Genomic DNA, 121,896 nt, shown 5'->3' on the forward strand with positions numbered 1-121,896 from the left:
AGAACTAGTAACAACTAGAAAATTCGGTTGAAAGATTAATGGAGAAATATCGAGAGAAAGTCCTAATATAGTGATTCATGGAGTGAATACTGAATAAATTAACGAAGATCTATAAAAATCTCTGGGAGAATTTCTAAGAGAATTGATAGAGGAATCTCTAGAAGAATTTCTGGAGAAATCCCGATAAGAATGCCTGGAAGTATTCCAGATAAAATCTTCGGAGAAACAACTAGGATTATTCCTGAAGGTTTTCCTCCAGAAATCTGAGATTACAGTTTTAAAGAATTAGTTGAAAAGCCTCGTAGCAGTCTTTGAAGGTTTCCCTGGTGCCTACATAATTTTGCATTAGAATTCACTGCAAGCAAGGTATGGAAAAAAGAGACTTTAGAGACCATTTTGATAAAAAAAAAAAATACTTTAGAAACCTTTCATCAAAAATAGAGACAATCATGTTTTGGGAAGTCGGTAAGATTCACTGAACATCTAAAGGAGCGTGTTGATAGCGGCGCAGCCGAAATTTTTTGAGGAGTTTCGACGTGAAAATCCTTGGTCATGTACATATTCTTCCATGAATTACTGCTTAAAATAAATTTCCCTGATTGTTAGTGAAATTCCCTGAGAATTCCAGGTTTTTTCCAGGTTTAAAAAAATTCCCTGATAATTCCAGGTTTTCCAGGTTTTTCCAGGTAGTAGACACCCTGTAAAAGATGCAAACATAGTTCAAAAGTTCAGTGCCAAATAAATTGTTCCCGTGCCTTTAGTGGCTATTTGAATTTCGTTGTATCCCACTTCTAACACGGCTGTCATCATCATCATTCCGGCACTATCGAAATTTTCCCACAGGAATAAAATAAATCGAAAATTTCCAACACTCGAGCGGAGAAAGTGTGTAGAGTAAAATGGCCACCGCCGTCAGCAAAACTTCATGTGCTGCCTAGGAATTCATTGGTAAGCTTTTGTATTTAAACAATTTTTACGTTTCTAAATAATTCTCTCCCTCCGGTAGAACCCGATATCATTTTATAACGTGGATGATCGAAATGGGACAACTTCCAAGAGCTTCCATAAGACCTACAGAGAAGGGATGTCCAGTGATGCAGAACAGGCGGGAAATCGTGATCATGCAAAAACAAAACAAGTGACCTGGCCTCATACTGAACCATCCCACAATCAATGTTTTGATTAGTGTAGTGTGAACATACATTAAATAAATTCATTAAAATATTAAACAATTAGAATATTACTTTTGTGTTTTTTTTATTCAAAAACATGCAAACAAGAGGTACACGTGGTCTTATGGTATAAGCACAACAGCACAGTTTGATAAAAGGTTGAAATACCATAAAGCACAGTAAACCAATGATTATACATACATTATTCGTTTTATTTCAAATTTATAGTTCAACTATTCCGAAACTGTTTGCAAAACCGTGAATTGAGCAAAAAGTGAACAGTAAATCGACCGTTTGGCAAATTGTTTCCGAGAAATTTTGTTCGGGGAAATCGGCGTTTATGATTGGTTACATAACTTAACCGCCCATTTCCCACATTGTTATTTTCCCATTTACTATTTCCCAAACTGTTGAGCCCGTTAGTGGTAATGTTGTTTTATTGTTACTTTGGATGTTTTACGAAATTATTCAGATATTGCCGCAAATAGTTTTGGATAGTATGGGGAACAGTAGAAATATGGTTTATGATTATGCGGGTAGAAATATGGTTTATGATTATGCGGGGAGATAACTATAATGGACCAGCAACGATTTTGTTTTGCGTGTTTATTGAGCCGAATACCACAACGAAGCAAAAGAAGTTCTTCATGACGCGGAATTTATTCGAGTATCAGAAGGAGAACAGACCAATGATCGTGACAGGAATTTTTAACATCGATCTTACCAACCAGGAAAATATCGAGTTTGTGGATTTCATGGAGAAGTACCTGAAACTCAAACTAGCTTCGGATCCCTCTAAGCCAACCAATCTCAGCGGTTCTTGTGTCGACATGACCTTCACGCGCAACATTCGGGTGGAAAACAAAAGTTATTATTCTTGTTTCTTCTTTCATCGACCGATTCTTTCGGTGCTACAGTGTTAATCAAACAAACGGCCAGCTTTTCAGGGCCACCGAATTTTTCAAAAAGAGTTATTAAGCATTGATAAATTGCTTTAAACAAAGAAACAAAACTACAAACATATATCTTTTCTAAATTCACAAACCATTACATTCTGGATCACAACTAAAGGAAAGTTGCAATTATGACATTTGACTATAATACAAATGCAGAAAGTTACATGGCGTAGTTAACGTCATGCGGTCGTGTCTTGTAAACAACCCCAACTGATTTTTTTTAAGAACGCAAATCTAGAGAACCAGACAACCTTCCGCTCTGGAAATTTGATCTATTGGTCACTCGCTGGTGGTGATCAATCGATCAAATTTTGATTATGTTCTCTCAAAATTCGTGATTTGGCTTAGATGCATGTTCAACTTAAAGGATCCCCAAGGGGGTGGTCACTCTACGCACTGTGCCTCGCGCAGCTACACTGAAATGAATTTGATTGTCCAAACTACTGAATCCATGGTAAAATCAAGAACTGCACCAACGATTTTCAACCGACTACATCAATCTGTTAACTCCACCATAACATAGTCAACAAGAAAATATATTCTGTTCATTTAACCAGAGTTGTAGTATTTATGACTAGAAACATTCTAGATTTGACAAGTTTGGCATTATACTTTTCACCATACTGTGTTGCACGGTGGGTGTCACGGATTGAAATACAATGCTTTGTAGTCGAGTCTACTATGGACATAGTCACATTTACTGCACTGCTCAGTGATTTTTACCAGGTTATGGTAAAATTAACAGATTTTTGTAGTCGGTTGAAAATCGTTGGTGCAGTTCTTAATTCTACCATGGATTCGGTAGATTATACAACAAAATTTGTTTGCGTGTATGGCACATTTCGGCAACCATTGAGTTTTCTGAGTTGTTTGCTATTTGTCAAACAAGAAATTTATAAAACTTTCGTGTTGCCTTTGGGTTCACTTCCAAAGACGGAGAAATGGGTAAAACGTGTAGGGATCTTCGGAGACATAATCGTCGTCGTGTGTTCAGAGGATTACAGTAATCCACACATACTGCATCCCGATGAGTTCAACGTAATGATCTCCCAACTTTTCGCACCCTCTCCCTTGCATGATTCTGTACATAACCGTTGATGCTCCGTGCAATAGTTTCCATGTTGTCTCGAAATTCATATGGGCCTTTTTCTACACCTTTCCATTGAAGTCTAACATCAAGCATATGGCTTTCTCGTTTATTTCCCTTTGCGATAATGGAACGTCCATAAATTACGTAGCATTTTTATTGGCAGATTTTCGACACCCTCTCCCCCATCGTAGCCCCTATTTTCTATACCTTATACATGTTTCGTCGCAAAATCGTAGAATTCTCGCTCCCCCTGAACTACTATGTCATTTATGTATGGTCTTTAATGTTGGTAAAAAGAGGTAAAATGTATCCCGGATAACTACCGCCCATGGAAAACAATGACGGGAAAGTAATGTAAAACTTGAAAGGCAAACCAGAAGAAAATTAAACATGTCAATGCTTGCTAAGACGGTTTTTCCATAATTTCAGTTCATTGTTTTTTATTGCATGTTGTATTATAGCACGCTTGGCACACCTTGGCACTCTGACGGCACAACTGTGCCGAATGAAGTGCGTAGAGTGACCTCCCCCTTGAGGATCCCACAAAAAAAAGAGATGTTCCAAACAAAAACTATTACAGCATCAGCAGTTTGTTAAAACTATTCCTCGATGAAGATTTCTTCGAGAACCATTGGAATAAGAATTTCATTAGTCAACGATACTCTGTTGAAATACATTTGGTATATTATTCTTCAGGCCAAGGAAAAACCATTCCAAGAGATTTTTCATTCATTTATTTAGTTAACATCTACACAGATAACACTGAATCAACAATTTCACGCCACAATACTCGGTTCGTGGCCGCATCTCTCCATCCTCGGTTCTGCCCCACGCTCGCCAAATCGATACGCACTTGATCCGCCCACCTAGCTCGCTGCGCTCCACGCCTTCTTGTACCAACCGGATCCGAAGCGAATACCATCTTTGCAGGGTTGCTGTCCGGCATTCTTGCAACATGCCCTGCCCATCGTATCCTTCCAGCTTTGGCCACCTTCTGGATACTGGGTTCGCCGTAGAGTTGGGCGAGCTCGTGGTTCATCCTTCGCCGCTACACACCGTTCGCCTGCACACCGCCGAAGATCGTCCTAAGCACCCGACATTCGAAGACTCCAAGTGCTTGCAGGTCCTCCTCGAGCATCGTCCACGTTTCATGCCCGTAGAGGACTACCGGCCTTATGAGCGTTTTGTACATGGTACATTTGGTGCGGGCGTGAATCTTTTTTGACCGCAGCTTCTTCTGGAGGCCATAGTAGGCCCGACTTCCACTGATGATGCGCCTCCGTATTTCACGGCTAACGTTATTGTCAGCCGTCAGCAAGGATCCAAGGTAGACGAACTCGTCGACCACCTCGAACGTATCCCCGTCTATCGTAACACTGCTACCTAGGCGAGCCCTGTCGCGCTCGGCCCCACCAGCTAGCATGTACTTTGTCTTGGCCGCATTCACCACCAGTCCAACTTTTGCTGCCTCACGTTTCAGGCGGGTGTACAGGTCTGCCACCTTTTCAAATGTTCGGCCGTCGATGTCCATATCATCCGCGAAGCAAACAAATTGACTGGATCTCGTAAAAATCGTACCCCGGCTGTTAAGCCCGGCTCTCCGCATAACACCTTCTAGCGCAATATTGAACAACAGGCACGAAAGTCCATCACTTTGTCGTAGTCCCCGGTGGGATCCAAACGAACTGGAGTGTTCGCCTGAAACCTTCACACAATTTTGCACACCTTCCATCGTCGCTCTTATCAGTCTCGTGAGCTTCCCGGGAAAGCTGTTCTCGTCCATGATTTTCCAAGAGATTTTTATAGGATTTGAAAGATTTCTTCGGGTATTCTCAAAGCTTCAACCAGAATCCACGAAATTCTAGCCACGACATTTTCCAAGGATAGGTTTCCCTCCAAGCATCACCTCTGCAAGCTGTTTTGAATATTTCAAGAATCTTGCTATGGGAGCCAACTAAACATCATGAGATGGATTTCAATAAATTGGTCAGATGAAGTAAAGTATCTAGGGCTAATGCTAAATAAAAATTTAATTACTAATTGTATTGCGACAGGGAGGATAGGTATATGTAATTTTATGGATTTCTCAGTTTTATAAATTAAAACGGCTAGTTTAGCTAAGCCCGACGTTGTATTCCCGTATTGGATCTTTTTCATGGGATAACTAAAACCGAATACATAATTTATATTTATAAGACTGAGAAAGCCATAAAATTCCACTCATTACCAGAAAATCAAAATCTTGTTTTAAGAACAAACCTTTGATTTTCAAATACATTTTCAGGCCAGTCATGTTGTATTCTATTCCAATATGGACTAATTGTTGTAATACCAGAAAGAATGCTCTGCAGAGGATTAAAAATAAAATTTTGGAAATGATTCTGAAGCTCCCTCTCTGATATAGTACAAACTAGTTACATAGAATATCCGATGTTGAAGCATTGGAACAAATGGCAAATAAAATCTATGTAAATAAAAATGGAATGGTGTTTGTATGTCACGAAATGGCTTCAGAATGGGTCAACGGATGTAAATGATTCTTCCTTCGTTTTGTTCGTCAAGGGTTCCGACGTGTTTGTGTGTATAAAAATCCCAGGATATTTACCGGGAAAGTCGGAAAAACGAGCGTGAACGGAACTGTCATTTTGTATGGGATGATCCATGTCGTTTTTCAACAGCCTACTTGATAGCAAGACGAAGTTTGCCGGGACCACTAGTTAATAATAATTTTAGGCAAAAATCGTTGCAATCTTCTAATTCGAATAATGCATTATATATTTAGGTTAAGATAGCAAGTGCTATTTGAAAGCGTGTTTTATTTCTTATACACATGTGAACTCACCTGTAAAAATTCTGATCTACTATGGCAAATTAAATGTAACAAAATGTTAACAAAATGTTAGGTAATGAAAGCTTCATTTAGTTGTATCAAATTAGGATGATAGCGTTGTCTAACACTGGACACCTAGATAAAAGAAATAAATGTAACGTATAAAATGTTACTAATAAAGCAATTAAAAAAAAATCTGTATATAGAAAATACTGGTTTCTATTTAATTCTTATACTGCAATAATGGGCAAATTACCCTACACCTGTCTGTACGCATCGGTATTATGGTTCGCAAACAACGCAGACTATTATTGACTATACTAAAAAACAGTTCCTTATTCCGTGGCCGTTGTTGATGGTGTATCGATCGCCGTCGCGACTGCAACTCTTTTCTTACTTGTCACTGTCAGGGGGGATAGTGATGGTGCACAAACTCGGACCATACCACACGAGGGTGTAGCTGTGGTGCGTCTCATTCAAAAACCCGGCGATATGAACATGGTGCACATATAGTTAGTTATAAGTGTTAGCTCTGTCGGGATAGTTGTTGCGTCTCGGCATAGTAGGCTGATGGATGGCGTTGTGTGAGCAGCAGCATGCTTGATAGGGTGGTACCTATAGGGAATAAATGTATGTAATATCGATTTGAAATTAAGTAAAATGTATATTGTACCTTAAGTGCAATGTTTCAAAAATGAATATAATATACAATCAACTATCCTGTAACTCGATGGAATGTGTGTTCTTTAGGTTTGTAAGTCAATTCCTCTCTAACTCGATGTCCCTAAACTCGATGCTATCTGCTTCAGTTTTTTATGCAAGTTTAGCTCTCCTACTCGATATTTAGCTGATAGTAGAATGAAGGTTGACAAACCATTTCAGGGGGGTAAAATTAAAAAAAAAAGTGAATACTATTAATTTAAGTTTTTATTGATAAATAGCATATAAACTATTTCGAATAATTTTCGTCAAAATAATGAGAAATGAAAAAAAATATACCTTTATACCTTCCTAACTCGATAGTCCTTCCGATATTGAGTTAGGGAGAGTTGACTGTAATTTCGTTTCTCAAATCTGCTTCGTAAGGGTTATTTACTCACCTATAAAGAATATTTTTCAAGATTTAATTTTTTTTTGTGTGAGTAGCAACCCTCCCCCCCCCCTTCGAGCGTGACGTACTTTTTGAACGCCGCCTTACTTCAGCAGAGGGTGGAGGGTTCGAATCCCATCAGTCGTATCGGGCTTGTATCGTCATTTGTACTTATTCTGCGCGGCGTGTGAGTCGAGACGAGTCGCTCTCACCGCGAATGACGTGAGACGACTAATGTTAATCAAATGGGATCGAGTCGACAATTGTCACCCCATTCGACTCGTCTCACCTCATGCGCTACGCAGAATAAGCACAATTATTGTTTATTTACTTGGTGTTACACCAATTAGTTTGATAAAACCTCGTTAACGATGTTACGCCAATTTAGTCGGTTCATGGCTGTGTCCCTCCAACTTAGATTTTGGCCCACGCTCGCCAGATCTTGTTGTACCTGATCAAGCCACCTCGCTCGCTGTGCTCCCCGCCTTCTTCTACCAACCAGATTCGACGCGAACACCATCTTTGCAGGGTTGTAGTCCGCTAGTCTTGCAACATGCCCTGCCCAACGCACCCTTCCGGCTTTCGCTACCTCTTGGATACGTGGGCTTTGTGGCTGTGCGGTTAGTGTTACCAAGCATTTAGCCGCATCGTGTCAATGACTGTGGGTTCGATTCCCACTTCAGTCCGGAAAACTTTTCGTCAGGAAAGTATTTCGACTGTGCCACTGGGCGTTCCATGCTAGTCCGTTGTCTAGTGTGGTGCTTCCTTCAAAGGGCAAATCGCCCATTGGAAGCATTAACGTGTCGGCGTCTTTTTTTACTGGGTTCGCCGTAGAGCCTAGCAAGCTCGTGTTTCATTCTCCGCCCCTTCGTTCGAACACTTCAAGTGCTTGCAGGTCCTCTTCCAGCATGGTCCATGCTTCATGTCCATAGAGGACCACTGGTCTTATTAGCGTTTTGTATATGATACATTTGATGCGGGGATGAATGTTTCTCGATCGCAGCTTCTTCTGGAGCCCATAGTAGGCACGACTTCCACTGATGATGCGTCTCCGTATTTCACGACTAACGTTGTTATCAGCCGTTAACAAGGATCCGAGGTAGACGAACTCATCAACCACCGTGGTCGTATCGTCATGCCACATTATATACAACCTTACTTATACTACCCACCTTACTGGGGCTACCCCGTTAAGCATGAAGTTTGTTTTGGCAAAAGCCATTTGGCATAACGTCATTTGACATAAAGATAATTACGCATAATGGCCATTTGGCATAAAGCACAAGAAATTAGCAAAACAAATAGTGCTTCCTAAAAGAAGAGCTTGTGTTCAAAAGAATGGAAAATCTTCGATGGCAATGTTAGCAACTAGGGGGGTCTATGGCCTTGAGGTTACGCTTTCGCTTCATAAGCGGAAAGTCATGGATTAGATTCCCAGCCCCTCCACAAGAAACCCGTCCAGCCACCAGAAGACGCTTCACGGAGGACTGTGCTTTGGGAAGTACATCCATCCTCCGTCAGTATCAGATGGTGACTGAGACAAACTGACCCTCTTCGCAAGCAGCTAGCCTCACTAACAGCAGAGCTCTCTCCTACCTGCTCGGTGTGAGAGTAAAAGAGTAGGAGAGAGCGAAAGAAGATGTAAATATAGATAAGTTAAAAATAGATCTGTATCGGTAAAGAAGGTACAGATCAACTGATTTCGGCACAGTAGTGGCCGCGAGCACAGAGTGCCTTATAAAAAAAAATAGCAACTATAATGCCAACTACTTACGTAGGACAGAAAAGAAAATTATCAATGAAAATGTTAGTAGTTACAAGACAAATCACTTGTTTAACAACGTAGTTAGAAAAAAACAGCCTATGGTCAAAAGCAGGGAAAATCACATATGAAAATGTTATCAATTATAATTCCAATAACATAGCAGCATTGTAAGATTGTCAATGGTACGCACAAACCACCAAATTGCGGGAATTGAAAAGTGGGTAGTATCCTCAAAAACATGTCCTCAGCTCATTTTTCATTGATTATGCCAAAAGGCTTTATACCAAACGCCGTTTCCCCATTTTGTATGCACTACAATCCCTGAGTTACCTTCTCAGGGGTCTGATTGGATACTACTCCCTTGTGAAAAGAACCAGAAAGCCGGAACATATTCTTGGCACTTTTCATTCACTTTGGCAGGGTTTATCAAGGCAGCATCCATAAATTACGTAACACTCTAACGGGTGGGAGGAGTAGGCTCAAGCGTTACTGCTCATACAAAAATTTGAAATTTTTCATGCGTTACGGAGGGGGAAAGAGAGGCAAAAATCGCCTATTTCAGCGTTACGTAATAAATGGACGTTGCCTAAGGCCCTATTAAAATAGGAGCATAAGTCAAATCTGAAAAACAGTTTCCTCCAGAATAATCCTCAAAAAAATATATGCACAGTCTTTTTAATTGCGAAATAAAACAGCTGTGCTTTTTAGTTTTTTTTTTTTTTATTTGATGATTATTACTGAGAAAAATGCTTTTTTTAATTTTGACATTTGCTTGAATTTCGCACCACATTTGACCACAATATGCGTCTTACTGAAGTTCTTCCCTGTCCTTTGGTTCAGAAAGGGGTACGGGCGCGTTCTGCCAACTCGGTCGAGGCAGATTTCTTGTGTGAACAAGTTACAACATGGACGTTCTAAAGTTCCAGAATGAAGTGTTGTGCTTGTGGGGAGCACTTGAAGATGGGATGGAAGGTCATTACTTCGCGTTCGTGCTATACTTCTGCTTATCTATAAAGTTATATACAATAACTGACCCTTAGCTGAACTATTTAAATTAACTACAACTACAATAATCGTTTTGAGCTTACTAACATGTCGTCGCGTTAATTTAATCATAATGATCTTTTATCTACATCCGTCGAACCATTCTGAATGGCCGTTGTGAGAATATCACTAAAAACTTCTCACATGCAATAAAGCTGGATTGTCCTACATTGAAACATTAAGGTTTTTGCTCTTTTGGATTCATTTGTTGTTGTTCGTCATCAGTAGTGTTGAGATGTCCTGAATGCCGTACATGGCGTACAGTGATCATTGCCATGGAGTTTCTCGGAAGCTGCATGGGGATTGATACCATGGGAATCCAAAGAGCAAATTTTGTATGATTTCATTGTAGATCAATACAGCAATAAAGCATGTAACAATCACTAACATTTCTTTTCTCTTTATCCTTGTTTTCATATCTAACCCGCCATTACAACGAGGAAAAAATCATCCGAGAGGAAAGACATGGCAGCGTATTGGCCGAGAAAAGATAAGTACACGCAGAGAAAACAGACCTTTTTGTTTCAAAAATAAATATTATTGAAATATTTTATAAAAATTACAATTATTTTTGTTGAATACAAATGTTAAATTTTGTTGTTCCAAAAATTTTAATTGTTGTTTTTACACCAAACTGATGCGAACATAAGTTGCGTAGATTCAATAAAATATATTTTTTTAATCGTTTTCAAAAAAAGTTTTTTGGTTTCAAAAAAAAACCTACATATTTATTATATGAAAGTGTGTATGTTTTTTTTCGCTATTATGTTCGATTGTTTCTCTCTAGAAAATCAATACTGTCTTGAAATTCTGAAAATCCTGGAACGGAAGGAAATTGAAGAATTGATACCGCCGCCATTTCTGGCTGACCGGAATAATTGCATGCATAGATTGAATGTTTGGAGAATTTTACCAGGTATAAATAAAAGGATGAAGTGTTTTAACAAAAGGAATAATAATTGTATTTTTCTATGTATCATAAGATTTCCACAGATCGTTATTCAGGGCTGGTAGCAGTTAGACAGCAAAATAATAGTGACTTTAGTGACCAAAATGATCAAAATAGTGACCAAAAAGTGACCAAATAGTGACCAAAAAGTGACTTCAAAACTACAAGTATTGGTCATAAAAATGGCTAGAAATAAAATACGTTCTATGTGCATATAAACCAATCTACTGCCCATAACTGCATATTTATCACATTCGTCATTTTTGACAATTGGGTTGACAAAAATCACAGTTTTTTGTAGCTTGTTGAAAGAGCACATTTTTCTAAGTATGACACAATTTTATTGCACTTCCAAAAGGTATATGATAAATGATTCAAAAAGATTTCAATCCGTCGACGTTCCATGCCACGGGAAATTATGAAACTTTTAACGTAGATTCAGAATATGTTAGAAACTGGATACCCCTTTCGTGTTAATACCGTGGAGAGTAGAGTGTTCATACCGGGACAAAAACTTTAGGGATTTAACAAATTTCGGGATTTTCCGTTTCCCGGGATAGTAGTTCTGACACCCCGAGAATCTCGGGTTTCCCGAAGTGTATATAGAATTTGATGAAAACCAGTAAACTTTAATAAAAAACAATGACATTTTTCTTATTAGATAAAATAGAACACCATCATTGAAAAGAGTAATTATTTTCAAGATGAGACTAATGTACCAAGTAAGAAACACATATTTTTATTTGTCTAGTTGCAAAGTTTTAAGGCAAAGTAGACCATCATTTAAATTTGTACTGGGCATCGATGATTGTGGCTAATTCATCTCACGATTGCGAAACAAAGAAAACCGCTTGGTATTGCACTGAGATAACTGGAAAAGTATCAGCATACTTTCTGCATGTAAGCGCAAGTAGTGATACTTTTTCGAATCAATATTACTTATGTTGACTGAGTTTTATCACTTTGAAATTGCGAGCTGCAAAATCAACATGGCATGCAAAATCAACATGGCATGCAAAATCAACGAATTACGGGCTACTTAGCTTTAATGCTTTTCTCTTCATCATTAGCCATTTTGGTAAGCAAATACTGAGAAAGCTAATTTGAAAGTACATCTAAACTTCGATCAATAATTTTCAGTTATTAACTTTTAGCATGATATTCAACAATACGTTCAATTATCTTTAATTGTTTCTTTTGTTCTAAAGTGTTGATGAGTTTTGAAATGTCTGAAGCAAATTGCTTAAATATTATGACTTAATTTTTTACCATACTTCTATTGTCCCATGTGAATAGGAATCCAAGCAAACATGATACTGACATGTGTTTATGGGCAGTATAGAGAATTTGAAAAAATCACTAGCAAACCCATAATTAGTCAAGTTAAGTTTTGATTTTTATTAAATTACATCAACACAATACGAAAACCATATATGAAATATGATTTGTTATAGTTATTGGAAAGCTACATATATCTTTTTATTTCATTTAAAAACTTTGTATTGTTGGATTTGTAATTCCATTTCTATCAAAATACTAGTTTTATTGAACATTTTATAAATTTCGGGATCCCGGCACTTCCCAAGACAAGCCAAGATTTTTGTCCTGAATCCCGGGACGAACAAAATGGCCGGGAAATGAACACTCTAGTGGAGAATCATCAAATGATAAACAGTTTCAGTCAACTTACTGTTATCTGTGAGTATGTTCTAGAAAATTTAAAAGTTGTTCTGTCACATTGCTACATGTAGCAGCATAACCGTCACATTGATAATATTCATGAGCCTCGTAATGTAGTAGAAAAGAAACTCCTATCAATATTATTTTCTGACTATTCACCCAATATTGGGTATGTGCTGTATATGCACTTTTGAGCCTCTGGTAATTTTTAGTTTCTTCTCATACTGCCATAAAATGTATGGTTTTCCATCTACTCAATGCCTACTTTGGTCGAATGTTACAAATATGGAGTAAACAAACTCCGGATACAATTTTTAGCAAAATTCCTGTTCATTAGCAACCTTACTGGCAAAAAATCATTGAAGATTTTGAAGTAGAGATGCAAAACTAATTACTTGAAGCATTTCTTATCAAATCTGTGGAATAATTCGAGGGAAATTTTTTAGTTGTAGACAAAATTTTGGCGACAATCGTGAATGAATTTCAAACAAGTCTGAAAAAAATCCTGATAGAATTCAAAGTTCAAAAGCTAAATTCGTGGCAGGAAGTCTGTAAAATTAAACCATTTCTTCCAAATAAACAACAGTAAAGGCCCAAACGCCCAGTAAAGGGGCCCATATAGCCGTAGCGGTAAACGCGCAGCTATTCAGCATGACCAAGCTGAGGGTCGTGGGTTCGAATCCCACCGCTCGAGGATCTTTTCGGATTGGCAATTTTCTCGACTTCCCAGGGCATAGAGTATCTTCGTACTTGCCACACGATATACGCATGCAAAAATGGTCATTGGCACAGTAAGCTCTCAGTTAATAACTGTGGAAGTGCTCATAAGAACACTAAGCTGAGAAGCAGGCTTTGTCCCAGTGGGGACGTAATGCCAGAAAGAAGAAGAAAGGCCCAAACGCAATTATAGCGGAACGGCAACGGAAAGCGTAACCGGTTCGCCAGCATGGATCCACCATCTCGACTGACGAATTTGAGATAAACCGAATTAGAAAATTATTCCATTCATATTAAAATATCTATATTTTAACTGATCGTTTGAATAAATGTATTAGGTTTTGAAAATAATCATATCACTCAGTGGCGGCTCGTAATTACACGTTTTATCTGAACTACGACCCTGAAAATGACTAATTTTGCATATTAAGATTATAAAACAAACAGTAAACGCTAATTTGTTATTGTATGAAGATGTGGATTTGATTATTTGGAATAGCCACTGATATCACTAGTAATTAATTAAAGCCTGTCCACGATAAATTTCGGACACGGATGGCGGGTGTACCACAGAAAGTTCGAGAATTTTACAGAAAGAAGGATTAACATCCTTGTCAACTGTTTATTTTGTAGATATAACTCTTTTATTCTGAAATAAACAATTGTTTTTGTTGAATTATGAGTAACTTTTTTTTGCTGCCATTATTTGGGTGTCCGAAATTTAACGTGGACAGGCTTTATTATTGTTCAACAACGTTCAAGCATTCATTAAAGAGACGTGTTTATGTATAGAAATAGTTTACCAAAGCCGTAGTGTCAAGTGTTGACTCATGGATAAATGTATAGTTTATTTGTTGGAATTTCAAATACAATTTCTTAAATTATTAATAGTACTCGCTTTAGAAGTTCTGTACGAGTTTCTGACAAACTCTTTGAATTTTTTGGTTGTTATTTCTAACCATCTCTGGCTTATTTTCCGGAGGAGTTTTGATGATGTTTGGAAAGGTAACCTGCCTTTAATTTTATACTCATCAGATCACGAAAAAAGTGACTTTAGTGACCATTTTCGTGAAAAAAGTGACTTTAGTGACTTTTTGTTAAAAATAGTGACTTTTTAGTGACCAGGTCGAAAAAAGTGACCAAGTCACTAAAAAGTGACTTGCTACCAGCCCTGGTTATTCGACCGCATCACCGGTGCTCAGAGAAAGTAATTCTGAATCTATCACTCGTGAACGGTGCACTGCAAATTACTTGCTGACTGCGTCTACAAAATGTAGAAATGGCTAGAGTAATTTTATTAATCAGAGTTCATAGGAAGACAAAAACTCATCTGGTGATTATTTCTAAATCAGATGTAAATAAAATCTAAATGGAAAGAAAATAGTCTTTTTATTTATGATCATTTCAAATGAAATAGAAAATAATGAATAAATCCTACATAAATAAAAAAATAAATATAGAATCAAAAATGTACTTTTTTGTTTTTAAAAATACATTTTTTTAATTCAAAAAATATAAATTTTTAAAGCAACACAATTATTTTTTGTTTCAACATAAGTTATTGTATTAACAAATATATTTATTATGAATTCAAAAAAATAATTTTTGTTTGTGTTGACGACTGATTCTAGAAACAAAAAAATATTTTTTTGAAACAACTAGGTTTTGTTGTTGAATTCAAAAAAATATATCATTAGCCGAGAAATGATAATTTTTTCTGTTGATTTCAATACAGAATATTATTGATTTTAAAAACCATTTCTCTGCGTGTATTATGTTTCTGTAAATATTCTTCTTACTGATTGCAAGGTGAATAAGATCAACTAAATTTTTAACTAATAACAAACTTGTTCCACAGAGCTATTTACAAAAAACCACACAAAATCCCTCCTTTTCCACATCCTTAGGCAAAACACTTCACTACCGCTATATATATATATATGACTGATTCATGTTCTTTTGACCTTGCATCATTCATACGTGTATTGGAAGTCAAGAGTAGAAGCAAAACTTAAAGAACCTTCTGGTCAAAGATGTTGCGTTGTCTACTTCCTAAACTCCAAAACCCCCTCGGTGTATTATGGACGGTGTGAGTTTTTAAACATATGCTGGAGACTTGGCCCCTGACCCCCTTGTACATCAATCAAATAAAATAAAATAAAATATGCGTCTTACTGAAGTTCTTTTTAGTGCCTAAATAATTCTGTTGCGGGAACAAAGAGGATGGCTTTCGACCGAATTCTATTTAGCAGCTCGCAAACTCCTTGATGTGGGTGCGAATCAGCTGTAAACTGAAATAATTCATTTTATTATAATATTAAGTTCAATAACCGCAACAAAACTTACAAATTTCGGTGTTGGGCTTGCTATAAGTGTCTCATTGAACACCCCATTGCCTCGATGTTCGTACTGTGTATATATCTGTGATATAATTTTAGGTTAGATTTAGGGAACTAGATTTAAGGAAATCACCTGTGATAAATTACTGTGATACAATAGTTGATAGTTTAGATATAATAATTGAAGTACATCTTTTAACAGTTCGCATAGATGAAGATTGTAGAATATTTAAGATAATTCAATATTTAAGCTAACTTCCTCCTAACAGCAATAACGTGAATACGTTCTAATTTGTAAAGATATTAACTCACGAGGTGACGGTTGTAGGAACAGGGGATTTTTTTTTATTACCGTACGGGTTTGGGCCGAAAGGTCTCAGATTTTCATGAAACTTTTTTCACAGGCAGGGCTCATGGATATATGAATAAAAAAAAATTGAGAAAAATTCAGGGTCGCCTATTTTTCCGGAAAACTCAGGTGGAAATTTTTTGTTTTTCCTTGACACTACTTACTTTGAAAAATCATAACTCAAGAACGAAGCATCGTAGAAACAAAATTTTTAAATGAAAATTTAAGCAAATTTTCTCAAAAATCCAAAAAAAAATATGAACTGGAAAAAGGTTTCCACAAAATTTTCCACCGTTGGGGAAATTAATAAAGAAAAGCTGGAAAATCTATGCCCGAACTCGCGGAAATTTTTTAAGAAAATATTTTTAAGAAAGAAACTTTATTAACTTCAATTCTGGTAACTTTTAGGATGTACTTTTCTTTAGTTCCTGATCTATAGTCAATTTTGTAAAAAATGCAAAGATGTATGGCAAACATGCCTTTTCGTTCAAAAATCATGACTCAAGACTCATCATGACTTGTCGAACCGGATTCAAATTATCTCAAAAATATGAAATTTTTGAAATGGAATCAGTTTCCCAGGACATTTTCACTGTTTATGAAAAGAAATAATGAAAACCCGATTAGCTATTCTAGATTTCAAACAAAGTATATTTGAAAAGAGCGATCAATAAGATCCAATCCTACAATATTTTTTAATACGCTCATTTTTCGTTCCTAAAACATGATCAAATATTGCTAGGATGAGCTGTTTGAACCATATATTTACAAATTTATAAGTTCATAAACAAAATTTCTTAATTCAATCAGAATGTAGGCATTTTTTTCCTGTTTGGTAACTACAAAATTGACAGGTAAATAAATGGGTAGACAATATGACAAATAGGTATTTACCAATTCAAGTTTAAAGCGTTGAAATGGCTTGAGAATCATAAGTTTACCAAAAACTAACAAAGAGCAGTGAGAAAGTGCAAGTGTTGTCTATCAGCTGTATATTCCTCGTTATTAATTTTTGGAAAGTGAAAAAAGTTTTCCCGAAGCTGTTGAAATGGACAAAGTTCAATATTACGAATACAATTCTTTATGCTGTAACCCCTTCGGACTGGACGGCCACAAATCAGTAAGGACAAATCTACGATCGATCAGCCTAGGCCTTATCAGTAAGCTTCATTCGAATGGAGTTCGGTGGATTACGGAAGAGATGAAAATTTGCGTGAAGTGCTCCATTACCGGTTCGACAAGTCATTATGAGTCTTGAGTCATGATTTTTAAACGAAAAGGCATGTATGGCAAATCTTTGCATTTTTTACAAAATTGACCATAACTCAGGAACAAAAACAAAGTACATCCTAAAAGTTACTAGAATTGAAGTTTATAAAGTTTCCTTCTCAAAAATATTTTAATAAAAATTTTCCGCGAGTTCGGGCATAGATTTTCCAGCTTTTCTTTATGAATTTCCCTAACGGTGGAAAATTTTGTGGGAAACTTTTTCTAGTTCATATTTTTTTTAGATTTCTGAGAAAATTTGCTTAAATTTTCATATAAAAACTTTGTTTCTACAATGTTTCGTTCTAGAGTTATGATTTTTCAAAGAAAAGTCTTATATGGCACATCTGGACATTTTTCACAAAATTGGCCATAACTCAAAAACTAAAAAAAAAGTGCATTCCAAAAATTTCAGTGATTAAAGCTTATAAAATTACCTTCTCGAAAATATTTTTTTGAAAATTTTCCACGAGTTCGGGCATAGTTTTTCCGGCTTTTCTATACGAATTTTCCCAACGGTGGAAAATTTTGTGGAAAACTTTTTCCAGTTCATATTTTTTTTTGGATTTTTGAGAAAATTTGCTTAAATTTTCATTTAAAAACTTTGTTTCTACGATGCTTTGTTCTTGAGTTATGATTTTTCAAAGTAAGTAGTGTCAAGGGAAAACAAAAAATTTCCACCTGAGTTTTCCGGAAAAATAGGCGACCCTGATATTTTCTCAATTTTTTTTTATTCATATATCCATGAGCCTTGCCTGTGGAAAAAGTTTCATGAAAATCTGAGACCCTTCGGCCCAATTTGTACGATAATAAAAAAAAATCCACAACAGTCAAATAGATGCGGTGATAATAGAGCTGGGCAGTGTTGGCAGCAACAAGTTCTTTACCCTACCGGTTTCACTTGCTACATGCCGAGACGTTCGGCCAACTTGCGGATGTACATTTCCTGGTTAAGGTTGTACCCTGATGCCAAAAAAATGGTTAATGTCTCCAAGGTCAGCCACGGCAAACTGTTCCTGAAGCGCCTTAAGAAGGGACTGGAACTCCTTCGTAGTTTGCGTTACAATGACCATGCCATCGACGTATACCAGAATATACGCAATTGTACCACTTTGCGATTCCATACGCGCGCCGACTGCTTCAGGCCATACAGACTGGTTGACGCATGTAGACGGTTTCAAGAACGCCGTTTTTACGTCGACGTGCCTTACGATGGAACCTCTCCGACTGGCTACCGGCGTGAAGACCTCGTTGTAGTGAGACCCGATTCTCGCTTTGCAACGAATCACGTTGCCCTCCTTGTTCTGCTTAATTTTGATAAAAATGCTTGGGCCAATAACCTGTCAGTGAAACAAACTACTCTTAGCAGTAGTAGGAACAGAATAGAAAAAAATCAAATTTAAATCTTCGTTTGCCGTTCGGTCGCATATTATGTGTTAATTTATCTTCCAACAGAAACCTGCTTTATAATTTCCCATAGATAGACGACGGCGTTTTCAGTTTGTCACTCTTTTGGTAGATAGGGAATATAACGCCTTGCTTCCATTTATGCGGTACCGTCGTTGGGGGTGACAATGGGTCAAAAAGGGATGTGTACGAATTATTTATTGAATAACTATCGCAATTTAACTCCAATAAACTTCAAATTTGGTGTGTATGTACTTTGATGGTACATTAACAACTGTTCAAAACATTAAAGGAAAATATTTATTCACAGCGGCACCACAAGTGAATGAAAAATGACCCATTCTCACCCCATAGAGGGGGTGACATTGGGTCACTGTAATTGAAATAACTTGTTTTTGATAATATGGTTGCAAAACCATTCACAGCTGAAGAGTATTGATGAAATACGATGCAAACAAGATGAAAAGATATCTAAGATGTTTCACAAGTATGATAAACCCACTTAAAAGAACGATTATACCAACAAATTCAAGAGCTATGAGAAAAAATATGTAAACACAACATTCATCGTCAAGTTTACATAAATTTTCTATTTTTTTCCCTCGAATTGTCTTCAAAGTCTCATCCCCATTGTCATGAAGCCTATTTAGTTTCCCCAAAGGTGTACTGAAACAGTGATTATTTTAATTCTTCGCAAATAGTTAAATTACGGAGCGACATTCCACGATCAATACATTTCAGGCAGACGTTGACGTCATAATCACGATATTTCAATATTCCAACTCATTTGTACTTTCAGGAGATGTTTCTATAATATGAAAACACTGATAAATAATTAAATTAAAAAAAAAAAAAAACAATCCATTTGATGAAATTTTTCGATGTTGCTGCGCACGAAACACAGTTGCTGGATTGAGAAGTTGTCAAAATGCGTTGCATTGTTATTCAATGTACGGAATCCTCAAATAGACTAGTTTGATGTTTCAGAGATGCTGTATTTAGAAAGAATAAACACATCTTAATGAAAAAGAGAACTACCGGCACCGTAAAATGTCAAAAAAGTGGACTTGCAATTTCATTTACTGTCGTTCTTGCTTGACCCAATCTCACCCCCATTTTTGATGTATTAGACACCGTACCGAAAAAAATAAAATTTTTGTTGAAAAATCAAATAGATTCCGGAAAATACGTGTGAAGTGTAATGAAAAGACTTTAAACCTTCTTCTAATATAACGGTAGAGGTTAAAGTACATGAGTGATACTTTGCACAGGAGAAATTTAATGTTGTACATTTTATCTAATTTCAACATACAAGTTTATTGATATAGTAAACAAAAACTACTATTTCTAAAAACGTATATTGTGATGAATTATGTGTAATAATATGTTCCCTAACATATGAATTATTAATTTTAGTAATATCACCGTTATTAGCTGAAATATTTCATAAATCATATTTTTCCGTTTTGACCCAATCTCACCCCCCAGACCCATTGTCACCCCCATCGACGGTAGCTGTTCCGTCTACCAGATTCTGACTATGAGCCGATGCAGACGAACGGCCAACCTCTCCGGGCACAACACGATGAGTTCGGCTCCGATACCATACTTGCCAACGGCTTTGTTGTTCCTGCTTCCACCTTTCGATCACCTCATCCCTGCATATTTCAGCCCGCGGCATAATGCCTTTTCGAGATGCGTTGAGCTCATGATAGAACTTCCGCGTTTCTTCAGAACGGTACAGTAACTTCAAAACTTGACATTCCACCTCTTGTAGGCGGTGCTTTTTGTTCCGGAATAGGCGGATTTGCTGTTTCCGCTTCAGTCTTTATCGCTCCACGTTTTGCCGTATACCATGCTGCAATATTGCAGCACGCGTTGCATTCTTCTCCTCCAAAACCTCCTGGCACTCCTCGTCTTGTTTCTTGTCCTCCTTGTTTCTTCAACTTCGTTCTACGTATGCTTTCGGTAGCGTCGTTAATAACGGTTTTGACTGTCCTCCAGCAGTCCTAAAAGATGGACTGCATTAGGATCAACCTATTCCAGTAATATAGCCTGGGTATTCTGCGCTCATCATTTGTGACGTATGGTAGTTTAGTCGCGCTAGGTTATACCGATGTGGGCGTCGGTACCATACATCGTTGATAACGAATAGTTTTGGGCGCAGTATCACCATCACCTGGTAGTGGACGAAGTCAATGCTAGCGCCACGATAGGTTATGACGTCGGTTATATTAGCTTAGCTTAGCTTAGCTTAGACTGACTACACATATCAATGGTTGCTATTCCGTGATTGACCGAAGTCAGTGAAAATGCACAAAGAATCAACTAGAAGTTCGGCTGGGATTGGCCATAATCTTCTTCAGTGTGCATAATTTAGTGCCTCTATTTATACAGGGTCAATAACGGCGCCGGCCACGTCCTTGCAGTCATGTGGGATTGGGGGAAGGAATGTTAGTGTGTAACCTTTGCTATTTGGAGACCGTGTTTGCCTCTGCATCTCCACAAAGGTTACTGGGAGGGATGTTTGTTAATGGGAAGGATCGTTGGGTCACAGGATTCACTTTGATAAGCGATTAGACCATGATAAATAATGATTTGTGAGATATATACATGCTTATTTGTAAATATAATATTTTCATTTGATATGAACAATATCTATGTAGAGAAAAATTATGCCGACACTTGAGGTGACGAACCTTTCAAAGTTTGTTGAATTAAGTGAACCTTTCGGAAGTCTACACCTGAAGTGTCGAACCATTCAAAGTTTTTTTAATTACAAAAATAAAGGTAAAAAGAAGAAGGTGTTTTGAATAAAAATTATTTTATGAATCAGAGTTTATGTCGACACTCACAGTGACGAACCATTCATATTTTTTTGAAAAATCATATTTATGTCTCACCGTTGTAACGATTAAAGGTGCATTCATACATATTTTATAGATTAGAAAAAGTAGCATGAAACGAGCTCACCAATTGATCCGTCATCCATCCAGCAGCAACAATCCTCTTTCAGCTTCACTCGTTTGCTCGGCTATGGCTATATAAAAGCACTCAGAGAAAATAAGCGCGCGACCCGTGAGGGAAAACAACTGATGACTGCTCGGGCTTTCTTGACGCACTGCCCAGGAGCAAGCGTCAACGTCGGAAGATCAAAAAGAATCAATCGAAAGCGGCACTTTTTCACTCTCACTCGACCGACGCGCGACATGTTTGATCCTGCCCTCATCGCCGGCCCCCGCAGGAGCAAGCGTCAAGGTCGAAGAATCAAACACAACCGATAGGTTATGACGTCGGTTATATTGGAGAAGAATCGTCCATCGATAGAAACGCGATCGATTTGTGTTTCCGTCTGTTGTGGTCTGTTAGGCTGTGCTGTAAATAGATGCCACGAGCTTTTAACCCGTTAGACCGATATACCTGGTCGATATTAAGATGAAATGAATCTCTCCAGTTCACGTCCTATATGTGTGGCTGCCCCATAGACAAATGCATTCCATTTCACCCGAAACGCAACGCTAACTCTATTAATCTGATAGGGGAATGTGGGGCAAGATGAGCACCCGGGGCAAGATGGGCACCCCTAGTTTGTGTCGTTCCTACCGATTTTTTTTTAATACATTATTTGGGGTTCTGATGAATATCATTAAATTGATATGATGGCCATAAATTTCAGCTAAAAAATCAACAGCACAACGTAAATATTGTCCAAAATACATAGAAGTCCTAAAATTTACCTTTTCATATAAGATTTGTTCATTTAAAAGTGATATTTTTGTTGCGTAAACAAATTAATTCATACATTTTTGGCCGTATAGTTATAGAATAATCTTCTGTGGATAATCAGGAGCAAAACTTTTTAGCAAAATTAAAAAATATTCCAATTGTTTTGATTATATTAATAAATTTTCACCCTTGGGGCAAGATGAGCACCATGCTCAAAGTTAAGTAAAAGTGTGAAATTATAGAACTACAATTAGCTGTGAGCTTGACTTACGGTATCTTCTTTGCACAAAACAATTTTTCTAAAAAATATACAAACAAACAACAAATTTAATCGTTTTTTAAGTAAAATCTTAGCAATTTATGAAAAGTTATTTATTTTCTGATAAAAGTTTTAAAAACTAAGCTAGTTGAAGATAAATATTATCAGATATTAAAGATAATATCTTGGGATATTGCAAGCATTGAAAAATAATAGTTTTCTTTAGTAAATTGCATCTTTTTATGGGGGTGCCCATCTTGCCCCGCAGTTTTTTTGACCGATGATAAAAAAGCTATTTTACATAAACGATGTTAATATGTTTTCTTTCTAGGACAAATCTCCAAGTTATTTCATATTATTTTATTTAATAATATATTAATATTATTGTATCTCATTTTGAATATATAACGATCAAATAATTTAATTTTATCATATAACATGGGTGATATCGGGAGGGTGCATCAGGGCATCATTGAAGTTACAGCTAGACAATGGAGTGGAGTGCCAACCGGAGTCAAGGGTTGAAGTAACCGTAACATCCTTGTAGGGTTGGTAACATCCATCCTGTTGGGTTCTTCTATCCCAACAGTTGTGATGGATTTGACGCGTTCTTCTTATAACAAACCATCCCGTGGATAACTTGACAGATATTGTAAATTTCATTATACTTTCTGTTGGATCATATTATTGGAAGGAGATTCTCTATATATAAAATAACAGATAATTTTCATTCCTTATAGCTACTAGTCCAGTGGAGGTGCACGAATTACTTATTTATAATTGGTTTGTTATACTAATTCATTGGCATAATTTTCAGAAGCATCGTGGAGTCATCGGAGATACTAACATAATCACTGTTGTTAATATTTCAGCATGTCGTTCTATTCCGGAAATTGTAATACGTCCTTATTTTGGAGGCTACTTCACGAGGTTCAATTCATCACAATTAAAGAATTGAAATTTTGAAACATCTATATTCATATCATATACAACTATATATTCCAGTTTATATATATTATTATAATTATTTCATTTATTATATGCTGGGTATTGAGAGGGTGCATTAGGGCATCAGAGAAGTCACAGATGGACGTTGTAGTAGGGTGTCAGCCGGAATCTAGGAGAATGTGCCGTAACATCCTTGCACTACATGCTGCTACTTAAAAATGACTTTAATGTAATTGTCTCTGTTTACTACAGTACAGCGAATGAAACGAAGCGTGGGATGTAATATTATTTTATTTGTCCTCCCTAAACATATGGAAGCTGGAATTTTGTTTTGATGTACCCGGAAAATTTATTAACAAATCGCTGATTTTTTATTTTTATTCAAATTATTTGGATATTTTTATCATTCTTCCCTCGACCAGCATAATATCATCAGTAGGACAAATATTCAAAAGAAAAACATATGTCGGCCGATATAATACTGCATGCACTCAGATGCTGTTTTATTGCGTCATATTTTATTGTATCTACCATTTTATTTTCATATTCTATTATCATATTATTATAAGGTACCGTGGGGCAAGTGGGTAATGAAATTCGCATAGTTGAGATTCTTCAAATTCTAGAGACTTTAAATTGAAACAAATGAGGTCGTGTATATTTTTTAGCTTGACTCCCACCAAATATAAGCAGCATGCAGAAATTGATTTTTATGAAAAATTGAAGAAAAAAGTACAGAAAAAGTTTTTGAAAAATGTCTCTTTACTTTTCACTTGCCCCAAAAGTGGGGCAAGTGAAAAGTTTACCGTTTTGAACAATAAATTCAAAAACAAACAGTTATATTCACGATTTCTATTAGCTTTAACATTTGTTAAGGCTTCCCAATGAACAATAACATGTAAATAAAGAAAATGTTTTTCTTTTCACTTGAATTTTCTTCTATTCAGTTATGTTAGTTGAAATGATTCGACAACATTATAACTGCAACATTTCCAATGTTAGTTCTTACATTAAGGGACAGCAATTGCATTTCTGCTCTGTAGAATTTCCACCGCTCGTTATTTGTTTTTGAGAAAGTCGGATATGACGTCGGATAACTCTTCGGGAGAAATCAAACGGAATCCTTCAATAACGTATTTAGAATCTTTTTTATGTGGATAGACCTATACCTCATTTTCATGTTTTGAACTAGTTTTACAAAGACATTCCACGAGATTTCCGTGTGTTCTCTAATATTCATTTCATTTCATTTTGCAGCGTTTGGTGGGGCAATGAGAGCGCAAGTCAGTCCAAAGCCGGGGGCAGGGATAGGTAATGGCCGTAATAGTCTATGCGGACCACTTGAACACCATCGGAAATGATAGGAAGGGTTGGGGTAGGGTATAGGAAATTGGAGAAGACTTGACACAGTAATGCGATTAATGCTGCAAAATGTAAATGTGCTGAGAGCAATTTAATTTAAGTTTTGAAGTTTGGATTGATTCATACACATTTCAAACAATTGTACAAGTAAGAAAGAATGAGCTGATCGCTTTATATAAATTTAATAAACAACAAAGTAATAACAATATGAGTGTGATGCTAAGAACTGCTGATGGCACGATGCGACGCTTTAGGAGCTTTTGATAATGATTGAACATTACTATAAAGAACGCAATTCAATCGATGGTGACAACTTTACAAACTTTATCTGTTTTTATCATGTACAGATATAAAATTATAATTCAGTTCACTGATTGGCGGTGCTGATTTATATAAAAATATTTTATATTATTAAAATGAAATGTATTACTTACTCATGTGGTTCATACTTCCCTGACCAGAATTATTCTGTTTTGAGCATCCTTTTCGAAGCTATTCTATCCAGTTATCCATTGGCTGCTTACAATTCTGAAATTATTCTTATTGTGCATGCTCATGCATTATATTAGTAATGATCATAATCATGCAACAGATAAGAAGGTGAAAAAGAGAGAATATAGGAACAGTGATTAGTAATGAATAATTACGTAGTTTTGTTAGAATAATAAACAATTAAACAGCACTAATGAATAGCTTAAAAATGACATTACAGCATAGCTGAGCCTTTCGGATCATAAGACCGATGTATAAAAATAATTTGTTTCGAAATTGTCCGCGTGGTCTTCTAGTGCCCCTATTAGATCAGAATCAGTCATAGACATACCGAATGCTCGCCATGACCCTATGGCCAACATTTGTATATGTATAGCCTTAGTTGATGTGGCTTTTCTAATAGGTAGTTCTTTCACTCATTGATTGTCTTCAAAACCTTGTCTAGTATAGAAAATTGATTTTATTTCATTTATTACTACATTGAAGCTACATTGTACTTATTGAGTATTAGGTATTATTTTATGTTTAGCACTATTGATATTATCAAGGCCAGAATTCCCAGTGAGTGAAGAATTTTATAGTACTAAAACACCATAGAAGATCGCTAAACATTACCTAATCATGGAACGGCTTTTTGCTCTATTATTTTAAGTAGATGCTATTGATCTCCCTTTGCTCCTATCCGCAACCCGGTGCACGCGCCCTGTTGGTTTTCGAAAACCTCGTAGAAGATTACAAACCGTCAATGGCATTCCCAATTACTACCCCACATTGCACATTCAAGGGTCTGACTGTGCTCCTAACCCACCCTCAGTTTGTAATCTTCTCGCCAGTTTGAAATTATATTTTCCCGAAGTGAAAGTAATTTTGATGAGTGATAGCCGTACTATGCAGTAGTTTAACCAGAATCTTTAGGTCAGAAGACAAAATCTAAATTTTGTAATAAAAAGGTTGCCATTGCTTTGAAATTCACCCAACATCTAATCAAAGCTACTAACAACAGCGATCAATTATCAAAACTCATCGCTCCCTGGAAAATATAATCCCAAGCCCAGGGGATTTCCGTGTGTTCTCTAATATTGCAACTTTTCAGTCAACGTCTTCCTTTTAATTGGCCGCCCGAAGTAGACATATTAATATTGTAATGTTTGGCAACATCTTTTAGAGAAGTTCCATGATTTCTAATAGCTTTTAACGCTTGAGTATAGTGTTTCTTGAATTATCAGCACGTTTTGTTTTTCTATGATAATTGTGAACCATGTTTACTTATGGCTACTTAAAGAGAAAACACAAATTCAATCTCTAATGATAAACTTTTCACTTGCCCCACCTGATAAGAAAATTGACGGTGTTTAAATTTAGTTATTTTTAGGTCTACGTAGAATTAATTCTGAAACTTTTTTTATTGCAGCTTGAAACTGTCACAGAAGACAACTAAGAAGTGGTACAGGAAATTATTTTCCGCAACTTTTATCCACTGAAAATATTAAAATAAGATTGTACGCCGCCAACTTGTTACGGAGTAACAGTTGACATGTTAACAATTTTTCGCTCTATTATGCAATAATGGCTGAAAAATCTCAGAAATCTCTTACCTATCGTAATGTTCTCAATGGCCTCAAAGGTTTGCGCATGAGTTTAAAACGTTTATTCACATTTTCAGTAAAATACATCAATTGTTTTCACTTACCCCATTTACCCACTTGCCCCGCGGTACCTTATATATTATAATCTTATCTACTATATAACATATCACTATAATTGAATTTATCATGTTTTGGGGAGGGAGGGAGCATCAGGGCATCATTGAATTTACAACTGGACAATGAAGTGGAGTGCCAATCGGAGTCAGGAGGAAAAGTGTTAGTCGTTCGCGTCTAGTACTTTTCTCTCCAACAGTTGTAAAAGATTTGACGCGCCCTTCTTCTAACAAACCTTTCCGTGGAAAGCTCGACAAGTATTGCAAATTTTAATACTCAATCTGTTGGATCATATGGCTGGAAGGAGATTCTCTATTTCCCGCGGGTTTCGCGTAAGTGTTTCTACTTACGGGTCCGCCACCCCCCTTTTGGCCCTTCATACAGCGATATGTTGAATGCAGATTGGTAATAAAATTTGACCTTACTGTTGAGTGGAGCCGCATGCAGAGCAAGACTCAAGCAAGGATTGGTGGCTACCTACATACATACATACATACATGATAAAAAAGCTATTTTTTAAAGTGTTATTTGGAAAACTATTTATCACTTTTTAAAACTTTTAATAGTTGGAGATCAAAGTAATAATGTAAAAGATAAGGATGGTTACCAATTTTACCAAAATAATAACCTTTAAGTAGGCTTAAATCGCGCTTATCCTTAGGGTGCTCATCTTGCCCCGCCTGACCCTACCTTCATTGATACCTACGATCTATTTTTAAACCTGCGAGCGGAAACAGGGAACTAAGCGACTTCCATTGCACGGAAGGCATATGATAAGGGATATTATCGTTAATTCATAATTCATAGCTAGAGCTTCAATACACTCAATGTCATGTGCTCGCGGATAAGACAAAAATAGCCTGCCTTCCTTCCTGACGATCGACATGAAAGAGGAATAAAGGATTGTGATTCAAAAATTCATAATTATCGATTCTGGCTTTCGATACCCAGCCAGTCGGAAGTGGACACATTTCGGATCAATAACTGCTCTACGGTATTTGTTCAAGATACATACAATTGGATGTAGTTCAGTGCATTTATTTGCATTATCCTGGCTTCTTTTTGTTGTCTAGTTTGGAAACATAAAATCAAGTCTTCTTCATTGTATCTATGCGTCAACTCAAATCAGCGAAATTAACAACCAGATGGAAGGGAATTAAATTACCGGTAATTACTAGGACACCACCAGCGCCACCGTCAAGTTCTGTGGATCTTAGTCGCATTCAAGGTGGTTTTGGTGATGTTTCTATTTAGCATTCTTAGTTAAATATCTATGATGTGTAATGAAAAAAGGATTTTTCAAACGAAGATCATACGTACCTGCTGGCTGACCAGTCGTACTCATGATTGATCATTACAAAAATTACCTACACACTTAATGGAGACACGATTCGAGGAACTGGAGGAACTTAGAGTGCCATCTTCCGACCCTCGATGGATATCTCCACGGCTCGCCGACTTTGCTTCAGCCGTTTGGCGTCGATAAACTTCTTCAGATGCTGCTCGTAGCGGTTCATCTTTTTCTTGGTGATCTGCAGGAGGACAAAAGAAGATGAATTGATAAATGCATGTCTATACGAACTTCTGGAGTGATCTCTAGAGGAGTTCTCAAAAACATTTCAGAAGCCATCTATAGAGAAAACTCTTCGAAAAATTCTTGAAATTTTTTTCTCTGGGGATCTGAGAAGAGATTCCGAAATAAAAAACCTCTAATAGAGATTTGAAAGACCATCCATTAAAAACAAACTTTTAAGAGACTCTGATTAAAATATAGACTTGCTACCAGCCTACCTTAGTTGTACGAAAATACAACAGCGCGACTACTGAAGTGTTTGAAGCTGGCACAACTTACCCGACTCATATCGACATCGCTAGTCGACTGTGGCCGCACAAAGTATTCCTTATCAGACGGCATGGGGACACGAGCCCGTTGCACCCAGCCTTTGTCTCCCGGTCGAAGAGCACCCCTATAAGAGTTTGGAAAGAAATATTTATTAACAAATTTATTGAACCGCTACAAAAGTTTCGAAACTCACTTATCCGCCTCGGTGAACGGCAATCCCTTCTTGGAGGTGGAACTGCTCTGACCGGACTGTTCCGGTGCGGCTTTGCGCTTTTTGGGCATCTGCTTCATCTCTCGCTCTCGGCGTTCCTCGCGAGTCATCGCCTTGAAGTCCGTGCTCAGATTGAAGATGGGTCGGGCCCACTCCGAAATCAGCCGGCCGGCCCGCTCGCGGTTCCACTTGGTCTCGCGGGGGTGCTTATAGAGATACATCACAGCTTTGCCGATGCCCGACTGCTTCAGGTAGGACTTCTCGATGCAGGGGAACTGAAAATAGGGTTTGTGAGTTGAATATTTGAGCGTCGCGTATTAATTGAGCAATTTGGTTTTATAACATTCCCCAGAATTTCGTTACCCTACCTAAGGCTGTTTCTTGCAGTAAAGATCAGGATTTCTTCAAAGATGTTGAACAAGATTTTCTAAGGCATGCTTTAATAAATTTCTTCAGAAAATCCCAAAGAAATTCATTGATAAATTATCCATGGAGGCCCTCAAAGAATTTATCCAGCAATTCTTTCGGATATCCTAGGGGGAATGGGTCATTTGGCATAACTAGAAATATATCCTTTTTAACCTTCTTACAACCATAAGAAGGGTATAAAGATCGCTTGAAAAATTGACTTTTGATCCAAGGCCCGGAGGGCCAAGTCTCATATACCAATCGATAGAGCTCGGCGAACTGAGCACTTGTCCGTGTGTGTGTGTGTGTTAAAAATGTCACTCAATTCTCTCAGCTGTTTGTAAACCGATTTAAACACTTTTAGCTCCAAATGAAAGCTAAAACATTTCCATAGAACGGTATTTAATGTCATTGCGATCGGACTTTTCATTACAGATTTATGATTCAAACAGTACCATGAAGTACTAGAAAAAGCATATTTTAATATTTTCAACTGTCTACATTTTGATCCATTTCTCAGCCATTTTTTAACCGATTCAAGTTCTTCTATCGGCTAATGAAAGCTCTGACATCCATTCATAACCCTTCAAATTTTTATTGAAATGTACTTTACGGATTACTAGTTAGAGAGATATCAATTGAAGAGTTTCGTTAGGTACTGGAAATATAATAGTTTTTTTTTTTCTAAAATATTAAACTTTAACATTTTGATCAATTTCTCAGCTACATTCGAAGCTTGTTATAACGGCATCGCAAGGGACCGTCGTAATAGGGAAAAGTCCTTATAGAGAACGATTATAACATTGAATTATTTTTCAAGGGTCTGAAAAATGTCGCTATAAAGAGCTTTTGTTGCAATAAAAGTTGTCGTTATAACGAGCTTCTACTGTATTTTTAAATCGATTTAAGCTCTTTTTTCGTCGATTGAAAGGTCTGACATCATTCACAATTATATTGCATTCGAATTATAAGTTACAGAGATTAAAATCGATTTTTTTTCCAAAATCTCTAAAATACCTGTTTTTTTTTTTAATTTAAACCTGCACGTAAATCTTAAAAATATCGCTGGGAAAATCATTTTAAAACTGTTAGAAAAGGGCAGATAGAACATAGTCACAGCATACTAAAGTTTAGTTATTCTGATACAAGGTTCCAAATGAATGAGAAATAATAATTCCCTCAAGCCTGTATGGAAATGTAAGAAGAGTTCAGTCTCATCATCGGTGGATTAAGTCAGGTATTTAAAAAGATGACTGCTCTTAATGATAAGTCGTTATGTTATATGACTGTGAAAAACCCACTCAGCTGGCCGCACGGTTTGGCTCAATTACCCGTCCATAGCGATACGAGGTCGCTAGGATGACTTAGTGGATAGAGTAGGATTACAGGAAAGAGACTCAAAACAAAAATAAAATTCAACTCAGTAGTGTGAACTTTTGAAGAAGAGAATTATTCTAATTAAATGTTGGACATTTTTTAATCGCCTATTTGCAACGGTGTGAATAATTAATAGGTTGTGATCTGTGCCTAGTGTTTACCAAGTTTTAAACAGGTAAATTTGAATTGAGTGCATTTGAAATTAATATTGAAATTGTATGATTACTTATGGCTAGGTTACATTGGAAGACAACACAACCGTTTTCGTACGTTCTCAAACCTAGATTTACTATCGGACATAGCTCCAAATCGTGAGTTAATAATCAATTAGATTACAGATGGAGAATTAAATTTAATACTATGCTTAGGCTAGCGTTGTGAACAAGTCGAGATCTAGGAAGGCGATTGGTCAGAATCTTTTATTGCAAGAGGTGTTAAGGAGAAACTATCTTTGTAAGTAAGAACAAAATTTGTTAAATCGATGAGAAACTAATGGAAATTAAAATTTACAGTTTGAGCTGCTTGTAAGCTGCTACAAAACTTTAGCGTATTCCACCGAATTCCGAACAATGACCATTATGCCAAATGCAGGGCTGGTAGCGATTGGACAGCAAAATAATAGTGACTTTAGTGACTAAATATATCAAAAAAGTAATTAAACAGTGACTAAAAAATAACTTCATAACTACAAACATTAGTCCAAATTAAAAGTTTAGAAAGGAAATCATGGTGCTTATAATCAAGAATATTAACATTATGTTAAATTCAAAATGAAATTACCTTTAGCAATTTGAAATATGTCTTAACAGTTCATTGCTTTAAATTTTACAAATAATTTCATCGAGTTACATGAAACATCCTTAAGTGACAAATATCTATAACATATCTGGTAAATCTTAAATGAGGCGCATATAGGGGGGATCCTCCAATAATGGACAATGTCAAAAAATTGAGATATCATGGTCAAGATGGTGTATTAAAAGAAAAGGAAGCTGTTATAGGGAGTAATATTTGCGTACAATAACACTCCCTTCAAATATGCATGCCTTTTCAAAAAGTAGGGTGCCGGTACCAATGGTTGTAATGTACCAGTAGATTGGACTATGGAATAAAACGTACATTTTTCGATAAAAACGACATGTGCTATTTTTGGTGGAGAGATCGTCTCTAGTTTAGTCGATTTGCCAAATTTCAGATTTTTATTTTATCAAAAAGTCATATAAATAGTTAAGTTTACGCAAAAAAAATGCTCCCTTGCACCAATAGTTGCCGTCGTGTTCCAGTAGTGGATCAAGGAATGGAAGCAGTTTTTAAAATGGATGTACAAAAATGAAGAAAAGTCTCAATGATAAATTTTATGCTTCATTCGAAAGATATTAGTTGCTGTTCCGAGGGAAAAATGTTAAACCTATGTAAAATTTAACATTTTGTTTGAAATTCCATGTATCATTTCCGAACGTCTACTACTGGAGCAGTAGCGCAACTACTAGAACACGTGTACCAATAGTGGCTCAAGCGATTTTATATTGAAAAATTGGTTTTATCACTCTTTTTATATTTTTCCCATATAGTTGAGGTTGAAATTCTTTCTGTTGTTCGTTATTTTGTTACGATTTTTTATAGCTTAGGTAGTCCACTAATGGCACCGGCACCCTAGATGTTTGAAAATCGTTAAAAAATATGACGTATCGCTCAAACTTTGAGCCTAATAGTAATTATTTTGAATGTAGTAAAATAGTTTGGATCACGCAAGCATGATCGAATATAATCATTATCTGAAAGTATTAATGTTTTTTATTTCATATTTGAACTGAATATGGACAAACTAGAATTAGGGTCAAGCACTTCCTGCCCCCCTGTTTAGGACAGTTTGATTTATTATATGATATCTTTGTAATTTTTGCACCAATGTCTCAAAATGCACTCATTTTTTATGGATTCCGTCGATCATGGTATCAAACATGCAATAAAAATAAGAAGAATGAACATTCAGAACAGCCTAGTAATATATGTTATTTTTCATGATATAAAAAAGACGTTTCTGATGGACTAAGTGAATCTAAGTAAAACTCAAATTGCTTTGAAAATGTTGTAAATGCATTAAATTGGCTATGGAATAATATTGCTGGAGTAAAAACATCCGTGTTGTACAGATTTACAGAAATCGAGCCATTTCTAGATTATGTCCGGCATTGGGCGACACATTTTATGATTGGCCAATTTGATACTAGATTACATCATTGAAAAGTAATGTTAAAATTCGTATTTATTTTTCCAAATTTATTTTTGTATGCTACAATTATGATAATATTAATCATAACTGGATCACATAAAACCAATATATTTTGAATTATGAATTTATTGGCTTAAGTGTCCGGTACTGGGGGATCTCCCCCTAAGCTACAGTATGGCCCATAAAAAAAATGCGAAAATTGTCATATCATGTTTTATGATAGTTTTTACATGGAAAATGTGAATGAAACATAAATAATATTCATAACTTGTATTGTTTAATCTATGTAGACTCAGTTTTTCGCTTTGAACATGATTTTTATCTGTTACTTTCACCTTACCAGAGAGGAATTGGAAACATCCCTTCAAATATTATCATGTGGACGTCGAGTTCAATATCTGTGTGATGAAAGCTTCTAAAACATCAACGATGGCGTGAGATTCTTCACAGGCCTTGTCTCCAGCATACGCCCATATCAAATGATAGAATTGGTTCATTCCTGGGTCATAGGAGACTTGAACATATTTTCGAAAAAACGGTTCATTTTGGAGAACTTTGATTGAACCTTTGTATAAGTGTGATAAGCGGCTCCGTTTTGCTCAAAACCTATGAGCCAGTATTGATATAAGTTGTCTTTAACCAAAGGAACAAATTTCCTCCTCAAAAATCTGTTATATGCCTCCGTATTTATTTTTTATTCAACTTTAACAAAAATAAAGGCATATCAAACCTATACGAGGCAAATGCCCTCAAAACTATGACCCTAGCAAAATATGTTATTGTGATCATGAAAAACACGTTCTCTAAGAACTCCTCCATCCTCTGATACCAAACAAACTAAAATTTTCAACAATAAAGTGTGATTTTTTAAGTCGGAAAGTTTATCACCAGAGTATACGACAATTAGACGTTGTTTCTAGCTTTGGGCGGACAAAACCTTTGAACTTCTTTGTTTTATTTCATTATTTAGGACAGTAAGAAAAATATGACAACAATTGTCCTGGATAGCGAAGTTATGTCAGAATATACTAAAATAATCAGAAATTACATTCACTAGCAAAAACAATGAAAATAACGCTTGTGGATGCTAAATTCACATTCAAACAATTTTCGCATTTTTTTTATGGGCCATACTGTAGGCATAGGCTGCAACTTTAAATCTCGAATTCCAGTCGGTAGATAAAAGCTCCTAGAAATTCAAAACTCATAAACTATTAGGAAATAAATTATGGCGACATTTTTTGTCATTGATGACGAACTTATTCGTAAAAATTTATTGAAGCATTTCTATATGCCAGAGTTGCGAAAAGAATTTTTGGATTTTATGTATTTCTGGGGAAATTTTGGAAAAAGTTTAAGAGTAAATTCACAATGAATCGAGAAGTTGACAATTGAAGAATTTAAATCCCTGTAAGAATTTATGTGAAATTTGGCCCTCACTTCCCAAAAGTAGTTTCGAAGCTTTGTCTATTTTCGATGCAAGATGAACTTAAAAGACCTTTGTTCAGCTTCATTCAAAAGGTAGATCAGATCCTTTCAGGTTGTTCTTCGTTGATTTCTCCAGAAATTTACTCTAAATAATCTTAGCAGGTCAGGAATTATGCAGACATTTTTTTGTCTTTATTTAAATTTCCAAACTTTACTAGAACTTTTATCACAAAACCCAATAAAAAAACCCTAAATAAGTTTCAGATATTCTGTCAGAAATGTCTGCGCAATAATATTCACCTGAATTCGATCAGAAAGTTAGCAAAGATCCAAACTTTCGTTGATTTATCATCAGATTCCGAAAATAGTGACTTTAGTAAATTTATATGAATGAAAATTTGTATGAAAAAATGACTTTAGTGTCCAAAATGCAATGCCTTTTTGTGACCAGGTCGAAAAAAGTGACTCGCTACCAGGCCTGCAAATGGCGTTATGCCAAGTGACCCAGACCCATCTTATGGAATCACCTAGGATATTTTGCACAAAAAAATTGAAGAAATCCCTGACAAAAATCTAGGATTTTTTGAAATCCTGTTTTTTTTTTCTGAAGAAATACCTGTACAAATTTCTGATGAACTCCTGCAAGGATCTCCGAAAGGACTTCCGGAAGCCTTGGAAGATGTTCTAGATAAAGTGCTAAGATGATTATTAGATTTTACTTGAGAAATTATTCAAAAAGTGCTCGAATAAATTTATGCTGGAGAAATACATAGAGAGATTTATGATGGCCCTTCATTAGGAATTACTAGCCGGTTTTTTTTTAATTCCTAGAAGATTTCGTAAGGGATCGTTCATTAATTACGTAAGAGTTTATGAGGTGAGAGGGGTCTGAATTGAAATCGCATGATTTGTCTTACATAATTAATGGACAACCCCTAGCAGATTTGCTGGAACAATCCATGGAGGATTTTCTGGAGCGATTCTTGGAAGGAACTGTGGATAAATTTATAAAAGAATCTATATAAATATCTCGAAAAATAACATAACATAGTTTCATCGAGAATAGGCGTATTAAGAAAGAATGAATATAATTCTGTTTATGCCAAATGCCCATTACGCCAAATGACCTTGTGCTAAATGGCCCGCTCCATCGAAAAAATATTGAAAAAAAAATCGACGCAGCAACTCCGGATCAGTTCTTTTATGGTTTCCTGCAAGAATCCATAATCGAACTATTTCAAAAAAGAACTTGGATCAAACTTCATAGATGTTCTTGGAAGAATTCATGTGTGATTTTTGGGAGACCTTCACTGTGGCAAATTCTGGAGAAATTCCACTAAAAATCCCTTGAAAAATCGCTGGAGGAATTCCTATACGAATAGGGAGCCGGATCCTATTCTTGGCACTTTTGATTCACTTCGGCAGTAGGGTTTTTTGGAAGCTACTGAGCTCATATTTGGCCACAATATGCGTTGCGAGTAATTGATCAAAATTGACAAGAAAAATAATTCTCGGGAAGGGTACTTTCTGGCGAATGGTACATTATAGTAAATGGTTTTCTGGTAAACGGTACTTTCTGGCGAATGGTTTTCTGGCAAATATCGCACATTCTCTGAACGTTGAAGCAGAAAGAAAACTGAGGAGACCATTTTGTTTTAAAACTCGCGAAACCTGCCCTGCGAACATTATAAAATCGGTAACTTACATCCGAGAGAAGCTTCAGAATCGATTCCCGAATCTGCAGACAGGGTAGCGATTTGTTCGGCAACGGGGCCAACCAATCGGTCAGCACGTTGAGTACGTTGTGCTCCAGGAACGCCAACTGGAGGTCCTTTTTGATGAGCTGCGACATGGCGTGTTTGAGGATTGCAATCTTCTTGGTGGCCGGTTTGTTCTCCTTGTTCAGCTGCCGATCTTCCTCGGCGGCGTGACGCATTTGCTGCAGCAGTTGTGCGATCAGATCGTCGTTATCGTTGATCAGGTCGATGTCGTTCCGCTTGCGACGTTTGCCCTTTTCTTCCTTTTTACGGGCCAACATCAACTCGAAGTCATTAACGAAGTCGCCACTGAAAAATACAAAATTAATTCTCCTGAAACACAAGACATTCTTCAGAGAACTTACCCGCCTCCGTCCTCGCGGATTCCTTCATCTTCCGAATCTCCCGCGTCCACGATCGTACTGGTTTGTGGCTCTTCTTGACCCTCGTCAGCTTTAGCTTCCTCTGGGACCTGCTCCTCCTCCTCCAGATCTTCCCCTTCGTGATCGGAATCGGTGATCTTGGCTCGCTTCTTGGGCGTTTTCTCAACGCCATCATCGTCTTCAGAATCACTCAGCACGCCGCGTTTCTTCTTAACGACCGGCGATCCCGAGCGGCTTCTGGATTTCGATCTGGACCGGGATCGGCTGCGTGACTTTCCTGAGCTGCGACTGCGGCTTCGACTGCGTTTGGCCGAACTTGCACGGCTTCCGGAGCGACTGCGACTTCTCGAGCGGGACCTCGATCTGGAACCGGATTTCGATCGCGATCTGGAACGCGATCGGGAACGGGATCTGGAACCGGACTTTCGACTCCGGCTGCGACTACGACGCTGCAAAGAAAGATAACATTAGTGAAACCTACATATAGTAAAACAGGGTATTATGGATCACTGGGATAACATTGATCGGAATGATCTTCCTCGTAAAAAGTTCGTATCAACATTTTTCTTCAACCCTCTTCTTCACATGATAGCTCCAATAATTTTCGAAAAACTTGAGGCAAACCGAATTCGATCATAACTGTTAAGCAATAGTTACTAGAATGTAACTCCATACTCAATAGATCAATCCAATAGTCAACCGACCTATTGATAAACTAACAATTTACAACTAAACAACTAAAAATATTGCTAAAAACAAACTAAAAAAATAGACGATCAAAGTCGTGGAAAAGAAAGGGTTAAAACATTTTCAAACGAATTGTACTTCTCTTTCTTATATTTATAATCTTATAAAAATTTAGTGTTTTTGCGCAATTTTTCGAAATAATGATTTATGAGTATGAATGTCACCACCATGCTTATCATAAGTTTCGCAAATGATATCTATATGCAAGAAATATGCGATTTTCACTATAAATGGAATTGGAGAAATTTATTCTGTTGTCAAAATTTTCATAAGTAAGGACTGTTCATTTTATAAAGTAGACACTTTGTTTATGCTATATCTTTTTTATTTATTGATAAAATCGTAATCGGTTTGCTGTGCATCGTTCAACTATTATTCTACAATGATTTGAAAATATAAGATCTTAGAAAATGCTTTTGGTTGAAGAGCTAAATAGTTTTTTTTTTCAGAAACTCTCAAGAAAAGCTGTTCGTCAAAGTTGAACAAACGCAGAAAATTCTTGCATGGTTGACATAACGTTTCCGATAGTTGCTTTAACATGCCTGGATACAATTGTTACAAGCATATTATCGGTACTTCTAAACTGACAGTATGATTGCCTAATCGCTCTTGCTTTTGTTTCTGTCTTCCATCACATGAATATTTCAATTATATTATTGTTGATTCAGCTTTCTGCACAATTTTACCATGAAACGTTATGAACTGTACAGCAAAACTCCACTAATTACCAACAAGCGAAGTTGGAGTAGATGTAAGGTAATGGACTCTCACTCACAAGATAGTGGTTTGTATTCCTGCTCCCATTTTTATTTACCTTTTGTCGCATTTTTACAATGTCGATAAAAAAGATTTCTGCCAGTTTTGACAACACAACATCAACAATAATATCATTGTTTTGATTGTATGTTAATATTGAATCAATCATATCTATGATTGATTCAATTATTTTGTGTAGTTGAACCAATCATACCAAATAGTTAAACCAAGCATAGATATTGTTTTTTTTTTGTCAGTAGCGATAGGGGTAGTACTGGGACTTTTAATCTGCCCTAAGCTCCTGCCCAACATTTGCTTTTACAAGCCTCTATTACATTCATCACACAGACGTTCCTAAGCAATGTTGCTCAAATGGTCACTGTGTACCCTAGCAGCAATCAACCCTTGCCGTAGTCTTGCAGCCTAGTATTCCATACTAGTATAAAACTATGATAAGACTTGAAATGCTACTAAAGTGGTTGAAGTGAAGAACGAAATAGTTTTATTGAAAAGTCCTCATTCCCCATTTCATTTCATCAGTCACTGTCACATAATTACCACACTTTTGCTGTCGTCACTTTTGTTTTTAACACTATCACTAATATCACTGATTATCACTCATTAACTTTCGTAATACACATCATATATGTATATTTTCCATTATATCACTTCACTTTCACAGCTACAATTTTTTATCAAAATTACCTAGATAACTCTACTCTCATAATAATCCATTTTTGTTACCATCTATTACCTAATCATCATAACTAAATAATTAAAAAAAAATCAAACTACGACTTCAGCACTACGATCAATAAAGTTACAGTAGAAAAATAAAATCACTTTGATAAATTTTACTGCACTCACTGTCATTATGAATACTCTTATCATGAATGTGTTAAGAACTAGGCAATAGTTTTTATATTCAGAGAAATGATTGCAGAATGTATTATAACTATCAATAATCTAGTAGCATAGACAAACAGACGTATCACTGAGGGTTCATATTATGTATTTTTAACAAAAAATATCACAATCACTTTCAATGCAATTTACAAATATTTTTATCACCACACATTATTTCTTCAAATATCATTATTAGCACTCTCACAATCACCAATTTTAAAACGACGAATGCAACGCACAATTACACCAAACACCTATTCTTATGTTGCATTATAAAACGATTGATCACACGTTAGCTTTGAAACATAAATACCATTACTTTTTTTTTTTTTTTTTTTTTTTTTTTTAATTTCTTTATTAGTATCATTCCAAACATTACATTCATTATTTCTTATATCTAGGTGTTCTGTGTTATTAGACAACACTATCATCCTAATTTGGTAAAACAAATCTAAGATTTTATTAACATTTTGTTAACAACATATTACATTTCATTTGCCGTAGCAGTTCAGATTTTTTACAGGTGAGTTGATTTCACCTGCTTATAAGAGAAAAAAAAAAGTTTTTAATATACTTAACCTAACTTAACCTAAACATATAACGCATTAATCGTGGCAATAGAAGATTGTAACGATTTTTGCCTGAAATTATTGATTATTTTATTTGACATTTGTTCCAATGTTTCAACATTGGATATCCTATGTAACTCATTGGTACTATACCAGGGAGGAAGCCTCAGAATCATTTTCAAAATTTTATTTTGAATTCTCTGCAGAGCTTTCTTCCTGGTATTACAACAGCTAGTCCATATTGGTACAGCATACAACATGGCTGGCCTGAAAATTTGTTTGAATATCAAAAGCTTGTTCTTAAGACAAAGCTTTGATTTTCTATTAATAAGGGGATAGAGACACTTTACATATTTGTTACATTTGGCTTGAATGCCCTCAATGTGATTTTTGAAAGTTAAATTCTTATCTAGCATGAGTCCTAGATACTTAACTTCATCTGACCAATTTATTGGAACCCCTCTCATCGTGACAACATGTCTACTTGAAGGTTTCAAATAAAGAGCTTTTGGTTTATGTGGGAATATTATTAGTTGAGTTTTGGAAGCATTAGGAGAAATCTTCCATTTTTGCAAGTATGAAGAAAAAATATCCAAACTTTTTTGCAATCGACTACAGATGACACGCAGGCTTCGTCCTTTGGCGGAGAGGCCTGTGTCATCCGCAAACAAAGATTTTTGACATCCCTGAGGTAACTCAGGTAAGTCAGATGTGAAAATATTGTATAATATTGGTCCCAAAATGCTGCCTTGGGGAACACCAGCTCTTACAGGAAGTCTTTCAGATCTGGAGTTCTGATAATTAACCTGAAGTGTACGATTTGACAGATAACTTTGAATTATTCTAACAATGTATGTTGGAAAATTAAAATTTTTCAATTTTACAATCAAACCTTCATGCCAAACACTGTCAAATGCTTTTTCTATGTCTAGAAGAGCAAGACCAGTAGAGTAGCCTTCAGATTTGTTGGAACGGATCAAATTTGTTACACGTAAAAGTTGATGAGTGGTCGAATGTCCATGGCGGAATCCGAACTGTTCATTGGCAAAAATTGAATTCTCGTTGATGTGGGCCATCATTCTGTTCAAAATAACCTTTTCAAAAAGTTTACTGATGGAGGAAAGCAAACTGATTGGACGATAGCTAGAAGCTTCTGCAGGATTTTTGTCTGGTTTTAAAATTGGAACAACCTTAGCATTTTTCCATTTGTCAGGAAAATATGTTAATTGAAAACATTTGTTAAATATATCAACTAAAAATGATAAGCTACTTTCTGGAAGTTTCTTGATGAGGATGTAGAAAATTCCATCATCGCCAGGAGCTTTCATATTTTTGAATTTTTTAATAATAGTTCTCACTTCTTCCAAATCAGTCACCCAGGCATTTTCAAAAACGTTCTCTTGATTGAGAATATTTTCGAACTCCTGAGTAACTTCATTTTCAATTGGACTAGTAAGTCCTAAATTAAAATTGTGCGCACTTTCAAACTGCATAGCAAGTTTTTGAGCTTTTTCGCAATTAGTTAGTAATAATTTGTTTTCCTCTTTCAATGCCGGTATAGGCTTCTGAGGTTTTTTCAAGATTTTAGATAATTTCCAAAAGGGCTTAGAGCCGGGGTCCAATTGAGAAATTTTATTTTCAAAATTTTTGTTTCTTAATTGAGCAAAACGTTTCTTGATTTCTTTCTGCAAATCCTGCCATATAATTTTCATAGCAGGATCACGAGTGCGTTGAAATTGCCTTCTCCTCACGTTTTTAAGACGGATCAAGAGTTGAAGATCATCGTCTATAATCACGGATTCAAATTTTACTTCACATTTTGGAATTGCAATGTTTCTGGCTTCAACAATGGAATTTGTTAAAGTTTCAAGAGCATTGTCAATATCAATTTTAGTTTCTAAAGAAATGTTAACATCAAGATTAGAGTCAACATACGTTTCATATATATTCCAGTCGGCTCGTAAATAATTGAAAGTGGAGCTGATAGGATTGAGAATCGCTTCATGCGATATTTGAAATGTAACAGGGACATGATCAGAATCAAAATCAGCATGAGTAACTAATTGGCTACAAAGATGACTAGAGTCGGTTAAGACCAAGTCAATCGTAGATGGATTTCTAGAAGAGGAAAAACATGTAGGGCTATCAGGGTATTGAATTGAGAAATATCCTGAAGAGCACTCATCAAATAAAATTCTGCCGTTGGAATTACTTTGAGAATTATTCCATGACCGATGTTTGGCATTAAAGTCACCAATGACAAAAAATTTTGACTTATTGCGAGTTAATTTTCGCAAGTCAGTTTGAAGCCAATTAACTTGCTGTCCAGAGCATTGAAAAGGCAAATAGGCAGCTATGAAAGTATATTTACCAAACTGTGTTTCAACAGAAACACCTAAAGTTTCAAAAACTTTAGTTTCAAATGACGAAAACAGTTGATGTTTTATACGCCTATGAATGATGATTGCAACTCCCCCACATGCCCCATCAAGTCGATCATTACGATAAACAAAAAAGTTAGGATCTTTTTTAAATTTGGATCCAGGTTTTAAATAAGTTTCGGTAATAATTGCTATATGCACGTTATTAGCTGTAAGAAAATTAAACAGCTCGTCCTCTTTACCATTCAGAGAACGAGCATTCCAATTTAAAATATTTAAATTATTATTTGGATCCATTAGAAAAACGTAATCCAATAACAATTTTATTTGTAAATTTTACACCTACTTGGACTGCTTCAGTCATAGTGGTGGCTTTGAACATTGCATCAATCATTAGATTCAATTGTTCAGTTAGAAAATTAAAATCAGAGGCAGACATCTCATCTGAAGATTTCCCATTGGAATTTTCGGTAGACGAAGAAGCGGGGTAGGAGTTACCTGTGGCGGTAGGGTTTTTTCCATTTGATTTGAAACAAGTAGAATGGGTACTCATGGAACGAACAGGGGAAGAGTTCAAATTACCTGCTACGATATCGGCAAAGGATTTACCGTGGGTAGATACATTCGAAATTGAAAGATTCGAACGGCTACCCGACGGATTAAAATTTGTTTGTGAATGAGCATGATTATGATCTTCCTGGTGGGTATGATTCCTAATCAAGCGATCGTTAACTGAAAAATGAGCATTGTTCGATACTCTACCAGGCAAATTCCGGAAACGACCGTTATCGTAACGGATATTATCCTTCATCTGCTTGGCACGAGCCTCAACGACTCTTTTGCGTGAAATGCATTCCCAAAAGTTAGCTTTGTGAGGGCCCTTGCAATTGGCGCATTGAAATTTTCTGGTATCTTCTTTCACAGGACAGTCGTCCTTAGCGTGAGAAGAACCTCCGCAAATCATGCATTTAGCATCCATGCGACAATTTTTTGTACCATGACCCCACTTTTGGCACCGACGGCACTGAGTGGGGTTCTGGTAATTTCCTCCAGGTTTCTGGAAATGTTCCCACGTCACACGGACATCGAACATAAGTTTAGCTTTTTCTAAAGCTTTAATATTATTTAGTTCTTTTTTGTTAAAGTGAACTAAATAATATTCTTGAGAAAGCCCTTTCCGAACAATGCCAGATTGGGTTCTCTTTTTCATAATGATTACTTGGACTGGGGAAAATCCAAGTAAATCATTTATTCCATTTTTGATCTCTTCAGGTGACTTATAGTCACTTGAGAGACCTTTCAAGACGACTTTGAACAAACGTTCAGTTTTGTCGTCATAAGTAAAAAATTTGTGCTTCTTCTCTTCAAGATATCTGAGAAGAAGTTCGCGATCTTTAAGAGTTTCCGGCAAAACGCGACAGTCTCCTTTCTTTGCGATTTGGAAGGAAACCTTGATTCCCCTAATGGAGTTCAAGATCTCCTGCCTAAATCCCCCAAATTCGGAACAACTGACCACGATAGGCGGCACTCTTTGCTTCCTCACTTGAATCAAAGAGCCTGGGCTAGAGGCTGCTTCGATTTGGTGTTCGGAAAATTTGTCTAGAGCATCGAACTGATTGCTCATTTCAATACAATTATTCATTTCACCCTTGGAAGAAACTTCGCATTCCGGGGAAGCGTCCTTTCTTCCATTCTTGCCACGTGTAATGACAGTTTTAAAACCCACTTTTTTGGAAGGAAGTAGTGAATTCAGAGATTCACCCTTCCTTTTGTTAGTTGTCGATACCATGTTTAGTTAATAAACGAGAAAGACGTGACCTTCGAGAGGTTTTTTCCCTAGACGGTGTCCAAGAAGGATTACCACCGCTAGCTTTCGCCAACGGGTCCAACGAAAAATCGAAGGCACGGGTCCAAACAAGGATCGTAAAGGGATCAATAGTAGAAAAAATAGTACTGAAAAGTACTGTTTAAGTAGCACTGAAAAGTACCGTTTTTAATTTTAGCACTGAAAAGTACTGTTTGTGTAGCACTGGAAAGTACTGTTTTATTGCTTTAGGTAGTTTTTAAGAAAACTTCCAAGAGCAGAGAGAATTCGTGTACGCACAGCACGAAGGTACGATGCGCACTGATAAATACCATTACTGATTAGTACAAAGGATGCTACAGCTCGTGTAAACGAACTGAACCATCAACAGCCAGCACTGGTTTATAAGTAACTACTGAGCCCTGGCGGTCCCTCCGTTCGAAGAGGACCTGATAATATGCCGAACATATTAACAGATCCTCCGCCTGCATGCAGCCGTTTCATGAAAATCATGAACCGTTAGAGGTGTGCCAAAGTATTGGGAAGGTGATATGTTTCACAGACGAATATTATTATGGTGCACCTTCTACTTTGGCACCGTCAAACCCTGTGATCGTGGCCAGGGCAATCATACCAAATAGTTAAACCAAGCATAGATATTGTTGAATCTATTTTATTATATATTTGACTGAAATTCAATGTAAAATATGATTGATCTAGCAGCAAATATGATTGACTGGACAATCCTTTTTTCTCAGAGTGCCCTCAAAGATTTCAACAAGTTGGATGATAGGGAAGATAATAGTCTAGAGCAGATGAGACTTCTGTAGAAATTCTTAATAAACTTCTGCAAGTATCTCTGAAAGAACTGGAAATGGAAAAGTCTTGGAGGAATTTATGGAAAATTGTTAAGACAATTATTGTAAGCACATTCAATTGAATCCCCCGATAATATTATGAAGGATTTTCTAAAAAAAATTTTTGAACAGCATCGAATGGATTCCCAAAAAAATCGGAAATTATGAATGAGATTTCATGAAATCAGAGAAATTTTTGAAGCAATTACCGTCAAACGGGGTGACTTGCAACACTTTTAAACTTCAATCAACCAAAACCATGATCTAAACATAATCTAAAAATCTAAATTCCTTGTAGAATGGCCGGCTCGCCTACAGAATGAGATGATAGAAAATTGAATCGAATTATTTTGTCATATTAAAAGTCATCAAAAAGGTGAAATTTTTTAAATGTTCTTGTGCGGGGTGACTTGCAACACTCACTGCTAATTTAGTTTTTTCCAACAAAATGTTGATATTTTTTATTAGTCACACTTGTTAAGTATTGTCATTCATGTATTTAAAGCATTCGAACCAATACAAGAACATATAGAATACATTTTTGTAAGAAAATAATTGAACTATTTTTGTATGGGAAAAAGAGGCGTTAAATCATCAAGGTCCAATATCTTAACTGAACAATATTTTTAACGAGTGTTTGTAGTTGATTGATGAATTATTACTCTTTTGACTATAAAGTAGACCTAACACAAAAGTTTTTAACTTTTATAAAACTCTAAATTGCTTAGAAATAAAGTGTTGCAAGTCACCCCGCATAGGTACATATGTATAAAAATTATTTTTATTAAAAAGTTGTTGCTACAATTTCGTAAAATAAAGTTCGTCATATTATCACTTATTAGTTATAGGAACAACATGTAGAGTATTACTTTTGTACATTAAATCTATCTCATGTTTTCAGGTCACGATTTCGAACCTCCATCAAGTATCGGTTTTCTAGACATTTAAAAGAATTATGTTTATTGTATGATCATATTTATAATAACAGTTTTAATCGTGGCCCCTACTTGAATTGTGAGTCACACGTATTGAAGCACCGATTTAAAACGATTTTTTCTAATGAAAATTGTGTTTTATAGTGAACTTTAGTTGTAAATTACAATGTGTTGCAAGTCACCCCGCCGTTGCAAGTCACCCCGTTTGACGGTACCGCAAGAAGCACGAGATGAATTTTTCAAACATCTATATGAAAATGGCTGGAAAAATCGCATAAAAACTCTAGAACAAACCTTCGAGAGTTTTTTTTAAGTTGTAGGAATTTTTGAAAGATCTCTCAGAGCAGGGGTTTTCAGGCTTTTCAGGAGTTTTTTTTTTCAAAAACTCTGCAATTAACTTTAGCGATTTTTTTTAGGAACAAATCCGTACAAATCTTTGAGAGATCTCCTACAGTAACAACTGGAAAATTCGGTTGAAGGATAATGGAATAATTTTTTAAGGTTTCTATAATTTCTAAGATAATTTATGTGAAAAATTTCAATGTAATTCCTGAACAAATTTCTAGAGACAGTAACGTTGAAGTACTCGAGAATTTCCTGGAGCAAATTCTGGAGATAGTTCTCAAGATATTCTTTGAAAAATCGCTGGACGAATATCTGGGATGATTGGTAAAGGAATCTCTAGCTAAACAGTCTATTCATAACGGAAGGTCTCTCAAGTCTATGCTTTGTATTCTGCTGCCAAGCTTTCCAGAGAAACCTTCGATGATTATTACACATCTCTTTCAAAGGTTCTTCAAGAATTTCTTCCCAAAGAAGCTTCACAGGGTGTCTGGAAAAACCTGGAAAACCTAGAATTATCAAGTAATGTTATTGCACATGAATAAAAAAAAAAACTTGTAATTCTCAGGGAATTTCGATAACAATCAGGGATTTCTTTTTCGGGGTAGCGATTCATGGTAAAATATGTTTAGGGCTAAGGATTTTCGCGTCGAAACCCCCTAAAAAATTTTGGTTGCATCGCTACTAAAACGCTCTTTGAACTGTTAAGTAAGAATCTTTTCGGGTAGGAAATGTTATCTTCCTAAGATCGAATTCTACGAATAATATTTGATCTCCACTACTGATCATACCTTTTAAAACAAATCTCTAAAAAGTTTTTATTTTTTTTTTAAGAAACTACTTTAGTCTTTATTTTTTAACCAAAATGATCTTTTACGCCCAAGTAAAAATGGTACAAATGTCAAAACTGAAAAAGCAGTTTACGCTTTCAAAACGACAAATCGAGAAAAACAAAAAAAACGGCTAGGGTGTCGGTGCCATTAGTGGACTACCTTAGCTATAAAAAATCATAACAATATAACGAAAAGCCTTAACAGAGTTCTTTTGGCGTCAACAGAAAGATTTCAACCTCTACTATATGGGAAGAATATAAAAAGAGTGATAACACTATTTTTTTAACATAAAATCGCTTGAGCCACTATTGGTACACGTGTTCCAGTAGTTGCGCTAGTGCTCCATTAGTAGACGTTCGGGAATGATACAAAAAAATTTAAACAAAATGGTAAATTTTTACATAGGTTTAACATTTTTCCCTAGGAACAGCAATTAGTATCTTTCGAATGAAGCATAAATATCATCTCTAGGGCTTTTCTTCATTTTTATACATCCATTTTAAAATCTGCTTCCATCCGTTATTCCACTATTGGAACACGATGGCAACTACTGGTGCAAGGGAGCAAATTTTTTGCATAAACTTATATGACTTTTTGATAAAATAAAAAAGCTGAAATTTGGCAAATCGACCAAACTAGAGACGATCCATCCACCAAAAATAGCACATGTTGTTTTTATAGATTTTTTTTCGTTGTCAACAACGATTCACTTTGAGATTGTGAATTTTTCTCGTCCGAAACTTTGCAAACATACAAAAATTGTAATAATTTGGGAAATCAACCAAATTTAATTATTTTTTTAACTCACATACATTTGACAAGAAATTTTCGGACTTTTCCCGAAATACGGCTCATTAACCAGCGCACAGTAAATTCATCCATCTTTTTGACAAGTTCATGCCATTTAGTTTACAGTTCGTCGATGTTTTTGCGATACTTCCATTCGCTCTTCGCTTCCGCTTCCAGGGTGGCCACCAAATATCCATTTTGAAATTCCCGCTTTTTTCCCGGTTTTCCCGGTAAAATTTTCAAAATTTTCCTGGTTTTTCATTGAGGGGTTAAATGGGGCCAATTTGGTCGGTTTTTAAATCGAATATACTAAAAATTATTGTTCAAGCTTTTGATGGAATTTTTAGGTATAATTTTTCTGTCATAAAGAAAAATATATTATTTATCTCAAATTTTGATAAAAATGACAAAATTTTAAAGTAAAAATAATTTTTAAATGAAAATATTTAGAGCAATATGTCCTTCTGCAAAAATGTACAATTTGATAAGACACACAAATTTGCAGAACATCATTTTTTTTAAACTGATTGTTTTCAAAATATTTTCAAAATTTAATTTTGCAATTTCAATTTTCAATAATTTAAATGATTGTGTTTCAATTGCAGTGATATTTTAATTGAGTAAAATCTATGTTATATCTAGGCTGTGGTGAAAATTTCAGATCAATCGGAACACTAAAAGCTGAGATTCAGATCTCCAAACTTGACCATTTTGTATGGGAAAACGGCCAATGCGTACTTTATTCTGTCCAGTACTGTAGATATGCCCCATCTTTTGGTTTTTTTTCTTCATAAAAATGAAGATTTGTATTTCACTTATTTACTTATTCAATTTTTAGTCGATTTAGTCTATTTTGGTCGAACTAATGATACATTAGAAGCTCTTATAGATAAAGCATTGCTTTAAAAAATATACGATAATATTAATTTATTATTCAGTAACTAAAGAAAATTATGAATGCAATATGTTCGACTCTGAATCAAATTTTTGAGTCGGATAAGTTAGAGAAAAAACAATCAAGCCCAAGTAATATAAAAATAATCATAAAATATTTCGAATAATTGCCAACCAATTTGAAACATTTTTAAGAAATTTAGTGTAGCAAAATAGACTATTTGTACAATAAATTAAATCAATAATGTTTAAATATTATTAGTTCAAAATTTCAGATGCCTAATGGCAATACTATCAACCATATCCACTTTCTACAACTTATTTTTGGTGGTTTGTATGAAGAATTGATTATTCCGGTGACCATCTCAAATTCCCGTTTTTTCCCGTCTTTTTCCCGGTGGATTCAAATTCCCGTCTTTTTCCCGGTTCGGTGGCCACCCTGCCGCTTCATAATAGCCCAAACTCTCTAAATCAGGCTGAATTTGGGTATATTCTTGACAAACATATTTCATCAGAAATAATCAGCTCTGGATGTTCAGCATTAAATATTTTAAGAGACTCTCTAATGGGCTTCTATGAAACTGACTGTCTGCTGTGGGTAGAATTTATCAAAAATGTCGCCAGGAAATCTTCGAAAGCTTAGTCAGATATCCGTTAGCAATCTTCGCAGAAATCTACCAAACATCACTGCTACAAAAAATGATCGAAAATTTTAATTTTAAACTTAATAATAGATTCACAAGGCTCCAGCGAATGTTTTTTGCAAAAGCGATGAAAAATCTTGAGAAGCTTTCAAAATCTGCCAAGAATTAAACTATTTTCAGGATCACACTGAGTTGAATTAGGGCGGATCCGCGTTAAGTAGTTATCTCTGGCCTGCTACCAGTCCTGTAATCCAGGCCCGGATTTGGGGGGGTGCCGAGGGGGCAAATGCCCCGGGCCCCCCGATCAAGGGGGCCCCCGTGAATAAAAAAAAACTGAAAGACAGTTCGATAAATTATTCCTACATTATCGATTATTATTCAAAAATGCATCAGATATATCAATTTATAGTCAGCAGTAATTTTCATACGATTTTCATCTGTATTTTTCAGTTTCAATGAAATTTTTTTCCGTTCGCCAATAAAAACCACCCAGGTTAGCGTTATCGTTGTAACGGTATAGTTTGTAGATTGGATACTAGCAACATACATATTTTGTTTGATAATTTCATCCAGACCGCTTCCAGAAACAAGGCTGGGGAAAAACCCTTAATTCAATGATTAATTACCCTTAATTGATGGTTTCAAAATTAGATCAAAAACTTTAAAAATTTTCTCGGTTTAATATACAGCAAGTGACAGCCTTCTGGATCTGTATTGTAAAATTACAGTGCTCTATGTTCTGGAATGATCCTGTACAATCAAAGATACACGGTAATTCATATATTTTCTGGATTTCACTGTCAGAGTACTAAAACTACTATTTTATCAAACGTATCTGAAATTCTACCAGAAATTTGATGTTTCCATATTCTACTGTTACTCTTTTCCGTATGTGCCTGATTTTTCAAATTTTGTATTAATATTTTCTTGGTTTTGTTAAAATATTGCAATTTTTACTAAAAGGTTAAAATTTACCATAGTTTTGACTGAAAATTACAGAATTTAAATACAATTATATTTTACCCGATTCCTAAATTACTAGGCCCAGTGGATAAATTATCAAGGTTATTTTGCTATGGTCTTAGCAAACTTTACGCTCGAGTGCTATTTACAAGACTATAGCACCATCTGCAAGTTGTCTAAGCGAGCATAGTTCTTCCAAACTGTTGTCAATATCTCGAACAGTAATAATAAAGTAAGAGACTAAGACATGAAACTTGGGGAAAGCTTATGTAGCTTGTTCTGGAAGTTGTTATTTGACCGCGAGTGAAGCTCATGTGCTTGTCAGGAAGCAATAGCTCCTTGTACTCAAGGACTAGTTTAATGTTTGATTGAAGCAAAGCTTGTTAATCGTTTGTTGCATTACCGTTACGCAAAACAAATTGAGTATTTAAAATATTATAGTTTTATCCAGTCACGATATGACCATTTTTTTCTTACAATAAAGATAGGAAATCATAAATTTCCTCACGATATAATACCATAGCTAACCGTTTCGCTTATTTGTTCAATAACGAATGACTTAATTGAATAAAATTAAAAAAATATTATTTCATTTTTTTATAACGATCCAAATCTTGATAATCACATTGTCTTGATTTCAACAAAAACGATTTTTGATTTGATTGAGTAATTCATACATAGAATTATTTTACGTAATATTCACAAAGTTATGTGGTTATAGTAAAATTCGAGTTATATTACAATTTTTTGAAATTTTCCGGATATTTTACTTCCGTATTACTTAGCATTTCCCACTCATTTTGTACCAAGGGCCCCCCTCAAGAGTTCAGACCCGGGCCCACCGAGGCCCAAATCTAGCACTGCTGTAATCCTCATCTGCGTTTTCCTTGGCAATTAACGCAATGGTATGTAATGCTAAAAAAACATTAACAATCGATACCTTGAATGAAAAATGTTCTAAAAATATGAAACGTGCAAAAAATGCATTTTCAAATTAAATTGCAGTGAAATTTTCGAAAAAAAAAATAACTATTCAATGTTACCCCGTATTACGGTACTAAGCTTAATGATCATTCCTTACCGAGCTGCGACTTCTGGAGCGACTGCGACTACGGCTTCCGGACTTAGATCTGGACCTGGAGCGGGAACGTGATCTAGCGGAACCGCTTCGGCTTCGGCTACGACTGCGGCTTCCCGAACGGCTTCGACTTCGCGAGCGTGACTTCGACCGGGAACCGGATCTCGAGCGTGACCTCGATCTCGATCGGGATCCAGACTTGGATCGCGAACGCGATCTGGATTTGGATCTCGAACGGGACTTTGACCGTGAGCGTGATTTAGATCGGGATCTCGAACGGGACTTGGATCTGGACCCGGATCGGGATCGTGACTTCGATCGCGATCCGGACTTAGCCCGCGCGGGGGACTTCGATCTGGACTTGGACCGACTGCCGGACTTTGAACGGGAGCGGCTTTTCGAGCGCGATCCGGATTTGGACCGCGATCTGGATCTGGACTTTGATTTGGCCGCATCTTTCTCCGCGCTCTTCGAACGCGATCGCTTCGAGCGATTGGAACCTACGCTGCGACTGCGGCTTTTCCTTTCCGCCACCGGCGAACCACTCCGGGACCGGTCACCATTCTTAACCGGACTCTCTTCCGGTGTTTTCGATCTCCGTCCCGAATCTGCACTTTCGTTCACTACGTCGGCACTTCCGCTGCGTGATCGGGACTTCCGAGACCTGGCTGGACTGGGACTACGGGATGTTTCCTTGCTCTTGGAACGGGACCTCGACCGGGACTTGGCTTCCTTTTCGGCACTTGGACTGCGACTGCCACCGGAACGACTTCCCGCCTGTGATACGGAACGAGACCGCGAACGCGACTTCCTCGGAGATCCGGCGCCACTTCCGCTAGGACTCACTTCCCGAGAAGCCGACTTTTTCTCGATGGAAACGTCCGCCACTAAAAGAAAAGAAGGAAGCGACAAAGCAATAAAGCCAAATCGCCATCACCAAGGTCAATAATTCGTCTTCAAAATAAACCCACAAAACCACGCAAAAACTTACCATTTTCAGACTCCATCGTTGGCCGCGATGGTCAGCTACCGGCTGGGGTCCGGATACAAACGATTCTGACGGTTATTTCAGGGGTTTTTCGCGATAAAAGAAGCTGCAAGCCACCACTGGATTACTTTTTTTTTGACTCGTCGCGCAGGGAAAATGACGAATGCGGTCGACGAGAGTTTGACGGCATCGCAGACACTCACCTGGCGTTTGTGTCAGTTATCAGACGTTTCGGAAACGTCTGACGGCGTTACCATGGTGGATTTTCAAGTAATGTTGGTAACGGTTCGCACGCCAATAAAATGCCAACTCCGGGCAGATAGCGAAAATTGGATTGAAAAATATTTTAGAGATCAGCAGGTGAATTCCGGCGCACATTTTCTTCGAAGAGAAGAAATTTTCTTCCATAATCCACCAGCAAGAAAATTTTCTTTTCTTCGAAGAAAATACGCGCCGGAATTCGCCTACAGGTTTGAATAAATACCACAGACAAACAGACGTAATATACTTTTTATTTTTATCGTACAGCAAAATAGGCTCAATTTAATTTTACTATTTGGCAGTAGGCCAACGTCTCTTGGTGCTCGTATCGCTTTTGTTCAAGTTTAACATTTGCGCACTATCACCATCTGTTGTATGAGCTGTACCATCGCAAGATCACCAATTCAGTCTAGAAAGCGTGTGCAATAGACCTGTTCATATTTGAAAACATGCCTGGAAATCTTCCGGTCAAGCAGTATTCTGAATTCTCATGCTAAGAACAATGGCTGGTCAAATTTTCAGCTCATTCGATAAAGATTTTACTATGCTTCGAATTGAAAATGTGTTTTTAGGCTTATTTTAAGGTTTGAAAAATCATAACTCAATACACATAAATCAAAATCACTTGCTATTACCACCTATTGAAAGCTGATTCTATTCTGTTAAAGTTTGTCGAACACACCAATAAGATTAAATTATGTTTGTTCTCCACAGTACCCAGAAATCACGGTTTTCTGAATATGTATGCCATAAAAACTTACAGTGGCATTATTTTTCCAGGTTCTAGTCAACGGGAAGCAAACATTAACCATTAACAGCTTACATGTTGCTTTAGAAAATAAATTACAAAAAATGCCCAAAGATCGAACAACCCATCCCAACCTGATGATAGTTAAATCGAGCATGACACATGTACCGTCGAATTAATGAATTGAACAAGTTAGCATTGCTTTTTCTTACCGAGTAATGATTGTTTTGATCGTATTTCACTGACTATTAGAGTGGTTCAAAAAATCGTTTTTGCTCCACACCGCTCATTCGATTCTAGATCAAATTCTGAGTGTCCTCCCAAAATTTGAGCTCATTCGGATGAAAACTGAGACTGCACAAGCCCTTCAAAGTTTATATGGGAATTACTATGGGAAAAGCGAGCAATTCATTCAATCGGTCATAGTGTTTGCCCGATTAGAGCAACGTTGATACTGTGAGATACATTCATCAGCTACAACTTTGCCGAAGACCGTTTTGAAATCGGACGCCTCAGTAATTAGTTATTGTTTTATATCCAGTCACAAATTCTTCAGCAGTGCTCTTTTAACTTGTTAACAGGCAACATTGCTGCACCTGGCGCGAAAGATAGCACGCACAAATCATGGCTACTATGTTTTACTGCATATATCCAGTGATGCCTGCAGAACAGTCCAATAATTATAGCCAAAGTTTTACAACTTATTCAAAAATTAATAACTAATTACTGGGGCGTCCAATTTAAAAACGGTCTTCGGCAAAGTTGTAGCTGATAAATTTATCACACAATATCAACGTAGTTCTAATCTTCAAGAGCACATGGACAAACACTATGACCGATTGAATGAATTGCTTGGTTTTCCCATAGTTATTCCCATATAAACTATAAACGGTTTGTGCAGTCTCAGTTTTCATCCGATTGAGCTCAAATTTTGGGAGGACACTCAGAATTTGATCTAGAATCGAATAAGCGGTGTGGAGCAAAAATGATTTTTTGAACCACTCTACTGACTATTCATAACTATTTGAAAACAATCATTATCATCGACTGAGAAAAAGCAGCTAACGTGTTCATTTTTTACATTCCTTGAAGCTCACGGTGGTGTTCTTGGCTCACCCACAGCGGATTTACGAATGTGCATCTTAAGGGTTTATTCACAAATTTCATAACGCCAAAAATGACCACTTTTGACACCCACCCACTCCCTCGTAACGCTTTTTGTATGAAAATTCTACGAATTTTTCATGCAAACCATCGGGGTTCATTTTTAATTTGAACATCTAGTCATTCTAGAAACGTATTTTTGGTTACCTTTTTCACTGTTTTGTTTTGATTCTGCGTTCCGTTCCACAGCGTTCCATCTCACTTCACTCCGTTCCATCTCACTTCACTCCGTTCCATCTCACTTCATTCCGTTCTATGAGCTAAATGACGTTTGAACCATTTTTAATCTGAACGATGTGCAAATTAGCGGGGTACAGCTTAAAAAGTGTTCAGACTAAATGTGGTCAAACGAACGGGGGTACCCGGTATAGGGATACTTCAATGCGCCGGTACTCAGACGTCAAATCAGTTTGACATCTTTTCTTGGCATTCGAGTGCTTTTAAGTTGGATTTTTTTTCCAACCAGCGAACATCCAACCATCGAGTCATTTCATGAAGTGGACCCCCAGCAAGCGAATTCCCACTATAAATTGTCTCTTGCCAATAGGAAATATGTTTCTGAGTTATGTGATGATAAGCAAATACTGCAGTACTAGCAGAATACTGACGACATAAATGACCTCAACTAGCGAAAATATAACTGACCTTTTACATCAAACTGTCTTTTTTTTTCGTAGAAAGAGCTAATCTTTAAGCGAATGATATTACTCATATAAATTATAAGTTTATACCCATGGTAAGTACATTAGACTACAACCACAGACAAACAGACGTCACACTCTCATCATTGTGCATCGATCACCTTTTTAACGGTCGCTTCAAAAATATGGTAGGTGGCCGATCCGCCACCTGCAGCGCTCGCATCGTTTTTGTTCGCGTTTGACGTTACACCACAGACAAACAGACGTAACACTTTTAACGAATCTTGATCAAAATCATAGTCACGAGGGCATGTACGCCCAATTCTAAAATTAGTGTGTTTAGCCGACAGGCCAACAGATGGCGGTCAGCGGATGTCAGCCAAACACACTAATTTTAGAATTGGGCGTACATGTCCTCGTGACTATGATTTTAATCGAGATTTGTTCTAAGTGTTACGTCTGTTTGTCTGTGCTACAACTCTTTTATTTATTTACTATACTGTTTACATTGCCCTTTAGATAGGTTTGAGATAGGTTTCAAGAAGTTCCAATTGAAAGCTCGCTGAAAACCGCATTTTTGAAAGGGGTTGTTTTTATGCTTCCCGAGGTCTAGAGAATGCAGTTTGCGGTGAAATGATTTGAATCAATGATGCATTATTTTTGATGCTAGGAACTATTGAATTGAAAAGGCGCGAATCCTACGCGAAGCATTGATAATTTCAAAGCATGCTTTTCAAAATATTTGTGCAGCAATGATGATCTTTGAAGACTGCTAGCAGGTAGAGAATAATCCTTTCTTCACGATAGAGTTGTTGAATAACGCTCAGGTAAATGAACTATCGAAATATGTAGGAACCATGAAAATTTGCCACAAAAAATCATGTTGAAATTCATAGCTTTGCCTTATGCTATCGACACCTTGATGTGAGTTGATGCTAAAACGATAAATAAAGCGTTCGTATTGCTATAACCCTTCCACCTTTCATAAGGCAAAATGTATGAATTTCGATAGTCTAGTACACAGCGTGAACGTGTAAACACTGACACACAGACGTAACACTAAGAACACAGACGAACAGACGCACACTCTCATCATTGTCCATCGACAACCTTTTTAACGATCGGTTCAAAAATATGGTAGGTGGCCAATCCGCCACCCGCAGCGCTCGCATCGTTTTTGTTCGTATTTGACGTTTACACACTACCGCCATCTGTTGGTTCGTCGGCCAAACACACCGATTTTAGCATTGGGCGTACATGTCCTCGTGACTATGATTTGTATGGAGATTTGTTCTAAGTGTTACGTCTGTTTGTCTGTGCTAAGAACAAATCGCGAGAGAACATGTACGCCCAATGCTAAAATCTTTGTGTTTGGCCGATGGGCCAACAGATGGTGGTAGTGTGTAAACGTCAAACGCGAACAAAAACGATGCGAGCGCTGCGGGTGGTGGATTGACCACCTACACACTTAAATTATTTTACGGATTCCTGTGAAATGTCAACAGCTGAACGGTTCGGTAAAATAAATTTACGGAGTACGGTGAATTTTCACAGTATTCCGTAAAAAATCACCGAAATCCGTAAAATTCCTACGAAATTACGGTGTTTTATTTCACCGAACTGTTCAGCTGTTGAGACGGTGAAATTCGCCGTAAGAGCTTAGTGTGTACAATATATTTGAATCGACTGTTAAAAAGGTGGTCGATGGATAATGATGAGAGTGTGAAGTCCTTTTTTTCTGTGGTTTAAATCCATTAAAATGCTCAGAAACAACGAGCTACACTCAGAAACACCGGAAGTCACAGAATTAAGGCCGCACGGGACGTCATCATAATCACCCTATTCATTTCAAGAAGCAAATCCCAAAAACCACTCCATATATCGATGCGAAAATGTATCACTATGATTCTATATATGTAGTGCACAACCCGATAAATTTTCAGCTTTATCGGTTCATTAAAACTCGAGATTTCTCGAAAACGTATTCAAACAGACTCAAGTCAAAAAAGTATACAAACTTACTTTATCGATTCTACGTGTTTCGCAGACAAAATTCTACACATTTCGCTCTAAACCAACTTGATTTTTCATTTTTAGAACGTTCAATTTCCGGATTTACAAAACGACGAAAGTAAGATTTTCAACTTTCGCAACCTAACCACTACTTTCGCCGCTCCGCTGTATGGAGAGACAAAGTGACTTAACCACGAATCAAAACAAAACACTGCTTGAGTCGTTTCTACACTGGTACAAAAACGTCGAAAGTAACTGAAAAAATCAGCTTATCATTTTATAATTAAATTATTGGGGGAAATAACAGGAACTCCCTAGTTTTTGAACATGAGCTTATTGTATGCAAAATTCAAGCAATGTACACGGCGAAAAAATGTTAAAAAAGTGATTCATTTTAAAACAGTTTTAGAAGACAGGTTGTGATTCTTCTGAATTTATTTTCTCAAAACCGTATGGAAGTTACTTACGTCGATTTGAAAAAGTAATCGAGATTTGCTTCCACAAAACTTTGATGATAATTGTTAGAGTGAGACGAAAGATAGGAAAAATAACACGGTCTCCCGTGTCCCCTTAATGGCTTGTAGGGTGAGATCATAAGTTATGCGAGAATTGTACAGCGTAACGTGTGTCACGCGTCCCCAGAACCCATCTTCTTGAGCATCCCTAGATTCTATGCAAAAAACTGTGACGAACTGTCATCATCAGCAAACGGAGGAAAATCCGAGTCGAAAGTTTTTCTTCAGCTGGACGGTGACGAAGTTTTCTGTTTCAGTTCCTAGAATTTGTGCAATTTTCGGTAAGTTTTGTCGGCTTTCTAGTGATAATTCGTTGCAAAATCGGTGCCGAAATGTGTTGGCAATGTGTAGGAATCGAATTTTCAAGGAATAGCGCTGCGTAGTGCGAATGAAATCGGAAAACAAAAAAATCAGTGCAACATAAGAAGGGTCCCATTAGAGGTCGGCCATCATCATCGTCGTCATTATTCACGAACCTAGTCGTCATTGGCGTTTGGTTGATTGAAGCGATTTATGAGGAAAGGTGCAGGTAGGAGGATTTGGAGACGGGCCAGAAGCAGAATCATGTATTATGAGACGAAGAAAGGGTTTTCGTGGAAAAATAAGGAATAAACAATTTGTGGTGAAGTTGTGGATGTGGCAATCTTGCTTTTTCCCCGAATCGCTCCTTGGCCGTCGTCATCATCAGTGGTGGAAAATGTAAATAAAAACAAGTGCGATTGTCTTGTTTTTGGGCGCCCGCTGATTGTTTTGTTCCGGTGAAATAGTAATAGTTTCGACGACGGCACATCACGACCTTGACATTAGCCAAATATCGGTGCGCGTGTGGCCCTGGTTCCGAAGTCGGGGTCGAACTCTAACCCCGTTCTTCGAGTCTGGTGTTCAGCAATCGATTGTGGGTGGTGGGTGACGAGAGGTGGGCTCAGGTGGGTGTCAAAAATCACAACAATGGCATAGAACATAGGCATAGGCGGCGCTAGGATGAGGGGTTTTGACTCATTTGGTTATTGTTTGCGGTCTCTACTTGAAACTTATTTAACTATTTAATAGTTAGATTAGAAAACCTGATGGAAGAAGTGGGAACTGTCAATAATCAGCCATCATTTTATAAATTTAACGGTGGTCCTCAGCCTAAGTGACTACGGTAAACGCTCCCTTAAGAGGGTGGCTTCAATATGAATGCTACAATAAATTGTTTTCACATGTACTACTCCTTCTTTACAGCAATGACGCAAATACCCAGACAAATAATAAACAAAACTTCAAAGCACGTTTTAAAAAAAAACCAATTATTTATTAAAATTAAATAAAAAAACCTAAATATTTAATATTAATTGTTTATGCCAAGCCAGCTAGTTTGCTTCAAGAAGAAAACATTTGGAAATCCTTAAATAATATGATTCTGCTAATTACATGAAAGAGTAAAAATGTGAACTTATAGAGCAACATTTTCACAAAAATCACTTTTAGAGCAAATAGAATGAAACAAAATTACAATTTCGCTCTATATAGGTACCTACTTGCTTCACCAAACTTTGACTAATCGATTGCAAATAATGAACTTTTGTTACGTTTGTGCTTACTTTTTTTTTGAGTCATGTGGATGTCCTTTAAACATAAAACTGGCCTCTTAATCTTGATGAAATCAGGCACGGGTGAGGACTTGAACCGAGAACTTTTTAAAGTGTGAATAAGTCTAATGTAGGTGTATACTTCCCATCTTCGCATAGTCGCACGTAAGCGCCAATATGAATAAAATGCAATTTTTTTTATTGATGTGCATTTTAGTCTAAAAACGGAGTATTGTTTGATCCTTGAAATCTGTTGCATGCTCTGTAAGTAAAACACAAGACCTTGACGTATAGATTTTTCTCATTGATATAATCGGCTTTGGAAAGAAGCCTATGTGTCCCCCGGAAATACCTCATGGTTGCACATCCGTTGGATGACATTGTCAACGTTTACATCATCACCAAGAATGGTATTCATCTCTCGATCCAGATCGAACCGCGGGTATACACAAATTATACGCTCCGAAGTTTCCTCCGTGTTGATGCATTCGGAACAGGATGACGACCTTGTGTGGCCGAATTGTCCATGTGCAAGTATTGTCTGAAACAACCATGTTCAGACAAAAACTGCCCCAAGTCGACAGCTCGCAAGCAGCCGCTTCTTGCTGTTTTTAATCGAAGCGTCGATATGTTATGTTTGTTGAAATTAAGCCGATCATCAATCATCACCCCCAGATGCTTAACTTCGCGCTTGGAGTTGCTGATGCAACCACCAACCGTGATTTTTGCCTGCTGCCCTGCCTTACGATTGCTGATCATAACCACTTAAGTTTTGTGGTGGGCTATCACCAGCTTCTTGTCCCGCATCCAATCTTCTACAGTATCGATCATCTCGGTGGCGAGTACCTCCACCTCCTCTCTTGATTGTCCGACTACCAATAGCACCACTTCGTCCGCAAAGCCAATAATCTTTACGCCCCTGGGAAGATTCAATTTCAAGACACCATCGTACATAATATTTCACAGAGTCGCGTCGAGAATAGAACCCTGAGGATCGCCCGCCGTGACACCTACCAAAAACCGACATCCACCGATCGGTATAAAACGTCCGATTCTAACCACTATGGCACACAAAAACAAGCCGCGTTCCACTCAATGGCACACCGCCTTTTCAATATTCCCATGGAAAAAGAAGAATTCGTTGAGGAGAGAATGAAGATTCATGAAGCTGCAGCAGTAAATTGTTACGATGAAGAATTTGGCCACAAAATACTTGTAGGCCAGAGTGGGAGGGAAGATTCGCAACGAAGACGGCGGCACCTTTCGTTCAGTGTTCTTCTGTGCTGTGTCCCGAAGGGGATGTGTTAAACAACGGCACAGAGCTGTTTCGTGATAATGATGAATGGGACTGTGTGAATTATGGAATCAGTGATTTTTTCTTAGATTAAGATAAAGAATTCCAGAAAATTCTCATCGAATCGTCAAAATTGGTCGACTAAATCTCTTTATATCAGGCCTGCTCAACCTATTTGTCTCATTTTTGACGTGAATTGTTGGTGCGTCCGCAGTAATAGTCCGATGTGACATTTTTTACCTCAAATGAATGCTCTGTTGTGTATCTATTTAATTCATGAAGTTAGAATTTATCTTATATTTTTGGCTTCCGATGAAATTTGGTTGAAAAAACCGTGCGGCCCGCGGGCCGGACTGATTTTTGCCTTTATTTGCCTCGCTAGCAAAATGTTTGAAACAAATTCAAATATTTATACATAGATCAGACAGATATACTATTAGGCTTTCGTTTGAGGTAAACATTTCTAATATCGGACTATTTTTGCGAACGCACCAACCACTTGTGTCAAAAAAGAACCAAAATGGTTGGGCAGGCCTGCTTTATATGTACAATGTTTTAATTTCAAGCAAACTAAGCTAACGTGATTTTGAACAAAGTTTACACATTGAAAGAGAACCATTGAAAAGAACTGCATAAAAATGACAATTTGACACTGTTCCTTCATTAGGGGTTAATTGACATGAACGATTTCTCTTCAACGATACTCTCTTTTGTTACTATGTTAAGTTACTATGATCCCCCTCCCGTAAAACAGCAATTTATGTATGTAAATTGAAAGTGAATTTCAATGAACACACTCGAAAACGCCACAAATCCTCAAAGTGGCATTTAGGACCACTTTCCCCTATGTGTTTTGATATACACTGAGGCAAAAAATCTTAATAATTTCTTAAGGAATAATTATGATTTGGCGCCACAACGATTATTGTTGAAATTTGTAAGTTTTACTTATGATTTTGGTGAAGAATTTCAGTAATGAATTTCATAAGTCAATCTATGAAATTCGGTATTAAACGCAATGGAATCAATTCAAATCGTATTATCACTCGCTAATGTTGTTCGCCTTTAATTTCAGGCGTGCACAAAAATTGACATGTTTTGATAACATGTGATCTGTTTTCGATTAACCAACATCGAAAGCGGAGTAGTTCTTCTAGCGATTGCTGTGATAAATATTTCAAGTAATTGTTGTTATAGAATTCAAAGCTCTCACTTATGAAATTTATGATCCCATTTTCGAAATGTTTAAGCGTGCAATGAAACCATAATTTGGCTGGTTCATAAGTCTTGATTTATGGAAAACCTACGTATTTTTGCCTCAGTGTATAAATAAAACTTGAAATAATAATAATCAGAACAATCTCAAGTTGATCGAAGGCCACAGTGGAGCTGTCATCGCCATGAAAGCTTCCATCCACTGCGCTTTCATCCCCTTTCGCTCATGCCAGAAAACACTCACGTCGGGTACACTTTTATTCCACTTTTTCCGATTCACAATTTTGCACTAAAAAATGTAGCTTTTTAAATACTGTTTTTATTTCATTAAATTCTACTACGCAAAGCTTTGTTTCGGAAAAAATTGTTTCAAAGCACAAGCTGAATTTTGAAAAATTCCAACACGTGGAACCTAGGTAAACGTGACAGAAAATTCAAAACGCAGCCGCCCGCGCACACGGCTTGCTGCGATCTTTAAGTTTCCTTTTGATATTCAAAAACTCCCTGCACAATTTCAGCTCAATTCATTTGAATCTCAAGCATCGCAAAGAGTTTTTCGAAATTAGGAATTTTATTAAATTGACAATGGGATTGTATGCAACTAACTTGCATGCGAGAAAATTTGTTCATAGTGAGCGGTCATTTTTGTAATGAAGATGAATATTAACAATTTTTGACAGCAGCTTCAATCATTACAGCATTTAACGAATTTGCCATAATTGTGTTACAGTCGCCTCTCCACATCTCGATATCGAAGGGACCATCGAGATAGGGAGAGATCGAGACATAGAACAAATTTTTGATGAATACTAGATTGAAAAACACTCCGTTGCCAAGAAAGTAATATACAAACAAACGTCATTTTGCGCTCCCCATTTGTTTTGAATCCCAAAACTTTGGTCTAGTAACCTTCGAAATTGCTCATATTGACATAGGGAGAGAAAATTGAGAACGAAAAATCAACAGAAACACATCGAGATCACGGCATAAAAATTAACAAGGCAGTCTCTTCACTGATGTAAATATCGAGTTTCATTAAAAACATGTGACGTCACTCCTATCGTACCATATACCTTCCGGACCACTAGATCATTTTTTTCGCAAATTTGTTCGAGGTGGATAGGAATGACGTCGTCAAGTAGCTGTCAGTTTTCGGAGTATATCACCTTCTTAATTTTAGTACACCGTGATCGAGATATGGAAATATCGAGATAAGGAGGATATCGAGATATAGAGAGTAAAAATGTATGCAGTCTGAAGGGACTTGTATTACCATATCAGCGAAACTTTGAGCACAATTCAAGAAGGTGATTTACCTCTCTTGTCCAATTTCTACAAGCTGTCTGGGATACGCCTTCGCTAGTGCTACAGCCTCTGTCATTTTTCCGTGAATAAGAATACATTAAGGCCCAAGTAAAAATGTGCAAAAGTCAAAACTGAAAGAGCAGTTTTCTCTTTTTAAATAGACAAATAAAAGAAAATAAAACACGAACGGAAAAAAACATCGCCAAATTGCTACTACACTTCAACCCCAAAAAGAAGAACCCCTACAGATAAGTTTGCCGTTTTATCCAAAATTATCCAACCCCATTCGAGGCATTCTCAAACAGCACGGAATGCAGGCAGCCCAAAAAAGTGGCCACAAACTGAAGGAGTATTTATGTGCCCTCAAAGACAAGACCCCTGCGGAAGATTTGTCTGGAATCTATGAGATTCCATGCAAAGACTGTCCATCAGTTTATATTGGCCAAACGCGAAGGAAACTTAAAATCCGTTCGAGGGAACACCGAAACGCTGTGGATAACGAACGAGTCCATGAGTATAGTGTGGCAGTACATTCTGTTAAACTCAAACACAATATAGACTGGGACAAGGCGAAGCTTAAAAAGAGCGTCCGAAAAGTTTCCCAATTAAATGCTTGGGAATCTATGTTCATCTCCAATGCCGAACAACTTTATCATTTGACGAAACTGGAATTCAAATTGTTTTCTCTCTTTCTGACGTGTACTGGAGAAAGTACGAAGCTGTTTTGTTCTCTTCTATGTAATCAGTTGGACATCGTCCTGTAGATAGGCAACATCGAGCCCGACACCGGCGACGAAAAAGGTAAATGTTTAAAGCCTTCTGCGCATTGCTCCGCTTCCTGAAAGGGGTATCTTCCCACCGTCCAAATTGCCGCTGTTTTACTTGTATCTGCTACACAATTTCCATTTCTAGGTGGGATTTGGTATGGCTCAGAGATGATAGCTACGACACACTTCATTTCCGCTTTGGATTGCCACAACAAATGCTAGGCAATCTCACAGTGGTTCAAGTTTATTTGCACTATCTCCGGTTCATGTTTGCGAATGCTTGTTCAAAGGCCGGACATCTTGGGTCTCCTGTTACGTGTTTGTTGTCCTCGTTGTTGGCACAGATCAGACATTTCGGTGTTTTTTGGCAGTCTTGGGCCTTATGACCTTCTTTGCTTCTGTCTGGCCCATTGCAGAACCGTGCAATATGACATAATTCGTGGCACTTGTTGAAGCACACTACCAGCCGATAGCGTTCATACACACTAAGCGGACAAACCGACCAGCCTACTTTGATGTTGCCGATTTTGAGGGCCTCTTTTGCTGCGTCAATAGGCAGCCTGACCGAGGCTACTTGCATCCCACTGCGGCCTTTTTTCATGTGAATTGGAACGTTACCTAATGCGCACTGCTGCTGCATGACTAACCTCAGATCTTCTCCGTCGAAAGATCGTTCATATTTCTGCATTTGAGAGTTCAGATTGCAATGGACTACAATGGCACAATCAATGTATAGATTTTGGTTTTTACCAGAAAAAGATTTCCTCAATCAATAATAAAACCAATTTAGTTGAAAAAATATAATGTCTTGCTTTGAGCACCTTATATATAAACATCTTTGGCACGGTGAGATGCCGTGGAGTAATGTTTGATCCTTTGCTCGCGTTACTTGCTCCTGTGGGGGCGGGTGATGTGAGCAGGATCAATCATGTTGCGCGTCGCTCGCGTGGCATGTATAAATAGTGGCGTGATTCGCGGATAGGTTCAGTAGTGTTTGATCCTTTGCTCGTGTTACTTGCTCCTGTGGGGGCGGGTGATGTGAGCAGGATCAATCATGTTGCGCGTCGCTCGCGTGGCATGTATAAATAGTGGCGTGATTCGCGGATAGGGTCAGTAGTGTTTGATCCTTTGCTCGCGTTACTTGCTCCTGTGGGGGCGGGTGATGTGAGCAGGATCAATCGTGTTGCGCGTCGCTCGCGTGGCATGTATAAATAGTGGCGTGATTCGCGGATAGGGTCAGTAGTGTTTGATCCTTTGCTCGCGTTACTTGCTCCTGTGGGGGCGGGTGATGTGAGCAGGATCAATCGTGTTGCGCGTCGCTCGCGTGGCATGTATAAATAGTGGCGTGATTCGCGGATAGGGTCAGTAGTGTTTGATCCTTTGCTCGCGTTGCTTGCTCCGGTGGGGGCGGGTGATGTGAGCAGGATCAATCGTGTTGCGCGTCGCTCGCGTGGCATGTATAAATAGTGGCGTGATTCGCGGATAGGGTCAGTAGTGTTTGATCCTTTGCTCGCGTTACTTGCTCCTGTGGGGGCGGGTGATGTGAGCAGGATCAATCGTGTTGCGCGTCGCTCGCGTGGCATGTATAAATAGTGGCGTGATTCGCGGATAGGGTCAGTAGTGTTTGATCCTTTGCTCGCGTTACTTGCTCCTGTGGGGGCGGGTGATGTGAGCAGGATCAATCATGTTGCGCGTCGCTCGCGTGGCATGTATAAATAGTGGCGTGATTCGCGGATAGGGTCAGTAGTGTTTGATCCTTTGCTCGTGTTACTTGCTCCTGTGGGGGCGGGTGATGTGAGCAGGATCAATCATGTTGCGCGTCGCTCGCGTGGCATGTATAAATAGTGGCGTGATTCGCGGATAGGGTCAGTAGTGTTTGATCTGTAGATCATATCGCTTGCTTTTGCGAGAGTGAGCGATGAACACTTTATAGGCGTTAAACGGGTTAGGCGTGATTGTATCATGGATCGCATCACCAACCGCTGGTGACTCCCAGATCTTTACCTTATCCCACTAACTCAATATCCTTTCCATGACAACTGTGGAGATGCAGAAGATTCTTCGGTCTCTAGTAACAACGGTTGTCTAGCTAACATTCCTTCCCTTCCCCGATGACCGTAAGGACGTGGCCGGCGCCGTTATTGACTTTTAAAATTTGAGCTCTCGATTTGTGCACATTGAAGAATGGTAAGCTAATCCCAAGCCCCATTCATTAATTCCCTGTGCAACTTCGATTGCTCTAGTCAATCACGGAGTAGCAACTACGAATTGTACGGTCATATATGCTCATGCTCATGCTCATGCTCATCTTTGGCACGGTGAGATGCCGTGAAATCTGTCAGAACAATCTGCGTTCAATTTTCTGCTCACGAGAGTTCAAATTTTTGAACTGCACAATGAGCAGGCCTATTTGATCACTCCGTTCAATAAATTGAACTGGAACGCGAACTGAACATGATCAAATACATCACTGCTTATCTGTGCAAGCAGAGAGGCCATGCTAAGATTGACACGATCCCTTATGAGGATCGTGTACAGAGCCACAAAGGCGCTAGTCGGGAATGGTCATCCGAGCCTAGTACAGTGGGATTCCGTTTTTGGCAACAAAGTTGAAATTTTCAGTTGCCAAAAACGGAACCGTGCCAAAATCGGAACCCATATTTCAAATTTTATTTTTCAACTATTGGTTTCTAAAACATCATTACAATGTTAATACATAATTTTTATGGAATCATAAGGCGTTGAGACTTCGAAAAGGTTCACTTCGAAGCATTTTCGCGAAGGGTTATACTATGCTATGAATCTAAAGCCCCGTAATGCTAAATCTGGCAAACATTTTTCTGGTGGCGTTTTTGCGCCTCAACGTCTTCAATTATTTTTTAGAAGCTTTATGTATAATTTTTGTATAAGAGGGCCTTGTAAAACCAATAATCGCATAAGTGACTTTTATTGAAGAACTGGACATTTTCTTAAAACTATGAAAGAACACGAAAAAAAAAATTGTTTTATTTTAAAGACGTATTTGTGAATCAAAAGCGCTGGGTATTGCAAAACGGCATGAGTTTTTTTTTCTAATGAAATGACCATTTAAAATCAGTTTAACTTTTGGAACGTAAAATTTGAAAAATGCGGTAAGTTTAGCATTGCTTCTTCAATTTATGTTCCTGATAAATTTAAGTATTTTATGATGAATGGTTGACTGCATCAAAAGGGCAAACATAAACATGAGATGATGCATAAATGTGACTTGTAATATTGTAGAATTAATTTTTTTAAGGCACTCCGTGCTCATGGCCACTACTGTGCCGGAATCAGTTTATCTGTATCTTCCTTACCGATACAGTTCTATTTTTAACTAATCTATATTTACATCTGCTTTCACTCTCCTCTGCTCTTTTGCTCTCACACCGAGCAGGTAGGAGAGTGCTCTGCTGTTGGTCCAATCGATTTCCATAAGCCATAGTCCATTGCTCTTGAGGTGGTTCGTTTTGCCGTATTCCTGAGTCGTTTGGGCTAGCTGCCTGCGAAGTGGGTCAGTTTGTCTCAGTCACCATCTGATACTGACGGAGGATGGATGTGGTCCCCTAAGCACGGTCCTTCGTGCGGCGTCTTCTGGTGGCTGGACGGGTTATTTTTTGGTGGGGCTGGGAATTGAATCCATGACCTTCCGCTTATGAAGCGAAAGCGTAACCTAAAGGCTACGGACCCCCCAAAATTTAATTTTTACTTGAAATAATTTTTAATTGAGCTTGATATATGTCTTACACCTACCTTATGAAATCAACTGAAATTTACAGGATCCTGTTTTGAAACCTCAAGAACCTTATAGGAATCTTCAGGTATGAGAAATCTACAGAAAAAAAAAAACGCTTGAGCTCTGATGCATCTTGCCAAGCATCCGTAAGATCTCGCATAGAGTTCTTAGGATCTTGCTAAGGAATTTGCTAGGGATCATCCAAAAACGACGTCCATCGTTAGAGGGAGGGAGGGGGTCTACGAAAGTGTGACAGTACGTGTAGAAGGTATTGGAAAAAGCGTGACAGAGGGGGGAGGGGGGTTCTAGCAAACTCAAAAAACGGTGGACGTCATATTTGAATCGTCCCCTAGGAGTTAACATCTTGGAATTCCGCTGCGATGTTGCTGAACATTTTCAAGTCTCCGATGAAAAATTTAAAAGTTTATTATTATTAGGCTACCACTAGCACACCGCAAATTCCTCTAGGAACCTTTTCAAAATCCACAAGCTTTCGCCAGAAATATTAAAAGTACTACTAGAAATTCACATTATCCCGCTTAAAATTTACAGGACGCCCTAGAGTTTATTAGGAATCACCAGATTTTGGACATAATCCTCGATAACCAATTATACACTCTAAGTGTTGTGGTGGAATTATATGTGAAACTGGCAACACGGAGAGAGACTGAAATTAGAAGTGGGAAGTATAAAGACGAAAAGTTGGGAGGCTGCATGTTGGGAAGTTAGAAATAAACACCAAAATGTATGTATATATAATGTTATAAAATAGTGAAATAATAATAATAAATTTCAGCATTGAAGCTGCTAGCACTAGAGCTGCTTTTCAATATTTGGTTTATTGCGCCAACGATGACGGTTCCCAACAATCTGCAATGATTTTGTTCAAATGCAACGCAGCGAATGCACAATGGAGACCACAATACAAAGGCTCAAAGAGATAGAGGAGCAAAGTAAGTTGTGGCAAAAGCATTGCGAGGACGAAGTGCAGCGTATCGAGGACGAATACGCCAGTGGGATAGCTGAAATCGAGAGGGTATACAAGGAAGCCACACGAAAGATTCAGCTGGAATTTCAAGCCAGAAGGGAAGCGTTGATAAAGGTACATTGCGGTAAAGATGTACTACCGCACATAGCATCTCATGATGCAGAGAATCCCTCATCCGTCTCAATTGTGTCTAACCGACGTTCCTGTAGGACCAAGCGACATAGATACGACACAGTTGGAAGATAATCGCAATCAAAACCATGATGATGTCATAGTATTTTCGTCGACACGAATACCCGTGATGACGTCATCAGTATCTCATCACAAAAATACCAATGGTCATGACTGCGTGCCGGTGAGAGCGGCTGACCAGAAAATACATAATCCTGAAGTGATAGAATGTATTTCAATTCCAACGAAGCGAAGCATTGCTCGATTTCTATGAGGCGAAATGTACAACAAGTGTGGATCCAACAATGCAAAGATTTCAACGGTGGCTGTCGTGTTTGTTGTCTTTGATCCCGGTGGCAACAGCATGAACAGTCGGAGAACGAACAATGGAAAGCTGAATGAGCTTCACCAGTATTGCCGATGTGTTGTTATCCAGATGATGGTCATTCCATGTGAATACATCAACCACTGTTCAGACCGGTTACCAGTTTCACGGGTGGGGGTATGTTGTGGTGGAATTATATGTGAAACTGGCAACACGGAGAGAGACTGAAATTAGAAGTGGAAAGTATAAAGACGAAGTGTTGGGAGGCTGCATGTTGGGAAGTTAGAAATAAACACCAAAATGTATGTATATATAATGTTATAAAATAGTGAAATAATAATAATAAATTTCAGCATTGTAGCTGCTAGCACAAGAGCTGCTTTCAATATTTGGTTTATTGCGCCAACGATGACGGTTCCCAACACTAAGGATCCCTCAACAAGCCCTAAGTGTCCACTTGGAATCTGCAGATATCCTCATGAATTCGTTAAAATTTCTGAAAAATCCCACAAGAACCAAGAATCACTTAAGGATTCTCCAGGGTACAGTTAAAAAACTCACTGATTCAGCTCGTAAGGAACATTTTGATGATGTTGTGACTTGTATCCTTGATTAACAATCTTGTACAGAATTCTGGATCGTCTCTTAACAAATCTAACGCATTACAGAGTCGATAAAAAAGAGGGAAAGTAGCTTTAAATTGTTGACGCAGAAAGATCAATATACACACCAATACCACAGACAAAAAGTTAAAACACTCTCAGTCATATTTATCTCATGCTTCAATGATATCATTAAGAATAAATTGTAGTTTGGACTGTATTCGCATTTGTCATGTTATTTAGGGAAATTTATAGAAAGTTATCATACACGACACTTTGCTGTACATAGTTGTATCTATTATTGCGGAGTGTTTTAACATGCGCAATATATGTAAATCCATAATAATAAAGACAGTGAGCCAAAAAGATGAGACAAAATGTATGATTGTAACTCTGTGTGAGTCATAGATTTTTTGTTTCTCTTATGTCGCTGCTGGTGCTTTGTTCAACCAAGCTGTTCTAAATCTGAAGAACAAAGTTTTTAATTTTAGCACCTACTGGCAGACTTAAGTGGGCTGGTCACTCAATATGAATGCCTAAGAAAAGAGATTGGTCTTTAGTTGATATACTGGTAGAGATTATTGGCCTCGTGAAACGTTGCCAATGTATGACCAATGACCATTCTGAAGTAAAAAAGCGCGTACGCGAGTCCTTAGTAGTTGGTGAGATTTGGGGAAATATCGACGAAAATGGAGCTCTGGAATGTAATCGGTGTGGAGTTGACTGAAGCAACAGACACGATAATATTTACAAAAATTTACAAATGTTAATGGCATTGAAAAATGTTGCCAAAAACGGATCCATTTTGTTGCCAAAATCGGAGCATACCAAAAACGGAATCCAACTGTACTCATCACTTAAGATGGACGGTAGACCTGTTCATATTTGAAAAAATGTCTGGAAATCTACCGGTCAAGCAGTATTCGGAATTGTCATGCCAAGAACAATGTCTGGTCAAATTTTCAGCTCTTTGATAAAGATTTCAGTATGCAAGTATTTCAAGTTAAAAATGTGTTTTTGGGATAATTTCAAAGTTTGAAAAATCATAACTAGCATGTGGAAAGTCAAAACCACTTGCTATTACCACTATTTGAAAGCTTATTCTATTCTGTTAAAGTTTGTCCAACACGCTAATAAAATTAAATTGCGTTTTAAAATTGTTTGATCCAAATTTGTTCTCCACAGTACCCAGAAATTACAATTTTCTCAATATACATGGTATATAAATCACCCATTGACATTATTTTTTCAGGCCCTAGTCAACGAGAATCAAACATAATACATTTATAAATTCTCGCGGAACATTACTAAAGGACCTATCTAACATTGAGAGGCTCTCTTTGTTTACTTTCTCTTTCATTAATAACTGAGTCACATTAATCTCTTCTGTTGCGTTTTTTGTATGAAACGCTAGTCAAGGAAATTGGCTTTCGATCTATAGTGAAAAACTTCCCAAAATCTTTAGTGTTCCACTGTTATAATCGAAAGAGAACGAGAGAGGAGAGAATCTCTCATTTGTACATAGGTCCTTTAGTAATGTTCCGCGAGAATTCATTGACCATCAACAGTTTACATGTTGCTTAAGGCAATAAATTACAATAAATGCCCAAAGATCGAACACCGCGTCGCAACCTGATGATAGTTAAATCATGCATGACACATGTACCGAAAACGAATGAATTGAACAAGTTAGCATTGCTTTTTCTTTCCGAGTGATGATTGTTTTGATCGCATTTCACTGATCATTTAGAACGATTTGAAAACAATCATTATCATCGACTGAGAAAAGACCGTGCTAACGTGTTCATTGTTTGTGTTCTTTGAGGCTCACGGTGGTGCTCTTGGCTCACCCACAGTGGATTTACAAATGTGCTTCATAATTACCTATTTTTTACAATTTATTTTCGTAAGGTAAATGGTAACTTTAAATGGGATTGACTTTAAGGTGTGCATAGTCATCATGTCTAGAAATTAAAAATCAGAAATTTTCATGCAGGCATGCTTTTCAGTAAAAAGACTTCGCGAAAAAAGAGATTTTCAAGAACCTCGAGATACAAACCTCAACCAAACTATGTCAAAACTTGCTCCAATCTTAAAATCGTATTCGGCAAAAGTTCGTAGAATTCGATGAACTAATATGTAGAGGTATTTCCGATAAAATTTAATGTTTCGTTCGATAGTTATGATTTTTAAAAGCTTGAAAATAACCCAAAAACACATAATTGATTTGAAGCACACCTAAATTTACTCTAAATTGAGTGAAATTTTGGCCAGAAGTTCATTTCGCAATGAAAAATCAAAGTATTAGTTGACTGGGGAGTTTCCAGACATTTTTGAAAATATGAATAGGTCTAATGAACGGGTTCCGCACGTATCCAGAGGCCTGCTAAGGTTTTAACGGTATGGAGGCAGTCGCCCCATGAGCCTACTCGCCGTTTCAATTTGGTGTCTCATTACTCGGGAAGTAAAATGACACGACTGTCAGCTCAATATCGCTGTCCAATCAAAAACCATTGCCTAGTAGAAATGTTCGTGTGACCGGAGTTATTTAGGTGGGTCTCTGGGTAAGGTCGGGTGAAAAGAGTGCTGTGCTTTTGTGCCCCTAGAGCACTGCCCATAACTGCATATTTGTAACATTCGACAAAAGTAGGCATTGAGTAAATGGGATACCAAGTTTGCATTTTATTGCAGTATGGGAGGGAACTGATATTTCAAAAAATCACTAAGAATTCAAAAGTGTTTATTTGAGGCTGAAATTTTGTACAACTCATATCGCTTACTGGGTGAATAGTCAGAAAAAAACCTGATACAAATTTCGTTGCCTCTGCATTATAAGGCTCATGTATAATCTCAATGTGACTGTTATGCGGTTACAATTGCCAATGTGACAAAACAACTTGGTATTTTTTTCGAATTTTCTAGAACAATCTCACAGATTTTAGTAAGTGGGTCGAAAGTATTTGTTATTTGATGACTCTCCCCGGTATTAACTCGAAATTTCCAAAAATGTCGAATGTGACTGTTATGCAGTTATGGGCAGAGCAGTGGTGGTAGCAAGCCACTTGCTAGTCACTTTTCCCAGTAAAATGGTCACTAATGTCACTATTTGGCAGATAAAGAAAACAAGGAGTAGCTTCTAGAATTCAAAGTATCAAGAAAAGGGAAACATTCCTGTTATGTTAATTTCTAATAGTTCTAAATGGTTCTAATTAATTTGTAGGGGTAGAAAAAGTCTGATAAAATGCATTTTTTTAAGGTTTTTGGAAAAATTTATGGAAAAATGTTGACTCTGTATTGATACGACTTTGCTCGGGTATACTGACAAAAAATATTTGAATCCGTTAGGTATTCGCTGAGCGGTGAGAGTTTCAGTATGTTTGCTTTCACTCAGGCCTATACGGGTCATGATTCTTGAAAATTGGAAGTTTGGCTTCGATTCATCTTCACCTTAAGCGAATGAATGGACCGAGATGAAAACTACCAACCAGTGAAAGATAGAAAAGGACCTTCTCTTCATAATAGCATGTGTAAATCTACTCGTTTATTCAGTAACAACAAGCTACACACCCGATTACCAATGAGTCGAGATCATAAATTAAGCGAGAGTTGTACACACCAACCATCTTCTTTTTTATAAAACTAACATGAACTTTTCAGGAGAGATGTATTCGTATTTATGCTTCCCTTCTGCGTTGCTCTGGAACCGCTCATGGAACGTATGTTTCTTCCAACGTCTACCGCCCGCCGATGACGGTGATACAGCAGAGCGTGGTGCCAATGAGGGGAATGAGTCACGCACACCACTCATATATGTTGGAACGTAAGAAATCGAAATAATAGCAATCTGCATTGAGTGCAGCATGTACAATTGCAGCTAGTTGCATATTTGCGTTAGTTCAAGTGACACTTTCAACACCCGTCTAGAAAGGGGGCGACAACTCGAACGGAGCGCGTGTCTTCCAGAAGTAGGTCAAGCGACACTCAGCAGAACTGGAATCAACTTCGAGTTCGAACATCTTAAAGTCTCAGATGATGCGAATGCGTGATGTTTGCCAACACGAGGCGAATTTGAGTGAACGATTTGCGCTACTAATTGAGTAAGTACCAGGATCATGACACGTTGGAGAACACCAAAATCCGATTTGAACGCCCTAGAAGTGTCGACCGTTCTGGTCTGGCAGCGTGATTGCATAACCCACGTTATAATGGAACACGAAATACACTGCCATTTGTTGCTGGCCCATCATCGTGCTCTATCTATGTAGTGTTATATTCATTGAAAAACATCGATTGCAGATCCGACAGCGAAGATTGATCACGCCTCTGACCCGAGAGGTGCAAACATGCGAAGTTATTTTGTTTTTGAGGGGAAGTGACGATCAAGGCTAGAGGAAAATTTTCTGCTGGAAAATTATGGCCCAAACTGGTGGAAAAACACATGGCACCCACCCGCCCACGTTTTGTAACGCGCATTAAACCGTCAAATATGGGTTCGATAAATGCGTATGTTCGATGAATAGCTGGAAACGCAGGGCTAGTAGCAGGTCTCTTTTTAGAGATTTAGTCGTTATTTCAATGCAAGTCTCTATTTTAATATTTTATTGTCTTGTTTCCTGTATGATCTCTTTTTCAAGCATAAGGTCTCTAAAATTCCTATTTTTAGAGACGCTCAGTCGCTACCACCCCTGGAAACGCGCTTTCGCCATTTATTGCAGTAAAACCGTGAAATATGTCGCAATCGATTAGATCGAAGTGTAACGAAGCGACCAAACTAGTTCTCCATCAGCAAATGTTTTATCGCTCTTCGGTGCTTTCCCATGAAGCCGCTAAGTGCTGCCCATTAGTTAGCACGGTCGGTCCGTAATGAAATTCCGTCACATGTGTGTACCAGGGTAATTCTCACTATCTCCTGCATTAGGTAGCGTGTGTAAAGCCGCGTCGTGATTGCATTGTAAATCAAAGCGAATGAAGGTGGCACCTGCTTTCTACTTGCCCTCGAAGTGATTATTACAATGATAATAGTCGATTGGGTTGTTACTAGATTGGCGCTTGTAACGATATTCATTAGAGTTTGGCGATTGCTCAGTGGGTCAGGTGATGGTGTGTGGTTTACCACAAGCAGTGTAATTTATGGAAGCCGTTTGTGGTTTCATAAAGATGATTTAACGTTGCTAAATGTTTTGCATTCTAATCCCAGTCTTAAAAAAACTATTTCGCGATTGTTGGATTGTAAAAGCGTACTTTAGAGATTCTTCCATTTTTCTAATGTAGTTTGTCGTAAGATTCCTCAAGGTTTTGTTGCAAGAAACCCTCCAGGAACTATTGTAGGAATTCCTACCAATATTTCTGTAAAATATTCTTAGAAAAGATAGTCGCACACCTTCAGGATAGCTTTACCTTAAAGTCGTGGTCACTTTCATTACTAACTTCTTAGATTATTTTCACTCAAACCGATATCCTGCTTTATTCGCTCTTCCCCTCAATATTTTCCACTTGTCTGAGCTGACTCCAGGCAGGCGCTGCGACCAACACCTGCTGTTTATTGCTGTATTCAATTTGAGCCTTACCAATGTTGTGGCTATGTAGGCCTAGATAGATATACATACACAGTGAATGCAGAAAGCAAGTTCTTATCACAGCAACCTTCCTTTCCCGGTAGACACGTGCCTACTTTCTGCGCTCATCCTTCCGCAGCTAACAACAGCAAGTGCGGCCTTTATTCGCACTCACACTATCACATACCTAAAGGCAGTTTGTAAAGGATTAATTTAGGGATGGAAATGCGCCACTGGTTGCTCCATAGTTGCACACCGGCGAGAGAGAGCGAAAGCCCAGCGAGTGCATCACGTGTTGCAACTTGCAGCCGAGTAAATGTGGCTCTCGGATTGCATACTGACGTTGACGATGCACGATCTTGCGACTGTGCGTTCCTGATGATGACGAGATCGCTTGATACATTTAGAGTTAGTGTACCTATAGCACAGCGTAACACAAATTACATTTTTGCGTGTTTCAAGAATCAAATTATGTGTCTCTAGTAGGTTTTGGGTTGTCGAATCTGATGCCGTTCTCAATTTTAGCTTACTTACTTTTACTTTACTTTTGCTGGTTCTACGTCCTTCAAGACATGACCTGCGTCACAATGTTACGCCAACTAACTCGGCCCATGGCTGCTAACCTACAATTCCTCGATCGCCCCACACTTCCAAGATCCTGCTCCACTTGGTCAAACCACCTAGCTCGTTGCGCTCCCCATCGTCTTGTATCGGCCAGATTTGAGTTGAACATCATTTTTGCGGGATTGTTGTCCGGCATTCTCACAATATGTCCCGCCCATCGTACCCTTCCAGCTTTGGCGACACAATTTTTAGCTACAGGTCCCCAAAGTTGTATACAGTGTTTTATCCACCAAGCATGCGAAATAGGACTTCTACTTTCAATTTAGATATAATTTAATTGAAATTGCACGTAAAAATTTAGATTCAATCGATTTTTTCAACATGCTTGCAGTCTCCAGAAAAAAATCGTCGATTCACTTATATGACAAAATATAATACTTTTCTGAAACACCAAAAAATACTGTTTATCATCGAAAATATTATGAACTTTGTTGATAAGTATTGTTTTACACATGAAGTTTGAATGGTATGGCAAATTAAGCAAATAAATTGTCATTCAAGTTGCAAACTTGCATGCAAGTTGGTTGAAATAGTCAAATTTTGCATTTTCAACAGTGAATATCTCAAAAACTGGACGTGCTATGATATTTTTTTAAAAACTGCAAGAGATTCAGCAACCCTTAATTGAATAAATAGCTGTATTTTGGTGCTTGAGACAACAACGTGTTCCGCAGTGTAGTCGATCAGCTAAGAACAAATATTTGTATCAAAATTCGATTTAATCGAGTAATAAAGGTATTATATTTAGGTATGTCATCTGGACATACAGCTAATCAAGTTTAACAGCTAACTTGGTTTGTGCGAAAAAATATGAAAGCAACGAAAATTTTTATTTTTTTGTTTCATATCGCTTCAGCTACTAATGGATTACTTGTGCCTATAGTAATTTATGTTCCTATAGTAGTACTTGCTTGCACCGTGCAAAATACAAATCAAAATCATGTTTTTACAAAACTTTTTTTTCTGTAAAAGATTGATTAAACCATTTGCTTGATATACAGTTTTTACAACTACACGGATTTCAAGAATGAACCTTTCGTGCGGATTTAGTTTTAACCAGCGAAATCATACATTCAAAATTCAGAGTATCGAAAGGTTAAACAGTTTCTTCGAACATTGGATGTCATTGCAATAATTGGCAAGGATGGCGCAGATAAAAATTATAAAATGAAATTTCTGAAAATGGATTTATAATTAGTTCTATATGAATGTATGTTGTGTACTCTACATCAAAGTTGATTAACTTGCATAAATTGGAACATCAATCAATGTTTGACGAAAGACCGTTTCTCCTTCTTGTTTGCACCGAAAATATTCAATGAAATATTTGTTGAAGCTTGAAGATTGCTCCTTTTTCCGGCAAAACATATGTAATGACACTTAGCCATAAACCTAAAACCTAAAACTATGTTCAATTGAAAACTTTGAAGGTTTCCAAAATAACTTGTGGGCTATGCAAAAATATATAGACATTAATCTAATCAAACGCAGAACTACACTATGTTAATGAAAATCTACTTATTTTTAGTAATAATTAAAAATGGCATGGTGTTTGTATGTCACAAAATGGCTTCTTTCATTGGTGTGTTCCTGACAGAGAATGACAGAAAACTCGGAGCGGTGCAAAATATGCATGTGCTGCACCCGACTTTTGCGTGCGTCTCTTGTTTTTGTTGAGTGACACAAAAGAAGGTGCGAGTATTGCCGCAACTGTGTGAGAGACAAAAGTTAGCTCCAGCTCTACTCTTTAAAACTCTTGGAGTAAAGCACAATGTGCTTCGTTTGGTGCTTTTCATTGGAAACATAATCGAGAACGAATGTGACTGACGGCGGTGTCGAATAATTTTTTGCTTGCTCTACACTTGAAAATCATTTTAGGGTAATTTCATAACGCTGAAAGTGGCCATTTTTGACACCCACCCACCCCCTCGTAACGCATTTTGTATGAATATTTTTCAAATTTTGTATGAGCTGTAACATCATAAGGACACCCCCTTACGTAGAAAGCACGTGAATTTGAAACTAGGACGTAGGACATTTCTTACAATGCAATGTTCGGAAATTATTTTGTAATTAGAGGCCGTTTAATAATTAAGTAAGGGGCGATCCATTAATTACGTAAGACAATTTTCAGGGTTTTTCAACCCCCCTCCCCCCATGGTAAGATTTTTTGTATGAAAATTAAAAATAAATTGTATGGCGCGTAAGAAATCCCAAACCCCCCCTCCCCCCATAAACCCTTACATAATTAATGGACAGCCCCTTTAAGGAGTTATGTGAAAGGTGAGCCATGTGTAGAGGGCAGGAAGTTGTTTGTTACGTGCCAGACAAATTATTTTTGATTTCATACAACAAATCTTCCCTCGGGAGAGGGGGCGTCAAAAAACCGACAAAACTCTTGACACTTCCGTGGAAAAGCAATTCTCGACTTCGCTTTCTTTGAAAAAATCTTACCGCCTTTGGTCTTTCCGCATTTGATATTCACGTTCCAATCCCAATTTGATATTTACGTTCCAATGGCGCAATCCGTTCTGAATCACAGTTTCAACCCCAACCCGATTCAGGTTCGATCGAACTACAATTTGCTTGAAGTTGGTTTGTTTATGTGTTGATCACCGATCCAGTTCCTAAAAACAAAAACGACAATAAACACAAAGATCACGCGAAAAATTTTTTCAGATATATTGAATCTAATCAAAGCAATCGCTTGTTCAGGAAATTGTCAAAACTCCTGGTCAACACGAAAAGTATACCGAAGTCGTCTAAATTATCGAAGTAGGATAAGTAATCCATTAGTTGTGGGCAGTGCTGTTAAATGTCAAAATTTTGGAAAAATTAAAATGCTTATAGCACTTTCCCATGTGAACTATCACATGAGCAAGTATTGCCAACCGATACTAATTCGGAAAAAATCATCGGAAAAAACATTTTCCAATGACTTTTTTCACAGGGAACGATGATATTAGCAATTATCAATTGTCAAAGTCACGTGATATTCATGACATTTAACAGCACTGGTTGTGGGTGTATCTATAGTTGTGGTAACGCCATTTCCACTGATTTTATTGCATTAACCACAGAATTGACACTGCCAATCGACGTATTGGCTTGTTGATACACGAAATAGTTGAAAACAGCGTGCAAATTACTTGAAAGATGATAAAATCCCACTTAAATTGTTGATACTTTTCTTACTTGTACCAATAGTTGCGGTAAAGTGTTCCTATAGTGGAGGATCCATAAGAATACAACGGATACCGCAACTATAGGAACGCAAATTAAAAATATACCGCAACTAAAGGAACAGTGTAGATACTATTTTTCACTGACATGCCGTTGGCTACTGCGATGAAATAATTTTTCTCATTAAGTCAATGGTCGTTTCTTCCCGTTACAACATTAATATGTTCATTAATTGCGCTTCTTGAATTTAAGCGATTAAATGAATATCAAACTTTTGTGTGGTTCGTTTGAGAGTGGCGTCCATCCGTACTCCGTCATCAAAGTAAAGTGATGTTATTTGATGTCCAATTCGTTTTTGAACCTAGGTTGGAACTGGCGCAACCCGTTCTGAATCACAGTTTCAACCCCAACCCGATTTAGGTTCGACCGAACTACAATTTATTTGACATTGGTTTGTTTATGTGTTGATCACCGACCCAGTTCCTAAAAACAAAAACGACATGAGAGAGCCTTGCCTAATGCTCAGAGAGATTCTCAGCAACGGCACATGGGAGTTTTAGTACACAAAAAAGAATGGGTGCAACACAATTCATATTGCACTAGCACGTCTCTTTCAAATTGAACGTGCTGTCTCCCGGCAGCGCGTGCTGCACCGAAAGAGTTTTGAGTCGCACCCTATCCCTGGTTCCTGAAGTGTTCCGACGTGTTTGTATGTATGAAAAGCCTAGGTTGTTCACCAGGAAATTAGGAAAAACGAGATTGAACGGGATCGTAATTTTGTATGTTTTAAATAATAATCTCTGAATTTTCAAGAGCACAAATCTGGAGAACCGAATACTCGTTTGAGCTGAAAACTAGCTGGGGGCGACCAATCGATTAGGTTTTCAGCTTGAACAGATGTTTGCTTATCCAGATTGGTGCTCTTGAAAATTGGAAAATGGTTCACACATTTTACGCAAACACACTATTTTTGGTACTGTTTTGACCCACCAACAACTTTTTTTAATGCATATTTTGGTATTCAACGTAACTCTATAAAAGGTGTCTTTCCCTTTCCGGCTCATTTTTTAAGTAGGGGTATTAGAGGCATAATGAACATACGGGGCGAAATGCACACCCCTTAGTTCTCTGAGAATATGCCAATTTCATTAAAATTCAATACACTGCACATTGGGGAATTCCGAACCCAAAGGTGGAAAAAATTTATAAATTTCACAATAGAAAGATACAATATAAGGTTTATAGCTCATTCGAAAGGAAATTTTCTCAGGAATCGATTGGTGATGGTTTAATGAATGTGGGGCCACTCTGGGATAAGCTCTGGTGCCCGTTTTGCCCCAATTCCTTGAAAATTTTAGATTGTCTTGTTGTTTTGAGTAAAACTATTTTATTGTGGAGATTATTTCCTATGAAATCCATCATTTCTAGTCCATTCAACAATGTTTCACAGAGAACGTTATAAAAAGATGGAGATTTAGGGGATTATGGGGCCAAATGTACAATGAAATATTTTTGAAGAGGAATTTTTGTTTTAAATTTTTTCAACGTGTTTTTTTATTGAAATAAATTCTAAAATAGTCAAATAATCATGAATATAGCTTGCAGAAATAAGTTGTAGTAAAATGTGTAGTATATGTATGATAATTATGTATGCTCTATGCAACATATTGTGAATAATTTACCTTCTTATATCACAAATTCCAAACATTTCCAAACGATGTGTGATAGTTTGGGTAAACGATATTGATCTGAATGATCGATTGCCGTTAGCCTCATTGATAGGAGATAGTGGGAGCATATAGTTTTTTGGCTATTTTTGCCCCAATCCCTCTAAACACGATTTCTTTCGTAATTAATTCAACTTTTTTTCCCTAATCAAATTTATTATGTACTGAATTGTTTATTCTGTATCTGATACAATATTTAAATCATAAAACATAGGAAATGTTGGGGTTTTTTTACACATAAACAAAAAAATAACCAAATAAAAAAATCAAATTTGAATCTCATCATCAGCCGTTTTTTCTGATTGCAACAAATTACTCAGGATCAGGTTAGTTATTCAATCATTACTGTAGCAATTTCGTGAGAGTCAAATTGCATTTTACAAGAAATTATTCGGGAAATAATTTTGTCTTTTTATGGATATTTGGTATTCAATATTCCAATTGCTATCATACACTACAGAAAAAGTTATCATAAAAGTGATAATGCAGTTGTTAATAATGCTCAATTCTAGATTTTTCCAGAATCGATCATTCATTTCATTAGTTTAATTTATAGTTACTATGTTTGTTATGTTGCCCCTACATTTGCTGTTAACAGATTGCTCGTTGGTTGACATCAATGTTCCTCATGGTGAACCATACTTTGTTAATACTGTAAACAGTAATTATGGTTACATCTGTTTGACTGAATTTCAAGCATGTTCAAGAGCCTTCTAAAATGCATAACATGAAGAAATGTAAATTAATCAACTCATTACACGTGGTAAAGATGGACAAATTATGGGTGAAAATATGAAAAAAATCCACGAGCTCGGCTGGGATTTGAAACCAGTACTCTTGTATGCTGGGGGCCCAGATAGCCGTAGCGGTAAGCGCGCAGCTATTCAGCAAGACCAAGCTGAGGGTCGTGGGTTCGAATCCCACCGGTCGAGGATCTTTTCGGGTTGGAAATTTTCTCGACTTCCCAGGGCATAGAGTATCTTCGTACCTGCCACACGATATACGCATGCAAAAATGGTCATTGTCATAGTAAGCTCTCAGTTAATAACTGTGGAAGTGCTCATAAGAACACTAAGCTGAGAAGCAGGCTTTGTCCCAGTGGGGACGTAACGCCAGAAAGAAGAAGAACTCTTGTATGCTAGACGAGCGCTTTACGGGCTCGGTAGCTTAGTTGGTAAAGCGCTCGTCTAGCATACAAGAGTCCTGGGTTCAAATCCCAGCCGAGCACGTGGATTTTTTTTTCATAATTTCACCCATGAGTTGTCCATCTTTACCACGCGTAATGAGTTAACTAATTTAATAACCATGCGGATTGGATTACCGAACAGCTCAATATAAGCGTCAATTTATTTTGAATTAACCATTATTAACTACTACATCTTCAATCAAAATGTGCCATATTGAAATATATGGAAGACTTTGTTTGTTTATGATCACTTTTCAGTAGTAGGGTGCAGGCAGAGCTACTTGGGCACTTCCACGCAATTTTATTCTCATGAAATTTCTTCAAAATGCAATTTTATTCTCATGAAATTTCTTCAGGTATGATTGTGTAACTAATTTAATTCTGAGTGATTTGTTACAATCAGAAAAAAAAACTGCAGATGGTTACTTAATGGATCCATTTTTGAGTGTTTTTATTTGTTTTTTTTTATTTATGTGTAAAAGATCCCCATAATCTCCTATGTTTAGGATTTAAATACTGTATCAACTACTGAATAAACAATTTAGTACATAATAAATTTAATTCGGAGATATCTGTTCAATTAATTATGAAAGAAATCGTTTTTAGGGGAATTGGGGCAAACATAGCCAAAAAACTATATGCTCCCACTATCTCCTATCAATGAGGCTAACGACAATCGATCATTTAGATCAATATCGTTTATCCACATCGTTTGGAAATGTTTGGAATTTGTGATATAAGAAGGAAAATTATTCACAATATTTTGCATAGAGCATAAATAATCATCATACATATTCTAAAAATTTTAATACAACTCATTTCTGCAAGCTATATTCATGATTATTAGACTATTTTGAAATTTATTTCAATATAAAAACACGTTGAAAAAATTTAAAACAAAAATTCCTCTTCAAAAATATTTCATTGTACATTTGGCCCCATAATCCCCTAAATTTCTATCTTTTTATAACGTTCTCTGTGAAACATTGTTGAATGGACTAGAAATGATGGATTTCATGGGAAATAATCTCCACAATAAAACAATTTTACTCAAAACAACATGAAAATCCAAAATTTTCAAGGAATCTGGGCAAAACGGGCACCATAGCTTATCCCAGAGTGGCCCCTTACTCATGAAACCATCACCAATCGATTCCAGAAAATTTCCTTTCGAATGAGCTTATTTTTTATCTTTATATTGTGGAAGTTATCAATTTTTTCCACCTTTGGGTTCGGATTTCCCCAATGTGCACTGTATGGTATATGAAATGTTCGACGATACAGAAGTTTATATTTTTTGCTTTGAAATTGTCCTTTGAAATTCGTATTTGAGTTTAGCTCAGTCTGGAATATAAGCAAGGCCGTGGAAGAATCTAAATTTTGAGCAAAGTAACGAATCAAAAGAAGATTTTATTTCCTGGTATGTTGGAGGAGGAGCCGTTTTACATATCAGAATAATTGACACTCATTAATAAAATTGTATTCAATAAATTTCACGATAGTGTTCTGATACTTTTGGCTATTAAAATTTTTACCAAATTTTCTAAACCGTTTCTACCACCTACGGATTTTTGTTACCGTGAATGAATGCAGCACATCGTAGTCATATCAAGCTTTAAAACTCGCCGAGAGCAACCGGAAAGTGTTGTCGTTTTATGCTTAATGTGTCCATTAAAACCTTATAGATATTATATTATAAGCGGAAATCACAAAACAATATTTGGACGATTCGTGAAGAAATGCTTGAAAAATTTTTCGGCGTTTTAACGGAATTTCAAGAAAATGTACTGATAAAAATACTGTTATGAAATTATTGTAAAAATTTTGAACCTGTCTTTGAAGGAAGTCTTTCCAAAATATCTGGCAGCATGGTTAACTAAAATAAACAATAGTTTGTACCATTTTCTCTCGACCATCTCGATTTCGATTTTACTTCCTTCTTAAAAAAAAACATTTTCTCATAATATTCGAAGACTTCCTGGAATATTTCAGTTCAATCCGTTTAAATTTCAAGCATCGCAAAAAGTTTTTAGAAATTATACGTGTTTCTTGAATTGCCCATGATATTTTTAACAAACAACAAAACGACATGGCAACAAACGAGGGTTCCGAAATCCCAAAAAAAAGTATCACGTGATTTATGAACAGCCCCGAAAATGTTCAGCGATATATTGAAGAGGTTCTAAAAGAATTGTACTTGCAGTGAAACCTGATGAAAATCCTTGTAGATCAAAAGATTTGTGAAGAAGTTGTCACACGTATCCTTCACTTGTTCTTTAGGAACTGCTTCGTAGATTCTTCGACAAAGAGCTACAGGAATTTGTCTAATGATTCTTCTAGAAAATCCTTTAAAAATTCATCCAAGGATTTCTCCAAAAACTCCTCAATAAGTTTCTCTACAAATTCTTGCAAGCATCTTTCCAAAACAGTATTTTTTTCTGAGTTCTCCAGTTGTTTCTCCAGGAAATTTTCCAAAGATTTCTGAAGGAATTCATCCAAGAGAACCCAAAAAGATTTATCCCAAAGCTTTTCAAGAAATTTGTTTTCCAGCAATCCTTAAAGAGTTCCTCCAAAAACTCCTACACTGATTTGTTTCAGCAATTCTTCAAGCTATTTTATCAATAATTTCATCTATATTTTTTTAATAATTCCCATAGGAATTACTCAAGAAATTTCTTCACGAAACTATTAAGATTTTTGACGGATTCTTCTATAAATCCATTCAAAGATTTCTTTCGAAGTTCTTCCAAAGATTTGTTTAGGCAACTCATTTGAATTTCATCCCGAAAGTCGTTTGCGAAGATTGTTAGGGATTTCTCAAGTACATTCTCCATGGATTCAATGGTGAGAACTTTATTAGGAAATGTTATAGAAATAATGCTTGTAATTCCTCTGGTTATCCCTCCACATGTTTCTCCAGGGATCATGCCCATGGCTTTGAAAGGTTTCTCCAGTAATCCAATATACAATTTGTTAATACATTTTGAGCAATATCATGATAAATCCTTACAGAATTTCTAAGAACTACACAAGTAACCAGCAAGCATTAAAATAAGCCGTGCAGCAGGTCGTCCCTTATTTTCCGAAAATGCGAAATGTTATAAGTTCGTCAATGTAAAGTGCTCGTTTTGGTAAGAAAAAAATCAGGTAAAAATTTGAAGTCCCTACGTGGACGCTAAGTGGTCCCCCAACGACCCTAAAGGTATTATGTGTAGAAGACCCCCCGTGCGCCAAATCGAGCTCGCTGCTCTAGTGTACTTAACATGAGTACGAAAAGCCACTAGTAACAAATTGATAATCAGCATAGAATTTTAAGTAAAATCATATTTTATACTGTGGATATCTTCATAACACTCCAAGCTGACATAAAATTCATAACTATAATCAAATCGTTCAATTCAATGGGGGAAGGGGAGGTCTAAAATTGGAAAATTTTGCGTTACGTAATATTTGAATCATCCCAAAGAAATCAAACTTCCATGCTGATTATCAACGCGCGCAGGAAAATTTGTTACTGGTGGCTTTTCGTACTCATACTGCGTGCACTAGAGCAGCGAGCTCGATTTTGCGCACGGGGTCATCTACGCCTAATACCTTCAGGGCCGTTGGGGGACCACCCAAGTAACCAAATAGCACTTTAATTCGCCCGTGCTAGCATAGGGCTATTACAGAGCTGATATGCCCTATGATAGCCGTATAACAGCCCTAAAAGCCCAAAAAGGCGACTTAGCATCCACGTACGGACTTCAAATTTTTACCTGTTTTTTTTTTCTCACCAAAACGAGCACTTTACAATGACGAACTTATAACATTTCACATTTTCGAAAAATAAGGGACGGCCTAGCAGGACACTACTGACAGCATTTCAATTGCTTGCTGCATTGTGACAGCAGTTTGATTGCTAAGCTGTTTTAAATTAGCAGTAACACTGCTATCAGAAATCCCAAGGTTTTTAATAAACATTTCAGCTGCAACGACTTTTTTAAGTTTGAAGCAATCATAATGCTCTATTGTTGCTGTATGAATGCCACGATAGAAGAGAACAGGTAATGTGTTACTGGTTTGAAAGCAAGTCTTGTCTCTGTCATATCCTTCCCTGGATCATAATTATGACTGAAACAGATTTTAAATCGCTTTCATTCTTATGGAAGATCTCGTAAGGAAATGTGCAAAAAGAAAAAGCAAAAGTATGTCGTTCTTTATATCTCTTACACAAAACATCCATTTTCCATCTTCTCATGAGCACTGTGCCATTAAAAAATTAAATAACTTCAAAAAGTAAGTATTTTTCAGCACTATTCGGCAATTCGACCACCGAATAAACATCGCATAAAGTTCTTCGTGTTACTTCAAGAGTGCTTCGTGAAGCCCAAGCAGGACAGTCCGGTTTTGCGTCGTCCGATAGATTTTGCTCACGGTTTCGCGCGTGTTTTCGTTGCCGGAGTTTTTTTTTCCTGTTTTGGAGCGTCTTGCTGGGTAGGTATTTGGGAAGGCCCAAGTAAGACGGTTTGTTTTCGGGACGCCAAGAAGTTTTGCTGTCAGTGCCAGTTTTGTGTTCAGTCGAGAATGGATTGGATTACCAACTGGTGAGTTCGTTTCATGCTCATGATAACACATTTTTTCTTGAAAGCGTAACTTTTATGCAATATTAAAACAAACTTTGTATGGTTCGTCACTATAAGTGTCGGCATTATGCTTTTTTCTTATACAATTTCAATATATATATATTTTTCTCTTTTGACATTATTAAAAATTATCTTTCGAATTGTTCGACATTGTGAATGTTGACGTATTTTCTAAAACTTCTACCATATCGAGACAAAATGCACAGTAATACTCATATGTAATTTTCAAACAAACTATGTATGGTTCGTCACTACAAGTGTCGGCATTATTCCTGTTTCATATAATTTAAAATATATACATGTAATTTTCAGTTTTCGTCATTAATAAAAACGTCTTTTGAATTGTTCGACATTATAGATGTTGAGAACAGCTTTCCCGGGAAGCTCACGAGACTGATAAGAGCGACGATGGAAGGTGTGCAAAACTGTGTGAAGGTTTCAGGCGAACACTCCAGTTCGTTTGGATCCCACCGGGGACTACGACAAGGTGATGGACTTTCGTGCCTGTTGTTCAATATTGCGCTAGAAGGTGTTATGCGGAGAGCCGGGCTTAACAGCCGGGGTACGATTTTTACGAGATCCAGTCAATTTGTTTGCTTCGCGGATGATATGGACATCGTCGGCCGAACATTTGAAAAGGTGGCAGACCTGTACACCCGCCTGAAACGCGAGGCAGCAAAAGTTGGACTGGTGGTGAATGCGGCCAAGACAAAGTACATGATAGCTGGTGGGGCCTGGCCGGCGCCGTTATTGATCAATAATATTAGATCTGCTAAAATTGCACTTCGAGAGTAAGCGGAAACTCCCATCCCTTATTCATTTGGATCGTAGTGCAATTCTTACCAGTTTCGTTCAATCACGGAGTAGCAACCATTGACATGTACAGTCAGTCTATGCTATGCTATGCTATGCATAAAGTTCTTCGTGTTACTTCCTATTTATATTATTTACAAGGCAGAGGCTAGTTGGTACTTTAAAATATATTTTCAAATTTACTGTCATAATGGGGATGGTTTATAACCAGGTTTATTACATGCGGAACTCAGCACTAGTCAATTCGAATAATTGGAATAGTTATTTTTGTCTCCGTCCCATACCAAATATGCATTATCAATGTTTGAGGCGGATTTGTATAATATTACACCAGATCAGCACTAAAAAACGGTATGATCATAATGTAGATAAATAAAAAAGTAATTATTATTACTTAGGTATTGAGTATTTGAAGAGAACAAAAATACTTTTGAAAAAAAATGTCAACTGTTTCCCTTCTACACCTCAGAAATCACTATACTAATGCCTCATTTTGGTGTATTATTATGATTTTGTTGAAGATGTTTACATTTTCAAAACATTTAATCCAACATTTTTGGTTGGATTGGATACAGTATTGGATTTACCATACAAAATGACCAACTTTGGTAAGCTATATCTCAGTTATCTATGGGCTGATTTGTATGAAATTTTGGCAGAACATCAGATATAACTTTTAACATATATTTTGAGTGATTTTCCCAATCACAAGTTCAAAAGCAGTAACGGTTTGACTGAAGTGATTTTTTTGACGTTTTTTTTATAAATGACGTAACTAAACATATTGAAGGAATAGCTTCATGGTATCTTCAGAAAAGTTGTAGATTTTAACAAGATTAACAAGTTTGCTAAAGACAGTTTTTGTTTAAGGCTATCAGATTTTGAGATAAATAGTTTTGATTTTTTCGTCGAAAATTACACTTTAGTTAAATCGTTATTACTTATAAACTCGTGATTGGAAAAATTATTCAAAAATATATGTTGAAATTCAAGTTATATCTGATGTTTTGTGAATATTTCATTGGATTCGGTCCATAAATAACTGAGATCTAGCTTACCAAATTGTATGGATTACCAATTACCAATTTTGTATTGAAAATCAAAAAAGTTGCAAATGTTTTGTTCAATACTGTATGTACAGTTAGATACTTTGTTAATTTATATTCCATTACAACTTACACATTTGGGCAGTTGCAGGATGTACCGTACATTAGAAAAAAAAAGTTTATAATTTATCATCTTCAATTCTATTTAGAAACAAAGAAATATTTCCTTTTTAAAGTATTCGAACCCTCTGAACGGAATCTCAATAGAGAATAAAAAATAGTAGATTTGAGTACCTTGAACTTTTCAGTTCCGCCCTGAAAGAAATTTTATAATAATCCACTGAAATTCAGTTGTTTATACGATAGTCGATGAAAATACGTGAAAAAGTAGAGCAATTTTCGTCATATTTTGTGCATTGGGGGAATTTGTTAAGCTCGAAGAGAAAATATATTTTGTCGTTTTTTTTTTAACATAAGCAATAAGGGCGGAATTGAAAGGTAGTTGCTAATGTGTGGACAGATACGCATATGTCGCCTACAATTTGTAGCTAGTCTTCTTCAGCTTCAGCCACAGTGCGAGTAACCCACACTGAAGAAGGCTACAAGTGGTAGTTGAAATACGTGTATCTGTCAAAATATAAGCAATTAGGGTGGAGTTAAAAGGTACAATACTCAAATCTACTTGTTTGATTCTCTTCGTTGAGATTCTGCTCAAAGGGTTCGATTACTTTAGAGAGTTGTGCACAAGTATTTCAAAACGAAGAAAATTTGCCGATTTGTTATTTTTTGTGTTAAAAACAATGCTGAAGTTAGAAAGGTCTAATAGTATACGACTAAGCAATATAGGGTTTTCATCATTAAATTTCGTGCGGATTGAATTTAATTTCGTCGAAAATTTGGCACAAAATTATATTTTTGGCTCTTTGTAACAACCCTGGTTGTGAAAAAGTTGTAAATTCTTCCTTCATTTAGACAGTTCAATAAAATAATGTTTATCTTAGTAGTGCTATTACACAGTCAGTGACAAAAGTTAGTAACTAAATGCTGTTTTTCCGTACAACATACCCAAGTATGGGGATCTCTATCTCAGCTTCTGGTGATCTAATTTGGCTGAAATTTTGATGATAAACTACTACCCGAAATTTTAGTGTTTAGTGAGTTCATTAAAGTTTAGTCATTTTCAAAACAATTTCAGAGGGTAGTTCAAAGACTAAAGTAAGTAACAAAGAGATTTTTTAATTCAAATAAAAAACGGTAAGTTGTAGTTGAATAGTTTGTTCGGCAAAGTTGTTCACTTTCGGAAGTTACACATACTTACAGAACACACCAACCACTCACAATTTACCGAATTTAAATTATGAGTGATTCCAAGCAACAGCACCAAAATTTGATAAATTTTTTAATTAATTTTTTTTTTCTATTGAGCTGAAACTTTGCACAGTTTTTCAGTTCCATCTAAATCGTCATTTTCCGATATCAAATCTTCAAGTTGAGTCACGACTAACTTTTCAAAAGGGTGTATGTGAAAATGGTTCAAAAATATTCAAAAAGCTGCACAGCAAAAACGGTTCGTTCGATTGTTAGACAACTAAAGAAACAAAGTTAGACAACTAAATAAAGATTCCAAAAAAAAATACACACAGTAAAAAAAAAAAAAAATTTGCATTAAAAAACATAATTTTTGACACAAAAACTCAAATATCTCAAAACCCTATCGGAATACCAACGTAATTTTTTGAGGGAAAACGGTCCATTATATTAGCTATCTACCATTAAAATTTGGTGATGGTAAACCAATAAACAAAAAAGTTATGACATTTCAAACATGTCACAATTTTCACATTTAGTAGAAAAAAAATTTTTTTTTCGGTGTAAATTATTACGGGAACCGCAGTTTGTTGCTGATTTTATTGTTAAGGGCCTTGCGTGAATTAAACAAGTCGTTTTCATGTATTCATTAGTATTATGTATATTATATGTATAAATATTATATGTATATGTATATATGTATAAATTAAAATAAATTAACAGATCACACGAAAATATTTTTTTTTTTACCAGGATATTTTTTTTTAGAGTATGATCGATGAGTTTCTAAATGTTATATATAAACTTTAAAAGTTTTGGATTTGGGTATGCGTTATGAGATCATGAAAACATTTTATTAATACTTATTTATTTATTTATTGTTATTCAATTTTTTTACAATATCGAACACTTTTGCATCATTATTAGTACAGTTCGAGTATAGTTTTGCTTTAATTTTATTTTCTGACAATCGAATGAAACAGTGAAATTTTTGGGTTCCTTGGATCGTTTTCGCGTTATTATATTGCTCGCTGAGCTCTGATGCCGTTAATTCGTACTCTTCAGTAGTAGTAAAACAAAATGATAATTTTGTTAAATCTTCTTCTTTTCTGCGATTCGCCCAATCAAATAGTTCTTTTGCAGTTTTAATTGGATGCTCACGTTCTTTGGCTAAACTTGCTCTTGTGGCCATGCGCTTTATGGTTCCTCCAATAGCATCACAAGGACCTTTGCCATGTGACGTAGCAAAGAAATGCCATTCTGCATCAATTCCGTACTTTGATTTAAATTGACATAGGCTCGAAAAATTCTTACGGTTTTTGTACTGCGATGCTGCTCCATCAGACATGAAATATATCTTTCTGATTTCTTTATCCTTATCACCGCGTAAAAAGTTAATCATTTTGGCAATGAACAAATTTACAGATACTGAGTCGTGTCTTAAATCTTCGGAAATTACAATAAAACTAAAATGTTCAATTTGCGTACTTCCATTGAAATAAATAACGAATGGATGAATTGTAGCTTGTTGTACGTTCCAGTGATGGGACTGCACTTCATCTTGCAATACAAAGCTATCGTTTTCAGAAAAATCACAAATGACTAAAAATTCACCATCTTGTAATGTATTTTTCGTATTTTTAAAAAGCGGGATTGCTCTGTTTTAATAAAGTCGTGAGGAATTAAACTTTCTAATTTTAAGCAAAAAAATGACACAAACTCATCTACAGGTTTTACAATAGTTTCTAGGTCACACCTAACCGTGGTCACCCATTGCTCAAATGATAACTGATCAATATAATTTTCTTCAAACTCAACGAATAAAGTATTTTCCAATGATGAAGAATCTGGACAATCCGAACAAGATCGTAGATAGCAATTTGATGTTGTATTTTCACACAAAAGACTACCAGTTAACATTTTAATATCCTTTGATAAATTGATTCTTTTCAAACTATGTAAGATTAGGTTAATATTTTCGTGTGTTGTGCACACACAAACATTATGTGTTCCTGAATTGGATAGAAGCTTGCATTGCCTTGGACGAAGGCTTGCAAATTAGGAAAAACCTACCTTAATATTTTCGTTAATTTCCTTGAAGCGTGTATACGCTTCTTTCAAAGTAGTCATCATTAATCGTTTTTGGATTGCTTGACGCTTTCCATCTTTTTTTACAGATACATAATCTTTTTGGCCAGGCATAGCTCTACTTACTTCATCGTCTTCAAAATATTGAATTATTTTTTCTTTTGTCTCATCTGTTAATGAAGTACTCGACCTAGCATTTTTGGTTGCAAGACAGTTATTTTTGAATTGTTTTGCCTCTTTTGCTGTATTTCTATTGGTTTTGAACTCATCAATGGCGTCTTGAATAGACCACGAGCTTGGCAGCATCGACAAAATCAATAATTTTTCTTTCCTTGTCGTGGCTAGATTCGAGAACCTTTCCTTCATATTCATAATTACCTCATCGTAGTCTGTATTTTCCACATCCTCAGGTCCTAATTTGAAGAGGTTTCTTCGTACAGCTTCGTTGATTTCACGGTATTTTTTCTCGGGATAATTGACGTAACCCATCTTCGTCCATTTAATCGGAGTCACTTTTATTCCAGCTATCCCTTCGTTGAAGCGTTTGATGTTGACCTTCTGGATGCACTCATCTTCTGATTGATTTGTTGAAACAGATGTCGCTGATGGTACCGTGGCAAGACTATCTGCACTTGGTACTTCTGGTAACTCCTCAGTTGTTGTCGGTGCATCTAGTAATTCCTCAGTTGTTGTTGTTTTCGAACTTCCTGCAACCTGATCCACCGATGATGTACAGATTGCCCGTTTGTCAACGCTTAAACGGCAGGACGTACAAATGCGTAAATTTGTATTCAATGTAGAAATTGGAGCATAACCAGCCGCTTTCAGTTTATCTATGGTGCTTTCGGTGAGATTTCGTAGCTCTTTCGAACACTGCCTGCAACAGTTGAGAAAGCGACTACTCATGTTGCTCGTTAGATTTTAATAAACAAAATCACTTTTAAGTTTTTACTGACTAGTTTGGTGTCGTTTGCTTGACTGAAGAAAAATTTTACAATTAAATCTTTTATAACCATAGTGGTAGTATATTTTTAGCTTTTTCGTGAGTATGTTCATTAGTGTGGGTCAAAATTTAGATTCTCGCTCCAGTCCACTTTTTGGATTGCATTTAGGTCCCATACCAACTGTGCAGCTCGATCGAAGAAACTATATTTTAGCGCCAGCCGTTTAAAGTTTGTATGGGATTTACTATGGGAAAACTTACTTTTACAAAGAAAAATCGCCAGAGGTCGCCCATCGTCATCTATAAAAAAATCTGAACACAGACCTCGATAGGTATTTTTACGTTGAAGAATATTGCCGAAGACCGCGAAACAATCCGACACTTGTGAAAAAAGTTATTCAATGAAAACCTATTGGCAAGGCGACGTTGATTAGCACGTAAAGGAATAACAATAATAACAAAATCAAGCAAAATTTCCGAATAGTCTATGCTTAATAACTTTTTTCACAAGCATCGGATTGCTTTGCGGTCTTCGGCAATGTTGTTCATCGTAGAAATACCTATCGAGATCTGTGTTCAGAATTTTTATAGAGGTCAATGGGCGGCCTCTGGCGATTTTTCTTTGCAAAAGTAAGTTTTCCCATAGTAAATCCCATACAAACTTTGAACGGCTGGCGCTAAAATATAGATTCTCCGATCGAGCTGAAATATAGCACAGTTGTCATGGGACCTAAATGCAATCCAAAAAGTGGACTGGAGCGAGAATCAAAATTTTTCATATAACCGTGTCCCAGGCTAATGTTCATGGTATGTACCTATCATGTTTTTGATGTTGTTGAAGTTACTCGCTTTCTCCCAAATATGATTAACAAAGTCTATTCTCTACCAAGGCGGGTCTATACCCAGGTGTAATCAGATTTTAACTTTGTGGAGAAAACCAGCGCCGAGAAAACCGACCTGCTTTACGTATACTAGATCACCTGGGTATAGACCCGCCTTGTTCTCTACGAGGTAAACTTTTTGCAGGTTGCAGGTTGCTTTTGTCTTCAATATTAGATTTCTTATAGGTTTCTTTTATCAAAAGGTTTCAACACTATTGAGAGAATTTTTCTTCAGTTACGTACAATGAAAAATATGACACTATCAAGACTTTAGATCACAACACTGGATCGCGTCTAATATTCTAATAGATGCTATAATAGTTATGAATAATTAAATAAAATATGAAAACAACTTGTTAACCTCATGTGGTACCCTCAACAAAAAATTCAGCAACAAACTGCGGTCCTAAAAAAAATTAACAATGAAAAAAAAAAAATTTCACTAAGTGTCAAATTTGTGAAATATTTGAAATGTCATAACTTTTTTGTTTATTGGCTTACCATCACTAAATTTTTATGGTAGATAGCTAATATAATGGACCGTTTTCCCTCAAAAAATTACGTTGGTATTCCGATAGGGTTTTGAGATATTTGAGTTTTTGTGACAAAAATGATGTTTTTTAATGCAAAAAAAAAATTTTTTTACTGTGTGTATTTTTTTTGGAATCTTTATTTAGTTGACTAACAATCGAACGAACCGTTTTTGCTGTGCAGCTTTTTGAATATTTTTGAACCATTTTCACATACACCCTTTTGAAAAGTTAGTCGTGACTCAACTTGAAGATTTGATATCGGAAAATGACGATTTAGATGGAACTGAAAAACTGTGCAAAGTTTCAGATATTTTTGAAATGGTCGATCAGAATCGACTTGCATGCCTCCGTGGAATCACTCTTATATAAAAGCATTTCTTGTATACTTACTTTTGTCTTTTGACAACCCTCTGGAACACTCTATAAAATTACTAGAATCTAATGGATTAACCACATTGACAAAACTTCAGAGTATTTGTAGTTCGTCATCCAAATTTAAGTCAATTCGGACCACCAGAAGCTGAGATACAGATTCTTAAACTTGGGCATTTTGTAAGGTAAAACAGTATTTGATTACTTACTTTTGTCACTGATTGTAGGTACAATTGCGATACTATTTATTTTAAACATTGTTTGGACAAAATCAAACTATGAAGTGATGGTTTTAGATAAACAGCTCCTGAACTTCATAGGCAAATATATTTTGTAACGGGCAAAACAGCCGAAACAAGCAACTAGTGCGACTATAGGTGATCATCTACTAAGGGTACGCCCACCCTACACAGTGAGCGGGCTTTAAACGGTTTTATGGGTGCTTCCAAGGGTGAACCGAAAAAGTGAAAACCATTCACCACAAATTGAAATCAATTAAGGACCCCCTTAATAACAAGTGAGTGTGTGGAACCTTCTTGGCCGCGTCGTAAATAATTGCCTTAAACGATTGGTAGCAAAGTGCGGGCACGCAAATAGCCGTTCTCCAGGAGGGGAGGGTGAATACGACGCACCGTCTGGCGAGAGTTTAATAGGAAACTGGGTAAACACATGCTTCGGCTGGTTCGTGCGAAGTCAGGGACTCTGGAATTAGGTTGTAACCGGTAGTCCTCCGACTCGACTGTTGATTGTGCTAAATTAGGAATTCATAAGCAAATTAAACGCGGCCCACGGTTGCTGTCGTCGTCGTCGTCGGATATGGCCGCTAATTAAACTGACAAACAATTTCAAATGAGCTAGCTGGTAGATAAAAAGGTAATTTATTTATTGTATTCTTTTTCTTTTTTCTCCCCATCAGGTCTGTGACGAATGCCGTCGAATAGCCTCCCTCGACACTGACTGGAACGAACAATTGCAATCATATGACTACGGCGGGCGGTTTCATCTGAGGAACGACGACCACGTTCTGGCTCTAGTGGGTTCTGGGCCCATAATCATATCCCACAGGCCGTTCGTTATGCAATAGTAGTTCCAGATCGAGACACCGAAGGTTGCAGACCTCCGATCTCCCGCACGTTATCGTGATTATTAATAAAATTGATTAAATTGTTGGCATCGGTTCCCGATAGTGGTGCTTGGAAGAGTTGGAAAAAAAAGTCACGCAATCTCAGCGCAAAAGTGTCGTCAATGATTGTCGTCGTCGTTGCTTTACCGCGGTCCGTGGCGATATCGTAGTTGTGAAGTGAACAACCAGAGAGACAATTCGCGTTTGTGTAGTTCCTTCAGTTGCAGCCGGTTAGTCTTTATCAGCCTGCCGCCAAGATGAGTATGAGTAAGTGTACATTGCTTCGTTCTTTTTTTCGGATGTTGTTTTTTTAACGGTTTAATTTGTCATTGTGAGCCATCAAAAAGTGCGATTTAATCTCCGATGTGAATCAAAAAGCGCCAAGCGGAGCTTTCCTATCGTGTCCGGGGATTAGTTTCGACTAATACACACTCCGGTCGACAATAATTGATCATGTGAGCAACTGAAATGCAAAGTGCTTGAAGCTGGCGTATGTCTTCCCAGAGTGATATGATAGTGGATAGGTACACGATAATATAGATTACGACGGGTACTACAATATAGTACATGGGGTAGCGTTTGGTGATGCACTCGCTGCTTTCCGTCAGGTGCGCTCCAAATCGCGATGCCTGATTGGCCCAACTAGTGATCCAGCCCGGGAACATGTCTGTATCAGTGGGTTATACATATACGTAGGTGGCCAATACTCACGGTACTATTCGTGTTCCAACTATCTGCATTCAGTTTTTGAATTCGCAGTGTTCTGCTCGCTACCGAACTGGAAGAAAGTTTTCACGGATACATAAGTCTAGATTGTTACGTGATTGGATAAAATCAGTGATATCGATTTGAAATCAGTTTACGATATGCGGCTTTCAGTGAGTAAGTTTATGGACTTTTTTTGGAATCTGAGTGGAATTACCAGCAATTGCAAGTTTAATGTTACCGTGAAAAATTTGTAGCAAAAATCTGTTACGATCGAAACGTTTGCAAGAGAAAAATGCGCAGTTATTTTTCAGTTATGGGGAACAGTGTTTTACAGAAATAGATAAAAATGATGTATAGTGGGTAGTAATCACTATTGGATTACTGCATCCACGTAACACTTGTGACTTGTTTCTGAAGCGCAGTGCCCTGCGTGATATTGGGAGCTGCAATGACAACTCTTCCATTGTTCAGACTCAATCAGAATGGCACAACATTATGTATACCTGCTGCGTGAGCGTGATTTCCATTTCGATTGCCTCACGACATTGTAAAAGTATGTCTGTCCATTAGAATTACTTCATTGCGTGTTCAGACTGGGTTAATTACTAATTTAAGATACTATCTACCACTCGTGTGTGGTTGGTCTTCGACAGAGGGGTAGTATTCAATTCACTCGAATCCAGATTTTCCTCAACTGTTGTTTCTCACTTGCATTTGAAACTAAACCTTGTATTGCAACATAATTATTTGTTGTATAAATATAGTGTTTTATAGATGTTTGACTTTTATTTAATAATTTTGTGATGTAGTAAATTTGAATGTTGGTGAGATCTTACGAGACTCCAGTTATGTTGTTATACCTCATTCGAAATATTTTAAATCTTTTATATACCTATATCCAATAGGTTGTATATGGTGTATACTGCCCATAAACGCATAATTGTCCCATGTGAATAGGAATTTCTGGGCAGTATAATTCCATTACCCTTGAATGACGACTACTAGTACTTGTCAGATTTGATATGATAAGCTCAAGAAGGCTTTACCGCAAACATAACAGGTTTTGCTGTTTAAACTCTTTACATAAAATCGTACCAAGGAAAGTGCGTCTTTTACAGTCAAAACTTTATTAGTCGATGTTTCATTAATCGATATCGACTCATGGAACTATAGGAAAAAAAAACATGATACTATGCTGCCCTACTACGCCTACTTGCCCCATGTTCTATATAAACCGTATGGACCTCGGGACAAATATGCGTAGAACGGCAGTATGGTGGTCCCCTCAGACAGCTCCGAATAGAAAATCTATTCCATGATTTGATATTTCCATGAGTCTATGTTCCCTTCTTCAAGATCGGCTCATGGAGGTTTCAGTGTAGATCAAATCTGATTCGTTTTCTTCAGAAAGTTAGTCGTTTAGCTAGTTGAAAGCGAACTGGCACTACACTACCCATCTTTTGAGTGAACAAACTCTTCTTCTTCTTTCTGACCTTACATTCCAACAGAATGCTTCTCAGCTTAGTGTTCTTATGAGAAATTATTGACTGTGAGAAGAATCCATCTGGATATAAGCCAAGGCCGGTCCTGCGATTCCCGTTGAAGGATGTCTTTCGGGACACAGGCGTCCGATCACCATTTGCCGGCGCTACTTCGCGATCTGCGTGGACTAGTCGCCGGCGGTAGACCGAGCCTACTCCTGTTAAAAGCCTCTCTGACGACGAAGTCAGTCCTGCGTTTCCGGTGAAGGATGAGTTTCGGTTCGCAGGAGCTCCGAAGGTTTATCGCCTATTACACGTGGTTTCTGTCTTATCTTTTGTTAACGAGATGTTTAGCCCTAGGCTAGACTAAGTAACATTGATAGTTGAATAAAAGCTTACTCCGTTGAATTTTGAAGATTTCAGCTGGTGAATGACTTGTTCAGCTCTATTAGCATTAACATTAAGCATTTCGCACAAATTCGTAGGTGGTACAGTCCTAGACTATTGTATGAGGGTTGCCTTTTTCCCGTCCGTTACCAATGTCAGAAATTTGGAACTAACCTCTAACAACATCTTAGACAAGATTGACGCATCCTCCAATAGTCGAGAGCTGTCCTGGCCACGTCTTTGTGAAAGCTGGGGAATGAGAAAGGATAATTGATTGAACACCTACTTAAGAAAGATGCAGAGAACTCTACGACCTCTCATAGGTGTTACGGGATGTTGTGGAATGTTGATGGAAAGGGTAGTGCCATAGGATACGTTCGGTTAACGTTCTGGCCGACAAATAGTTAATATTTACGCATTGTGATCAGGCGCTGCTGATCAGAACAAACTCACCAAATTTCTTTTTCTAAACTCTAAGTCAACGAAATTTCCTTTACGAAAAGATCATGGACCGACCGGGATTCGAACCCAGACACCTTCAGCATGGCTTTGCATTGTAGCCGCGGACTCTAACCACTCGGCTAAGGAAGGCCCCAATCCGTCGCTCCTCTAACAATGAACAATAACGTGAGCCTTAAACTTCTGCTTATCAAAATGCACGCACCGCACGAAAAATCGACAAAAAACTGTTGTTTATAATCCATCCCGAATCGAGCATCCACGAACCACATACAATTTTTATATTAACACATTTAACACACACAGTAGAAACGAGTCGCGCGAAACGAATTCAATTGCTGGAGCTATCATAGAGCACTCCCGAGTAAAACGCAAGCAAATCGAATAAAAGTAAAACAAAATTCCGCTAATATCTGAAAAAAAAACACACTTATCACTTTGAAAAACATGTTCCCACAGAACAATTGCTCGTGGCATAGCACCATCCGCCAAATCTAATTTTCACAAGCCGGAACGCGGAACGAGGTAAACGTGACACAAACTTCGAAATGCAGCCGCCCGTGCGCACGGCTTTCTGCGATCTCCCGACTTGTGCAGCTCCTATTCAGCATAAAAGTTTGTTGGGAGTTTATCTCGGGACCAACGGAGATGAGAGTCGATCCCAGGTTCACAGCGTGGAAGACATGTGTTTTAATCACTACACCAGACCCGTCCCAACGGATCTACTAGCCTACTTCGATCGTAATTCACCATAAGCTCCTCGTAAGACTTCCTATCATTTGAGGGCTTATAATTTGTTAGCCAAGAACATCTTTCGATCTATAATGAAAAACTTCGCAGAAGCTTTAACATTGCACTAATCGAAGAAAAAAGCAAGAGAGGAGAGAATCTCTGATTTTAATATGAATTGTTTAGAAAAGTCGAGCTAGATTTGGAATTTTTTCTCCAGTAATGAGAACACGAGTGTTTGACGAAGTATCGGTAACCAAACAATATATCTCTAAGAGATGAACCATTGAGCCTGATAATTATTCCTGTTAGCAAAAAGACCACAACATATTTAGTAGTAATGGCAATACATATTTCAAAATACATCATCCTAATTTACGTTGGTTCGAGTTGGATTTACGTTGGTTCGAGTTGGATGAACTGAATCATCAAACAAAATTTGTCATGCTTTACTTTATCTTATGCCATTGAATTTTATGCGAACAATTCGTTCACTTTTTGTTGCAGAATATCATTTTGCCGGGTAGTCATCATTATCATAAATAATTATCCTATCAATTAAAAAAAGAAACATATCTAAAATGTCTAAATTATCTCATATGTAGTATACAGTCACCACAAAATCAACTTTCGTCAAAACTTTCAAAAATGAGAAACAAAAACAATGCAAAAAATGAGTTGAACAGTTCTGTAAAAATTTAATTCAAATCGGTTCTTAAATAACTTGGATCTGTTAGCCATTTTGTATGGAAAACCGCAAATGCTGCAAGTTAATTGCCAAATACTGTAGGGTTAGTGGCGCGGGAAGTGGGTAGGACAGGTAGGACATGTACTACGCACAAAAACACCTGGGTAGGACAGTCAATGGGTTGTCCTACCCACGATTTAACAAAAAAAAACTAGATCAGCATTGAATTGTCTGTGCATGACCCCCAAAAAATTCTGACTCGTGTGAATAACGTTTGAGAATGTTTATGATCAAAATCGTGGGAAAATAACTGTAATAATTATTGCAAGAAATTTCTTTAACCGTTAGAAACATGGAACGATCATCTCTGGCATTTCTGAATCAATCAATTGATGGTTTCCTAAAAATATCTACGCCCAACCCTGTATATGTGCTGGGACAAATTGCCATGAGCATGACCGGAAGTAATTTTTGAAAAATTTATGCTTAGCTTAGTTTAGCTTAGACTGACTGCACATATCAATGGTTGCTATTCCGTAATTGACCGAAGTCAGTGAAAATGCACAAAGAATCAACTAGAAGATCGGCTGGATTGGCCATAATCTTCTTCAGTGTGCATAATTCAGTGTCTCTATTTATACATGGTCAATAACGGCGCCGGCCACGTCCTTGCAGTCAGGTGGGATTGGGGGAAGGAATGTTAGTGTGTAACCTTTGCTATTTGGAGACCGTGTTTGCCTCTGCATCTCCACAAAGGTTACTGGGAGGGATGTTTGTTAATGGGGAGGATCGTTGGGTCACAGGATTCACTTTGATAAGCGATTAGACCATGATAAATAATTATTGGTGAGATATAAACATGCCTATATGTAAATATAATATTTTCATTTGATATGAACAGTATCTATGTAGCGAAAAATTATGCCGACACTTGATGTGACGAACCTTTCAAAGTTTGTTGAATAAAGTGAACCTTTCGCAAGTCTACACTCGTAGTGTCGAACCATTCAAAGTTTTTTGTAATTACAAAAAAAGGTATTTTGAAAAAACATAGACCTAAATAATTTATGAATCAGAGTTTATGTCGGCACTCACAGTGACGAACCTTTCATAGTTTGTTGAAAAATCATATTTACGTCTCACCGTTGTAACGATTAAAGGTGCAGTCATACATATTCAAAAGATTAAAAAGATTAGAAATAGTAGCATGAAACGAGCTCACCAATTGATCCGTTATCCTTGAGCAGCAACAATCCACTTTCAGCTTCACTCGTTTGCTCGGCTATGTAAAAGCACTCAGGGAAAATAGGCGCGCGACTCGAGAGGGAAAACAACTGACGACTGCTCGGGCTTTCTTGACGCACTGCCCAGGAGCCAGCGTCAACGTCGAAAGATCAAAAAGAACTAATCGAACGCGGCACTTTTTCACTTTACTCGACCGATGCGTGACATGTTTGATCCTGCCCTCAACGCCGCCCCCCGCAGGAGCAAGCGACAAGGAAGGATCAAACACAACTCCGGAAGTATTTTTTGAAAAATTTATGGAACATAAATAGACAATTATCAGAAGATTTCTGAATAATATTTGGAAGAAGTAACGGATTAAACTAAGACCAGTCACATCATTTTATATGAGTGTGATGGTGCTAGCGATTTATAATCGTGCTATCACTCTTAATATAGTCTTTCAAAGCATTGCTACACAAATTAACAGAATTTTTGCTGTTCATCCATTTGTTATCTAGAAATAGATTAGGAAATTCGAACGATTCCACTGGTTGTGAAGGCAAGCAATTTGGCCTTTATTTGTGGAATAAATTGGTTTGATAAATTTGATTGGGTTTAAATACAAAGGATACTCTTATTTGTTTATTATCTTGTTTGTATTGTAGCTGATGTAAAATTGTACAGATTTTAGAGATTACAACGGGTTCAACTGCCTCTGCAAGAATTTCGTCTTAAATTCCCCGAGGAAAAGCTTGAGGAATTATCATAGTGTTTTCATTTAGAATACTTTCAGAGTCTTCTAGAGGGATCCTTTCAGAAATTCTTCTAGAGATTTCCCAACTAATTCTTCCAGAAATACTTAGGATGCTTAGAAGAATTTCTCCAGAATTTGATCCAGGAATGAGAGCTCCATGAGTGTTTCCAAAAATATCTTCAAAGGTTTCTCAAAAAAATCCCATGCTATCTTCAGAAGTTTATATAAGTTTTTACACATTAATATTACAGAATTCAGAATTCTTTCCAATAGTTCCTCCGATCATTCCTGCACAAATTTCTTCTGTCCAATCTTTTTCTAGAAATTCCCTTGGAGAATCTTGCGGAATATTATCCCGAGGTATGATTGATTTTATCTATGGAAGATTGAAGGATTTTACCTATGAAATCAACTTCGTCTAAAGTCCAGGACTTCTTTTATCCCCTTGTTCATAAAGGATGACTTTAACACGGACGAGTTCCTTAAAAAAAATCTTTCAAAACTTACTTTAAAAAGTCTTTTAGAATTAGTGGATACATTTCTGTAGAAATCTTAGAAGAAATTTCTGGAGCAATTGCTGAAAGTATATTCAGAGAAATCTGTAGTTCAAATTATAGGAAATTCCTAGACATTTTAAGAGGCGTTTCTGGAGAAGTAAATGATTGAATCTTAGAAGATACTTGTTTAATTAATTATGATTCGTGGTTTACAGCTAACCAGCCGAGTGAAAGTTTAACAACTACCGGAAAACTAAACATTACATATATTTCACAATTGGATTAAATGGACAAATTGATGTGAAATTTGAGAAAAAAATTCACGTCTTCTCGGTGAGAATCGAACTCACGACTCACCGAGAAGACGTGAAACTTTTTCGCAAATTTCACATCAATTTGTCCATTTAATCCAATTGCAAAATATGTGTAATATTTTTGGTAGTTTATAGAAGATGTTGAAGGATTGTCCCAGGGAAATCGATGTATGAATATGTACTGTATAAAATCTTGGAGGAGTTAGGACTTAAAAAAATCTGAATTCCGAAACTTTCTGACACAATCTTAGAACAATTTTTTTTTCTGTGGTACTCCTTGGGAAAATCCAGCTTGAATTCTTGAGGTATCCTTAACGAAATTTTTGGAGAAATTCTCTAAAAATATTCGTGCAGAAGTTACTTGGGAAATAATTCCTAAATTTACTCCTTCAGAATTTTCAAGAGAAATATCTGAACATACCTGAAATAATTTCTGATAAAGTTCCTAGATAACATCATGAAAAAACACTTACACAATACGAGCAGTAATACTTGTAGTAATGTCACAGAGAATGTTATTAAAACTCTCAGATCTTAGATAAATATGTGCTCTGAAGGTATGGAAAATCAAACTCCCATAAGGTGAAGATGAATCGAAGCCAAAGTTAAAATTTTCAAGAGCACGGATCTGGAGAACCAAACATCCGTTTAAGCTGAAAACTTAATCGATTGGTCTCTAGCTGGTGGTGACCAATCGATTAGGTTTTCAGCTCAAACGGGTGTTTGGTTCTCCAGATCCGTGCTCTTGAAAATTTTAACTTTGGCTTCGATTCATCTTCACCTTAAATATAGTAACCTTCAACTTCCAGCCTAGGATTCCATAGGGTTAAAAAAAATGCACAAAATATATGTTATGTTTGTCCTACCCTATATTCTGTTTTTCCTGTCCGGTTGCTGTCTTCAGCAAAGCTATAGAACATGTTAATTCAAAACACCTTGTCGGAGACAGCAAATTTCTGTCTCTTATACAGTACAAGATATGTCATTTGGTCTCAAAATGGTCCCTAAAATCACAATTTTAATATATCGTTTTTCTAACATTTGTTTATGTCTTCTACAAAGTTGTTTAACTACCATAGACTACCACTCGATTTTCATGGGGCTTATATCGACTGATAGCATTACACCACATAACATAAGTGGAACTCAATGTGTCCATATTTTTTCTAGTATAAAGTATTTGTGAAGTGAACGAAAAGATTTTGGAAAGAAAAGCTTATTCACGTAATGAAATAGGAACTTTTTTTCAGGAACACATATTATCGAAAAAAAATCACATTCTGTGGCTTTGAAACATAAATATTGGAAAAAATGACAGAAAACATTCACATTTTACAAAAAAATAAAAATGTGTTCTGTTTTCAGACATTGAGTTCCAACGTTGTCGAGCGAAAATGAAACGGTTTTTCTGCTCGCGTTCTGCTGGGCAGTGCTTCGTTAAAGCCCAAGCAGAAGGTGAAAATGCATCGTGGCCGGGACTCAAATTTTCGGAAGCCGGACAGCGGAGGGCTTGATCGAATGCTCGCTCGCTGGTGGTGACCAATCGATAAAGTTTTCTGCTTGAGAGGCTGAATGGATCTCTAGACATAGACATAGGCTCTTGTACATTAACATTAAAAAGCCCATACCTTTCCTTTTCCTTGATTTTTATCATTTTAAAAAAATAACCTTTGAATGGTTCGACGCTAAAAGAGTCGACTTGTCGTATGTTCACGTTGTCTTTAGAGTACTGATAGGTGATTTTTTGAACTGAGGTTGCATGAATCGCATCACTTACCAAAGTGAATCCTGATCATGCAGCTATGATCCCTTCCTACTAACACAACTCCTTCCCGTGACAACCATGGAAATGCAGAGGTGATCTAGGTCTCTAGTAACAATGGATGTCACACTAACATTTCTTCTCTTCCCCCGATGACCGTAAGGGCGTGGCCGGCGCCGTTATTGCCTTTTTAATGTCTGGAGTTCTCGAAAGTGTACATTGAAGATGGAAAGCTACTCCCAAGCTACATACATCTCTTGGTTCCTTGTGCAACTTCGATTATACTGGTCAATCACGGAGTAGCAACTACGAAATGTACGGTCATCAATGCTTATGCTTATGCTTATTGAGTTCCAACGTTGTCGAAGCTTCTGATCTTAATATCTGCAATCTTTGCAGCAACTGGTCTACTGCTCGAATCGTATGGTTTTAGTTTATCATTGGCAATGACAGTTCGGTGTCTGCTATATTTGATATACCACCTGCAAGCAACTGAAAGTGGGTACAAGTTTTCAACTCGCTTGTACTTCTAAGTTCCACACGCTCAAAAAAGAATTCCGGAAAACGTGAACTATCAAAAATCCACCGTGAACTATCGTCGCGGTATCATGAATGTTCTCGGAACCAGGCAAAACATTCATCTAAACATGATCTAGTTCACGGTGTATTTTTGTTTGCTCTCGTGTTCATGACAGCTGTTCACGGATGCGTGAATGGATTATTTTCAGTGTAGTTTGGACGCAGAATGACGCACATAACATTTGCGATTCTGAAAGAACTATTTTTTTACTATCAAATGACATTAAATTCTTTTGGCTGGGAGCGTCCTATTGATTATTATATTAAAACTAGTTAAAAATGCATTTATTTGCGATTTACGACATTTTTTTTCGTTTTCGTCACGTTATATCATATGGCGGGACATGTATGCAGCATTTGATGCGTTACGCTGTCCCAATTTGCACAACAGTCCCATGTTGAAAAATGACAAACTGAGAAAAAAAAAACGATTGAGATGTGGAAGCAATTTCGCTTCATTTTGAGTCTCTATTTGGCCCAGAATGTGTTAAAGGTATAATTATGATAATCCTTTCTGACGTAAATTTTGCATGTAAAATCATCAAAACCTTAAGCGTGAGATTTGCGAAGCTGATCTCTAATGAGTTTGTTCTCGTTAGAGAGCTCATTGATTGAAATTTGAGTGTGAGTCTATCAACACTTATTTTTTATGTTTTTATTATTATTGATATTTTACAATCGAGCGTTGCATGCTTTGTAAAGAACGGTCGTATTCGGGTATTGCTTGTCATGTTTTTTTCAGCTCTCAGTTTTTGCCATTCCAACGATTTAGTTTTTGCCATCCCAACGATTTAGTTGGATTGTAGTTCGCGTGTTAATAATGGTGCTCTACCGGTCGTTGAACAGCATTGTTGATTCGCAGTTCACCATATTTTCAGCAGCGTTTGTGGATGTATCTTCGGTGATGACAAGGTAACCTTACCTTGGATAACGTTTTGTGAGATTGTTCTGATTATCAATACCCTTGAACCATTGTTATGTCAAAAGAAACAGTGAAAGTTGGGTAAGGACGCACACCTTATTGAGATTTTATTCATTAAATTGATCCATAATTTTACTAAGTTCAATGCCTCTCTACATTGAACTTAGTAAAATTATGGAAATTTAAAACAAATCAATCGATTTTCATTTATTAGCATTATGTACAGTATAAATATAGAATAAAACTTTTAAATTGTTTATTAATTATTATTTGGTGCGATAATCCATAGAATGTTATGACAAAAATTTGCATGACTGAAGACAAAGGGCTGGCTATTCCCATAGTATTTTCCATATAAACTTTAAATGGCTTGAGCACAGTCAAATTTCTTTCAAATCACTTCAAACTTTAAAATTATGATATTTTCCTTAATTTACATAGTTTATGCGTAGGGGAGCCAAAACTTCAAAATCTGCAACGGACTAGTGGACACTTTATAAAATGAATAGTCCTTACTTGGTGCTTTTGTATTGTCAAAATTTAATCTATCTGATACTTTTGTAATGATAGTTTTTATATAACAATTTTAAATAGTTCACAAAAATTGAGGTAATTTGTAGTTCGTCACAAGCGATGAAAATAATCGGTTGAGAAACGGCGGAGATATAGCTATCTAAAATTCTGAAGATGACCATTTTGTATGGGAAATTGCCTTTTTTGTATTTAATATGTCCGAAGCTGTAGTTTTTTAGACACAACAGTATTATATCATAAGCAGTAACAAACAAACGATCTATCTAGGTTGTTTTTTTCTGGATTTCTAGAACTGATCAACTAACTACATACGCCTATATTTACATTTGTATATTATTCCAGGTTTATGTGCTTGCCTCTAAACCACAAAAGTGAACCTTAAACTAAACCTTAAAAGTTGCCTAAGCGGTAAAGTTTTCGTATTGAAAACTGTACAAAAAATGGATGGATCAAATTTCCGTCTGTGTTATGACAGCCAATCATCCATAATAAATAGGTTAAAAGTATTGAATTTTACTACATCCTTATCCTGTTTCGGCAGGTTCGTATACCGAGAGTTCCTCCGAGGAGGACGATCTGTCGCCACGGGACAAGGTTCAGCAGAACTCCAAGGGATTCGCCGATTTCTGCGTGCGGAACATCAAGCAGCACTCGTTCGGTCGGCATGAGATCGAAATCGCCGAACAGGAAATGCCCGGAATTATGGCCCTGCGGAAGCAAGCCCTCGAGGACAAACCGCTGAAGGGGGCCAACATTGTCGGCTGTACACACATCAACGCCCAAACGGCCGTCCTGATTGAGACGCTGATCAACCTGGGTGCTAATGTGAGATGGGCTGCCTGCAATATCTACTCGACACAGGTAAGTTGCTCATTCTGCGCATGACCATCGTCTTATCTGATAATGACGATAACGTCGTTTGTTGAAGAAGCTGTGATGAGTGTTGTTCCATGTTCGTGTGTCAAGTGGCCCCGAAACGAATCCATTTCTCGGGAATCTGGGGCAAACCGCACTGACTGTCTATGATGAATGGCATTGGGTGATTGCGTTTATCAACATGTACTTTTTGCTTGTTTTTCCATTTAGAATGAAGTGGCCGCTGCCCTGGCGGAAAGCGGCGTGCCGATCTTTGCCTGGCGAGGTGAGATCGAAGAGGATTTCTGGTGGTGCATCGATAAATGTGTCCACGCGGAAAACTGGCAGCCGAACATGATCCTTGACGATGGCGGCGATGCCACGCATCTGATGCTGAAAAAGTACCCCGTCATGTTCAAGATGATCAAGGGAATCGTGGACGAAAGCGTGACCGGAGTGCACCGCTTGTACCAGCTGTCCAAAACGGGCAAACTGACGGTACCGGCCATGAACGTTAAGGATGCCATCACCAAGACCAAGTTCGATAGTTTGTACAGTTGTAAAGAGTCGGTCATTGATAGGTGGGTTTGCTATGAGGGTCTTGAGGATGTAGAGATATGATATTCTTCTTCATGATTTCAGTTTAAAACGTGCCACGGATATTATGATCGGTGGCAAGCAGGTCGTCCTGTGCGGCTACGGTGAGGTTGGCAAAGGTTGTGCTCAAGCCTTGAAGGCGCTCGGTTGTATTGTGTACGTAACGGAGATCGATCCGATTTGTGCCCTGCAGGCTTGCATGGATGGCTTCCGTGTGGTCAAGCTGAACGAGGTGATAAGGACGGTTGACGTCGTGATCACGTGCACCGGAAACAAGAACGTGGTGACCCGTGAGCACATGGACAAGATGAAGAACGGTTGCATCGTGTGCAACATGGGCCATTCCAACACGGAGATCGACGTCAACAGTCTGCGGACCTCGGAACTGCAGTGGGAGAAGATGCGTTCCCAGGTGGATCACATCATTTGGCCTGGCCCCGATGGGAAGCGCATCATCCTGCTTGCCGAGGGACGGCTGGTGAATCTGTCTTGCTCAAGCGTGTCGTCGTTCGTTGCGTCGATCACGGCCGCTACTCAAGCGCTGGCACTAATTGAACTGTTCAACGCACCGCCCGGACGGTACAAGGCGGACGTGTATCTGCTGCCGAAAAAGATGGGTAAGATATCAGAGTTGCGTTTCTTTATACCTTTGGCTAACAATCGTTGGGTAAGTATAGACTAATTCTTTAAATTCCTGTAATTCGTTGATTCTGATTAAAGTCCTTTTGAATCCGACTTTAGAGATTTTCACCAACTCCAATTTTTCACCGATTTTTCCAGTAGCAAATCTTACAAAAAATCCTACATGAGTTCTCCCAAGAATGTCCCGAGGGTTTATTCTAAGGGCATTGAAGAAATTCTTTCAAGGGTTTTCCAGGAACTACTACGATAGTTCTTCAAGGAGTTCCTACGTCAATTTTCAGCTATATTCACTTGTTTTTATTTATTTATTTATTTATTTTTTTAATTGTGATTTGTGGTTTACGGCTAATCAGCCGCTGGGTGGAAGTTTGACAACTACCGAAAAACTAAACAATACATAATACTTTGTAATTGGATTGAATGGACAAATTGATGTGATGTTTTGCGAACAAGTTACACGTCTTCTTAGTGAGAATCGAACTGCACTAGCGCCGCCTGGTCGCAAAATATTTTATTTCTTGGCTCAAATAATGATAGCGCTTGAGCTACTGTCCGATCACGGACAGTAGTTGACGATGGCAATCCTTTCGTTTGAAGAATCCCTGCTTCGGTGGCCAATTCCTCTTCGGAATGCCAGGGATGATCGGCCAATTCCTCTTCGGAATGCCAGGGATGATCGGCCAATTCCTTCTCCTGAAGGAATGCCTGGGGTGTCGATAGCTCAGACTGTGAATATGATTTCGCAACAACAGTCCTGAAAAGGACTACTAGGTTGGGCTGCTTTCGGTGAGGGAAACGCTTTTGGTATCGGTTTTCGAACTATGACGGTTTATTCGCGTGTCATACAACGGCTAGAAACTGAATGAATATCTGTGCACGCAAGCTCCTTAAGTAGGCTGCAGGTAGAAGGATTCATTGCATGCACAGTGAAATGGCTTCGGTGGGAAATTCCCACTGTCTTATGTACTACATACTGGATGCTGCAATCGGTGGTCCGGGTGGTGTGATGATGGAGAGCTCAAGCTAGTCGATCGGGTTGCGTGAAGTAGTGTGTGTGTGTGAGGTTCAGGTAGGAAAGGGTGCTTGTTAGTGGTGGTAACCGAAATACTCGCGGCGACTCGAGGTTAGTTATATGTTTGCTTTACATGAATGGGAATATGGGGAATGGATTACATAGACAGGATCAACAACAGGGTGAAAACGACGACTGAACTGATCAGGGCTGAAATGTTGCACATCGTTCGCGTTTTGCGTGAACAGCTACTGAACTACTTTTCCGAAGACACTATCTTTCTAAGTGGTCAGGCTCCTGAGATATCTACAAACAGAAGTTTCATGCTCACTAGCGCCGCCTAGTGGCAAAATTTTCAATCAACTAGCTCGAACAATGATAGTCCTTAACTTACTAAGCAACTTTGCCAAAGACGCCAACCTCCTAAATGGTCAGGATCCTAAAATATCTGCAAAACAAAAGTAAAACCTCCATGCTCTCTAGTGCCACCTAGCGATCAAATTCCGAATTAAATTAGGTACTATCAGATAGAGATTCACCTCCAGAACAAATTTACTAAAGATCCCAAGTTCCTATAGTATCTGGATTTTGAGATATACCGATTTCAAACTGTGGTTTACTCGAACCGTATATACCTAGTGCGTTCATTATTAAGCGACTTCCATGTACATTTGTTCCTATCAGGGGACTCAGGAGCAAAAAGGGACGCAATAAAGTTTGCCAAAGAAGCTTTTACTCGTTAGGGGGTTGTTGGGGCAGTGACATCTTTCGAGCTATTCAAATCTGCTGGCATGGATGGAATCTTCCCAGCGCTTATCCAAAAAGAGGAAGAGACACTGATTCCACACATGGTAGAGATTTTTAAGGCAAGTTTAGTTCTGGGACACATTCCAAACGATTGGCGTCAAGTTCGAGTTGTCTTTATACTCCACTGCACTGTGACGTCACGCATCAATTTTGACAGGTACTGGTCCTGTTGTTTACAGTTTGGACTTAGTACTTTTTTCGAATCATTCTTAATTTCGTGAAAGTTTGCTGCGAGGAGAGGTCAAATCCACTACAGATACCCACGGATCGTATTATTCTATCTTCCTACCGTGGAAAATCGTCACCATCAGTATGCTGGTGATAGAAATGCGAATATGAAAAAATGATGGAAAAATATTGAGGGCGCGTTCGATAACGCTTCTTATTCGTCTATAGGTTCGGCAATGTTGAGGAGAAACTTCGACCCATGCATTGTATAGAACTACTTTGAGTTCTAAGTTTTCTAAGTTGAATTATTAACATTTGATTACGGATGTCATCAGTTCATGGTAAGGAATACGTGCTACCCGGACTGATCGTTGATCAAGAATGTCTATTGAGAATATTCAAGTTACCCTGCTTAGCCTAAGGAGGTAGTGGGAATCAGTTATTTCATTTCATTATTTACTCGATCACCAATCAGTGATCGATACTAAATTTTGGGCGTAGAGAGTGAGCAAGAGAACATACGGAGAAGGCTCTTAGCAACAAGTCGCTTGACGACGTTGCGCCGAGTTTGCATTGCGTGAAATATGAGTATTTTATTGGGCACAGTTGGAAGTCATCGACCATGCTTATGCACTCGTTTGCATTTCATGGCATAGGCAGTTCGATGGCATAGGAACAAATATTTCTCAGAAATGGGTACCACTGGTGTGGTCCTTTTTTGGAAGAACTGAAAGGATAACTAACATGTGTGATGCACATGTTACAATTGCAACCTGGGTACTATCAGTGCACCAGTATCCGCTCATGCCCCTATTTCCGCTCACTAGGGTAAAAATTGATTTTTCGTGTCAAAAATCAACATTTTTCGCACGGATAAATTCTAGCAATATAAACAACTTTCAAATAAAGTCGTCTGACATTATTTTCATTTGATAAAATAATTCTTTATATTGAAAACATAAGACATCGTGAGCGTTTATTGGACCACTAGGAATTTGTGTGTGTTCCAATAACCGCTCATGCGGAAAATTGAACAAAATTTTGAAGAAATGTCTTTTTCAGTATACAGGCTTCTTTATTACAGTAGTAGATATGGTTTGACCACAGAAAATATCAGGATAAATAACAAAATGTTGAAATTATGCATTTTTTAATAAGTTCGTCACGAAATCTGTTTACCGTGAGCGGAAATAGGAACACTTAGTTGCAGTAACAAATGCAATTAAATATTTTTTCATAAAAGTTTTTTAAATTCTTTTTATTTTGCCGCTGATTACCTATACTTGGAGCTACACTGTGACATAAAAATAGTATTGATCGACACAATATTTATTTTATAATACACATTTGAACACATAACTTCCCTTAAATGAGCGGAATCTGGTGCACTGATGGTACATGCTATGCTAGCAAATCGACAGATCTCATCTGAGCTGAGTGATTCGCGAATTACTGTAATGGCTACAAGGGGGTGCCCTCAAGGGGGAGTATTGTGGTCATTAGTGGTGGACAAACTGCTAGATAGCTTAGAAAGAAGGGGTTTTGAAGTTGTTGGATATGCAGTTGACGTAGTCATTATTGTACGAGGCAAATTTGACAGCGTTATTTCATCAAGGATACAAATTGCTCTCAATCACACACTCTCCTGGTGTCAAGAAGAGAAACTAGGAATAAACCCTTCAAAAACAACAATTGTACCGTTCACAAAACGACGAAAGGTACAACTCCACCCTCTTTTCTTGAATCAAATACAATTAGTTTACTCAAATGAGGTCAAGTATCTTGGCATCACACTTGACGCAAAACTAAATTGGAACACCCATCTTCAAACAATCATAAATAAAGGTCTCAATTCACTCTGGGTTTGCTCAAAGACCTGTGGTAAAACATGGGGTCTAAAACCCAGTATGATCATGTGGATCTTATAAAACAATCGTTCGGCCTAGAATAACTACTATGCTTCCCTTGTTTGGTGGCCTAAAACAAAGGAAGCTTCGGCTAGAGCTAAGCTGAACAAAATTCAACGTACTGCCTGTATTGCCATAACCGGTGCAGTTCGTAGTACCCCCTCGTTTGCCCTAGATGCTAGAGGGTAACGAAATTGCCGATCAGCTAGCAAGGAATGGATCAACCAATATGTACATTGGTCCAGAGCCATTCCTTGGCATTTCAAACTCTGCACTAAACACGGAATTGAACAACTGGTTGTTCGGTCAAATTCAATCAAATTGGAATAGGTTGTACAGTTTCCAATGCGAATCAGCCCAAAAGGTTCGTAACAATAAACACGACACAAACACAAAAACTTTTAGGTCTCAACAAAAGGGATCTCAGAACATACATCGGTCTAATAACTGGTCACTGCCCAAGCAGATACCACTTATACAAGATCGGTGTCGTCCAAAACACAAATTGCCGTTTCTGTGACGAGACGGACGAAACCTCACAACTCCTTCCCTGCTCTTGCAGTGCACACATCCATCGTAGGTTCAAAATATTTGGCATGCACTACTTACAGCCAGCTGATATTTGGAACGCATCCCCCAGGGAGGTGGTTAGCTTTATTAGGCTGATCACGCCAGATTGGGGGAACTACAACACAGCAACCTAGGACTTCTGCCCATCAATGGCAGATGGTTCAAAGTTCAGTCAAATGCGCAAAGTATTCCGGAGGCACATTTGCTACTGGAAAACATTGTGTACATAGAGTAATAGGGTATATGTATCACAATAGTCCTAAAAATGGACGCAGTGATCCCACACACGACAGAAGAATAATAATGTACATTTGTTTATTTTACCGTATTCTAAAGGGCCATACTTCAAATAAAAACTATCGAGTATTGTTTTTAAGAAGATTCTTGAAGAATACATTTTGGTTTGGTGTCAATAGATATCTTTGTTACAAAATGATAGCATATAAATCACAACTGTTGTACAAAAAACAACAGCGCGACAGCCCGAAGGTTAATGTACCATCAAACTACATACACACCAAATTTTAAGTTTATTGGAGTTAAATTGCAAAATAAATCCTTTTTTGACCCATTCTCACCCCCAACGACGGTAGTTGTCAAAATTCAATGCCCTTTTCAACGGTTTGGTTGGAAAGTGTGGTGACTCCGACGCAATCAAGCTGCAGTACCTGGATAAGACGTTGATTGGTGAAGCTTCCGGCATTCCTGATGCGAATATCATCAACAACAACAATTATGAGCAAGCGTGGCAGATGTTGGAAGAGCGTTTTGGGAACCAACGAGTGGTTATCGACACCCATATTTCTAGTCTGTTGTCGATGAAATCGATTGCCAAGTAGAGCTACAAGGAGTTGAAAGACCTCGTCGATACCTGCAATCGTCATGTGGAAGGATTGCGGTTTTTGGAGCAAGAAGTCAGCGGAACAGCTGGCTTGATAGTGGTGAAAATTTTGTCCATGAATCCTTGATGGTGAAACGCGGAAGCAGTGGGAGGTAACCATGGACCATGGAGAACTGCCTGACTTTGACAAGACCATGAAGTTCCTCAGAAGTTACTGCCAAATCTTTGAGAGGTGTGAAATCGATAAGATGCCTTCTTCCAAAGTTATCACCTAACCACCTGGGATGGCGGAAACCAGCTTTTTGCCTAGATCGTCCCATCCTGCAACTTCGACTCTAGTGGAGAACATGTGTGAGATATGCCAAGGCCAGCACTGCAACTAGAAGTGTCCGTCCTTCTTGAGTATGAGTATTGATCAGCGAGCTACCAAGGTGAAGCAATCTGGGCTGTGTTTCAACTGTCTCCGGAAAGAATTTGAATGTATCGTCTCAGCAACCAGAAGTGAAGACGGCAGTAGCGTCTTCTGTTCCCGAGGGACCAGTGTCTATAGCGTGTTCCAGTATTCAGCTTCGTGCAAAACATGTATTCCTGATGACGGCGTTAGTGAACATAGCTTCAAAAAGTGGTAGAGTCTTTAAGGTGCGTGCCCTTCTCGATTCTGGGTCCCAGGTCAACCTAGACCCTGCCAACGTACCAGTTGAGTGAAGAGCAGGAGATTGAAGATCTTTTTTTGTAAAACGTATCGACGAGATGATGAAGGCTGATTCGTGGTTTAACAACCGTTCCGCGAGTCTGTCAATCAGCTAGGAAACTCTCGACCATTAGCAATGACGAGATTTCTAGCAAGCGAGAAGCGTCTAGCCAACCAAATTGAGACGAAGGAGATGCACCAAGCTTTTATGAAGAAGTACGAAGGTCTTGGTCATTGCTATGAAATTCGTGAGGAAAATGATCATCCTTCTCAACAGAATTATTATTTTCCATATCATGCTGTACTCAAACCATCGAGTTCCAGCACAAAGTTACGTGTTGTGTTTGATGGCAAGGCGAAGTCTAACGGACTATCCCTTAACGGTGTGTTGATGATTGGCCCCAAAATCCAGAGTGATCTATTTTCCATTGTATTGCGATTCCGAAAGCGTACCAGCGCATATTCTGGCGTGACTATTCAACGGAACCGATACGAGTAATGAAGTTATCGCCAGTGACCTACGGGACGGCACCAGCATCCTTTCTAGCAATAATGTCCATGATTCAACTAGCGAGAGATGAAATGACCAATTTTCCTGAAGCTGCAGAGGCCATACTAGAAGATTGTTATATGGAGTGGCTCTTCAACATTAGAATCCGCGAGGCAGCTGCGATGCGATATTGCGGATCTTATGATGGAAGGCAAAATCCCCATCCGAAAGTGGTGTTCAAACGATGATGAGGTGCTTGGAGGAATTTTGGATGAGGATCGAGAGAAGCTGGTTCGTATTGAGGATTCTGGTGCCAACGAAACTATTCGAGCCCTTGGTGTTTTGTGGAATCCCAAAAGTGACAAGTTTTTGTTCTGGAGAAGTCCGGAATCGATACCACTCGCCGAGCAGATAACGTAAAGGAATATCCTCTCTCAAATAGCATGGCTTTTTGACCCTCTCGGCCTGATATCAGCGGTAATTGTGTTGCCAAGTCTATCATGCAGCAGCTATGGGCAGATGGTTTGGACTGGGGCGAGGAACTTGAGAACGAGTTGTTAAGTATGTGGATGTCCTTTTATCAGTCACTTATGCAGCTCTATGAGAATTAAGTACCCAACAGGTATCCTTAGAGAAATTCTTGATCAAAAATTTGAAAAACTTGAACAATTCTGGAGGAAATCCACTAATATCAGTGGAAGTAGAAAAAATATTAAAAAGAATTGCTTGAGCTCTTGAAATTGTCCTAAACGGAATTCTTGGACGGAATCCTGGTGAAATCAATCAATAAATAAACTAGAGGATTTTCTGAAGAAATTTGTGAAACAATATGTGGATTAATCCCTGTACGAATTGATGTTCAAGACTTTAGAATTGTTTTTGGGGAAATCCTTAAAAGATGTAGGTTAAATTCTTGCAAGTACAATAAAGTAATTTCATGGCGGAATTTTCAAGAAAGCCGTAAAGCAGTGCTTCCCAAACTTTTTCAACTTTCGCCCCCGTGAGGTCAACATTTATCTGGAATCGCCCCCCTGATATGTGATTTCAAAAATTTATTTTATAAGGTGCTGTACGTCAAAAAATGTCTTCGACTCGCATATCTTCAGAATCATAATAGAATAATTATTATGTACATTTAAAAATATTTTCTAAAATATCGATATTCCAAAATTATTAGGAATGATTTACTAGATTGCAATTTATAATAGCAATTTTAACAATATTTTTCGTGCATTATAGGTTACTGAATAAATTTTCGATTCAAGTTCGGCCCAATTTAAACTATTTGAATATAATTTATACATAGGCGCCAACTTGTGACGTAGTCGGGGGATGATTCGTTTATGGTAATTTCATGATGATATATCTTTTATTTCTAAAATTACTGCAACAATTTTCAGAAGCTGTGAATAATAAATGTTTGACGTTTCTGGGAACGTTTTTTAAATTCAATCCAATATCACTGAACAAATATATGGAAACCCAGATTGCTTCTCAACTCATATTTCAATGCAATATATAAAAAGGTTATTTTTTCTAACACCAAGAAAAATTTGTCTCTAAAATGACTTGTACTATAAGAAAAGATAATAATGAGTGCAACAGACACTTCAAAATGAGTACGGTTTTTTTTTGTAAAACATCTAGAATCCAATGGAAGAAATATTAGCTGCCTAATCTCAAAGTTCCTACATGAAAAATCATTATATATAATATTGGGCATTTGATTTTTTTTTAAATTCTTAGATACATGTTTTGTACATTTAAAATATGTTGTGTTTTATATGTTATCTATGACTAAACATCCGACCTAGTGAAAATCTCAAATACCAACCATTCATAAAACTCACATGATATTAAAAAACCTGAATGCATAATATGTGTTTGACAATTATCAAGTGTAGTCTATCATAATTTTGAAATGACCCTAATTGGAAATATTTCGAGCCTAGGTAAAATATTACTGTAATTAGTTAAGTTTGGAATTGATTAACCTTCCTAAGTAGATTATGAGTAATTATTTCCAAATGCTGTGTTAGCCTTTTCGCCCCCTTTCTGAATTTTTCGCCCCCCAAATTCTGTTTTATAAATTTTCGCCCCCTAGAGCCTGAAAATCGCCCCCATGGGGGCGAATTCGCCCACTTTGGGAATCACTGCCGTGAAGGAATCAATAAATTCTCGCGTTTAGTATCATACAGGCGTATCTGCAGTGATCGATTTCTCTTCGTCTACTTTCTCTTTTGATTAGTACACGAAGTTCAATCGATTTTCCGAGCATTTTACAATGCGAAATCATGAAGGACGATGAGTACTTTCTACTGAATCAAAAATAAAAGTCGCAAACCTTCGCCGGGTCTAGTATTTAGCTAAAGAGAAAATCGATGAAGAGAAATCGATCACTGCAGTTACGCCCTTATGATACTGAACGCGAGAAATGTATTCTATGACCTAATGAACTTCGACCATCCAGTCGTTTACCAAATATGTAATAAACTAACGGGTGTTTATTAAAACATGAGAATAATTTCAATACCTTTCTGTAATTAAAGTAGAGAGCGTTATTTTTTTTCTTTTCAAGATAATTGCTCTCTTGGTATGTTTCTTCTCACTTGGATGCTGTCAGTTCAATCAAAGATGGCAGTGAAACAGCAAGCCCAGCAAGCACTCCACGAGCGTGTTGTACGGTTTTACGAAACGCATGGTCTTCGTGGAAAAAAGTTTACGGTAGAACACTTTCGAGATGAAAACGTGCCCTTGAGTACAGTTTACCGGATCCTGGCATCCCTGAGCGTGGAGCGGAAGGCCGGTAATGACGAAGAAGAAGGAAACGTTGAAAAAGCTGTTCGACAACAAGGATGGAGCAAGTTTGTGTAACGCCGGCCGAAAATATCGCTGCTTACATACCTTAATTCACAGAACCCTCAAGATGGAGGGCATCCTCTGTCGGAAGAAGACTCGATTCCCCGAGTACACGGATGAGCAGAGAGCGACCCTGAAATCGCAGTGCCGGTGGACGACGAAGATGAAGAACTACCGCGGGGTGTAATTCGTGCGGGAAAGTTATGCTGTCCATTGGCAAGTAAGTCTTCTGGCCGGACAAGGCGTCTTCCCGTTACACGGAAAAGACGCTGGACTATCTTGAGCAGAAAAATATAACGTACGTGCCGAAAAAAAGGCACCCGATCAACTTGCCCTAAAGGCCATCCCTTTGAGGATTTTTTCGGCTGCCCCAGTGTACAAAAATAATTGGCGGTCAAGGACAAAGCAGTTGACCACGAGGATCCGGAACCTTATCCGGAAGATGGTCGTGAGTGTCGTCCATCGCGACTAAATTACGTCGTATGGCCCCTTCTCCAATATTCATTGATGTTTTTTAAGAATAAACATTTTTTGTTGGACACCCGTTATGTTGCACATTACTGCTTTATACACAGGCTTACGACAACTTATTCAAAGAATAAACCTTAGTTCTGTGAAATCGGCGGTAAAAGAAAAACGCATTTTACTTTAGTTAGCGAGTTTAGAAGTAAATTGTAATTCAAACAAACCGTAATAAAAAGCGTTTGATAAAAGGTGGAGCAAAAGGATAATTGGATGGAATATCTTCGAACTAAAATACCCTGATCTAAGATTTATAAATCGTAGAGTAAGTTTCGAATCTTTATTACTGTTTTCCATTTCTGAACCCTCTCCACGAATGATGTAAAGATAAAGCAAGGCCACACTCAATAGCACAGATCAGAAAACTAAATAGCGTTCATCGCTAGAAATTTTTTATCGACTGGTCATCACCAATCAGCAACCAATCGATCAAATTTTCAGCGTGATCAGTTGTTAGGCTCTATAGACTTGTACTTTTGAAAATTCGAGGTGTAGTTTCGGTAAGGGAAACATGAATCGGGATTTTTGTTGCTAACATTTAACCATATTGTACTATTATAGGTATCTGCATTTCGTCGCATATTTTTCGAATTTTTTTGTTGAACTACAGATAATGAACTACTGATGTTGTTCATTACAACATGTATTGCATTCCATTTGATAATCAGAATATTTCCCATTCCTTGCTATATCCAACAGACGAGTACGTTGCCAGTTTGCATCTGCCCACGTTGGATGCCCATCTGACGGAATTGACCGACGATCAGGCGCGCTACATGGGTCTGAACAAAGCCGGTCCCTTCAAACCAAACTACTACAGGTATTAGTTGTTCGTATTGCGTAACAAAAGTAAGCTGCAATTGTAAAGCATTTTCCGGGAAACAAAAATGGAGGAAAAAGTATTTAATTTAAGAGTTCGATCGGGATTTTTCATTTTGTTTGGAAACAATTTAGCGCATGTAGAAACAAATAATATCGCAGACGACGGGAAAAATGTACCGGACTTAAAATTGGCCAAGCTACTTCTGGACAAGTAGTACCGTAGACAATTTTTAGAATCGTAGATTTAATAGAGACAAAATGATGAAAATGAGTAAGGCAACGCGCAGCAAAATTAAGAAAAAAAAAGTAAGAAACGAAACTCTTCCGCTTCCACTATTATGCAAAAATAGGAAAACGAAACAAGCTGAATTATACACTGTTACAAAATCGCAAATTAACAAAAAAAAAAAAAACTATATTAGAATCGGGAAAAGAGGTAACAAAATCACGAGGGAAACGGACAGGTCCCATTTATCAACTTAAACGTTTTGTCGTTTTTCCTATTTTTCGGTGCACACGTTATCAACGATGCTCTAATTCGATGTGTCAATTATAACGATTAGTTACTGATACGTTTTGTGTGCGATTTATATGGCGGCAGCGAAAACAAACAAACAAACATTACAGAGCGGAAGTTCTTTCCCACGCTTTATCGCCAATCCAAATTACATTGAATTTGGTCGATTCGAACAGGGTAAATACACACTTGATCGATAAACAACCCAATAAAAAATCACATATACACGAAATATCGCACCATTCACCGTTAGGACTGCATTTTTTGTTTTCAGAACTCTATCAAGGCATTTACATTAGCGAAACGCAAAACTGCTCCACCGGGATTGAGGGGGGCTGCGTCCCCTTCGATTGTTATCCTTACAGTATAAATTGAAGAATAGCGATTTCTTTGGTCTAACTTTTGCGCGCACGCATTCAATCCACTACCTAGTACATATTTGCAGCAGTAGACGCGTATTACTATTATTATTATGATTAGTTACAAAAGCTATTACTATGCACCTTATGATTATGATTATCATTGATAAATTTCAGCCGAGCGGTAGCAATTGCACAGTGAAGTTAAGAATATAACAACAATTTTTAAGGCGCGTCGTGTTTCGTTCTTTAGTGTGTGGTAATTTCACAGCATTCATTGAATTGTGTTTTTTTTATCCCGGGCTGAAATTGACTTGTTAACATTGAGTTTAGTGTGTATCCTCTTGATTTTTAAAAGCTTTCTTATGCCATGAAGACGAAAGATTTTCTTCGGAACCAGGAACGAATACTTAGATCATCGTGCAGAGTTATTCTTTATCATGTTTAATATAACCACTGACTTTAGCCTCAACATTTACTCATCTTTGTAGCCCGAAGGTTCTCATCAGACTCGGCGATTGATATAGTCAACGGTTTTGGCACTTGTTTAAAAATCTTCACTGTTAATCATATCACTCAATCCGGAATTTACAATGAATCGTACGTATTCTCAGACCCTTATCTCCCCGGAACCTTACGTACTTGATACTTGATGGGCTACAATCCGCTACGTTGAATCTACGCCGAATGGATAGTTCTCCTCCACTGGATTCGGTCCTGAGATAATCGCTTCCAGTCGCCCTGAACGTTGAGTGCCCTTAGGTCTACAAAAAGGAATCGTATTCGCGGCCTACCGTATTGTGGCCGGCCAAACCATATGGCAATGAAGAGGTAGGAAATGCCGAAGCTCGTCAGATCTCCAACGAGGAGTTTATAGCAGCTGTGAAAGCGCTGAAGCTAAACAAGGCCCCGGGTTCGGACGGAATCCCCAACGTGGCACTCGAAGCAGCGGTTCTTGCGTATCCAGATATGGTAAGGAAGGTTATGCAGAAATGCCTGGACGAAGGTCAATTTCCAGAAATATGGAGAATTCAGAAACTGGTACTGTTGCCGAAGCAACAGGGATCCAGGATCATATAGGCCTATATGCTTACTGAATACACTCGGTAAACTTTGGAACGGGTTATACTCAGCAGGGTGATGAAATGCACAGAGAGCGAGAATGGGCTTTCAGAAAAGCAGTTTGAGTTCCGGAAAGGAAGGTTGACGGTGGACGCAATTCGGACAGTGCTGGAGAGTGCCGAGAAAGCATTGCAACAAAAGCTTAGAGGAGATCGTTACTGCGCCGTGGTCACGATAGATGTGAAGAACGCGTTCAACAGCGCCAGCTGGGATGCCATTGCCACTGCGCTGCACAGAATGCGGGCTCCCGACTACTTGTGCCAGATTTTGAAGAGCTACTTCCAAAACCGTGTACTGAGATATGAAACCGACGCCGGTCCGAAGGAGTTAAGAATAACGGCTGGAGTAGGCCGTCCTTAATTTTTCGAAAATGCGAAATATTATAAGTTCGTCATTGTAAAGTGCTCTTTTCGGTAAGACAAAATCAGGTAAAAACTTGAAGTCTCTACCTGCCCAACGTAGGGTA

The 121,896-nt window shown here is 37.6% G+C and overlaps 2 protein-coding genes and 1 long non-coding RNA gene across 5 annotated transcripts; 1 reads left to right on the top strand and 2 right to left on the bottom strand.

Annotated features, from left to right (window-relative positions):
• Positions 1–6,142: 6,142 nt before the first annotated feature.
• Positions 6,143–7,381, bottom strand: LOC110674733. 2 transcript variants are annotated; one of them, XR_002499145.1, is made up of 3 exons: positions 6,722–7,381; positions 6,305–6,663; positions 6,143–6,183 (listed from the first exon to the last, which is right to left on the bottom strand). It is a non-coding gene; the product is annotated as an uncharacterized LOC110674733 (long non-coding RNA). The 2 variants fall into 2 exon arrangements; XR_002499144.1 differs by having other exon boundaries at positions 6,149–6,663.
• A 20,757-nt stretch (positions 7,382–28,138) lies between these two features.
• On the bottom strand, positions 28,139–52,457 carry LOC5579818 (IWS1-like protein). The gene is made up of 7 exons (XM_021838848.1): positions 52,271–52,457; positions 51,283–52,166; positions 36,764–37,230; positions 36,347–36,707; positions 29,178–29,470; positions 28,994–29,108; positions 28,139–28,673 (listed from the first exon to the last, which is right to left on the bottom strand). The coding sequence occupies exons 1-7, from the start codon at positions 52,284–52,286 to the stop codon at positions 28,551–28,553; spliced, it is 2,259 nt and encodes a 752-aa protein (XP_021694540.1). The 5' UTR covers positions 52,287–52,457; the 3' UTR covers positions 28,139–28,550.
• A 5,313-nt stretch (positions 52,458–57,770) lies between these two features.
• LOC5579820 (putative adenosylhomocysteinase 3) lies at positions 57,771–120,541 on the top strand. Of its 2 annotated transcripts, XM_021838850.1 has the most exons (6): positions 57,771–57,890; positions 95,402–95,875; positions 107,191–107,510; positions 107,736–108,085; positions 108,147–108,718; positions 119,310–120,541. In XM_021838850.1, exons 2-6 carry the CDS (start codon positions 95,866–95,868, stop codon positions 119,435–119,437), a joined length of 1,380 nt encoding a protein of 459 aa, XP_021694542.1. In that variant the 5' UTR covers positions 57,771–57,890; positions 95,402–95,865; the 3' UTR covers positions 119,438–120,541. The 2 variants fall into 2 exon arrangements, with proteins under 2 accessions (XP_021694542.1, XP_001651051.1); XM_001651001.2 differs by lacking the exons at positions 57,771–57,890; positions 95,402–95,875 and adding an exon at positions 96,303–96,490.
• The last annotated feature ends 1,355 nt before the right edge of the window (positions 120,542–121,896 follow it).

This window comes from Aedes aegypti, chromosome 1 (assembly GCF_002204515.2).
Source record: "Aedes aegypti strain LVP_AGWG chromosome 1, AaegL5.0 Primary Assembly, whole genome shotgun sequence".
Classification (NCBI taxonomy): Eukaryota; Metazoa; Arthropoda; class Insecta; order Diptera; family Culicidae; genus Aedes; species Aedes aegypti.

Excerpts from the sequence above, each read along its gene's own strand:
- LOC5579818 (XM_021838848.1), bottom strand. Across the intron at positions 29,471-36,346 it reads TTCTGAAGCTTCTCTCGGAT|TTCCCCTGCATCGAGAAGTC; the intron begins GTAAGTTACCGA and ends CCCTATTTTCAG. Across the intron at positions 29,109-29,177 it reads CCGTTCACCGAGGCGGATAA|GGGTGCTCTTCGACCGGGAG; the intron begins GTGAGTTTCGAA and ends AAACTCTTATAG.
- LOC5579820 (XM_001651001.2), top strand. Across the intron at positions 108,086-108,146 it reads AAAGAGTCGGTCATTGATAG|TTTAAAACGTGCCACGGATA; the intron begins GTGGGTTTGCTA and ends TCATGATTTCAG. Across the intron at positions 108,719-119,309 it reads TCTGCTGCCGAAAAAGATGG|ACGAGTACGTTGCCAGTTTG; the intron begins GTAAGATATCAG and ends TATATCCAACAG.